This window comes from Vipera ursinii (assembly GCF_947247035.1).
Source record: "Vipera ursinii genome assembly, chromosome: 2".
NCBI lineage: Eukaryota > Metazoa > Chordata > Lepidosauria > Squamata > Viperidae > Vipera > Vipera ursinii.
In genome coordinates, this window is record NC_139513.1 from 237,466,147 (window position 1) to 237,610,325 (window position 144,179).

The 144,179-nt window shown below is 40.4% G+C and overlaps 1 protein-coding gene across 1 annotated transcript; it reads right to left on the reverse strand.

The window, feature by feature from the left end:
* Positions 1–50,273: 50,273 nt before the first annotated feature.
* On the reverse strand, positions 50,274–104,663 carry ROR2 (receptor tyrosine kinase like orphan receptor 2). The gene is made up of 9 exons (XM_083354647.1): positions 104,534–104,663; positions 96,997–97,074; positions 87,755–88,042; positions 86,392–86,422; positions 76,272–76,399; positions 60,729–61,043; positions 59,407–59,652; positions 54,439–54,641; positions 50,274–54,093 (listed from the first exon to the last, which is right to left on the reverse strand). The coding sequence occupies exons 2-9, from the start codon at positions 97,031–97,033 to the stop codon at positions 52,651–52,653; spliced, it is 2,691 nt and encodes an 896-aa protein (XP_083210773.1). The 5' UTR covers positions 97,034–97,074; positions 104,534–104,663; the 3' UTR covers positions 50,274–52,650.
* Between the last annotated feature and the right edge of the window lie 39,516 nt (positions 104,664–144,179).

Here is a 144,179-nt window from a genome sequence, read left to right on the forward strand (position 1 = left end):
CATTTGGGAGATGCTGTTGTATACATTTTTGCTAAACGGGCTGGGGGAAGATGCCATCGATAAAACATTTTAAATAAATTTTCTTTATAAGATGAGGCCAATGTTATCCTTTTATTTCTGTCCCAAATTGTTTGCCAAGTACCTAAATCAATGTTATGTCCTAAATTGTTAGCCCAAATCAACATGGGATCCTTCACTTGCTCTTCAAACAGCTTATACTGTATTCCAAAAGCAATTTGTATAATTTCTTTATCTGTTTGGAGTCTGGGCCCAATAATATTTTATCCAATGCTGTTTCAGAGGTATATATCCCCCATTCTTTTTTATCCTTCCTAAATCTTGATTGGATTTGTAAGTAGGCCCACCAATCGAGTTTTATACCTTGTGATTCTAGTTCATTCCTAAGTTTCAATTCCCCCTCCTCATTCATAATATCCTTGTATGAAATTATGCTACCCACATCAAATAGATTTGGGTAAACAATCGCTTCAAGGGTGGATAGCCAGACCGGTACTTTAGTGTAATTGTGAGATCTAATTTTTTTCCAGGTATTAAGTAACGCTTGCCTAATCCGATGTTTTTGAAAGTGTGAGAAAAGACCTTGTTTCTCCGTCCATAGAAAAGCATGCCAGCCATATTGCAAATCGTGACCCTCTAAAGTTAATAGTCTTCTATTTTTCAAAATTACCCATTCTCTAATCCAACTCAGAGCCGCGGCGTGGTAATATAATTCCCAGTCTGGCAATCCAAAACCCCCATTTTCCTTCGTGTCCTGTAAATATTTCAATTTAATTCTTGATTTTTCCCCCTGCCAAACAAAATTTAATGATAATTTATTCAAATTTCAAAAAAACTTAGAATCGAGTTGTATTGGGATATTCTGGAACAGAAACAGAATTTTGGGCAGGATATTCATCTTGATGACAGCGATTCTTCCCAATAATGAGAGTTTTAGGTTTCCCCATCTTTCCAGATCACCTTTTATTTGATTCACTAAATTATCATAATTATCTTTTTTGAGTGAGGTGCATCTAGCTGTAATATTGATCCCTAGATATTTTATTTTCTTGACTATTTCTATATCCATGATTCCAGCCAAATTTTCTTTTTGTTTATTAGTCATGTTTTTAACAATCATCTTGGTCTTATTTCTGTTTATTCGCAATCCGGCAACCTCACCATATTTAGATAGTTCTTCCAATAGATTTGGTCCCGTCTGATATGGATCCTCCATAATAAAAACCAGATCGTCCGCAAATGCTTGAAGTTTAAAGGTTTCCTTTTTAATAGTTAATCCTTTTATCTTTGGGTCATTTCTTATAATTCTCGTTAATACTTCAAGTGTCAATATAAACAGCAATGGTGATAAGGGGCAACCTTGCCGTGTTCCCTTTTGAATTTGAAACTTCCTAGAAGCTTCCCCATTAATAATTATTTTTGCTTCCTGGTTATCATAAATTGCCCTAATTATATTTATAAATTTTTCACCCATATCCATGAAGCTAAGTTGTTGATGCAAAAATGACCATTTAACATTGTCAAATGCCTTTTGGGCGTCTAAAAAAAGTAATGCCATCTGTTGTCCACTATGCAATTCATAATACTCCAACGTATCCAATATTATTCTAATGTTGTGCTTGGTGTGTCTCTTAGCGAGAAAGCCATTCTGGTCTACGTGTATGAAATCATTCAGAAATCGTTTCAGTCGTTCCGCTATAATTGATGTAAATATCTTATAGTCTGAATTAAGAAGTGATATGGGTCTATAATTTTGGATTAATGTATGGTCCGTATTATCTTTTGGAATGAGGGCTATGTTTGCCTCAGACCAAGATTTAGGCGTTCTTGCGCCTTCTAATACTGCGTTAAATACCTCCACTAGGGGTTGTGCTAAGATATTTTGTAGTTCTTTATAGATTTCTGACGGGAGACCGTCAGGGCCCGATGCTTTATTATTCTTTTGTGCATTAATAGCTTTTATCACCTCAGATAGCCGAATTTCCTCGTTTAGCATATTTCTGGTATCTTCTGTAACCTTGGGCAGTTTGGCTTTTTGAAAATATTCCTCCATTTTCTCCACACTTGCCTGACTATCTTCTTTCTATAAACGCTCATAAAATTCCTGGGCTATAATTTTTTTCTCCTCTTCCTGGTGGAATATTCTCCCTTCCTCATCTCGTAGTTCGCGAATCCAGTTTTTTTCCTTTTGTTTTTTCAATTTATATGCAAGCCAACGGCCCGGTTTGTTTGCATTTTCAAAAAATTTTTGTTTCGTGCTTCTCAATTGTTGTGCTAATTTCTCTTTGTCTAAGATATTAAGCTTGTGTTTAATCAAGTCCGTAGATTGTTTGATATTCTCTTTTTGTGGATCTTGTTGGAGTATAACTTCTAAACTCTTATATTCCCCTTCTAATCTTTCCCGTTGTTGTCTTTTCCCCTTGTTCTTGTTTATCATATATGCCCTCGCTACCCCTCTCATTATTGCCTTGGCTGTATCCCAATTATTTTGTACTGAGGTGTCTATAGCTTTATTTTCCTTAAAGAAAAGACTTAGTTCTCTCTCCATCTTGGATTTAAATTCGTCTTCTTTTAAAATTGCTCTTTGTAACGTCCATCTGGATATTTTTTTGGAGCCTTTCCAGCTAAATTTAATAGGATTGTGGTCTGCCCAAGTACCTGTCGCTATATGCACCTCGTCTATTTCAGAACTAATTTCTTTCGTCATCCATACCATGTCTATTCTAGACCATGAGTTGTGTCGATTGGAGTAGTATGTATATTGTCTAGCCTTACGATTTCTTTCCCTCCAGACATCTTGAATATTTAGGTCATTAGCCAAGTTGAGAAAAGATCTCGGTAGAGTTCTTCTTTTCTTTTTCCTAATCTTCTTACCCATATAATCCAAATTTATATCTAGGATAGCATTAAAATCTCCTATTAAGCAGATCTCCTCATAATCAATGCTACATATCTTATTGTGAAGTGTTTTGAAAAACTGTTCTTGGTTATGATTTGGAGCATATATCTCTACCATCATGACCTTCCTATGATTTATTACAACCTCAACTATCAGTATTCTACCCTCTTTGTCGTTATAGATTTGTTTTGCTATCAATTTTGGGTTTACATATAATGCCACTCCTCTCTTTTTCTTGTGTCAGTCTAAGGAAACAAATAAATTCCCTATTTTTGGTTGTACTAACAAATATTTTTGTTGTTCCTTTATGTGGACTTCTTGTATTGCAACGATATCCAATTGTTGATGAATAAAAATTTCCGCCTTTTCACTGGCGAGTTCAGTCCATTAATATTTACAGACATAATACTATACTCACCTCCCTTCATCTTACTTATTTCTGGTTTTTGTAGATCTAGTGATTCGGGGCTCTCTCTCTTCCTTGTCTCTGGCTTCATGTTTCTCTGTTAACTCTCCAGATTTATTCCTTCTATCCTCTGTTGCTAAGACCTTCCCATCCATTGCTACTCGTATTGTATCTCTTTCTCTTACCTCCCTTCCATCTTGATCTTCTGATTCTGCTTCCTCTTGGCTATGAAAGTGGAGTTTGTAAAAATCTTCTGCCTTCTCTATCGTGTCCAGTCTATGCCTTCTATCCTGCCATGTGACTAGAATACCCTCTGGAGTTAGCCATCTAAAGTTTACATTTTCCCTAATTAATTTAGATGTTAAGAATTGGTAGCCACATCTCAGATCCCTCATCCTTTTCGGTATCTGTTTAAGGATAGTAATTGGTTGACCCCGAAATTCTAATGGTTCCTCTCTAGATCTATGCAAAAGCTCATCCCGAATTGATTTTTTAACTAGCCTTACATGTATTTCTTTTGGGAGGTTGTGCCTTCTCGCATAATTAGTTTGAACCCTGTATGTTTCATCAATTTCCGCCAACATTTCCTCCTTCCCTACACCGAGTGCCTTTGCCATTAGTTCTGCCATCATAACCAACAAATCTTCCCCTCTTTTTTCTTGAACATTTTGGAAGCGTAGATAATGAGCAGCCTTTTCTGCTTCCAAAAAAATGACTGTTGTCTCTAACTCCTTATTAGCCTGAAGAAGTGTTTCATTTAAATCATCTACTCTCTTTTCCTCTTTTTCCATTCTAGCTTCCATATCTTGAAGTCTTTGTTCATTTTTAACTAATTGTTGTTGAATCCCTTCAAATTTATCATCTATCGCTTGGATTTTCCCCTTAAGTTCACCAGTATCGTTTCTTATTTGGCCTATTTCTCTCTTCATCTCCTCATGGTTTTTGGCCATTGCCTCGTGTAAGTTTTGCAAAAGGGCATGTAGGTCTTTAAAAGAATTTGAGTTAGATCTTTCCCTTTGCAGCATATCCTCTATAGATTTCTGATTGGAGGGACTTGAGGACATCCCTTGTCCCTGTGTTGCCGCCTTTTTGCCAGCGCTAGGCTTAGTTACTCCCGAAATACTTGTCATGTTTTCCCGGTTGTAACACGCGTTTTATCAATATGTAATACCCTTAATCTTATATGAACCTTTTAACTCTATGACAAAAAGTATGTATAACAGTTACAACCAGATACTTATTACCAACTAAGCAATTTATATAATAGAATTCTATAATATATATGTCTGAATATATTCAAAGTCACGTTCTTTTTTTTTTTACCCCGTTTCCGGCGCAGAGATTAACAACTTTTCCGTCTTCCTCTACTGTCAAAGACCAGTAGGTGTCCCACTAAACAGACCTCCAATTACTAAATTGCTATGTCAAATGGCCGCCCGCAACAAGTAGAGTAAAATTTCAAAAGTTTCAAAAGTTCAAAATTTACCAGGATAGACCAGGATAAACCAGGCTGATCGCTTTCCACGCCCGATATTCAAGAGTTCAGTCTCCAAGGCTCCAAGATCAGACTTTGACCTGTTGTATTTTATCCCCAGCTAGAATGCAGTCATATGGTCTTCGGGTTTCCTTTTCTTGCTGTTCTTGCCAAACGCCTCCCTCGGGGCTTCTATCGCCGCTTCTATCGCCGCTTGCACCCACTTCAAACCAGTACCTCTTTCTCAAGCGCTTCCTATTGTTTCCAAATGTAAATATTCGGATATACTCTCCGTCAGCTCCGCGCTACCGTTGTCCCGCTAAGTTCGTGCTAGCTCCGTCCCTCTGTCAGATCTTCATGTCGGCCATTACTGGCCTCCTTCTCCCCGGTTCGCTCGCATCAGACTTTCTCCGGATCTCCAACACGAACCGCCGTTCATGAAGGTTCTCCGGGCTGCCTGCAACTTCGGATGTCCCTACAGGACCTCCTGAAGCTCCGAAAAGCCCCCGCGAACACTGGGTGAGAGGTTGTGCATGGAGAGAACTCAGTTCACACAGCCGCCCGCTCTGACAGCTGGCTCCGCCCCCTAAAGGAAAGTATATTTTGAATGCACACATTTTCTATACCCAGAGCAGTGTTTCTCACCCTGGGCAACTTTAAGATATATGGGATTCAATTCCAGGAATTCATGACTGGCTGGGGAATTTTGGGAAATGTAGTGCACACATTTTAAAGTTGCTAAGCTTTAGGAGCACCCTACTAGAGCAAAGCTTAAAGCCAATTTTAAAACCAACACAAGTCAGTCTTGAAATCACATTTGCTATCTCCACCAACTTCTGCTGATGTATACAGTTAATATTCCCCTGTAGAAGGGAGGAATCTTGTGTTGGGGGAATTGTTCAACAGAGGCATGCATCTGTGGCTGAGGATCAGCCATGAGGGCCAGCATCTTCACTATTAATAGAATATTTATATTCATGAACACCAACTACCAGTCAGAAGACATGATGAAAGACACAACACATAGACAGACTTAACCATAGTTTTAACTATGTTTAAACTATGTTTTAACTTAGTTTAAACAACATGGGTTGTCCCCTGACACCACTGGATGACATCGCCAGGGCTCGCTGCCTTGGAAAAGTGAGGAAAATTCTCAGGGACGACTCACACCCTGGTCAGTACCTCTTTACACTCCTACCATCGGGTAGGAGATACAGAAGTATAGCCAGCCATACCAACAGGCTGAAGAACAGCTTCTATCCATGGGCTGTCAGGCTCTTGAACGGGAAATAACGTTATGTATGATTGACTTGCGAGGCCGGTGTGTTGCGCAATTAGCTCACGTGGTGTAACAAGATGGTGGGTTTGTTGTCACTGTGAGTTGTGGTAGGGGGCACGAAGGGAGGCTCAGCCAATCTCAATGTATACATGGTTGTACTTTGACAATAAAGGTTCATTCATTCATTCATCCTTGACCAAGCCAAGTCCAAAACAGTAGAGTATTCATGGAAGCCTGGCACTTAGACAAATTGGCCATCAACAGACATATAGATGTCAAAAACATCTACATGCCATTCAAAAGAGACAGTCAAAAAGCCAAAATGGACCAAAACACCTCCTTACCAGCAATCCATACCTGGAAGAGCAGAGATTAACATCAAGATTAACATTAGTCCAACAATACCCCAAAGAAGGAACTGCCAAACAAGCTAACAGTAAACATCAGCCCAATCAAGGAACCGCCAAGACCAGTCCCACCAGCACTGACAGGGCAAGCCACCAGAATATAAATTGAGAGCAAACCCCACTCCCTATTAGTACTGATGATGTTACCTAGTTTGGTAATGAAATGTCTGCAAGAAAAAACCAAGTTCAGAAGCGCCAAGGACCTCACATCTTCACTCTTCAAGGAATGAAACTACTTGAGACAGAAATGCTCAGCTATACTCATTTGGTAGCTTGTTTTCTTATGAATTTCCAGGTTGTCTATCAACCATCAGCCGTCTGAATATTTAGCATAATTTCTTTGGGTTTCAGGTTTTACCCACCAAAGTTGATGCAGATGTCAGAACCAACCAACCATCTGCAAATTATCTCTAGGGCCAGGCAACCCTCAAGGTCTTTAGAAGAAGTAAGGTACTGAGGCTTACTTTTGGTTGCCTTTTAAGAGAGAATGAAAAGAAAGCTTATACAGGCAGTCCTCAACTTACAACAGTTCATTTAGTGACTTTCAAAATTGCAACAGAACTGAGAAAAGTGACTTATAACCATTTTTCACACTTATGACCATTTCAGTGTCCCCATGGTCACGTGATCAAAATTCAGATGCTTGGCAACTGACTCATATTTATGAGGTCACAGTGTTCCCGGGTCACGTGATCACCCTTTGCGAACTTCTGACAAGAGAAGTCAATGGGGAAGCCAGATTCCCTTAACAACCATGTTACTAACTTATCACTTTGAGTGATTCACTTAACAACTGTGGCAAGAAAGGTCGTACAAGGGGGCAAAACTCACTTAACAAATGTCTCACTTAGCAACAGAAATTTTGGGTTCAGTTGTGGTCATAAGTTACAGACTACCTGTAGATGACTTTCTTCTGACAAACAACTAAAGTCTTTATATCCTTTGCCTTCCTCTGGTTTTAGGGGGACGAGGGAGGTACTTTTATATTTTAATGCTTCTTGTTTTTAATAGTGCCCATATATCTCTGTAAGAACACTGATATTATTTTGAATAGTAGAGTGTTTATTATTATTAAGAGTATTACTATGCCTTCTTCTTCTTCTTCTTCTTCTTCTTCTTCTTCTTCTTCTTCTTCTTCTTCTTCTTCTTCTTCTTCTTCTTCTTCTTCTTCTTCTTCTTCTTCTTCTTCTATACAACATCCTGGTTTTTGCTCTTCTGGCAGCCTCAACCATTGCTATTTGTATTGCTAAGAATGATATTTCCATCAGCTTCTAAAAGCCAGGGCAGTTCCCATTCTGTTGTAAATAAACGTCTTGTACTTCCATTTGTTTGATGCACTCACACTTCATCAAGAAAATGGATACTCAGAAGAGAAATGAAATTATCAAAGTGTTGTTTTCTAATTGGGAGTGCTGAACTAAATGTTCTTCACTACAAACCATCCACAGAAGCCTCTCCATTATTTTCAGGAGAGGAAAATAGATGAAATCTCTCTGTTTCTTTGCTCTTTAGAATCAAAGTCATTTAAAGAGTATCACACATCAGACATAAGCCTGAATCAGACAAAAAGCATCTTTAGAGAAATCTTAGGTGTGGGTGGCAAAACACTGACAGAACATTCTCTTTTATTTTCCAAAATAAGTGAGACGGTGGACACTGTACAATCTCAGGGTTGTCAAATGCAGGTCTGTTTTTGTCTCCCTTAGAAGACTTCACAACAATAAGGTGACACTGAGGGGTCTTCCTCATAATTGCATGAATGTGCATCTCTCCTGTCCTTGAGCAGACAGAAAAATGTGCTGACATAAAATGGGCTTCCGTGATGCCAAATTTTATTGGTTTCAGTGACAAGCTGCCTTTACAGTTTTAATATGGAACAATAGGGGAGGGGCAGTGGTGGGATTCAGCCAGTTCGCACCACTTCGGCAGAACCAGTAGCTATTTTTTTGTTGCCCAGGCCCAGAATGGATTTCTGGAAGTGGCATCTACACAGAGAACTGGTTGTTCACATATTTGAATCCCACCACTGGACAGGGGTTGACAAATTACCTTGGCTACATTTTTCCCCACATGGAATTTGGCCACGAAAAAATCAGTTAACATGGTATGACCTTGGACACCGATTTAGCACTGTTCTAAAAAAGAATAAAGAGGCCATCGACATTAGTATTGAATAACCCTCTCTCAACACAGAGGGATACAATAGGGATACCCATCTCCTGTTTACAACACAGTCCTTTCAGCAGTTCTAAAATATTCTACCATTTGCATTATTCAGGTAATCCTGAGGTCACAGAGTGGCCTCAATGAGTCTCAGAAAGAGTGCTAACGAACAGATGACTTCAAGGAATATAAATCCTTCCATCCTCCACCATTCAGTCAGAACTGAAGTCCTTTGGGTAGATGAGTTAATGCTTTCCAGCTTTTCATCTATCCTGGTATTCTTTCTCTAGAATAGCGGTGTCCAATCTTGGCAACTTTAAGACTTGTGGACTTCAACTTCCAGAATTTCCCAACCAGATAGGTTGGACACTCCTGCTCTAAAAGCTGTGTAGTTGCATAACACTGAACTTGGTTTATTAGATGAATTTTCCTCCACTGACAAATAAACAGCTAGTCCCTGTGCTTTCCTTCAGCACAAGCCCCCAACCACATACCATTTTTGAGCCATTGTAATTTAGGGAATTAGATGTCTTTTTTTGGAGGGGTGTAAAGTGGATGTTCCTATGAAGCTCCAAGAAAGGCTAAAATCTGTGCTCTTTGAACAATACTTTGCATCAATGTGATGTCTGCTTGGATTTATTTTCCATGCAAAATATGATACCAGTGCACAAAATCAATTCCAGTCTTGAACTTAAGAATGTGAAAATGATTAAGCTGGCCAGATTTTTATTAACTCTGCTCATTTGTCCCTCTGGGTTTCTGTCAACTGACTATCAACACTCATGACCTTCCAGCTGTTACTGTACAATAACTTCTAGTAGAACTGTGCAATACATTGGATTTAATATACATACATATACCCACAAACACACACGCACTCACATGCACGTGCACAGAGAGACAGAGCAGGGGGCTTTATTTTAATTAGCATTTCCTAGAGAAATACCTTATCTGATAAGTAATGGTTTGCTTCTGGTTGTGGACTTAACATTTCTAAATGAGATGTGTTTGAAATATTGTTGATTTACTTGTTGCAACTGTATTACTAGTCCAAACTGCAAGACAGTTAAGCAAATGAATATTAAAACAATTAAGTATATTGTAGAAATATACTGTATTTCTAGTACTTTCCCTTAATTTTTCTCTTCCCCTTCAATACATCCCTTTGAGATAAGTCCATTTTTTTCCTTTTGAAAACTATTTCTGGAGTAGTTTCAGTTTGCAGGTTATCATTTATTGTATGAATGGCAATGAGACAGAGACTAAAACTTAATTCATATGGGGTAAAAATGCAGCTGGATGAATTCATGCAGTTGATTTGCACCTGCATGAACTTACCCAATGTCTAAGTGCAGTGATTTGCTTTAGCATTTTGAAAAGGTGGATATAAAGAATATGGTAACTACTATGGCATCTCATTTAATCTGTCTTTTCACCTCATAGTTTACGATGGAAAATATTAAGCTTATAATATTATGATGTCTTCACATACCATAGATATTGTAACTTAATACAAAAACTCCAGTATCTTAAAAGCGTATGCAGATGCCAACATCCCCTCCAGTGCTTCCATAGGATGAGATACAAAAAAAAAGTCAAGATGGCAACAATAATGGTGCCATTGAAGTTCTCTTTTCTTCATGTGTTGCCTAAATTAAATAATGATTTGCATTAGACAGATCTCCAAGCATTTGCAAGAGGAATCGATATCTACAAGATGGTGGGCATAACATCATGTTCTAAGCTCGACCTCTTTTGTATATGAGTTCTAAACTGATTAACTACAAAAGGGGTGATACTTGGATCATAAGAACATGTCCATCATTTTGCAGATTTTGACATCCCCTACCAATGAGGACACCCCTAGGAAAAAGTTAAATTGAATCCAGACAAGATGGAGGCACTTTTGTAAAGAGGAAACTAAGGATTGTGTTCAGCCTGTTTTTAATAAGATTTTCTAGATCTAGAATGTTCCTTGATCTTAAGCTGTCATTAGATATGCAGGTAGCCACTAAGGTGAGGCATGCTTTTGCAAACTATGTCAGGCATGCCAGCTCCGACCTTCAGGAGGCAGGTGGATTTGGTGATGGCTGTCCAGATTTTGATTACACCATATCTTGACTACTGAAATATCTTCTACATGAAACTCCCCTTCACAAGAATTTGGATATTGTTAATGCACATCATGGCAACTAGCCTGCTGATAAGTGCAAGTCCTAGGGAATCATATGATGCCTATAATAAAAGAAGTGTAGTGAGTGTCAGTTTCCTACTGGACTCACTTTAAAGCATTGACAGAATATAGTAGCTTTTAAAGCCTTAAACAGCTTAGGACCTGCTATTTAAGGGACAACACTTCTTGTTATGAACTATGGTATCTAATTGATAAGATCTGCTGTAGGAGAGAGTCTTCTGCACTCTTTCTACAATGTAGGGAGAAGAACTTCTTCTGTGTAGTTTCCTTGCTGTAGAACATAGTCCCCTGGGAATTATGTTTGACCTCATTGTCTAGGGGTTTAGATACAACCTCTTTGCCAAACCCTTTACTGTTACTTGATGCTAGTATTAATTTTAGCATCAGTTTTACTTGGCTTTTAAATTTTTTAGGTTGTCTTGTGAAACATTTTCTTGGCCAGTTTAAGTATTGTCCAGATACTGAATAAATAATTGCACTAGCATTTTTGTTTCTAGTATGTGATTTAATAAAATATGTACAATAGTCACCCGCCTTTTTGTAATGAAATCTTGCTGTTCATAATCTTCTAAAAAGAGTGGTCAAAAGGGGCAATTCACTTGAAGTTCCAGCATGAGCATACGCCTTCTTATATACAGTTTAGCATTTTATCATAGGGTACAGCAAAACATTTCCAGAAGCTGTTTTATAGTGAACCATGTCATTGGAGTCCATTGAGTCCAATATGCTTGACAGTGATTAGCAACAACTGTTCAGAGTTTCATAAAGGAATTTTTCCTGCTGCCAAAGTCCACACCTGGGATCTTTTCCATGCAATGCGTGCGCTTTAGCCCTAAGCAATTTCCCCACCTCCCCAGCCCTCCCCACCCCTCCCCTTAGCAACTAGTGTTTTTATTAGGATGATCATAGAAAATAAATGAGTATTTTATTCCATGACAATGTGTTTCTATTGCTTAACTGTTGGACTGCTTCTCTTTTAATAGGTATGTGCAATTAGATCTAAAATATAATACGTTAGCCACTAGCCAGCTGTCCTGCTGCTACAAATATTATCTTTCCTATGATCTGTTGTCCTCATTTCAAACTGAATTTGAATCTGTGCAAGTTGGCACCAGAGACAAAAGAATTTGAAAGGTGTTCAAAGTGTCTTCATCATACGGATGGTTTAATTTACGAAAGTGGATTATTTGGGACCTAATATTTCCAAAAATACAAATCAGCACTATCTGATTAGTTTCTCTATTGTTATTATCCAATTCTAGTTTCAGTTATTTTTATAGTGAATTGAGTTCTTTAAATATTATAGACTTTAATACTTAAATGTTAAAGGAGCTTTCTATAACAATTTAAATTAATGGAATAATAATAATAATAATAATAATAATAATAATAATAATAATAATAATAATAATAATAATAATAATAATAATAAGAAGAAGAAGAAGAAGAAGAATTTGGAAGGTACCTTGGAGGTCATCTAGTCCAGCCCCCTGCTCAGGCAGGAAACCCTATACCATTTCAGACAAATGGCTGTCCAGTCTCTTCTTAAAAACTTCCAGCGTTGGAGCATTCACAGCTTCTGGAGGCAGTTTGTTCCACTGATTAATTGTTCTGTCAGGAAATTTCTCCTTAGTTCTAGGTTGCTTCTCTCCTTGATTAGTTTCCATCCGTTGCTTCTTGTCCTGCTTTCAGGTACTTTGGAGAATAGCTTGACTCCCTCTTCTTTGTGGCAGCCCCTGAGATATTGGAACACTGCTATCATGTCCCCCCTAATCCTTCTCTTCATTAAACTAGACATACCCAATTCCAACAACTGTTCCTTATATGTTTTAGCCTCCAGTCCCCTAATCATTTTTGTTGCTTTCCTCTGTACTCTTTCTAGAGTCTCAACATCTTTTTTATATCGTGGTGACCAAAACTGGATGCAGTATTCCAAGGCATTATAAAGTGGTATTAACACTTCACATGATCTTGATTCTATCCCTCTGTTAATGCAGCCTAGCACTGTGTTGGCTTTTTTGGCAGCTGCAGCAGACTGTTGGCTCATATTGAAGTGATTGTCCACTAGGACTTCGAGATGAGTTACTACTATTGAGCAAGGTACCACCTATACTCTACTTCTGCATTTGTTTTTTCTTTCCTAAATGTAGAACCTTACTTTTTTCACCATTGAATTTTATTTTGTTAGATAGCACCCAATTTTCAAGTCTGTATCTTCAGCCTATCTTCTGGAGTGTTGGCTATTTCTGTCAGCTTGGTGTCGTCTGCAGATTTGATGAGTTCCCCATCTATCCCCTCATCCAAATCATTGATGAAGATGTTGAAGAAGACTGGGCCCAGAAAAGAGCCCTGGGGCACCCCACTACACACTTCCTTCCATGTAGATGCAGTTCCATTGATGACCACACACTAAGTATGGCCAGTCAGCCAGCTATGAATCCATCTGGTGGTGATGCTGTCTAACCCATATTTTTCTATCTTATCAAGTAGTAGGTTGTGTTCTACTTTATCAAATGCCTTACTGAAGTCCAAGTAAATTATATCCATAGCATTCCTCTGGTCCACTAATTTTGTCACTTGGTCAAAGAATGCAATAAGGTTTGTCTGGCATAATCTGTTTTTGACAAACCCATGTTGGCTTTTGGTAATGATTTTGTTTGCCTCTAGATGTTTGCTGATTCGTTGCTTGATTATCTTTTCCAGAATTTTCCTAGGTATTGAGGTCAGGCTGATAGGTCTGTAGTTTCCTGGATCCATTTTATTTATCTCATTTATTTATTTGTTTGGGTGATTTACAGTACATGGCTGCCCATTTCATAGTAGTAGCTTTAGGCACCATACAGCGTTAACATTAACATGAGATTAAAACAATACACCAAATAATAAAAGCAGCATTGCCACCAGAGGTCTCTTAATTTCCTGGACCGAATATTTGGGAGAAAAAGTATTCTTCAGTGTCTTATAAAAGGCTAGCAAGTTTGGGGCTATCTCAATTTCCAGAGACATTTTATTCCATAAGGCAGGTAACACATGTCCAGGGTCCAGAAGGTGGTGTTATGTATCCAGGTGAAGAAAACACATACACACTTACATAGCAGTCACCACCGGGGGGCGTTGAACTGTAACTGTTTTGGCGGGAACCCAGTTTTGGCGGGAAACAGAGGTTCAAACCGATTGGCTGGCTGCTCACCTGGCCAGGTATAAAAGGAGGGCAGGTAACCCCTATTCCCCAGTACAGTCACTTCCACCTAATAAAGATCTGCCATGCTGTACTCATTGTCTCGGCATCCTTCCTGCTCTCCAGAACCCACTACACAATAGGTGGCATTTTTTTAGGGAAACAGTGAAGAAAGATGCCCTCTTAGATCTGGGGGGCTGGAGGCAACAGTAGCAATGGGAAACAGGAGATCCCACAAATAGTCTAGATAGTTAGGGCTTTATTGGTGATAACCTGCATCGTAAATCAGACTGAGAAGCCTAGTGAGATCCAGTGTAACTTGCAGAGCACCATTGCTATAGTATAAGAGAATCGTGGGAAACACCTATTCTGAATCAACTTCAGCATCCTAATACCTGCAAAGGAAGACCTATGTATAGCATGTTACACTAATCCAAACAGAAGATAATTAAGGAATGAGCCACCATGAGCAAAGCTGAAAGGGAGGCTTAAAAATCAAAGCTGTTGTCATGGTTAAGACAAAGCCTGTTCTCCCCCATCCAACCCTTCCAGGACTTCCAGGCACTGGGAGAGTACTTCACCAGCAGCATCTGGTTGACCCATAGTGGAGATATGCAACTGAGTTTCATCAATATGCTGATAATACTGCACTCCGTGTTGATGGATGTCCTCACCCAGAGACTTCATGTAAATGTTAAATAGGAGCTGGAAGAGAGTAGAGGTCCCAGGGTCAATCTCTTCTACTACCAATCCCAACTGGAACCTGTCCTAACAAAAGGAGGAGAAGAACTGTAATATACTGCCTCCCACTCCCGATCTCCTGAGTTGACCCAGAAGTATATCATGATTAATACTATTTAAGATCACTGAATGATCAAGGAGGGCTAGGATGGATGCACTAGCTACATCTTGAGTACACCAGAACTCAATATTAACATGACCAATGTCTTGCCAGTACTATGAGGAGGCTTGAATTCTGACTAAAAAAAGCTCCAGATAATCTATTTCTTCCAGGACCCCATGGAATTCTAAGCCAACTACCATTTCAACAACTTCCCCTAAAAATGGATGCTTGGAAACTGGACAAAAATTGTCCAGATCTATTGGTTCCAGCAATGGCGTCATAATGAAGGGCAAGGCAACTGCCTCTTTCCCTCTGGCAGAGAAGCATTTATCACACCTGCCACCTCAGGGAAGACTTTAACCAACCAGAAGGGGCAGGGATCTAAAACACAGGTAGCGGAATTCACAGATTGAAGGATTCTGTCCACTTCATGGGAGCTAACATGGCTAATTTAACTGTATTTAGTAACTAAACAATCACTTTGAACATTTAACTTCAAACACATTAAGAAGTTAAGCATATAAGATTAGATTAATTTGATTAGATTGGACATACTAAATTGGTGAGGTTTAAACTGTCTGGATGATTCACTATTGTAGCCACATAATTTGTCTATGAAAAGCTCTGTAAAGCTTGGGAGAAACTGGTAATAGTGGAAATAGCATTCTTACCTTAAACTTTGGTTTAATCAATGACTAGACAGTGGCACCATTCAAAGTAATTTTGTACCTCACTGGAGGGAGTAGTATCTTGTCTACAACACAAGATAGTGCCTTTTTGACTCTTGCATCCTGATATTCTAGAACAAATTGCAAATCTTTTAAAGTGGCACAAATTCATAGTGATGGGAGAGTTAATTACCCAACATCTGTTAGGAGACAAACTCTTTCAGGTATGATCTTTCCAAGAAATTCCTGACTTGTCTTCCTGACAATTTTCTCTTTACAAATGGCATAGGTTATAGAAGAATGGATTTATGTTTGATGAAGGCACACTCTGAAAGCATGTTAGGAAAACAAAAACTTTTCTGAAAAGAAACATTTGATAATGGAACCAACTACTCATGCAAAGGGAAAACTCTCTTCATTGGTTATGCCAAAGCAAAGGCTAAACAGTCATTTGTGTGGGATGCCTGGATTTGGATTCCTGCATTAATGTCAGAAGTGACGGCCTGAATCTCACTTTCTACTCTATGAATTTTGGAATCTAGGCAGAATCTATGAGGTCAGGCTGTTTCAGTATTGAACAAAACCCCTGCTATTCATACAAGATGTAAGATCACTGTTCCCAGGGCTTTTTTTTTCCTCATAGAACGCTCAGAACGGCATTCCGGCACCTTTTTTTTTGGAAAAAAAAAAGCTCCCTCTATTGGCTTTCGAAAGCCTATTGCAGGGGGTAGGCAATCTTGGCTCTTTTTTATGACTCGTGGACTTCAACTCCCAGAATTCCTGAGCCAGCATGGCTCAGCTTGGAAACCTCTCTCTTTCCCCTCAGCATGGCTGGCTCAGGATTTCTGGGAGTTGAAGTCCTTGAGTCATAAAAGAGCCAAGGTTGCCTACCCTGCACTAGAGGAGGATATTAAAATTATTTACAAGGTTACGTCTTTAGGAACTAAACTTTTAGAATCTAAAACAGATAATTCAAAAAAGCCAACAGGAAAGAACCTCACATTTTTCATCTGCTTCTGTCTTTTGGAAGGTAAAATTAGATAACAAAATAATCTATTTCCTATGTTAACATCTCTGCAATGAAATCAATAAAGGTAACAGGAAAGAAATGAGAAACATTTGTCTCAATGTAATATGTCTAATTTAGCTGATGCTAGAAAAAATAGTATCTTTTGTACATACTCTATTACAACTAAACCACTTTAAATTAAACAATTCTTAAGAATGAAATATTCTTAATTTGGATTTTACTTTTACTGTTTGGACTGTTGTGTATTTTGAAAAATAGATTATTTAGAATCTAGTTATGTTGCACTTCAGTCTTTAAATAATTAACCTAGTATATACATAACAATTATGATGTTTTCTGTGGTGAGCTTAACATCAATAACAACATTTATTAAAAAGGTTAAAATAATTTCTGGTGGTATTATCTGTACATTAAAATTTTGTTTAGTCACAATCTTTCACTTTTCACATTCTGGACAAGCAGTGGTCATGTATCTTAGCAAAAGATGTTACATATGTGCATAAGTGTAGTCAGTAGCATATGCCTTTTTTAAAATATCAAACATACAAAGAAACAAAAATAAGTCCAAAATATCTGTATTACATCCAGAAATGCCAGCTTTGCAACCACTATTTCTCATTCATAACTATGGCACCCTAAGGATACTTGCATACATGCAAATGCTTCTCTGGGATCAGTAACGCAGCAGGGATTGCTTTTTTCTTCCAGTAACAGATTGCTGGGAAATACCAAACATGGCCTTAAGGACTCCAATGTTTGTTACAATTTTTTTCTGGATGTGGTTGGAAAGAGGCCTAGAAATGCCAGCACAAATACATCACACTTGCTGAACGTGCACAGACAACTAATTACAATCTTCAATTATATGTGATATATCTAAAATGAGTTGGGCTGTCTCAACTGCAACTTGGAAATCGTTCCATTTTGTGGCAAAACAATCCAGGACAAGCTAATCAGCAGAGCTTTTAGAGCACTCATTAACACAATTTTTGGGAAGAAAAGAAACAGAAGGATAGTTTAACATCTTCCAGTTGATGTTATGTTATGTAACATCTTCTGGGAGTTGAAGTCCACGAGTCATAAAAGAGCCAACGTTGCCTACGCCTGGCCTATTGGCTTGCTGCTGAGCGTGCCAAAAGAGCCGGCCGGCAAACGTTGCACAGGCAAATTGTCTGCAGCGAAGGCAGGAACTTTGCACACCTTCCTGCTGCCCAACTACACCATCTCAACTAGGTAAGTAAGATATTATTTGCAAATAGGAAGGCAATAAACAATTTAGGCTGTATTTACATCAGGGCTTTTCAACCATTTCAGAAATTGTACCACTTTTAGGACATGACAATATTCAAGCACCACCAGTGCTTAACAAGATGTCAAAAGCTTGATGAGTAAAAAAAAAGGGGGGGGGTATTTTGGGTTTTATTGGTTAGATTCATTTATTGTTATAGAAATGGCTAGTTTATAATATTACAGAAAATCAAAAAGTTGAGGTTCAGTGTTAATGTTTCCTCCTACTCCTGTAACAGAGGAAGTCAGAAGTCATGCCTTTTCTTTTTCCCTTCTCCCCCTCACTTTTCCCTTTTTCTCTCACCCTTCGCTCGCAAAAGCCCCCCCACTCACTAACACTTTGCTCACAAAAACCTCCAGTCACTCTCACTCACTCACTCCATCTCTTTCAAAGGCGTCGTGCTCGCTCGCTCACTTACTGCCCCGTCGCTTCCAAATGCCATTTGCTTGTTCACACACTCACTTACTGCCCCTACGCTTCCAAACACCATTTGCTCATTCACTCACTCACTTACTGCCCCATCGATTCCAAACACTTCCAAACGCCACTTGCTTGCTCACTCACTGCATTTGGAAGCGACGGGGCAGTAAGTGAATGAGTGCCGGTGCTGGAGGCCATCAGCTGTTTGGCGCTGGAGACCATTGCCATGAAGAACACAGCTCTGGGTCGGGGTTTGGAGCAGCTCCAGGTGGGGGCTGAGCACAGGCCGCGGTGTGGCAACTGTGGGGAGGGGAATCCCCATGGCAGCTGTGGTGAGGGGAATCCCTGTGGCATGTGGCTCTGAGCCGCAGGGGCGGGGGTGCAAAGGACGGGCAGTGACGCCGTAGCAAGACACCGGCATCACTCCCAGTGACAGCACCTCTGAGTTCCTGCACCTTTTTTTTTTTTAGAAAAAAAGCACTGACTGTTCCCATTAGTTTTCAAGCAGCAGCCATTTTATCTAAATGGAAAAACTGAAGATGAAATTCAAACCTTGCCTTTAAGTTCCATAATGGATGCCCACTACTTCTTGGTCATCTCAGTAGTCATCCTTTGAGAGATGGGTTTTAGAATGGTAAACTTTGCAATTATATTTATTGTGTAGTGGGTCCGACGCAAGAGAGACGCCAGCTGGTGTGTGAGTTCAGCTCTTTATTGGAAGGGGAAGTGAACTGAGGAATGAGGGCTACCTGGCCTCCTTATATACCTGGCCAGGTAAGCTAACAGCCAATGGGGTTGGCCCTAGGTTTCCCGCCGAAACTGTCCAGGCCAACGCCCCCTGATGGCTGTTGCTATGCAGATTCCTGCATACATAACACCCCTCCCCCCTTAGAGAAGACCCACATAACAACAACAACATGCAACTACTATAACTATGAGTATATATATATAAAAAACAGTGGTGTCCTTATGTGACGGTCACTTGCACACATAGTCCGACAGGTAGACTGGTGTCCTGTGTGGACGGGTGGATCGTCTGGGTGTGCTTGGCCCCTGGGCTTGGCCCGTGGGTTCCTGAGGCCTTTGTGCAGGGCTGCAAGGAGCCGGCATCAGGAAGTCCTCCTCCTCTGGTCCCTGCCCTGTGACGTCCTCAGCTGGGTTGACCCCTCCTGGAGTGTGGTCCTCCTGTTGATCGTGTGCGTTGAGTTCAGGGACGTGTGTGACGCGCTCAGGGGCGTGTGTGATGTGCTCAGGGACTCTTCCTCTGAGCTGATCGATGTGTCGCCTTATGCGTCTGTCCCCCTCCACCCCTACAATGTACGAAAGGGGTCCTGTTTTCCCGACCACTGTCCCCGGAACCCAAGGATGTCCAGCCCCATAGTTCCTTGCCCAGACCAGGTCCCCCAGGTTGAGGACCCTGTGTGTGGGTGATGATGGCAATGGTGATGGTAGTGATGCTGGTGGTGATGGTGATGATGGTGATGATGGTGATGTTGCCCTACCGGTTTCGGCTGCTACCCGGTCTGGGTGTAGGCGGTCCAGCTTGGTGATGAGGCGCCGTCCCCATCGCAGTTCTGCTGGGCTCTTGCCGGTAGCCACGCATGGTGTTGTATGTTGGGCTAGTAAAAATTTGGCCAGTCAGTGGTGCCAGTCCCTGCTGATGATGTGCCGGAGTGCGTCTTTGGTCGTCCTTACCATCCGTTCAGCCTGCCCATTGGTAGATGGATGGAAAGGCGCAGAGGTGGCGTGCCTAATCCAGTTCGCCTTCAAGAACGCCTGGAAATCAGCAGCAGTAAACTGAGGCCCATTATCAGACACAATTACGTCGGGGAGGCCGTGTGTGGCAAAGAGAGCTCTGAGCACCTGGATTGTCCTCCCCGAGGTCATGTTGGGGACAGGGACTACCTCTAACCACTTGGAGTGACTGTCCACCACTACTAAAAATAGTTGACCCTGGAATGGCCCCGCATAGTCAATGTGAATGCAGGACCATGGCGTGTGTGTGGCCTCCCACCGGTGTACTGGTGCATGTGGCACTTCTGGCCTGGATCTCTGGCACGTATAACAGGCCTTGACCCGATCCTCAACCTCCTTGTCCAACCCGGGCCACCAGAGGTAGCTCCTAGCCAGTGCCTTCATCCTGACCACCCCCGGGTGCCCTTCGTGTAAGGAGTCCAATACCCTGGCACGTAGTGCGGGTGGAATGATGACCCTGCTACCCCAAAGGAGGCACCCTTTGTGTGTGGAGATTTCATCGCGTCTAATGAAATAGGCCTGAAACTCTGGTCCCGGGGATTTGTCCTGCCACCCTGTGCAAACCCATGAGTGCACCCTGCCCATGATGTTGTCTGTGGCTGTGTGGCTGGCAATGTCCTTGGCAAGAACTGGGCACTCGGGTAGTTCCTGCAGGGCTAGGATCTGTGTGGCTGGTGCTGGGTCTGGGTCGTGTGTGTCTAGGGGGAGCCTACTTAGACCATCTGCGTGGCCCATCTCCTTCCCTGGCTTGTGTACCAGCTTGCAATTGTATGCTGCAAGGAAGATGGACCACCGGAGCATCCTGGGGGACAGAATCTGGGGGGTTTGCCTGTCTGTGGTGAACAGGCCCAGGAGTGGTTTGTGGTCCGTGAAGACAGTGAACTCCCTGCCATATAAGTAATCATGGAATTTCTTGATTCCTGCCACGATTGCCAGGGCTTCTTTGTCTATTTGGGCATAGTTTCTTTCTGCTCCAGACAGTGTCCTAGAATAGTATGCTATGGGGACTTGTGCCCCGTTGGGCTCAAGGTGGCTTAGGACTGCGCCCACACCATAAGGGGATGCATCGCAGGCGATACAAATGGGCTTGGACTCGATGAAATGTGTTACTGTGGACTTGTCCGACAGCAATGCCTTCAGGGCCTTGAAGCTCTGATCATGGGTGGCTGTCCAGGCCCATGTTGCCTGTTTGTCTAGCACACAGGTCGGCAACCTGCGGCTCCGGAGCCGCACGCGGCTCTTTGAGCCGTCTCTTGCGGCTCCCAGCCGCCCGGTGCGCGCGCACCTCTTCCAACGGGCAGTGGTGCGCGTGCACCTCTCCAAATGGAGAGTGGCACCGCCCGTTTGGAGAGGTGCACGCGCACCTCCCCGAATGGGCGGAGGTGCGCGCGCACCTCCCCAAACCTTTGGAGAGGTGCGCGCGTACCTCCGCGCGAATGGGCAGCGGTGCCGCTCTTTCAGGAAGCTGCCGCGGCCCGTCTGTGAAGCTGCCGAAAGCGGCAGCTTAGCAGACGGGCCGCGGCAGCTTCCTCAAAGAGCGGCGCCCCTGCCCATTCCGAGAGGTGCGTGCGCACCTCTCCGAACGACCGGAGTTGCGCGTGCACCTCCCCAAACCTTTTGGGAGGTGCGCGCGTACCTCCGCGCGAACGGGCAGCGGTGCCGCTCTTTGAGGAAGCTGCCGCTTTCGGCAGCTTCCTCAAAGAGCGGCGCCGCTGCCCCTTCGCACGGAGGTGGGCGCGCAACTCCGGTCGTTCGGAGAGGTGCGCGCGCACCTCTCGGAATGGGCAGGGGCGCCTCTCTTTTTGAGGAAGCTGCCACGGCCCGTCTGCGAAGCTGCCGAAAGCGGCAGCTTCACAGACGGGCCGCGGCAGCTTCCTCAAAGAGCGGCACCGCTGCCCATTCGCGCGGAGGTATGCGCGCACCTCCGGTCGTTCGGAGAGGTGCGCGCGCACCTCTCGGAATGGGCAGGGGTGCCGCTCTTTGAGGAAGCTGCCACGGCCCATCTGCAAAGCTGCCGAAAGCGGCAGCTTTGCAGACGGGCCGTCGCCGTCGGGCAACCGGGAACCGGTTCCATCTCATTTTTTAAAAAATGGCAGCCGCGTGCGTCCGCGCATGCGCAAAAAACCTTTTTGCGCATGCGCGTGCATGGACACACGCACGCGGCTCCCTCTTTTTTTAATTTGTGATGGAACCGGTTCCCAGTGGCTCTTTTTCTTTTTCAGGTTGCCGACCCCTGGTCTAGCAGCCTGTGGAGCGGTTCAGCGATGGCTGCCTTGTGTGGGAGGAATGTATGGTAGAAATTCAGCAGACCCAGGAATGCCTGAAGCTCTGCTTTGTTCTTGGGTGTGGGTGCTAGTTTGATGGCCCTCACCTTGGATTCTGTGGGGTGGATTCCCCTGGCGTCTACTCTGAACCCCAAAAATTCTGTGGAAGGAACGCCTATGCTGCATTTTTCCTTTTTGAGTTTGAGGCCAGCTGTGCGCAGCCTTGCCAGCACTTCCCTAAGCCTCCCTGCCAGTTCCTCTGCTGATGCTCCTGCGACCAGGATGTCATCAAAATAGGGGCAGACTCCTGGAATGCCCTTGAGTGTCTTTTCCATAACCTCCTGGAAAATGCCGGGAGCAACGCTGACTCCAAACTGCAGCCTGTTCACCCGGAACGCCCCCCTATGGGTTACTATGGTTTGGATGTCAGCTGTTTCCCTAGTGACCGTGAGTTGCTGGTACGCCTGTGCAATGTCGAGCCTTGCAAAAATGGTGCCGCCTTGGAGGGAAGCGAGAACGTGGCTGACCGCGGGAACCGGGTAAGCGTGCGGGTTTAGGGCGCGGTTCACCGAGCACTTATAGTTGGCGCAGATCCTTATTTCCCCGTTGGATTTGAGGGGGGTCATGATGGGGGTTTCCCACTCCCCTCCATCTACAGGCTCTAAGATTCCCTGGGCCACCAACTTGTCTAGTTCGTGCTCGATTTTGTGTTTGAGTGCAAACGGGACTCGCCGCGGCCGGACCCTAACGGGGGAGACGTTCGAGTTAAGCTTGAACGATATGGGGGCCCCGGTGTACTTGCCTAATGACCCGTCAAAGACGTCGGCGAACTCCCGGCAAACGGCCTCAACGGAGTCCCCCTGGATCCGATGGATCCCGGATACTGAGATTCCCAGGGCCTCAAACCAGTCCAGCCCGACCAGGCTGGCTCTGCGGCCCTCTACCACTACAACGTCCAGGTGCCCTTCGCGACCCTTAAACCCCACTGAAATGGTGGCCTCCCCCTTCACCTTGACCGGCGAATTCTGAAAATCGTTCAGGGTTAATTTAGTAGGCCGTAATTTAATCCGTTGCTTGCTCCGGCTAATTATGTGGTTAAGGGTCTCGTCTGAAATAATCGAGACTGCTGATCTGGAGTCAAGCTCTATGCTGCAAGGGACGCCTTGCAAACGGATTGTTAATCTAATTTTGGGTTTGAGCAGCCGGCGGCTACCCGTGTGGTTAATGGCCAGCCGGCTCTCGACATAGCCAATTTTTGTTTTGGTGGGGGCCCCAGTACCTTCGAACGGCGGTTCCTCCGGCTGCAGCTCGTGGATCTCCTCTCGGGGGCGGCAGCTACGGCAGACGGCGGCTATGTGGCCTGTTTTCTTGCAGGCCCGGCACGTGGCGGACCGGAACTTGCAGAGGCTGCGCATGTGGTTCCCACCACACCCTGCGCACCTCTGGGGAACGGCAGTGTTGCTGGGAGGCCTGGGCCTGTCTGGGCGTCTGGCTCACTGGTCGGGGGTCGACTTCCGCTGGAGGAGGTCGATGCTCAGGTCGTTCTCCTCTGTGGCCCCTTGCCGGTGGATGCTGGTTTCCTGGTTGCCGGGCCGGGTTCCCTGGCAGGCTTGGACGGCCCCGCAGGCCGCTTCGTGGGCTAGGATGGCGTCCTCGGCTTCCTGGAGAGAGACCTCCTCTCTTTCGAACAGGCGCTCCTGCAACCGCCTGTCGCGTAGGCCGCAAATCAGCCGGTCCCGTAGTCGCTCCTCCAAATTTGTGAACCTGCAAGCGACGGCAGCTTCCCGTAGGGCGGTGAGGAAGTCGGCGCCGGTCTCATCGGGGCACTGGTCCCTTTTCTCGAATTGTGACCATGCGGCCACCTTGGAGCGCCGGGGCCTGAAATGTGCGTTGAGCCTGGCCACGAGGTCTCGGTACGCGACGGTGTTGATGGCCTCCTGGGGGAACAGGTTCGTGGCGACTTCCAGCAGCGCTGGTCCCCCAAGGCAGAGCAGGGCGGCCACCTTTGCACCGTCCTCTGATATCTGATTGAACCGCATGTACAGTTCAACGTGAGCCAGGTAATGGGTCCAGGTTTCGGGGCGGCGGGTCTCGAATTCGCGGGGTTGTCCGGCTCTAGCCATGGCGGCAGTTGGTCGTGGATGTGGCGCTTGGCGTTGCCGGTTCGGCTGGCGGTCGTGGGGGGAAGAAGGAAAAATGCCTTTCCCTTCAGCTCGCGGAGCGTTTCCCCAGTGACTTCAGCTCTTGGTCGGCAGCAATCCCACCTTCGTCGCCACTATTGTGTAGTGGGTCCGACGCAAGAGAGACGCCAGCCGGTGTGTGAGTTCAGCTCTTTATTGGAAGGGGAAGTGAACTGAGGAATGAGGGCTACCTGGCCTCCTTATATACCTGGCCAGGTAAGCTAACAGCCAATGGGGTTGGCCCTAGGTTTCCCGCCGAAACTGTCCAGGCCAACGCCCCCTGATGGCTGTTGCTATGCAGATTCCTGCATACATAACAATATTAATGATTTAATATTTAATATAAATTTAAACAACCCCTCCCCTCAAAATAACCTATTAAAATGGGAGGGGAAAATATCCTCTTTTAGAAATGCAATTAAATAATTGAAATATATACTAAAAGGGAGTTCTCAAGGCTGTTATAATGACAGCATTGTAGAATGAATGGCTATTTGGTTAATAAAGCTTTTTTGAGGGTGGGGGGCCCAGAAACATACTTACAGTATCAGTAAACTTTGGAAAGGAGGGGGAATTACAAGATTACACAGCCCAGCCTTAACTGTGAATGTCAAAACATAGAAACATCATTTTTCATATTTCTTAGACCCAGACTAATCTCCTGCTTGTGGCTATAAACATTCATAAGAATGCATCTAGGTGTTTTCATAGTAATTAATATATCTTAGATTGAAACTCATCACCTGTGAGAGCTGACATTTTACAAACGCTTGAGCAATCAGGATAACAAATGCATGAAGTCACATGCAAGGGAGACTGTGAAACACAATTCACACAATTGCAGTAGAGGAGAGAAAACAGGAGGTAAAAGTACAAATGAAAGTGAGAGAGAAAACAACTGTTTCAAACAGGTTGCCCCTCCCCCTCATATTAAAAGAAATAAATTTTCTTCAGTTTAGTGGGTACATTTTGATTCTCAGAGCTGTAAAGTCAGCATGAAGAGCCTTACTTCACTGATGAAGCTGTACAGTATATATATATATTTGTTTCTGAATAAGGGACGTAAGAGACTCTAGGACAGACATGTCAAACACAAGGCCCGGGGGCCGGATCCGGCCGGCGAAGTGGTTTCATGCGGCCCGCGAAGCCATCCTGGAAACAGTGAGGGAACGGCCCCCACTGCCTTGGCCCTGGCCCAGAGACCCTCCTCCTGCCAGAGACCCTCAGATCTGTCCCACTCCTGCCCAGGCCCCCATAGGCACCCTTGATGCGAATGATGTAGAGCTGGCCACGCCCACCCAGTAGGCCATACGCACTCTAGCCACACCCACCCAGCAGGCCACGCCCACCCTGGCCACACCCACCCGGCCCCTTGAGGGCAATGCCAATGCTGATGCGGCCCTCAATGAAATTGAGTTTGACACCCCTGCTCTAGGAGTATTTCCAAAAGAAGCCTTGACACTTGAGTGTGTCCAATCCCCCAAAAGGTCTAAAAGACAGTAGGAAATACCCAACAAATAACTATCCTGTCTTCCTAAACATTGCAAAACCACTTTTCTCCTACGACAAGCAAACAAAGGGTTATTTTGTTAAACTAAATATGCTTGAAATTTTCTGGAGAAAACAGTGTTAAATTTCCTTTGAATGGCTACAACAAGCAAAGGAAAATTGCATATGCTAATGACAGGACTGATGGAGTGGGGAAGCCTGGTGTTTTGCTAAGCTCATTATCATTCATTTCATTCTCTGAATAATTAGAAATATATCTAGTACTACTACATTATATAATCTTTATAGTAGGGTTTTTTTAAAAAAAATTATCAAGTACAATCTTAATGCCAGCCTTTCCATTATACAGAGACAAAATGGCATTAAGGCATTTTTGTAGGCGTTCCCAGGGAGTGAATGCAGGAGTGGTTGTCAAAAAAGCCAAGCCCTCACAACTAGGTGATCAAACCACAATCTCTTTTTACACGTGTCACATGTGAACAAAGCAGGAAGTCAAATTTTGTGATGACAGATGCCCTTTTTACTTGCAGGTGCCCCTTAATAAACCACCTCTCTTTAATAATCTTGGTGCTCCTTTCTTTTCCAAAGCAGAATTAAATCAAATTTTTCCTCTCAGGGAAACAGATTATTACTTTATTCATTTGTAAGATTCCTATTTTGTATTTCCTCCAAAAACAATAGATGACTACACATATCACTTTCTGACCATTGTTTTTACCAGTCCTATGAGGTAGGTTCCAGTGGGAGATAGAAACTTATACAAAGTCACTCAGTGAGTTTCTAATGCTAAATCACCCCTGGAACATTTAAATGGAATGATTGACTGGGCAATTCATCAAACATTTCTCAGCTATTCTTAACAGGATGCAATAAAAGAGCCAACTTCTTTAACTAGAGCACGTTTAACATTGTGAAAAACCTTTGCTGAAAGTCATTATAAAAGGATGCTGAATGCTGTAGGTGTAGTCTCTACATTAATTTCACTTCCAATTAACAATTATCTGTCATTCATTACCATTGCGCTGCACTTTCAAATATTTCATATCCACCCATCTCTTTCTGTTACAACTTGCATTGTTCAGGTAGTCCTCAACTTACAACAGTTCATTTAGTGACAATTCAAAAAAGCGGCATGGCCATTTTTCACACTTACGACCATGGAAGCATGCATACCCATGGTCATGTGGTCAAAATTCAGATGCTTGGCAATTGGTTCCTATTTATGACAGTTGCAGTGATTCAGAGTCATGTAATCCCCTTTTGCAATCTTCTGACAAGCAAAGTCAATGGGGAATCCAGATTCACTTAACAACTATTCAAAGTGATTCACTTTACTGTCATAAAATGAGGCAAAATTCCCTTAACAACTGTCTCACTTAGCAACAAAAAATTTGGGCTCAGTTGTGGTCATTAGTCAAGGACTTACCGGTATTGTAAACACTGAAAATCCTTCACATTCAGCCGTATTTGAAAAATCATCTTGCAATGTCTTCCCAGCCACTGGGATTCAAGTATCTAAGAGTATGTTTGTCTTAAAAGCAACAGGGAAAATTACTGCTCACAAAGTCTAATCTCATTTTATATATCATGCTAAATAATTGAAGACAGGTTCAATAAAAAAAATCACACCATCTAAATGAGATACAATACACAGCACAGTATAATGTGCTCAAACTTTGAGCAAAAAGAGCCACTGAACTATTTGCATCAGCTATTTTATAAGAATATTTTTTTTCCTGACCTGCAGACTAAAAAGAATCAGTTCATTTAGATTATTACCTATTTTCATAATGCTGCTCCTTCCTTATTTAAACAGCAATTAATTGTTGTTGTTGTTTTAAAAAATAAATGAGATAATTAAACACTCTCTTCAATGAAACTTTGAGACAGAAGAGCCTGGCAGGAAGGAACAAATAATAACATTTCCATGTCTTGGAATCATGTGAACATCTTCTGCAACTTTCTGACAGGCAAAGTGAATGGGGAAGCAAGATTCACTTAACGACCCATGTTATTAACAACTGCAGTGATTCACTTAACAACTCTGCAAGAAACTGTCTTGCTTAGCAGCAGAAACTTTGGGCTCAATTGTGGTCATAAATTGAGACTAAAGGTAAAGGTAAAGGTTCCCCCGCACATGCGTGCTAGTCGTTTCCAACTTTAGGGGCCGGTGCTCATCTCCATTTCAAAGCTGAAGAGCCAGCGCTTGTCCGAGGACGTCTCCGTGGTCATGTGGCCGGCATGACTAGACGCCAAAGGCACATGGAACGCTGTTACCTTCCCACCGTAGTGGTCCCTATTTTTCTACTTGCATTTTTATGTTCTTTCGAACTGCTAGGTTGGCAGAAGCTGGGATGAGTAACAGGCGCTCACTCTGTTATGCGACACTCGGGATTAGACCCGCCAAACTGCCGACCTTCTGATCGACAAGCTCAGTGTCCTAACCAACTGAGCCACTGCATCCCTTATAAATTGAGACTACCTGTATTCAAATGTGGCATTTCTATTTTTCCAGTGATATAACTGACTGGCTTTTCTTCTTCCATGCCTTCTAGCATTTGAGACAGTTTTTTTCCCTGTGGTGAAATTAAAGTGAGTTTAATTGCTTTGGTATAATTAATATTTTTGCTTTGCAGCTACTGGGAATCCTAAAGTTCCAGGATGACATTGTGATAACAGGAAACGCTGGTCCTGCATAAAAGCCAAGAGAGTCTGAAAATTGGATGGAAGTTGTTTTGGGGTAAAACCCTCTTGAGCAGAACATAAAGTAGACCTCCCAAAGTTATATATGTCTTTGATCATCTATGACTGGTCAGAATGAGACAATGTTGTGAATGTGCATTTAATCATAAATAACTGCTGAATCAGACTTTCAATGTAAAAAGCCTAAAATACAAGCTGTAAAAATACTTCTTTAATGCTTTTTTTCCATTTTTGGTTTGCAACATTTTACAGCAAGCCTCCTTCAAAAAAAATGCTTTTCAATTATTCATCTTCTTATCATTTATTAATTATCCTCATAGTATTTCATAAACAAGCATGTGGTTTTCTTTCTCGGCTTTCCTTTAAGTACTCTTTGCAAGGATTATTTTACAAGTAGAAACTGAAGGGAAACGAATAGATCAGTGTTATGATGTGTATAAATGAAGGGCATGGAGCCACAGATCAACTTTAGAAAAAGTCTAAGGGCTTACCTGTACAGTGCAATTAAACTAGTGGAATAGCTGAGCAGTTGCCAATTTTTTTTTAAAAAAAAACACCCTTCTTGTTTATTAGCAATCATTTTAATTAATCCACACGGTGGCTCAGTGGGTTAGGACACTGAGCCTGTCGATCAGAAGGTCGGCAGTTTGGCGGGTCGAATCCTGAGTGCCACGTAACAGAGTGAGTGCCTGTTACTCGTCCCAGCTTCTGCCAACCTAGCAGTTCTAAAGCACGTAAAAATGCAAGTAGAAAAATAGGGATCACTACAGTGGGAAGGTAACAGCGTTCCATGCACCTTTGGGGTCTAGTCATGCCGGCCATATGACCACGGAGACGTCCTCGGACAAGTGCTGGCTCTTTGGCTTTGAAACGGAGATGAGCACTAGCCCCTAGAGTCAGAAACGACTAGCACACATGTACGGGGGAACCTTTACCTTTACCTTTATAATTAATCCATCCCCTTTGTTACCAGGAGTCTGTTTCAAATTCTGTGGACAAACTCCCAGAATTCTCTGTGCTGGTCAGACTTTCTAGGGAATGTTGAGAGTGACCTTTCAATGGTCTTCTTTCAAAGGTCTTCCATACATCTGAAGACTTTTGAAAGATTTGGGACAGACTTACTATGCCATTGACCAGATACTTACTGGCAATCTGAGATGATTGGCACTTAATCTGTGATGTCAACTAGTGGAGATGGTAGTTTTCAATATCATTTTTATTTATTTATTTTAATTCCATTTATTTTAATTCCATTTATATCCCTCCCTTCTCCAAAGACTCAGGGCGGCTTACAAACTTAGCAGTAGCCTTCATTCTATGTATATGCCTGCTTATTAGGGCTTTTTCACACAAACCCCAAGCGGCATTATTACAAAGTCAGCTTAATTGTCCCCAACAATCTGGGTCCTCATTTTACCTACCTCGGAAGGTTGGAAGGCTGAGTCATTATTTTACACGTAGAAGTTGAAGGGACATGAATAGCTCAACATTATGTTGCATGTAAATGAAGCATCTTTACCTTTACTGGATACTACCAGCTTTTTCTAACTTGGTGCCCTCCAGATATGTTGGGGCTATAATTCCCAGAATTTTATCAAAAGAAATTCAAACGTCTATTATATTATTAAAATTACTACCAATAACATTTGCCTTCATCTGAAAGCAGGTTAGCATGTTTTGGTGCTGACTTGGTGCTCTCTGAGCTTTTTTTGTTTGTTTGTTTGTTTGTAGACATTTCATTACCTGACTAGGTAACATCTTCAGTGCTAGAATTGAGTAAGGTGTGCTCTCTGTTTATATAAAGCAGCTTGCCCTGTCAATGTTGGTGGGGGTGTTGTGTTCTCCTTGGTAATTCCTTGATTAGATTGTTGTTTACTGCTTGTTTGTCTGAATTAGTAATTTCTTGATTAGGATATTGTTTACTGTTTGATTGTTTGTCTGCCGTTAAGCTTGGTATTGTTCCCTACTTATATGATTGCTGGCGAAGTGGTGTTATGGTCTTTTTGTTTCCCTTTGAGTCTTTTTTTTTTCTCTTTTGAATAGTGTGCAAATGTTGCTTGCCTCTATGTGCCTATTGATGGTTGACTTGTCTGAATGCTAAGCTTCCAGGAATTTTGTTGAAGTTTTGGATTTAGCACATCCAAACAGAGATGTCAACAGTTTCCCAGTTGAAATTATGACTGAGTTTCTCTATGCATCATGAGATTAAGGTGTTTTCACCATATCCTCTAACTGCTAGTTGATGTTCATGGATATGCCCTGCTAGTCTTCTGCCTGTCCTAGTTAATGGCTGTTAGAGTACTTACACTGTATGACTCCTGTTTTTTTCTTCTTCTTGGGCTACTGGGTTGGTTTGTGTGCTATGATGACATGTCTGAAACATGTCTGATGCATGGCAGTGTTATCCTTTTCATAACTTGTGTTGCTTGTCCTGTAGAGGATTAAGTAGTTGGGCACTTTTTGATAAAGTTGCATGGGTATTCAATTTGATAGAAAATGTTTTGGTGGCTAATAATTGCATTTCACAAATTGGAAGTGAGAGTGCTGCATTCTATGGGTGAGACCAAGATAGCTTTTGTATTCTTGTTTTAGGATTACTTTTAGGGATTGCATTTTACTTTGGGTTCTTCTGTCTATGAAAGGGGTGTCAAACTGCTGGCCTGTGGGCCGGATGCATCATGGCGAAACTGCACCCATCCCATTGCCGGCAATGGAAAAAAGGTTGTGATACGTCGTGACACATCACGTGACGTTGCGAGTTTGACATCCATGGTCTATGAGAACCCTCCTGGCAATGGACAACAATTGTGATTGAAAGGGCCCCCTGGGGCTGGTTTAGTAATAAATATAATTTGTAATATATTGTTATTTCCGATAACCCTTGCTGGACTTTTACTGTTTAATAGGGAGGGATGAGGTTCTAAAGATGGATTTATAGAAACTGAAGTATAAAATAAAGAGATGTTTGTTTATATTTTAACAGATAGTGTTTATTGTTAATGTTGAATATACTTACTGGGGATTTCTTCATTTTAATTTTTTTAAAATGTTTTATGTGTTTATTTTGCAATTGTATGAGTTTTACTTGTATAATATATTCTTTAATAAAATTATTGGAAAGCAAATATCTGAGAGCCCATAGAATAGTGGAAGTTACTTGAAACTTAAATAGATTCTGTGCTTTTTGCCTTGATTTTCTCATAGAAAATGTTTGTTCTGTTTCTTTTGTTTAAGACATGGTCATTGTTGTGTAGTGAGTTCGTTGCGCAGGAATGAAGACGAGGCAAGTGAGTTCAACATGTTTATTTGCTTGCAGGATCTGAACAGGGAACTGGGCTGCAGCTGCAGCAATTTATAGCCTGGCCCCTAGGCGGCAGCCAATAGGTTTAAAGCAACCTATTGCCACCTAGGGGCAGCCAATAGCAGCACTGGAGATGGGGTGTCTGAGTTGCTGGAGCTGTTAGCTAGCTCCAGCTTACCATGTGGTGTCACAATCAAGCCCAATACATTACACCCCTCTCCTCTTAGAATGAACAACATCATAGCAACAACAAAAGTGATTACAGCAATACAGTTTACAAGATTTAACAATAGGATCCAATTAACAGTACAATAACATCCATAACAACATAGCTCCATTATTTTTTTGGTACAGTCTCATAGGCCAAAATACATACAACATTATAGCTCTTTATTTTGTCACATAATCTGCTAAATAAGCAGGAGGTTTGCATGCCCTTGTGGAACACCTGAGGGAACCATTCACTTTCTGGTCTACCAGCTTAACCGCTGGGCCGGGCAGACCAGTGTCCTTTAATGCAATTGAGTCAGAAGGATTTGATGCTCTCTGGCTGACCTCTCCAGGTTGGCCCACCCCAGAGTCAGTTTGTTCAGCAGAGTTAGCACAGCGGTTGTGAAATTCAGGTTGGCTTGTTCCATCAGGGGACCCATGTTGCACTTCCGGACTCCCCTCCTCTACGGCCAACTCCTAATAACTTGTGCTGTTAGAGCCTTCAGAGTCTATGCATGGGTGGGCTTGACTGCCAGTTTGGGGACCTTGGGATGGACTTATGACACAGTCCTCGCTTAGTGGCTGTTCTGGAAACCACTTTCTGAGTTGATCAATGTGGCATCTGACAACTCGCCCTCCCTCCAGCCCCACTTCATAAGAGAGGGGGCCAGACACTTTAGTAATTTTTCCAGGAACCCACAGATTCCCATGCCCATAGTTTCTGGCCACTTGCAGCCCCCTCGGGGGTTTTGGTCGAGAGGCTTCTGCTGCCACTCTATCTGGATGCAACCTGTCCAGTTTTGTGATCAGGCGCCTCCCCCAACCTAGTTCTGCCAGGCTTTTCCCAGTAGCTGTGTAGGGCGTGGAATGCTGGCAAAGCAAAAAATCTGCCAATCTGTGATGCCAGTCCCCAGTCACTATGCACTTTAGTGATTCCTTTGTGGTCCTTACCATGCGTTCAGCTTGACCATTACTGGACGGATGAAATGGGGCCGACGTTGCATGTCTGATGAGATTTGCTCTCAAGAAAGCCTGAAATTCAGCTGCAGTAAACTGGGCCCCATTGTCTGATACTAAGACATCAGGCAACCCATGCGTGGCAAAGAGTTTTCTAAGCACCTGGATGGTCCTAGCAGTAGTCATGTTTGCAACTGGAATTACCTCAAGCCATTTGGAGTGGCTGTCTACCACTATAAGGAAGAGCTGTCCCTGAAAGTGTCCAGCAAAGTCTATGTGAATTCTAGACCAGGGAGTGTGTGTTTCCTCCCACCTATGAACTGGAGCATGTGGCATTTCCGGCCTTGATTGCTGGCATGTATAACATCCATGCACTTGTGCCTCGATGGCCTTGTCTAATCCAGGCCACCATAAGTAGCTTCTAGCTAAAGCTTTCATATGGACAATACCTGGATAGCCTTCATGTACTAACTGTAAAACTGTATCACTCAGTGAAGTGGGAATTTTTTTTTATCCCATTTATATCCCGCCCTTCTCCGAAGACTCAGGGTGGCTTACAATCTAAGAAGCACAAATCAATGTGCTAAGCAATAGCCTTCATTCTATGTATATGCCTGCTTATTAGGGCATACCTAATACTACCATACTACCCCTGACCTACGTTCATTCCGCCGAGACCTGAAGACTTGGCTCTTTGGGCTCTCTGACCCAGGCTGAGAATTTTAACTGGGTTTTATTTTCAGGGATAATTTAATCTTTTATTTGTCTTTTAACTTTGTATTTTGTATTGGTATGATTTTAAAATGCCCTGTAAACAGCCCTGAGTCCTTCGGGAAAGGGCGGTATATAAATCTAATAAAATCTAAATCTAAATCTAATCTTTCGCCCCCCCCAGCAGCATTTTTACAAAGTCAGCTTATTGCCCCCAACAATCTGGGTCCTCATTTTACCTACCTCGGAAGGATGGAAGGCTGAGTCAACCTTGAGCCTGGTGGGACTCGAACCTGCACTAATTGCAGGCAGCTGGTGTTATTTAAGGAGGCATTATGACCCTGTTCCCCCATAGGATACAACCCTTGTGAGCTGATAGCTCATGTCTTCTTGTGAAATAACTCTGAAATTCAGAATCTGGGCTTTTATCTAACCACCCTGTATGTACACATGAAAGCACTCTACTTAGTGTTTTATCAGCTGCTGTTTCTGCAGCTATGTCACCTGTGTGGAGGGGAAACTCTGGCAAGTCCTGAATGGATAGGATTATGGCTGCAGGGGCCGGATCTGGTTCAATTAGTGGCAGTGGGAATCTGCTCAGGCCATCAGCATGGCCCATTTCTTTGCCAGGTTTGTGAACCAGCTTAAATGTGTAAGCTGATAGGAAAATAGATCACCTCAACATTCTTGGGGAAAGTATGTGAGGTGTTTGTTTGTCTGTGGTAAAAAGTCCTAGTAGTGGTTTATGAAGCTAAAACTCAAATACTTTGGCCACCTAATGAGAAGGAAGGACTCACTGGAGAAGAGCCTAATGCTGGGAAAGATTGAGGGCAATAGAAGAAGGGGACGACAGAGAATGAGGTGGCTGGATGGAGTCATTGAAGCAGTAGGCGTGAGCTTAGATGGACTCCAGAAGATGGTAGAGGACAGGAAGGCCTGGAGGAACATTGTCCATAGGGTCGCGATGGGTCGGACACGACTTCGCAACTAACAACAACAACAACAAGTGGTTTGTGGTCTGTGAAGACCGTGAAGTCCCTGCCATATAAGTAGTCATGGAACTTTTTAACTCCCACTACAATGGCTAAGGCCTCCTTGTCTATTTGAGCGTAATTATGCTCAGCAAAGGACAGTGTCCTTGAATAAAATGCAATAGGGACTTGTGTTCCATTTTTCTCTAAATGACTCAAGACTGCCCCCACTCCGTATGGAGACACATCACAAGCTAAACAGACTGGTTTAGACTCCCTGAAATGAGTGACAGTAGAGCTGACTGACAGAAGTGCCTTCAGGTTTTGAAAACTTTCCTCATGAACGCTGGTCCACTTCCACGAAGCTTTTTTATCTAAGAGCCTGTGAAGGGGCTCTGCTATTGCGGCCTTGTTAGGAAGGAATGTGTGGTAGAAGTTGAGGAGGCCCAAGAATGCTTGCAGCTCTCCTTTTGATTTAGGGCTAGGTGCCATTTGAATGGCCTTCACTTTGGACTCAGCTGGGTGGATGCCATTAGCATCAATGCGAAATCCCAAAAATTCGGTTGAAGAAACCCCAATACTGCATTTGCTCTTTTTCAGTTTGAGGCCTGCTTCAGGCAGCCTCTGTAGTACGGCTCTGAGCCTGCTAGCTAACACCTCTGTGGATTCTCCGGCAATAAGCACATCATCAAAATAAGGGCAAACACCCGGATTTCCTTTAAGCAAGCATTCCATGATTCCCTGAAAAATGACTGGGGCCACACTAACCCCAAATTGCAATCGCTTCACTTTGAAAGCCCCCCTGTGAGTCATGATTGTCTGAGCTGCGGCCATGGCCTCATCAACTGGCAGTTGCTGATAGACTTATGCCAAATCTGACTTCGCGAAAATGGTGCCCCCTTGCAAAGATGCCAAGATGTGGCTCACCACAGGGACAGGGTATGAGTGCTGCTTAAGGGCCTTATTAATTGTGCATTTGTAGTCTGCACATATTCTAATTTCCCCATTGGCCTTAAGTGGTGTTACAATAGGAGTTTCCCCACCATCTACTTGTTGCAAAAAGCCCTGTTCAACAACTTTGTCTATTTCCGTGTCAATTTTATGTTTCAGGGCTAAGGGAACCTTGCAAGGCTTAATCCTAATGGGGGCCACATTGGGATCTAACTTGAACGTTATAGGAAGGCCTGTGTAAGTTCCTAGGGCTGAATCAAATACGTCTGCGAAGTCCTCGCAAACTGACGCTAAACTCGCAACTTATGTCCGGTTGAAAGCAGTTACTTGGATGCCTAATGCATCAAACCAATCGAGCCCAATTAGGCTCATCCTCTGGTCCCCTACTACTACGACATCAGGTACCAAAAAAATCCTTTAAATTTAACTGCCAAGGTAGCTTCACCCTTGACTGTGACTTTAGCATTTTGAAAATCTGTTAAAATTATGTCAGAGGGCCTTAGCTTGGCCCATTTTCTACTGCGACTGCACACAAAAGTAAATGTGTCCAGAGAAATAATGGAAATGGCTGAGCCTGTGTCCAGCTCCATTTTACAGGGGACATCTTACAGCTCCACCTGAAGTTTAAATTTGGGTCTGAGGGGGTGTCGGGCCCTGGTACGGCAGACACTTCTGCGGCTTGCACAAAAGCCCACACTGAACAGCCCCGGGCCCCCGGTACCTCTCCTGGTCAGATCTTCCGACTGGTGCTTCAATGGCCGGTCCCTCTGGCGAGCTCTGCATACAGCTGCGATGTGGTCGGTTTTGCCGCAGGCCCGGTGTGTGGCTGACTGGAACCTGCAGTCAGCACATTGGTGGTGGCTGCCACAACCTGGACATCTAGGTAAGAGATCTGCCTTGTAAGTAGACTCTTGTTTGTTATGGCTGTGGGATTGTCAGTCGGGCTGCTTCTGCAACTTGTTGACTTCGATTTCTTCTTTTTCAGAGTCTCTGGTGAGCTTTGCGTCCTCGTGGTGGATAGCTTCTTCACGATGTGTTGTTTTGGTGGGCCGGATCATTCGGACAGCTCCCGCAGAGGCTTCATCTGCCATGACTTTATCCTGGGCCTCAGCAAACGACAGGTTTGCTCTAGTAAAATGTTTTTGCTGCAGCTCTCGATTGCATAGGCCGCAGATGAGCCGGTCTCGAAGTCACTCTTCATCATCCAAAAATCGACACAGGTGTGTGGCCTGCCTCAAGGCCATGATGTACTCCGACGTGGCCTCACCCTGCTGCTGTATTCGTTGTTCGAAGGCGTAATGCCAAGCAATCACCAACATCTTCGGTTGGAAGTGTTCTCCGAGCTTCTTCTTCAGATCAGCATAGGAGACTGACTCCAGCGGTGTTGGTGCAAACAGGTTTTCAGCCAGATCGAATGTTGCTGGGCCACACACACAGAGCAGTGTGGCGGCCTTCAGTCCATCCTTTGCATCTTGGTTGGCCCAAAGGTAGTTTTCGACCTGGGACAGGTACGAGGGCCATCCTTCTGTTCACTTGATGTCGAACTCTCGTAGACTTCTGACCTTGGGCATTCTTCTGGTCTTTGCGGCTGGTTCCTGCATCTTCTGATCCTGCTCCTCCTTTGCCCAGGGACTGATCCACTGAACGCGTGGTCGCTAGCGTGTCTGGCTAGCCGACTGTAGGCGGGGGGGAAAATGCTTTTCCCACCAGGCGTGCGCTGCCTCTCCCCTAGTGACTTTCAGCTCCTTTGGAGAAGCAGGATCCCACCTTCGTCACCAGTGTTGTGTAGTGAGTTTGTTGCGCAGGAATGAAGACGAGGCGAGTGAGTTCAGCAATGAACATGTTTATTTGCTTGCAGGATCTGAACAGGGAACTGGGCTGCAGCTGCAGCAATTTATAGCCTGCCCCTAGGTGGCAGCCAATAGGTTTAAAGCAACCTATTGCCGCCTAGGGGCAGCCAATAGCAGCACTGGAGACGGGGTGTCTGAGTTGCTGGAGCTGTTAGCTAGGTGCAGCTTACCATGTGGTGTCACAATCAAGCCCAATACATTACAGTCATCACCATCTTTAGTACTCACTGTATCTGAAACAATTCATCTCTGTGTTTTCTTTCAGACATTAACAAGGAAGCTTAATTGAACAGGAAGCACCGTGTTAGATACAGCAAGGGGGCCAGTGAAAGTGGACTGGAGTTCAGGTTTGTTTTTGTTTTTTTTAAAATGTTCCTTTCTTTTAAAAATAACCATCTGCCAATTTGCATAAAAATCTTGTCGTGCTTAATACCTCAATGACTTCAGCAGGAATTGATTATTAAATTTGGCATTTCATCTGGATGAAGAGTTCTTCAACATTTTGTGTTTTCCAATTGAGCAGCAAATGGCCAGTGTAGCAATAAGTCCCTCATGGCGTAACAGATGCCTTTGTAATTTAATTCATATGCATCCCATGAATATTCATGTACATTACTTGAAAAAATCATTCAACAAAGCAAACAATCCTATAGCCCCAAGTGAACAGACAGGAGGGTAATGTGTTTCCTTGCCAAATGTTTTATCTGTTATTAATGTACAACAACAAATGCCATTCCTCAGCCAGGAACATTATTTTGTAATTGCTTTGCCATTGCTTTGCTTACAAGGAAGGCCTACCTGCCCTTTGGAATCAGAAGGCAGAAAATCACATGGTGCAAGCTGGCTGCAATTATTGAGTGTCTACCCCATCTTGTGGGAAAGCACACCAATTGCAAGTATCAAAACAAGAGTTTCAAAAGAAAAGATCCCTGGAATGACCAAGATTTGAGTGAAGGGTGAGTATAATCAGTTCTGAACAAATATCAGCATTTGTTTTGTGCTTACAAACATATGGTTTATAAATGTATGCCATTTAAATCTATGCCATTTATAGAGTTCATTCACATATTTACATTTTGGTCATCTAATTAAATAAGTGCATAGGAATCTGCTTTAGTCAAAGTTAAAGTTGACCTGTTTTTCTTAGGATTGATGAAGCTATGGTTACCCAAATGACTGACATAAAAGTTCCACACTTTCAAACTGTTTAATCAGTGGTGAGGAATGATAGCAGTTGTGTTCAGCACTATTTGAATGTCAGGAATCTATGGGCGGTTAATGGCTTCCAGAGACCTAGAACTAGGAATCTTTGTGTAGGCTTCACATTTTTTTAAATTTAAATAACATATACAAAAATACATACACATAAACTTTATACACATAAAGTGTTCTACAGTATATTGAAAATAGTTCAAGATTAAATAGCAAGTATTTGTGTTCAAAATGAGAAATTCCCATCTTTCTCGATATGTTTGAACATAAGACAATCCCATTTCAGTCTTGAAAAAAATGTTTTGAGGTTGAAACCATCCTGGAGGCTGTTGTGAGTTATTTTGAATTTGAAACAATTCTTTCAAATTTCACATGGAATGTGAAATATTTTGTACACTTCTAACCTGTATCTTTTATAATTGAGACTGTGTCATGCTGCTTTTTTTTTAAAGTATTAGTAGAATGGGATGACTTAATGATGTTCCTAATAAGCATGGACATGTGCTTCAGGTCAGTGTATCTAAAACCTCTTTGACAGCAAAATAATCACCCAGAACACTTTTAGAGTTGAGGTCCAAAAAATTTGACAACAACTTACAGTCATATAATTTTTCTACTTGAGTAAGAGGACTACTAAATATGAGTTCCTGAAATAACAATTTTTCATGACAGGTGGTAATCTGTTTTTTGGGGGAAAAACCCCCCAAACAATTAAAATAGCTACTTGCATGCAAACCTCTCACTCTCTGTATTTTTGTGCATTCCTTTCAGCTTTTATAAAGCCAACCTTTAGTCTTTCAGCTTTTCATAACAGAACTCTCTTTGCAAATGAAAAATCAGTCTTGCCCTAATTAATGTTGTATAAACAGAGGCATAGAATCAAGATCACGAGAACTACGATTACCGCTTTATAAAGCCCTAGTAAGACCACACATAGACCACACTGCAGCCAATTTTGGTCACCATACCACAAACAGATGTTGAGAGTTTGGAAAAAAATCAAAGAAGAGCAACTAAGATGATCAGGGGCCTGGAGACCAAAACATACGTAGAATGGCTATGGGATTTGGGTCTGGCTAGTCTAAGGAAAAGAAGAAATAAGGGAGACATGATAGCAATGTTCCAGCATCTGAGAGGCTGCCACAAGGGGGCCAGGTTGTTCACCAAAGCACCAGATGGAAGGAAGGAAGAGAAACAACATTTGGAAATTGACCAAGGAGAGAAGCAACCTGGAACTAAGAGGAAATTTTCTGACAGTGAGGACAATCAACCAGTGGAACAGCTTACCCCCAGAAATCGTGGGTGCTCCATCACTGGAGATTTTTTAAGAAGGCAGACAGATCCACCTGTCTGAGACAATATAGGTTCTCCTGCTCGAGCAGCGGGCTGGACTATAAGTCCTTCAAGGTCCCTTCCAGCTCTATTCTATTCTATTCTATTCTATTCTATTCTATTCTATTCTATTCTATTCTATTCTATTCTATTCTATTCTATTCTATTCTATTCTATTCTATTCTATTCTATTCTATTCTATTCTATTCTATTCTATTCTATGCGGTATTTTGCAGTTTGCTATAAAGACATATGTGTGCGTATGTGTGCGTGTGTATATATGTTATTCAATGTATACCTTAAACAATACCCAGTCCTGTGAAAAAGTATTCCCTTTCCATTTTTTGAAACTTTGTCACTCGTTGATATTACAGTTAATTTTGAGTTTACTGGTAAGAGACTTTACGTAAACAAATGACACCAGTATTTGGCCTTTGACTCATTTATTTCATAAAGAAAGTTATCCAACATGCCAAGAGCCAATGTGAAAAATTACTCCCATGTTCAATCAGTTCAGTTATATAGAGCCAATATTAATAATTGGTTAAATATTTTTATTATTAAATTCATCGGCTGTTCATCTCACAGTTTGTAGTGACTCTGAGCCTTGATAATCGGGTAAGATTGAGTCAGCTCCATCCATATAAATCTCACAAACTTTAGTTTCCTACATCACAATGAAGTTCTCCCAGCAGAGCAGGGTTTCTCAATCTCAGAAACATTTAAGAAGTATGGATTCATCTCCCAGAATTCCCCAGCCAGTCATGGGGAATTGACTAGCCAGGGGAATTCTGGGAATCGAAGTCCCTCTTAAAGTTGCTGAGGTTGAAAACCACTATGTTAGAGGAACACTGTGCCACATGTGGAAAAAGAAATCTGAGTACTTCCATTAAAAAGCAATCAATGCCTGTCTCTTCAAGAAAAGTTTGATCTATGATCCAATATAATTCCTGCCAGTTGTCATCTTTTTTTCTTTCAGTGCTTCTTCCCTTCCTACAGGGCATGTTAAAGAAACTCCCATTACTCATCATGGGGAATTCAATTCCATTTATTAAGACATTTTATATATTGACTATTTTGACAATTTATTCCCAGCTCATTAGTTAAATAACCCAGTGCATTCTACCACACAGTATCAGGCTGTCATCTTAAATCTATATTTAATTTGAAATATAATCCAACCATACTAACTGCCTTGGACCTACTGAGAATTAAACAATTTTAAATGAACATAATGGTAAAATGTATTTATTCAACAATCAAATATATGTGGTGGCTGAAACGGTGAGAGCAAAAATTAATGTGTCACATGTAATCTCAAGTGTTTCGCTTCAGTAGAAATATGATTTCAAAAGTAATTAAATTGAGGAAACATTGCTCTTTTCTTTGTTTCTTCTCCATCACATTAGAAAGATGCATACTCTTGGAATTGTTAAGTATAAGGTGATTACTTTAATCTCTTATTTCTAGATCCTTTTATGGCTCTAGCCCAGGTAGGTGACAGCCCTTAGCTGAAATCAGCTGATCTAAAAAACAAAGCAGGCCCTGTTAGTATTGGGTGATAGCCTGTCTGGAAAGTAGAAAATAGAATAATATACTTGAAAGGGATCTTGGAGGTCTTCTAGGTTTTTCTGAGGATTGGAAAAACTGCTGCCTGTATCTCGTGGATGGGGCTTTGCTTGTTTGTGTGGCCTGGTTACCAGCATGCCATGACCCAGTACTGATCCACAGACCCCCTGCTCAAGTAGGAGACCCTATACCATTCCAGTCTATTCTTGAAAACCTCTAGTGATAGAGTACCCACAACTTCCAGAGGTAGAGTGTTCTCAGTCAAAAAGTTCTTCTTTAATTCTACGTTGGATGTCTCAATGATCTTCCATCCATTACTTTTTGTCCTGACCTCTGATACTTTAGGAAATAAGTTGACCCCCTCATTTTTGTGACAATTACAGTTTACTAACAACATTGAGAATGGTTCTCAGAATGCACCTCTGGAATTTAAGGACCATACAAGGCCCAGGGCCTCAGATTCTGCAGCTGTCTCATTGGTAGAAAGCTTTAGACTAGTCTTGTCCAGCCTAGCGGAGCCTAGCCTAGATAAAACTAGACTAGACTAGACTAGACTAGACTAGACTAAAATCCTGTTAAAAGACAATGGCAAAAGACCTATGTATAAAGGCAGTAAACTGCAGAGTTTGATCCATGATCAATCAACTAGAGTCAAGCTGGATTTGAAAATAACTGTAAATTTGAATGAATCAATTATATCAATTTATGTAACTTAGTTTCTGAACAAGATATCTTGCTCAGAAAATCTTGAGCTGCATTTTTAGTTTTGTGAGTCTCGCAGGTTCCACTATTAGTTTTCCCCATGAAGATCATACAGATTCTGAGTATAAATAATGGAAATGCTAACTATAGGAAACCAGGTGGGCTGGTGCAGAAAACAACTATCAAATAAAAACCAATCCACAAAAAACACATCTGTTGGTCAAACATGCACATTGCATTGTAAGTATTAAGTTCAACTAGTTCTTTAGTAATAAAAGATGTACTATTTTATATGTTTACATGTTATATTATCCTGAAGAGATAAGTCCCAGTCACTTTCAATAAACTAGGCTATGTTAGGGCTTTTACTTTTAAACATTTCAAAATTCTCTTGTGGACATTTTATCTATCCTAATGCCACTTTTAACACGTTTAAGAACAGCCAGCGCATATTTCATCCAAAAATATGATAGAAGTTAAACATATGTCCGCTGTATCCCAATAGCTTGCAAGGAGCAGATTGCAGGGGCACTGTGGAGAAAGATGGAGAGGAATACAAAGAATACAAGTGTTCCAATGGATAAATGTTCCAATAAAATTAGTTATAATGATTTCCTTTATGGGAGCACACTATATTCATTAAGATGCTTCATAAGATTTTTTTCATGCAACTATGACATTTTATGCCATAAATATTTGACTTGTTGAGCGTGACATTGTGATTCCCCCTCCCACCCCCTACCCCCAATTAGTTGTTTGGCTTGAATTGGAATCTTATTCCAGCAATATATAGTCATTTATGCTCTTTGAATGGGCATTGTTAATCAAAAATAAACACTGAGAAAAGTCTGATACAGATAGTCCTCAACTATCCCCCGTCGATAGGGCTCGCAACTTGGGTGTCCTCCTGGATTCGCGGCTCAGCCTTGAAGATCATATAGGAGCCGTGACCAGGGGGGCTTTTGCCCAGGTTCGCCTGTTGTGCCAGTTGCAGCCCTATCTGGACCGAGATGCCTTGCACACAGTCACTCATGCACTCGTGACCTCCCGGTTAGACTACTGCAATGCTCTCTACATGGGGCTGCCCTTGAGGACCACTCAGAGGCTTCAACTGGTGCAGAATGCAGCCGCGCGAGTTGTGATGGGGGCTTCCCGATACTCCCATATAACACCTCTGCTCCGTGAGCTGCATTGGCTTCCAGTTGCCCTCCGGGTGAGATTCAAGGTGCTGGTGATGACCTATAAAGCCCTAAATGGCTTGGGTCTGGGATATCTGAGGGAACACCTGCTGCCGGCATCAAGTTCCTTTCGTCCTGTGCGCTCCCACAGGGAGGGCCTTCTCAAAGGATTGCCGGCAGGCAACGCCCAGGGGGAGGGCCTTCTCTGTGGGCGCGCCTGCCCTCTGGAACCAGTTACCCATAGAGCTTAGGACTGCCCCTGATTTTCGTTCGTTCCGCTGGGACCTGAAGACCTGGCTCTTTGAGCTTTCCGGCCAGGACTGAGGATTTTTTAATTTTTTAACTTATTGTAATTGGGTTTTTAATCAGAGTTATAGGGGTGTTAGATTTTAATTAAGGATAATTTAATCTATTTTAATTGTTATTAATTTTTGTATTGTGATGTTGTTTTAATTGCCTTGTGAACCACCCTGGGTCCTGCGGGAGAAGGGTGGTATATAAGTTTAATAAATAATAAATAATAATAACTTACAACATTTCATTTAGTGCCTGTCGGAAGTTACAATGGCACTAAAAAAAGTGACCTAGGACCGTTTTCTTAGTCTCTTTACAGAGGGGAATATGGAAAATATTTTTTAAAAATATATTATTGTAAATAATAGAAACAATTATAAGAACACTTCCATAAGCAAGTGCCTGCCTCCCATGATTAATATGTGAAAAAAGATAACCTGTAGGCTTCTGTTATTCTCTCCCTAGACATTCCATGCTAGGAATGCTAGCATAACTTCATATGAAATAAATCTGGAATTGGGTGATTTGGTATTTTGATACATATCTAATTCCCTAAATTAGAGATATCTGGACTTCCTTTCATTGGAGATAATGCAAGCTAGGAGTATCAGGTTTAAGGTTGGTTTTTTTTTAAAGTAGTATGGCGAGTTGAAATTAAGGACTAAAGTGGTTTCTAAAAGTAGCCATGTTGCATAAATTGGAGAATATAATGCTTATTTGGGCATAGATCCAGCCGTAAAAAGTACATTCAGGTCTATTTTACAGAAGAGATATGAAAATACGATAGGTAAAGCTACTCATGGACAGAGTTTCAGCCAAATGTCAGTAAATGCATTTCAGGAATGAAGTTCCCCTATCATTCCAGCCTACAATAAAACAAATGAACAATGAAATTCACCTATATTATTTTTTCCACTACAGAATGTCATAAGCAGCTGCAGAGTCATGAATGCAGACTGAAGCTGAATTTAATAGTCTTTATAATGCTCTGTATAAGAATGTAAAGTTGAAGAGCTTGCAGGCAACAGCTGGAGAATTTGAAAGCTCATAAACATGGAATATGGATAAATGAAATAGCTGCTATGCATGGCTAATGATAGCACAAGCTCTTGAACCAACATAATGAAGTTATACCCAGTCAACTCTTTGGGGGGGGGGGAAATGAACTGACTTAAATGAGTAATGTGATTCACTTAAATACATGCCTAAATAAAAAGGATGCTATTTGGGGAAACCCAGTTGTACAATTATGAGGCAGAAACCACTTGGCTAGTATAGATCAAATATGAATTCCCACAAGATGTATAAATTGGCTAGAGAATAAATTTTCACATTTTTACTAATGCTTTGACATTGCTATATATAATGAAAAATCATTTTTATTGAATTGCTGTGGCCATTATGAGAAAAGGATATTTTAATTTTAATTTAATTTTAATTTATTAATATTTCTATACCGCCCTTCTCCCGAAGGACTCAGGGCGGTGTACAGGGCAAGAATAAAACACAGAAATTTACAAAAACTAAAAGATAATTAAATACATGCCCGATTAAAAATACAGTTGATACATGGTAAAAACCCCCAATAAAAATAGTAAAAAACCCCATCAATCCCCCCTCAGGCCAGGCCGGCTTGCTCGAACAAGTATGTTTTCAGATCGCGGCAAAAGGAGCGCAGATCGGGCGCCGTCCGGAGCTCAACCGGTAACTGGTTCCATAGCTCCGGGGCGCCCACAGAGAAGGATCTCCCCCTGGGGGCCACCAGCCAACATTCTCTGACCGGTGGCACCCTGAGGAGGCCCTCTCTGTGGGACCGCACAGGGCGGAGGGAAGTAGACGCCGGCAGCAGGTGTTCCCTAAGGTACTCCGGACCCCTGCCATGTAGGGCTTTAAACACCATTACTAGCACCTTGAATCTCACCCGGAAGACAACTGGCAACCAATGCAGCTCATGGAGCAGAGGTGTAACATGGGAGTATCGGGAGACTCCCAACACAACTCTCGCGGCGGCATTCTGTACCAGTTGGAGCCTCCGGGTGGTCCTCAAGGGAAGCCCCATGTAGAGAGCGTTGCAGTAGTCTAGACGAGAGGCCACGAGCGCGTGAGTGACCGTGCATAAATCATCCCGGCTTAGATAGGGCCGCAACTGGCGCACCAGGCGAACCTAGGCAAAAGCCCCCCTAGTCACAGCCACCATGTGATCTTCCAAGGTGAGCCGTGAATCTAGGAGGACTCCCAAGTTGCGAGCCCTATCTACGGGGGGTAATAATTCACCCCCATAGAAAGAGATGGAATATCCGAATAGACCCGGGATGAAGGTATGCAAAGCCACTCGGTCTTGTCGGGGTTGAGCTGAAGTCTGTTCCTCCCCATCCAGACCCGAACCACCTCCAGGCAACGGGACATCACATTGAGGGCATCACTGGGGTGGTTTGGGGTCGAAAGAAAAAGCTGGGTATCATCAGCGAACTGATGATACCCAACTCCAAAGCCACGAATGATCTCACCCAGCGGTTTCATATAGATGTTGAACAGGAGAGGCGAGAGGACCGACCCCTGAGGAACTCCACAAACGAGAGACCTCGCGGTCGACCTCTGCCTCCTGTCAACACCGACTGCGAGCGTCCCTGGAGATAGGAGGAGAACCACTGTAAAACCGTGCCTCCCACTCCCAATCCCCTGAGATGCCGCAGCAGGATACCATGGTCGATGGTATCGAAAGCCGCTGAGAGGTCTAATAGGACTAGAACAGAGGAATGACCCCTGTCCCGAGCCCTCCAGAGATCATTCACCAGCGCGACCAATGCCGTCTCCATGCTGTGCCCGGGCCTGAAACCCGATTGGTACGGGTCTAGATAATCCGCTTCATCCAGGACCAAAGGGAGCTGATGCGCCACCACACTCTCAACAACCTTCGCAAGAAAGCGAAGGTTGGAGACCGGACGAAAGTTGTTCAATACAGCTGGGTCCAAGGCAGGCTTCTTGAGGAGGGGCCTCACCTCCGCCTCTTTCAAGACGGCAGGGAAGCTACCCTCACTCAAAGAAGCTGATATAACTGCCTGGAACCAGCTGCGTGTCCTCTCCCGGGCTGCATAAACCAGCCAGGAAGGGCACGGGTCCAATAAACATGTGGTGGAGCTCAGTCTCCTCATAATCCTGTCCACTTCCTCCGGAGTCACAGAATCAAACTCCTCCCAGGTGATATCGACAAGACCGCCCGTGTCCTGATCGCCAGACTCTGCCCAGTCAGAGTCCAGACCGGTCCGAATCCGAGCGATTTTGTCCGACAGATAATTGTTAAACTCCTCGGCACGACCCTGCAAGGGTTCCTCCCTCACCTCCTGATTAAGAAGGGAGTGAGTCACCCTAAACAGAGCGGCCGGGCGATTATCTGCGGACGCGATAAGGGTAGCAAAGTGATTAGACCTCGCCACCCTTATCGCAGCGAGATAAGACCTAATATGGGTTCTTAGTCGCAATCGGTCGGATTCGGATCGGCTGGACCTCCAACCGCTCTCTAGGCCCCGTCTCCGACGCTTCATCTCCCGGAGCTCCGTGGAGAACCATGGAGCTCGACGGGATCTGCATCGGGTCAGGGGCCGCAAGGGTACAACTTGGTCAAGAGCCTCAGTGGCTGCCCTTTCCCAAGCTTCCACTAAGGCATCTGCCGAGCTGTGAGTGGGGGAGGCAGGTGGGGACCACAGTGCTGCCTGGAACCTCGCGGAATCCATTAAGCGTCTGGGGCGGTACCATCTAACTGGTTCCACACACCCACGGCGGGGGGTGGCAAAACGGAAGACCAGCCGCAGGAGATGATGATCGGTCCATGACAGGGGCATAATAATTGGAGAGCCCCCACCAAGATCATCTAACCACCGACCAGATAAGAAAACTAGGTCAAGGATGTGGCCTCCCTCATGAGTCGGTCCTGAAATTACTTGCGTCAGGTCCATGGCCGTCATGGAAGCCATGAACTCCCGAGCCAACTCAGATGATCCTCCCAGAGATGGTAGATTGAAGTCCCCCAAAACTATAAGTTTCGGGAACTCAACTACCAACCCAGAGAGGACATCGAGAAGCTCAGGCAGGGCTGCTGCTGCGTGACTAGGCGAAAGGTACACCAGCAGCAAGCCCAATTGCGCACCCGGGCCACATCTCAAAAAGAGAGACTCACATCCGACTATCTGCGGAACGGTGGCCTCCCGCGGAACTAAGGTCTCCCTCATAACAACAGCCACTCCCCCACCCCTACCCTGAGCCCGAGGCCGGTGTAACACCCGGAAACCTGGTGGGCAAAGATCAGCCAGAGGAATACCGCCCTCTGGGCCCAACCAAGTCTCCGTGATGCAAGCCAGGTCCGCCTGCTCACCCTCGACCAAGTCACGGACGAGAGGAGCTTTATTAACGACAGACCTGGCATTCAAGTACACCAGCCGGAGCTCAGGAGGCTGCACATCCTCACTCCCGGGACCTCGGGGCAGAACAAGAGGGTCGGAACGCCTCACCGCTTGCAAGCAGCGGAGAGGCCTTCCCTGAGATCGATACGGCCCTCTGTTCCTGCACCTGCTGCCATTCCCTAATGTCGTGGGAATGGGCAATCCCACGACTTGCCCTGGAGCCCCGGGGGCGACCGACCCCCGCTCCTCCCCTCCGCGATCAATCCCGGCCCTGGCCTGAACAGTGGTTGCTGGACTGCCCCCCATATCCGAACAACCAAAAGAAGTTCCCACCCCCTCCCTAACCTCCTAAAAAATTTAACCAAAAAACTAACCAGGGGCCTCTTATTTGGCTTATATCGGAGGCCCCTACCCATGCCCAGCCATCTCTCAGGGTCCCAACACTCGGGCCCTTCATCAAGAGGAGGTGTAAAGAGTAAGGCGGGTCGCTCCCAGGATGGGGGTGCCCCCCTGAGAGCGTATAAGGTCGTGCTAGAATAAGTCAGACGCATGATCTTAAACAAGTCCGACAAAAAAGACAGCAAGGCAGACCAGATCAACACGGGAGGATCTCAAAATAAATAAGTCGAAGGCAAATGACCAGAGAGCCAGCCCAGCTCCACTGCCACTAGAGCTGGGAAATCCCGGAACAGATCGAATCCCGCCCTCTCACGGCGGTCAAGGCCGGGGGGCAACCTGGTACATAAAAACCGGGGGAGCAATACCCCCCAGAGCTCTCACCTCTGGGAGGCAGCAGATGTAAAAACTTAACCACTCTCCCACAGTGGTTATAACCTGGGCCTTCTATTATAGGGGAGGGGGAGAAGAGGAGGGAGTTAGAGCAAAGAATCTCACATGAAGATATAAAATACATCAGGATTAATAAGCCGGTATAGTCACAAAATGGTAGGATATATAGCCTTTCGTATGTACAGGTAGGTAGTTCTTGACTTATGGCCACAAGTGGGTCTGAAATTTCAATTTTACGTAGGTGTGATTGTAAAGCAATTATCATGTGACCAGATCTGATTTTATGACTAGTTTTACCATGGTCATTAAGCAAATCACCATGGTTAAGTGAATCCAGCTTCCCTAATTGACTTTGCTTGTTGGAATCAAGCTGGAAAGGCCAGCAAATCATGATCACATGACCGCAAGATGTTGCAGCAGTCATAAGTGCAAGCTGGTTGACAAGCGTCCAAACTGCAATCATGCGACCTTGGAAGTGGTGCGATGGTCGAGGACAGTGACATAAGTCACTTTTCCTAAGGCCGTTGTAAGGCTGAACTGTTAAATGAGTGGCTATAAGCTGCAAGCTAACTTTACTTTTCCTGCTGTCTGGTTATGGAGAATAGGAAGTTATTATTTTTCCTTCCTTCCCTGCAAAGAATACAATGACAAGAAAAAACTTTACCTGGGATACACAGACTGGTGGGAGATACAGGAATTGTGGGTAGGAAAAGCAGGATTGTGAAGGAAAGTTTAGAGGCACCTCATGGGAATTGGAGGGCCCAAGCTACACAATTCATACAGGTGGACACGTACATCCCCATTAACGCCTTCAGAAACAGCAGGAAAACAAAGAGTTCTTCAATCAATTTCCTTTTCCTGCTTTAGATATCTAGGTGTAGTCAGTTCAACAATAAACCGTTAACAAGGATTAATGGAATGCTTTAAAAGCTGTGATAATGCATAATGCTGTTTTTATCTTTCTGTATCCTACTGCCAGCCTGCTAGAATATATTTTCTGATTCTGGCAAATTTTCCCATGGAGACAGAAAATAAAATATATTTACGGCAAAATGAACAATATTTTAAACATGAATACTATTCCCATTCATTTAGAAAATGAACACTATTTATTCAACAGACATTCAGTCAAGAGTAAAAAAAAATACAAATGACCTATGATGATAATGCAGTATAGAAGCAAGCACCAGATCGTAATTTTCTGTTAAAAAACAAAAATCAAGATTACTTTGAGACAATACATTTCAGCAGCAGGAAGCAAAGATTTATTCATACCATCTTCTTTTCCACTGATTATCTTCTTCCCTTTCATTGTTGTGGATTGATAGTAATATTATGATATGGAATTTTGTAGATATAGAAATTGAGACCAGACAATAAATCTACACAGTATGTAAAAAATATGAGGGCGCACTCTCAGCGTTTTTACATTATATAAAGGTAACGGTTCCCCCGCACATGAGTGCTAGTCGTTTCCGACTCTAGGGGCCGGTGCTCATCTCCGTTTCAAAGCCGAAGAGCCAGCGCTTGTCCTAGGACGTCTCCGTGGTCATATGGCCAGCATGACTAGACGCCAAAGGTGCATGGAACGTTGTTACTTTCCCACCGTAGTGGTCCCTATTTTTCTACTTGCATTTTTATGTCCTTTCGAACTGCTAGGTTGGCAGAAGCTGGGACGAGTAACAGGCGCTCACTCTGTTACGCGGCACTCGGGATTCGACCTGCCAAACTGCCGACCATCTGATCGACAAGCTCAGCATCCTAACCCACTGAGCCACCGCGTCCCCTTTTACATTATAGGATTATTTATATGGACGGGTGAAAAAACAGTGATTTCATTTGTCCTTGGTTTCAAATTCCTTTACACAAGTTTTTTTTAAAAAGAACTGAATTCCTAAGTTCACCTGATTTTATAATATCAAGTATCAACACAATTTAAAAAGTAAATTTCAATTTATTTAAATGATTTATTAATAGTCTCCAACTCACACTTATATTAAAAAGCAAGAAAGATTTTCATTGTTTAACTGCCAGTGCTTAGGCCAGTTCAAGAGAAACTATAAACCAGTAAAACGACTTCTGTTGCTACTATCAGCTTGAGATTACTATGATACACCTCAAGGGAATCCAAATGTTCTTAGGAAAAATACAGTTTAACAAGTAAAATGTAACAAAAGAAAACATGAGTTTCCATTTTTACTTTTTTCTCTTTTTTTCAACACATTAATATTAATCACCACTGATGAGTTGCTTGGTTAGATCATTTACTGAACGTTCAGCCTAATAATACGTTAATTTATATTTGGCTACAATATAATATGATTGGGGGAGTACTCATGTTACAGAAATTTCTGTGAAATGTATGGACCAATTTTATCAGCATACCAAAGTGTACAAAATTCCAATCCCAATAAAATACATAAATCATAATTATATAAGCATTTAAAATACCCAAATATTGCAATTAGCAAAAAACCATAAATGAAACATAAATGAAAACATAAATTACATTTCAAAATCTGTACATGATTCATCTCATAATAAGGCATTAATCACAAAAAAATACGTTCTGTACAAAGTCACTTATTTCGGTTAAGAATCTACAATCACTATTTTTTAAAAAATGAAAAATGTATGTGCATATATCTAGTACCTAAAATAAAATAGACATTTATTGACTGATCACTCTGATCTCTAGCACCATCTTAAAGGAAAATTAAGTGAAAGCTGTGGTGACCAGGGAGATCAACAAAATGTGGTAATTTATTCCTTACTAAATTTTACTTTGAGCAGGCAAAAAGGGTTGGCTTAAGTTAGAACATTTTATTTTCATTTGTTTATTTAAAACATTCATATAGCCTAATAGCTTCAAAACTGGGAAGTCTCAACTCCCAACATAACTTATACCTGTCATTTTGGGGGTGGGGGGTAGCAAAATATATTTCCTGCTAAATCAGGTCAAACTTCCATTTAATTATAAAAATAATTATCAGATTTCTTTATGAAAGGATTGGTCACTGAGCAAAGTTTCTGTCATTCAGCCTTTACCTGTACCTTATCTATTTATGAATAATTCCATTGAAAAGTTTATTGCATCGGTAAGATAAATATTTTAAAATGTTTTAAATGTTTTAAAAGACACGTTTTGGCCATCTTTTCACATGCAGAACAATTCCATGTCACCGATATTGTTTGGTTACCAATTTAACCAGAATTCATTAAAAATACAATCACAGTTCAAGATATACATGATGTGCAATGCATTTGTACTATATGTTGCACAGCAACAGTATATTATAAAAGCAGCCTCCCTGCAAGAGCTGTAATCAACCCTATATTTTAGTAACTATTCTACATCATGTTTGCAAATTTTTCTGGACAAATAATCCATTAAAACGGTGTATTCAATACTGCTGCATTTATGTAGATTTTGGGTTAGCAGTTGTAGACAGGAGTCTGAAGTAAAAAACTGATTGTATAAATCAGAAGAACCACAGTCTTCAGCAAAGTAAACAGAGGTCGTTGCTGTGATAAGGCAACATTTTTAGGGTTCTGATTGAAATTCAGTCTCATCCATCTGAAGAGTGTCATTATCACCCAATAATTCTGTTTCGGGCACAGAGCCCTGTTCTTCCTCCTCTTCCTGGACCAGATTCTGAGCAATGTCTTCTGACACATTATGTACCTCTTCTACTCCTTCAGTTAGAAGAGCAGCCCGGTCAGCCATGGAAGCATTGGAGGGTGCAGTTGTTACATATCCTGTACTAGTGGAACCACTCCCACTATGATGAGAGGCTGGTTTTGGCATCATCTGAGGAGCTATTTGTGGAGGGGCCATCTGCATTGGGATTTGGACAGGATAAAAATTTGGCAAATATGCTCCATAGGCTGGCATTGGTTGGTAACCATTGACAGGAATGTAAAGTTGAGGAGGTGGCACCATTGGTCTTATTTGTCCTTTCATTGGTATGAACTGTGGCTGAGAGAAAGCTTGAGTTTTCTGCTTCGGCCCAACATACCTGGCATTGCTGACATTACTAACAGGACTTGTACTGAGGGAACTGGTTTGTGTAGTGTTGCTTGCACCAGAGGTTTGTGCAGAACTGTTGTAATTTGATAGGTTTCCCCATGTTCTCAATCTGTTGTGGATATCTTTGAATTTTGGCCTTCTATTGGGAAATTCATTCCAACATTCTAACATCAGTGAGTACATCCATGCAGGACAGTCATCTGGACATGGCAAAACCTGCCTATTTCTAATCATCTCAATGACATCTTGGTTGGAATAGCCACAGTAAGGCTGCAAGCCATAGCTGAAGATCTCCCACAGCAGTACTCCATAAGACCAGATGTCTGAATCAACGGAAAATTTGCCATACATGATTGCTTCAGGGGACATCCATCGAATAGGAAGAGGATTATTTCCCATTAGTTTATAATAATCAGCAGAATAAACTTCCCTGAAAAGGCCTAAGTCAGATATTTTCACACTGAGTTTATCAAACACGAGCACATTTCTGGTGGCCAAATCTTTGTGGACCACATGGTGGCTTGAGAGATATTCCATTCCTGATGCTATCTGAGTTACAACGTGAAAAAAATCAGCTGGCTCCAATGTTGATTTCACTGTCTTATCATCATCGGTGCTACCAACATCAGAGTGAGGAGATCTCATAACAAGGAACTCATGAAGGTCACTATGAGCACAGTAGCTAAAAATCATACTGGCGGGCTGTTCTTTGGTCACTATTCCCAGTAAACAAACTATATTGGGATGCTGTAATCTTGATCTCATCATTGCTTCATGCTTAAATTCTTCTCGGAGAGTTAAATCTGCTTTATCCTTGAGTGTTTTGATGGCAACTGTTTGTGTTTGTTCCCCTGGAGCGGTACCAAACAGGTGACCTTTATAAACTTTTCCAAACTTCTCTTCACCTAGTTCCTCCATGAATCTCACACTAGAAAGGCTGATTTCTTTTATTTTGTTCTGAAAGTAAAAAGAGTAACAGGATAAGATGGTCTACCATATTAGAAACCCTTAGCAGCAAATCTAAGTTAAAAGTAAAGGCTTTGTCCACATTTATATTAACCCGCTTAAGTGCACAAAATCTGTTTCAAGGATTTTTACTACCTTGGCATCTTTCTGCATCTGTTCTCAGTTCAAACACTTGAGAAATGAATAAATGCTGGGGAACCTACTGGGAGGTTTGATATGGGTCAAGAAATGTTAAATTAAAATGGTATTGCTAGAAGACTGTAGAATAATTAATATTAAATGTTATCTTTATGATGTAAAATAAGCTGTCTGCATGCATAAATTTGGGTAAGGTACCTGTTTGTGCTGATTAATGAGAGGCATTTCCATGTCTTGGCTGGGAGAGGCCATCAGCTGACGACGCTGTGGAGTGGTGGCAGATGCTTTCTGCTTGTTCCTGCACATGCAGACCAAGAGGAAAAGGCAGGCAATAACTAGAGGGATGGCTATGCTCGGAACCAGGATGTAGAGGATTCCCATTTTGCTGCTGTCACGTGGGCCTGTGAGATGAAAAAGCATTGCATGTTTTCATTTCATGTTTTTCAGATGGAGTTCAAAAGCAAGACAAATAATGTTATATATTCCAAGGCTAGACAATGAATACAGCCCACAGCAATATGTACAGGTAATCCCTGACTTACAGCCATTTGTTTAGTAACTGTCTGAAGTTACAATGGCACTGAAAAAATGACTTACGAGTTTTTTTCACACTTACAACCACTGCAGCATGGTCACATGATCAAAATTCAGATGCTTGGCAACTGGCACGTGTCTATGACGGTTGCAGTACCCCTAGGGTCATGTGGTCAGATTTACCCTGTTACTAGCTTAACAACTGCAGTGATTCACTTAACAACTGTGGCAAGAAACGTCATAAAATGGGGCAAAATTCACTTATGTCTTGTTGAACAACAGAAATTTTAGGCTCGGTTGTGGTCGTTAGTTGAGAGCTGTCTGTAATACGAACTTATACACATCTTTGTAATGTAATCCACAATGGACACAAAGACCTTGTCTCAAATGAAATGCAGGGGATTGAGCGATTAGTATGAATTTCAACACTATCTATATGGACTTGCTACCAAAGCATATCATTAAGTCACAGACCTTTCTCGGGATCAAGTGGTTTATTGTAAGATTATGAGGCACACATCGTATTTTGCTCACAGACTGCACAATGGAAAAGCATCCAAAACTGATCCTATGTGAAAGTATTAAAGGTTCCCCCGCACATGCGTGCTAGTCGTTTCCAACTCTAGGGGCTGGTGCTCATCTCCGTTTCAAAGCTGAAGAGCCAGTGCTTGTCCGAGGATGTCTCCGTGGTCATGTGGCCAGCATGACTAGATGCCAAAGGCGCATGGAACGCTGTTACCTTCCCACCATAGTGGTCCCTATTTTTCTACTTCCATTTTTACATGCTTTCAAACTGCTAGGTTGGCAGAATCTGGGATGAGTCACAGGCGCTCACTCTGTTACGCGGCACTTGGGATTCGACCCGCCAAACTGCCGACCATCTGATTGACAAGCTCAGCATCCTAACCCACTGAGCCACCGCGTCCCTATGTGAAAGTATTAGAGCCAATCAAACCTTTACTGCAGTCATAAACCAGCGTAAGGAGGAGACGAGCGTAAAAAGTATGGGATACAATCAGTGGTGGGATTCAGCCGCTTCGCACCAGTTCAGTAGAACTGGTAGCTAATTTTTTGTTGCCCAGACCCAGAACAGACTTCTGGAAGTGGCATCCACACAGAACACTGGTTGTTATTTGAATCCCACCACTGGATACAATCTTTAAAAATCAAAAGGGATACAATAAAAACAGTAACCTAAAAAAGATAGCTCTCTCTCTCTCTCTCTCTGACACACACACACACACTCACACACACACACTCACACACACACACTAATATCTAGTTTTTAGATTAGACTTGTCGGTCAACCTGTTGGACTAAATAGAATGTTGGAAAGACAGAAGGAATCAGAAGTGAAGCTTCCTTATGAGCCAAACTGTCTTTCCCACTTATATGACTAGGTAATAGTAAGATAGCATTCAACCACCTCTCCCAGTCTTTCCTCCATGTAAAATGAAGGAAAACTTGTTCTCTTCTTCTGCTCTCCAATGAGAAATGATTCCACTCGTCTTTTCATTTCTGCACTGAAAAGAAAATAACTGCTTCCTTTCATCATCCTCCTATAAAACAGAAGGCACTTGAAGAAAACAGCAACAAACTGCGATCTGCTCTCCATCATCTTGTTGTGCAGAATGAGAACAGGTTTACGTCAAAACCAATCCTTAAAAAAACTTTTTATTTGCAAGAACAGTTTGATAGTGAAGCTCAATTGCCTTGAGAACTGGACAGATTCCCTCTAGTGAATAGCTTGGACTTCCTGCACTGAGTAGGGATTTGGATTTGATGATCTAAATGGCCTTTTAAAACTCTGACATTTGTCTTTTATTTTCTCTGCATAGTGTCTTTTCCCAAGCATGAGGGCAGAGAATAATTTCTAACTGTCTTCTACTGCATGATACCAGAGTATGGAAGAGGAAGCAGAAAGTGAAGAAGAAAGGGCAGAGAGAAGAATGGGTGGAGGCAGAAAGTGAATGGAAAGCAGGTGAAGATTTGGGGGAGATTTTGGTTATATTCACAGAAAATTAAATAGATTTTGGGCTAGAGCAAACCCAGCACTCAAATAAATGTACAACCTTATTTGACCCACATCCACTTTAATATTATATCCTGTTCTTTTAGGACAGAACAAAAAATCCACAAAGGTGAGTATAAAAAGAAAAACGGAATTAAAGGAAAGTTCAAAACAATAAATTGATTTCATAATGAATGTTAACAAGGCATTGTTCAAAGCCAGGACCTCATTCCCATTTTTATTATTATTATGATTCTCAAAGATCCGATAGGCTAATTCAGCATCAAAATAAACCAATGGCAGCTAAGGGGACTTTCCTATTATTTCACATATTTGTGTAATAAAATATGAAAAAATACCACTAAATGCATTTTTTTGCACATCACACAAAGAATCTTTTAAAAGTCACAGTTTAAAGAATCAGTCCTGACCGCATTTGGAAATAACATTAAATCATAATTTAATCTCTCCCTAATCCTACCCACAGGCACCCATTTGGGGCCCAGTGAAAAATTAAAAAGCAGCAAATATTCAGTGTAAGAGGTTAGTTCAATATAACTGTCTGTAACCTCATATTCCACCATTTCCGTCTATTTTCAGTTTAGGCCCAGCAACTCATTTTAATAAAAACTAGAAGAAATTTAAAAACATAAAATCCTATAGTGCTCTTATGCTGAAGGGCAACAACTAAAGGTATACTCATCCAAACCATATATAACTAAAAATGCAAAAAAATGGATTGTCCTAAGTCCTGTATTTCCGAGATGAACAACTGTAAATTGAACTTAATCATATTACCACTCAACATCTTAAAGACATCATAGCCCTGTTTAGTCCCCATGATATTTTTTTTCTATACCTTTTGTCTCTGAATTAGAATACACTACATGGATTAAACATCTTTATTCACTGGACAGAAATGCAGCCAAACGTAAGTGTATGTCAACACTGCAACGATCTTGGCTGAAGCCATTTTTTCTTCGTTTTTGGTTGCCACAATACTGGGAGGGGGGATGAGTGGTTTTAAGGTTAGACTAAACAATACTTTGTTCCGTGGGAACCAAGGTCATTGCTGCCTGACTTTTGGTGGGCTGAGCCTACTGTTAGAAAGCCCACCAAATTATTCTTATGGGGAACGTGGATAATTACATAGTGCTGGGGTGGGAAGTGCAACTTTGTAACATTGTAACGCTTGGGAGGGAACTCCAGACTTGGTTTCTCTTTTGACTGTGCCGATACTTTGTAGCCAATAAACATGTTCTTTACAGAAACTTCTTGCCTTGGAGTTCTCCTTTTACTGGTCTCCTCTATCAGAACCATGACATGGCACAGATGAACAATGGCTACATCACTCCAAAAGAATTACCTGTTTCCCCAAAACTAAGACTGGGTCTTACATTTATTTTTGGTCCAAAAGACCCATTAGGGCTTATTTTCAGGGGATTTTTCCATGTACGGGAGGCGGCGAATGCGCGGGAGCCTAAGGTGTCTGGCAGCAGTCGCAGCCCACTGGCTCTTGGCTGGCACGCTCTGGGGCTGCGAAGAGCAGGTGAGTGGGAGGGGCTTCAGCAGATGTCTGGCTGGTGGACGGAGGCAGCCACAATGGCTTACAGGACTTCCCAGGGTAGATGCTCAGAAAGAGGCAGCAGTACCAGTGGAACACGCCCTTCAGGTGAGGAGGAAAGCGGCATGGACAGGCAGGGGCAGCTGAAATGTCTACCTTGGGAAGCCCTGTAACCTGTTACAGCCGCCTCTCTCCGCCTGCCAGACGTCACTGAAGCCACAAAGAAAGGGGAGGCATGTGCTGCCCAGTCCTTCGGCTGCCCCTGCCTGTCCATGTTGATCTTCTCCTGTCCTGCATTCCACTGGCACTGCCACTGCCTCCTGAGCATCTGCTCTGGGAAGCCCTGTAAGTTGCTCCGGCCACGGGCAAACAGATGGTTTGATGGAGTGGGTGGGCGGCCACGCAGATTCCTGCTGGACAGGGCTGGTGCTGGTAGTGCTACCGCCATGAGGCGACACAAGGGGCAGGGTGTGGGTGACCTGGCTGTGGGAGCCCTGAGATGCGTGGGTGCAGGGTGCATGAGGCAGCTCCACTGTCCACCACCTGCCTCGTCTTACCTCATGGCGATGCCGTGCACCCTCCTATTCCGTTGCAGCTGCAAGCAACCAGTCGGTGGGATGGAGTGGGCAAGCTCTTAACTAGGGCTTATTTTGGGGGTAGGGCTTATATTAGGTGCACACATAAAAATCATGCTAGGGCTTATTTTCTGGGTGGATTTTATTTTCGGGGAAAGACAGAATTAGAAAATTAAATTAAAAAATTAAAATCGCTGCCCCACATAGCAAATTTGCCTGATTTTTCCAAGTCTTCGATCTCTATCTCCCTTAAATAAAAATAGCAACTGGTGTTGTCAGATCAACTGGTTGCAGTCCTTAGATCTCTTAGCATCAGTGTCAATGAATACATACATTATACATTTGATAACAAACTAATTTTTGGATTAATTTCATTTATAAAAATAGCAACAAAAAGCATTTTTTGCACATCACACAAAGTAAGAATAATTCATGCATGAATAACTTCATTCTAGAAGTGGTAAAAAAATAGTAATACATACTACATGCAGGTACTTCACACAGTTCCATGCGTACGTTTTTGTTCTGAGTAAAACACCAAGGTCCTTCCATCTGGCTTCCAGGATTGCGGCAATAAGCATGCCCACCTCCAAGCTCAGGAAACTCTGTACTTGTTAAGTCATGGGAATGAGGATGCTGGGAATCCCAATACTGACAATTGTGGCCTGACTTTGTGACACTGACAGTTCCTCTATAATCAGCACCAGAGCCATTGTAACACTGGTGATCTGCAAAACAGTGGATTTAACAAGAGACTTATGAAGAATAAGAAATGTTCCCATTCTTTCTCTCTGCATAGATTTGTTCCTTTGCTACATACAATGTGTAGCTCTACAATAAAGCTTCTGCTCTACAGTATTCCTTTTTGATTTGGGATAAGATCAGCTGCTTTTTCCAAAAGTAGAAAATAAAGAAAACAATCAAGCCTGCAGAAACAAGCTAAAGTAACCTAGCCAGGAAGTATGCGTTTCCGATAAGCTTTATGCCTAAGGAAGAGCCCAGAAATTAACCAGAACACCCATGTCAACATTACTCTGTCTCAACTGCTTGACCTGCTCCAAGTATTCCACTATCTTCCTCCCGCCTGCCCCATTTAGCTTCTTCCATTTCTTCCCTCCCTCCTGCTATTTTCCCCTCTCAGATCTTTCTCTTGCAAATGAATTACTACCAAGCACCATTTTCATTTGTATATTATATCTAGTCTAGTTGCAAAAGGTTATCGCCTCTTTCTCCACCAAATTTATTTCACTGCAGTCTTAACATCTCTCGAGTGCTTAGCAACAGTGAGAGATTATACCACACTGTGTTCTATTCTGAATCAAGCACAACATAAAGCAAGTTAGCTTGAAGAAGGGCATTCCTTGCTTTCAGGGAGGTCTGGCAACTGGTCAGCTGCTTGAGGCAGCCTCTGCATTTTTCTGGCAATATTCCTTTACACCGTATAGACGAGAAGCTGGGGAAAAGTTTTCACCTGGGCCATTCCTCTTTCTCATCACTGCATTCTCCCTCCAAGTTAATTCCAAGCAGTCAAAAGGCAAAACATTGAAAGATGTTAAGTTCTGGAAGCAGGCAAATACATACATTCAGAAATGGCACTCAGAGGAAAAATCCACACTAATTTTCCATTAAGCCAGGGGTGGGGAACTATGGCCCTTTTATGACTTGCGGATTTCAACTCCTAGAATTCCTGAGCCAGGAATTCTGGGAGTTGAAGTCCATAAGTCATAAAGGGGCCATAGTTCCCCACCTCTGCATTAAACAAATGGAAGAGAAAAGCAGAAAGGAAATGTAACAATAAACTTACATCTGTTGAGCCGTTCTACAGGAATTCCAATTTTTATACAGTTGGCAGCCTCCAAAGAATCTGGCAAGGGCAAGTCCTCACATTTAGGTGGCTGGAGCTGCATCAGAATGAGGGGATTGGATCTAGCAATGTTGTACTCCTGCCGACAAAGATCATTCTCTAGAACTTCGCACTCATCACGACACAGCTCTCTAGGCTTAGGTATCCGGGAACGCTCATCACACAGTGGAAACACAAAGTGACAAAATGATGGGATGGCAAATTGGGAACACTGATCAGATAAATGGGTGGATGTGCCGATCATGGTAAATGCAGCTGGAAAGGCAAGACAGAAAAGCCAATAATTAAGGCCCAGTTCCTATAATAAATGAACATCAATACAGTACTACTGTTTTTCATGTATTTGGAATGACTTCAAGCCAAACTACTGAGAGCATTAATAAAAACTTAGTTGGAACAGACAGCAGATACACTGTACAAACCTTTATATATTTTGACACACATAAGGTTAACAAGATTATGCAGTAGGAAAATGGTATATTGTACTAACCATGATCAGAAGGTCGGCAGTTTGGCGGGTCGAATCCCGAGTGCCGCGTAGCAGAGTGAGCGCCTGTTACTCGTCCCAGCTTCTGCCAACCTAGCAGTTCGAAAGCACATAAAAATGCAAGTAGAAAACTAGGGACCACTGCGGTGGGAAGGTAACAGCGTTCCGTGCGCCTTTGGCGTCTAGTCATGCCGGCCACATGACCACGGAGACGTCTTCGGACAAGCGCTGGCTCTTTGGCTTTGAAACGGAGATGAGCACCAGCCCCTAGAGTCGGAAACGACTAGCATGCATGTGCGGGGGAACCTTTACCTTTACCTTTACTAACCATGAAGGTCAATTTTATAGCATCCAGCCCACTCAGGCAGCATCAAGATGGGGAAACATTTCAGGGCTTTATATATAACTAGGACAAACTTTACCTAGTTTTCTCACATATTTTTAATTTGCTAAGACTTTTGTCTTTGTTTTTGTGGCGTCATTCAAGAACTGAGGGAGGGGCTAACCCCTCCCAGAATTCTAAGGCTTGCCTCCAGAGTGAAGGGGAGGAGGCAAATTTACCATCAGATTTCTTGTCTGTTACATAAATTTGACTTCCCAGGAAATCTACTATATTGACTTTTTCATTCCAGAAACTTGGCAACTTACCAGGGCCCACTCACTGATAGTTCATAAATCACCTATTGGAAGTTCTGTTATACAACTTTTCGCTGATTTGAATTACAAAAGGAGAGACTTATAATATTCTACTGATAGCAAATAAAGAGGGTCAAACCTGCCTCAAAATCCCACATGTGTATACATGTCTAAACCAAAGCATATAAATGAACTGTGCTCATTGAGTTATAAAATAAAAGCACAATGTGTTTGTTAAAAGCATGCATTTCTATAGTCTCACTTCATATGTTCTGTACCTGAGTTCTTGCAAGTTCTAGGGCTTAGCCATTCTTAGCTCTAGCTAAAATTAAATTGTTTTATTTTCATTACTACACTGTAAAGGTAAAGGTTCCCCTGCACACGCGTGCTAGTCATTTCCAACTCTAGGGGCCGGTGCTCATCTACATTTCAAAGCCAAAGAGCCAGTGCTTGTCCGAGGACATCTCCGTGGTCATGTGGCCGGCATGACTAGATGCCAAAGGCACATGGAACGCTGTTACCTTCCCACCGTAGTGGTCCCTATTTTTCTACTTGTATTTTTACGTGCTTTCGAACTGCTAGGTTGGCAGAAGCTGGGACGAGTAACATGCGCTCACTCTGTTACACAGCACTCAGGATTTGACCTGCCAAACTGCCGACCTTCTGATCGACAAGCTCAGCGTCCTAACCCACTGAGCCACCGTGTCCCATTTACTACACTGAATAAGTATTAAAAATGCATTTTCTACTCTAAAACACAAGTCAGTAAATCCTCAAACACTGGCTGGACACCACATTTTGCTAAGAAGGGATGGGTATTATTAAGCTCAATTATACTGTTAACATTAATTTATTTATTTATTTAAATTAATTCATATTTTAAAACCAGAGTCTTGAATATTGACGTGGTTTGCCTCTTCCTCTGCCTCAGCAACAACTGCATACCAAATACTAGTATTTATTACTTGAGTTTTCTTGAATGCATACGGTGGTGCTTAAACATATGTGAACCGTTTTGAATTTTCAATATTTCTGCATAAATATCACTTCTCCATAAAAGTCCTAAAACATTTGGGCAGGTTTCAAACAAACTAATAGTTGAATTTAAAAAGCTCCTGAATTTTTTCCTTAGGTAAAATAAAGGGAATTGTTGTTAGTACTTAGGTTGCATTAGTTAGCATTCTATGTTATGGATTTTTTAATTGCAAGAGTTATCATTGTACTGAATTTTTTAAAAATGAAAAGAACTAGGTGGTTGCGATGACTTTTATAATCTGAACTGAAGAGTATAATGGGCTACACATTACATGACACATTATTGAGCAAAACAGACTTTAAATATGCATATACTCTTAAGCAGAAAGCCAACACAGGTGAAAACAATGGACTCCTGTCTCTCTCTCTCACACACACACACACACAAACACACATTGTCAGACAATTTGATTCCTGGGAAACAGTGCATCAACTTTGATTTTTTTTTTCAGGTGAAAGGAAATTGACAAACAATTTTGTGACAGTAAGTGCTGGGACTTACTGCCTTCATTCAGTCTCAAATAATCATTGATCATATGTAGGAATTAATGTGTAACACATGTGCATAGCTAGTAGCAATTTCATCCTTCAGTCATGTTGTTGCTACTTACACTTTTGATGTAAGCCTATGTAACTTCATGAAAGAATGTGAAGTAGGATTTGGATATTTTCTCTAAATCCTAAAATGAGTTAAACCAGAAAGATGTATATTGTATATTTATTCGGTGGAGAGGCAGCAAAGGCTGTAAAGAGCTCCTCCAAAAGTAAAGGTTTTATTTTATTTTACTTTATTTTTATTTTAACTTTTTAACCTCTTTTAATATTGTATTTTAACCTACCTCTTTTAAACTTTTTAAACCCATTTTAACCCATTTCAACCTTTTAAACCATAGTTTTAAACTTATTTTTAAACCTGTTTTAACAAACCTGAATGGGGAAAAGAAGGAAGAGACAGCACTCTGCAGCAGAAAGTATATCCAAGCCTTTGAAGCAGCAGAAAATGGAGGATTATATTGCAAACAGACAGTCTGCTCCAGTAAGTAACTCATTCGCAGGCACCTTATCAGATAAAGTTAATTTATGTGACTCATTGGAATGGGACTTACAAACCGAAGTGGAGAGCAGACAGCGTGTGGAGTTGTCCTCCTCCCTCTTGGAGAATGGCTCCCCTCCTTGGAATCTGGCAACAGCCTCTTTTACACAGGAGGGAGATGTAGCAAATTTGAAGGGGGAAAATGTGACAGACTTCCTCTCTAGACAATGTTTGCTTACAGCCCAAACTGTAAACTCAATATATAATCTCTTATCAATTGTCATGGATAAGGTTGATTGTCTGAAAGAGTCTTTTGCAGAGTTTGTTAGGAGCCACCCAAATACTGTGGAAGGACTTGGGAGGATAACCATGGACAGACATGGGATGGCTAACTCAGAAGGTGAAAGTAGAGAAGGACCTTGTTCTCCTCCCAAAAATTTGAACACCTACAGAGAAAACACTCAATCAGGCAAAGGTCTAAGAGATGACCAATATAACTACAGTCTGCAAACTAACCAGGTTACTCTGCAAATTTATGACAAGAGAGTAAATAGAGGGTGTTGGAGCAATAGAAAAGCTATTAGGCTGTCCCTGAGCCAGCTGCTCCGCTGTGAATCCACTCTGATAGATCTACTACATGTAGAGTGGCTGCCAGCAAGAACACAATGTATGAGAATTCTCCTATCATTCAAGCAGCCCACAATTCCTTCCATGCTCTTCAGAATGAAGCCCTTTCTGAGCTTTTTCTCTATATTTCCAATAAGGGTCTTTTGCTCAGAAAAAGTGTGCCCACTCCTGAAACAGCGTCACCAAGAGGGAACTGTCGCTTTAAATCTAGGCTGCAACAGCCCTCACACTACTAAGCCTGAGGCTGCTGCAACTGAACTGACCCTGAGAAAGCAAAGAAGAAATATACGAACTGTGTTACCCACAGCTGCAGGAACTGCTGAGGATGTGCCAGAGGAAATGTTGATTGACCTATTCAGTGCATTGCCAGAACCTGAGCAAGTTAACATCATTCAAAGATTGGACGACCTAAAAGAGGCACTGACAACAACCCAATCTACAGCAAAGCCTCTATTTAATTTGGATCCACTAAACACGCAACCATGTGACAAGATATTTAATCAACAATCTGCCTTTACCTCAACAGTAAAAAAAGGTGTTGTCACACAGGCTGAGAGTGGAGTAACTGCACTGACTGACCCAGCCTCTGAGAAACAACTGAAAGACAAAGGGCTTCATCACACAGTGCCCCCTAAGCTGACAAACATTAAGGACATAATCCAGCTTCCATCCTCATTTGATTTAGAAGTTCCCACAACATCTCTCCACAAGATGAACCCTCAGCCATGCCCCTCCAAAAATGGACATAAATCTACATTTATAGACTTAAGCCAGAGTACCTGCTCTTTGGGGAAAAAATCATTCTTGGAGCAAGAGCAGAGGCACACTGGCAACCGAGATATAGAGGAGCAACAACAAGTTCTGCAACCCACGAGGAGAAATATCGAACCTCACAACAACTGTGTTTATATGGGAAGCTTAGATGATATTGACCCAGCTCCATTGTCAAGTTGACATCTGGCATTTCCACCATCTAGCCAATCAACCAAGTCAGACTACGTTGCTTCTGAGAACCCCATACAGTTGATGACCTGGAACATAGCTGGCTGGAAAAGGATGGTTGATAGTGGACTAATGAGCTTTCTTTCTAGATTTGATGTAATAGCCTTTCAAGAAACCTGGCTAACCGAAGTGGATGAACCAGTACAATTGCCAGGCTTTCAGGGATGGGCCTCCCCAGCCCTAAAAACAAAGAACAAAGGGAGACCCTCTGGTGGGCTATGCATTCTTATAAAGGAAGAGTTGCAATGGCAGGGAGAGAAATTATATAATGAAGATAAGTATCCGTACTTTCTAGCTGTCAAATTTGAATATGACCAGTTTGAGTTAATATTGGTAAATGTGTACATTCCTCCAAGCACATCCCAGCACTATAATTTTGAATATTGGATGGGCTTGGAAGTTATCTTAGAAGATTTATCTATATTGTACCCTCAGTCCATAGTGGTATTATTAGGAGATCTGAACGCTAGACTGGGTCCCTCTCTGTATGAGCTTGCCCAGAAGAAGGGAATCCCAGGGGAGTTCTTTGATAACCATCCTCAGTGGCTCTCAAGAGACTGTAAAAGTAATGCCGCTGGCCTGCTCCTAGTCTCCTTAATTTTTAAGGGTAATCTCAAAATTTTGGGAGGTAAGGACAAGAATTATACATACCCTTATACATACCACTCAGCCAATTCAAGTAGTGTACTGGATCTCTTTTGTGTGTCTAGAGATAAGGCCGACCTCTTCTCAGAGGTCACAGTACACCTTAGCGACAATAGCGACCATCAGCCTGTAAGTGTGACATTGCGAGGCCGCTCAGATTTAAGACCATATAACATGGCTGACAGATGGCTCACCAAAAAGGTAGAGGTGACCCAAAATAAAAGGTTAATTTGGGCCAAAGTTGATACTAAGGCAATATTAGAATGCCTTAAAACAGAGAATGCTACTAAGTGGGCTAGAACAATACAGTCATCTACTACTGACTGGATGTCAGCCTTCAATGCATTCTCCAATCTGTGTAACATACTGAAGAAACACCTAACAGCTAAACCTACTACAAAAAGAGCCCAAGTGGGTAGACCTCGCTGGTTTGATCCTGATTGCCAGCGACAGAAAAAGAAATTGAAGGCAGCCATGAGGCTTGCCCAGAGGAATCCTACTGCCCATATACAAGCTAAGATGCTGCACACAAGAAGGGAATATAAAAAAACTATAACATTAAAGAAAAAACGTTTTGCCATTTCAATCTGGTCAGAACTTGAGTTGGCTGCCAGAAGTCATAATTCAGTATTATTTTGGCACTCAGTAGCAGGTATTCTGAAGGAATGGAGATTTGCATTTGACATACCAATCTCTGCTGCGGACTGGGAGAATTATTATCAGTGCTTGTTTGCCCCCACCGAACCGGTAAAGAAATTATTTTTAAACAGTGATTTGGTAAATTCTAGAACTCTCCCCCCATGGCCACCAGTTTCAGAAAAGGAGATACAGTCCATCATTAAAAGCTTAATGAGCAATAAAGCCCCAGGCGAGGATTTTTTACCAGCAGAATTATTTAAGAAATTTCCCAACTGGTGGGGCCCTGTAGTAGCAGGTCTTTTTACACACATAAATAACACCTGCCATATACCAGATGGGTGGAAGATGGCAATAGTTGTCCCTATATATAAAAAGGGACGCGGTGGCTCAGTGGGTTAGGACGCTGAGCTTGTCGATCGGAAGGTCGGCAGTTTGGCGGGTCGAATCCCGAGTGCCGCGTAGCAGAGTGAGCGCCTGTTACTCGTCCCAGCTTCTGCCCACCTAGCAGTTCGAAAGCACGTAAAAATGCAAGTAGAAAAATAGGGACCGCTACGGTGGGAAGGTAACAGCGTTCCGTGCGCCTTTGGCGTCTAGTCATGCCGGCCACATGACCACGGAGACGTCCTTGGACAAGCGCTGGCTCTTCGGCTATGAAACGGAGATGAGCACCGGCCCCTAGAGTTGGAAACGACTAGCACGCATGTGCGGGGGAACCTTTACCTTTACCTTTATATATAAAAAAGGGAATAAAAAGGATCCTAGTAATTATAGGCCCATCAGCCTGATTGACATTGTAGCAAAAATATATGCTAGGTACCTTTTGAACAGAATTGAAATCTGGGTAGAGGAAAACAACATCCTCACAGAAGAACAAGCAGGTTTTAGACAGAACAGATCTACTATTGATAACTGCTTTGTTTTGAACCATCTAATTGCCAAATATGCCTATAAGAGGAGACCCCTGTTTGCTGCTTTTATAGACCTTACAGCAGCATTTGATATGGTAAATAGAGACGTACTATGGAGTAAATTGACATCTCTTAAAATAGAACCCAGACTTCTGGCTTTGATTAAAGCCCTTTACACAAGTACCTGTTTGAGGGTGCGGTATGGGGTTAATGGGGCCCTGACTAATAGGATTCACACAAATAAAGGGACAAGGCAAGGGTGTATCCTGGCCCCATTATTATTTAATTTATACATCAATGATTTGCCAGGGTTAATGAAGGATACCATGGTACACATGCCGATGATCCTAAATACTTACTGTAACAGCTTGCTTTATGCTGATGATATGATTTTATTATCATACTCACAAGTAGGATTACGTAGACTATTAAGAAGATTCAGCTCTTATTGCCAGGATAACTCCCTAATTATTAGCAAATCCAAATCGAAAATAATGGTGTTTGGAAGAAACCATCAGAGACATAAGTGGCAATTAGATGGTGAACCAATTGAACAGGTTAATACCTTTGTATATTTGGGAGTAACTTTTTCCAAGACTGGATCTTGGGCCTGCCATCATCAACGGAGTACATTTACAGCAAAAGCCCGTTTGAATTTATTGCTCAAACTAAAGAATCATAGTTACCCAGGGTCCCTAGCTCCACTACTCAAAGTTTATAAGGCTAAGGTTACGACAATGCTCTTGTATGGAGCAGAAATTTGGGGTCTTTATTCAACCACAGCTTTAGAACGAACACAGTCCCAGCATCTGAGATGCATTTTGGGTGTAGATCCAAGAACATCTGCTGCAGCAGTTAGAGCTGAATTGGGAATTCATACAATTCAGGCATTATCTAAAATTAGAGCTTATAACTACTGGTGCAAAGTTAATGAAATGGAGACTGATAGACTCCCCAAATTATGCCTACTAGAGCAAATAAAACTGCAATCACAAATCTCCTGGATCACCAAACTAACAAATTTTGTAAGAAGCTGTGACCTTCCTGTTTCTTGCGAAACAGGAGAACAATCTAAAAAAAGAGTTGCCCAAAGAATTAAGGATATAGAAGCACAAACTGATATAGCTATCCTTAGTAAGGTGGGTAACTTGAAATGGCTGAGTAAATACAAATGTACTTTTCAAGTGGACAGTTATTTGAAGTTACAACTCCCAAAACATCTTAGGGAGATATTTACGAGAGCGAGATTTGAACAGCTTGATACAATGGTCAGATATGGGAGATTTCATGCTATACCGTACAATGAGCGTTTCTGCATTTGCGGAGCGGCAGAGGTAGAGGACCTGGCTCACATCCTATTTGACTGTTGTTTGTATAAGAGGGTGAGAGACAGGTATCTTGGTCTATATACCAAACGAATGACCCATTGGGATCCCCATATCAAAATAACTTACCTTATGTCTGGCCAGAACTTGAAAATAACATCCAACGTAGCACAGTATTTGAACAAAATGATCCAGTTAAGATCTGCATATGTGGGACTGATTGGGGTAGATTGTAAGGGCGACTCCGAAATATAATGTTTCCATATTTTATCTATATCTTAAATTTGCATTTTATTACTATTTTAACTTAAATTGTATCTTAATTCCATTTTAAATTGTATTTTATCAAATTCCATTTCGGATTGCTTTTATCTAGTTTTGGTGACGGTTTGTTGCTGGAACTTTGTACTTTGATATGGCCCAAGGGCTAATCAATAAAAGTTGTTGTTGTATATTTATTCAGGATCCCTGAAAGTTAGCCAGACAGTACTTAAATACTTTGACCAGGGTGGAGTTTGACAGTGGAACATAGAAATCCAGGGGGGGAGGACTTCCGGTGGCTCCGCGGCGACGGAGACAGCCTTCCCGGGCTGCCCGCGGCTCAGCTGTTGTTTTTTCGCCCGAAACAGCACCGATCAGCTGTTCGGGCGAATTTGAAGCCCCCTCCTCGGGAGAAGAGGAGGGGGCGAGCTCCCAGGTAGGGGTAGAGTTCTCCAGGGCCGCCTGAGCTTATGGCTTGGGCGGCTGAAGGATTGAACTCCCCCGTAGCCTGGGCTGCTCCCAGCTGGCCGGCGCCTCTGCTCCTGATTTCTTGGAGCAGAGCCAGGCGTCTGCGACCACCCCTGCCTGAAGGAATGACTATGGATTAAAGGAGCAGGCAGAGCGATACAAGAGGAAAAGGTGAAGAGGATTATTATATTTTACTCTCCAGCTTGATGGACTTTTTTGGATTATAAATCTGAAGTGAAAGTGCGTCACATTTGGTAAAAGATGGCGGCTAAACCACCCCCTAAAACTCTTCGGAGTGCTGGAACTTCTCCTGTGCAACAATCATTACTGCAGGCGCTGCATCCTCCTGATGTATTGACATCAAAGGACTTACAAGATGCTCTTGTAAAACACACCCAGGTAATTTTGGACTCAATTAATGATAGATTTGTACAGATGGAGGAGAAATTGGAGAAACTGGAGGAGAGAATGGAGGAGAGGATGGAACAGAAGTTCAGAGTGATGAAGGCAGACATCTTGTCTTCAGTGTGTAAAGTGGCTCGCTGTGTGGAAGAATTGGAGGAAAAGCTAGAAGATTTGACTCAAAAGAATGCTATATTAGAAGCAAAAGTATTGGAGAATGAAGATAAAGTGGAAAAAGAACTGAGTCTTGCTCAATATTACCAGATGCAGTTTGCCATTAGAGTTAGAGGTTTAAAGGAGAATACCAAGGAAGATCTAAAGCAGCTGGTTTCTGAGGCTTTTGAAGTAGTGTTGAAACAGCCAGCATCTGAAATAAAAGGAGGCATGGATAAAGTGTTTCGTGTGAATTCATGGATTGCTAGACAGAGAAAGTTGCCTAGAGATGTGGTGGTATATTTTGCAAAAAGGGAAACTAGAGATGAAGTTATACGAGCTGCTTATGATACTAAAGTTGTGATTGCTAATCAAGAAGTTTTGGTCTTAAAAGAAATTCCTCCAAAGATTTTAAGGAGAAGGAAGGATTTTACATTTCTTGTGCAAGAGCTCAAGCAACGAGATATAAGGTTCAGATGGGAGATCCCAGTTGGGTTGATGGTGACGCACGAAGGTAAAAGGTACCGTCTGGTTACTGTGATGCAAGCGCGTGATTTCTATAATAATGTTTTAAATGCAACGCCATTAACACTTCTGGAAGCTGAAAAGGGATCTGGAGAAGGACTGCATCAAGAGGTCGAAGGTGGTCAGATAGAAGACAACGGTGTTGGAGGAGATCAAGATACAACTTCGTCGGATGATTCTATAGAACAGAGGGTGACGCGTGCTGCTGCAAAACGATCTAAGAAGAGAAAATAGCAGGATTTGCAGAAGTCTATGGAATTTCTACGACGTATTCATAGTCAAGTATGGGAGGTGGGAAAAGATCTGGGTGTAGACGCAATATATTTTTTATATGTGGTGGTTTTGTGGAAAGGGTGAGTTTTTTTTTGGATTAAAGTTTGGTGGAATATATAGAAGATTTCCAAATGGAGGTTAAAGTTTTGTTCGCAATCTTTTTTATTGTATGGAATAATTATAGATGTGGTACTGGAAGAGGAACGGCCGATTACAGAAGAGTGGACTTTAAAGTTTTCTGATTTGGTTGAGGTGGCGAAGATTTTGGTTAATTTGAAAGATTAGTTGTAAGAACGTTATATCATGGAATGGACAAAATGGATGGAGTCTATTTAGGACAAGTATAGGGTTGAGAAGTATTATATAGTATTTGAATAATTCTTTTTTCCTTTTTTTTCTCTTTCTATTTTGGGTTTTTTTTTCTTGTTTTTAATGTATATTTAATATTATTAAGGTTTGTTTTATCATATATAAGCTAGAAAGTATTTTTTTATTTTAGTTTTTTATATATATTTAATATTGCTAAGGTTTGTTTTATCCTATATAAGCTAGAGAGTGATGGATTTTAGAATTTATAGTTGTTAGTACATGGTTGCTTATGTTTGCTTTTCTTTTTTTTCTTTTTATATATATACCTTGTATTCAGCTCTGGGAAGTCGGGGGGGGAGGGGGGGAGGTAGGGGGGGAGGAGGGAGGGAGGGGGGAGGTAGGGGGGAGGAGGGAGGGGGAAGGGGGGTTTTTTTAAAGGAAAATTGTATTTTAAAACTTTTCAATAAAAAAAAAGAAATCCAGGGGGGGAAAAAATCTGAATGAGGACCAGTTCCATGGCTTAATCTCCTAAACACTGACTTTAAATTGCCTGCAGTTCTTCCTGATGATGTAGGAGCCCTCAGAAGCTGAACTGAGTCCAATGTGAGTCCTCAGAGAAATATTATACAAATGAATTCTACAGGTTTGGATGATATAAAGATACCAAGTCTCATCACCAGTTACAAAGCTTTGAACTACATAGGAATAAAGGAAGCTTCAGCCTTAAGTAAGCAAAGTAGGCAAGCAGAAAAAAACCCATGTACAATTTGAACTATATTCATCTTTCCAAAAACTATTAGGATTGCTTCAAACCACTAAAAGGTTTTAACACCATAATATCTTTTAGCTAATTTTCCTATTTGGACAGTAGATGTCACTAATTTCCATTCTCAGAGTTATATATCTCACTGGGCTACCCAAGATAGAAATTAGTGGACAGGATGCATTCATTTATGATTTTTTCCCCTTCATACAAAAATGTTTTTGAGAAATTTCCCTGATTCCACATGTGGTAGATTTTATATATCCAAAGAGATATAGAATATATCATCCACCGAGATTTCTGTACTCATGTAGCTATACCTTTTTATTGCAAAGATTGCTCACTCGTTATCAGTGGAACCTGTATTGGCAATGATTTAAGAGCCATATTTTGTTTCTTTATCACAGGCATAAAGCTTCCTTAGATTATAGTAGACCTTTCCTGTAGGCAGTTTTGTTGATTTACCATTCCATTTTTTCCTGAAAATTTATCCCAGAGGTAGAGACGCTGACACCGAGAGTTGCATAAGAATGGAAATTTAGTGAAAATAATCCCTCTGTTAGTTAACATAACTTCACTTTGATGAAAAGTACCAAAATATAGCTACAATGACTGTAATTACAAACCATCTCCTAAATCAGGGTGGCAGGTGGGGGAGGTGGGGGCCTCCCGATACTCCCATATCACACCTCTCCTCCGTGAGCTGCACTGGCTTCCGGTTGCCTTCCGAGTGAAATTCAAGGTGCTAACAATGACATACAAAGCCCTACATGGCATGGGTCCGGACTACTTACGGGAGCACCTTCTGCCAACGTCAACACCCCTCCGTCCTGTGCGCTCCCACAGAGAGGGCCTCCTCAGGGTGCCACCGCTCAAGGAATGTCGGCTGGTGGCCCCCAGAGGGAGGGCATTCTCAGTGGGTGCGCCAGCCCTCTGGAACTGCTTGCCAACCGAAATCCGGATGGCCCCCGACCTCCGCACCTTCCGGCGCGATTTAAAAACTTACCTGTTCCAGCAGTCCGGCCTGGCCTGATAGCTCTAATTGGGGTCCCAGTTTGTTTTTACTATTGTTTTTCACTATTGTTCAATCTGTATACCTACCTTACTCTGTACACCGCCCCGAGTCCCTCGGGAGAAGGGCGGTTTATAAAAACAAATAAATAAATAAATAAATAAATCTAAGTGTATCCCCTGTAAGATAATCCTTATAAGTAAGCATTAAACATACATACATGCATACATACATGCATACATACATACATACTGTACATACATACAAACATACTTTAAATTAGAAATCCCCAACCTTTTGAGCACCAGAGAATGGTTCCATGGAGAGAGGTTTTTCCACTGATGCAGATGTTGCCTGCATCCCACGAATGGGGCTTTGCTTGTTTGTGCAGACTGGTTGCTGGCATGCCATGGCCTGGTACTGGTCCACGGACCGGGGGTTGGGGACCCCTCCTTTAAACCACATAGTAACATTATGCAAAAATAAAGGTTTAGGATATCCTGGTCTTCTGGGCTGAAAGGAATAAGGACCTCTCTCACAGAATTACTGCAACTTTCAGGTAGAGATAAAATCTATTTTTCCCCTCTTTTTATTTTCTTCTTTGGGGCCTGTAATACAGTACTCTTTCATCTATTACTAGAAAAGGAAGCTCACAATATAACTATAAGTTAATTATAATTTAAAAATGTAAAAAGCAAACTTTTATCCTGGTAGAAATAATTAAGTTGTGGCATCGTAAAAACTAACAAAATTATCAGCACATGTTTATGGATCACAGTGTAGTATTTCTGATACTTGGAGCTCTGGCATTCACTGACTTTTATGAACATCTGCAGTTACTTACAAAGCCTCAAGATTTATCACAAAATAGCAGCCTTTGGGTAACTACCCACAACTCTATTTATACTTTTACTTTGGGGGGCGGATTTCATTACTTAATACTTAGATAACAAAAAGGTGCACATAAAGGACACATATTAATTTAGTTTAGTTTAGTTTATTAGACTTATATACCGCCCTTCTCCCGTAGGACTCAGGGCGGTTCACAAGGTTTTTTAAAAGAAAACAATACAACAATTACAAAAATTAAAAACAATTAAAATGATTACATTAACCTTGAATATAAAAATACCAATTAAAATCCAATTAAAACCCCAATTAATACTCTCAGTCCAGGCCAGAAAGCTCAAAGAGCCAGGTCTTCAGGTCCCGGCGGAATGAGCGGAGGTCAGGGGCAGTCCTAAGCTCTACAGGCAGCTGGTTCCAAAGGGCGGGCACACCCACAGAGAAGGCCCTCCCCCTGGGTATTGTCCGCTGGCAATCTTTTACTGGCGGTACCCTGAGAAGACCCTCCCTGTGGGAGCGCACAGGATTAAGGGAGCTTGATGCCGGCAGCAGGTGCTCCCTCAGATATCCCGGACCCAAGCCATATCCCGGACCCAGCACCTTGAATCTCACCCGGAGGGCAACCGGAAGCCAATGCAGCTCGCGGAGCAGAGGTGTTACGTGGGAGTATCGGGAGTGACAACAATATAGAGAATAAATGTATAGAGAACTGCTGGCAGGAAATGTGCATTATACAACATCACGCTCATTTATTCTGCTCAACATAATCCCCTTTCCAAGAATATAGATGTTAATACATTCATATAGAAAGGATTTTGGTATAATATGAACACCACAACACCTGAAATGTAAACCACATATTGCACGTTGCGAATTCATGCTACAAGCTCTAAACAGGAAATGATTATATTCCATTAAGTGGTCAACAAAAGATAGCATCTAACTAGCGTGTTTCCACGAAAATAAGACCTAATTGAAAAATAAGCCCTACCATGATTTTTCAGTATGCTCATCATATAAGCCCCCCCCCAATAAGCCCCATTTAAGATTGTCAGCCACACGGACACATTTATTACCGTATTTCCCCGAAAATAAGACCTAACTGGAAAGTAAGCCCTAATGCGTCTTTTGGAGCAAAAATTAATATAAGACACAGTCTTATATTTGGGGAAATATGGTAAGCAAATATCAAGCATCAAATTCCTTTGCTTAAAATTCACAACTCTGAACATAGCAATCAGACTATGAACAAAAAAAGAGAGTTAATTTGTTAATTTGCATAAATTAACATTTATGCATTTGTTAATATTAAGGGTGTCATTTGCACTCCTTATGCATGAGAGTAGCAACTAACAAGATAAGAAAAAGCTCTTCTCTGTGAAATTTTAAATCATAACATCATAGGGTTCATATAGGCCAGACATGTCAAACACAAGGCCCGGGGGCCAGATGAGGCCCGCGAAGTGGTTTCATGTGGCCCACAAAACCATCCTGGAAACAGTGAGGGAACGGCCCCCACTGCCTTGGTCCTGGCGCAGAGACCCTCCTTCTGACAGACCCTCAGATCTGTCCCACTCCTGCCCAGGTCCCCATAGGCACCCTTGATGCGAATGATGTAGAGCTGGCCACGCCCACCCTGGCCATACCCACCCGGCCCCCTGAGGGCAACCGCAATGCTGATGCGGCCCTCAATGAAACTGAGTTTGACACCCCTGATATAGGCAATAGATCATTCCTAGATCTTCTAGTGCTTGGAAACACATTTTTCTTTCTCTTTTTCTCAGACACGGTAAAAGATAAAGTAGATGCATTGTCCATTTCTTCAATCTTTTTGAAGAATGTCCTATGATAACTCATGCAACCGTTATTAAATGAAACACAATTTATTTTATAAAAAAGGGTTCTTTTTACTTTTTTTAATGAAAGTACAACCCTAAACCTCAAAAACCTTTCCAATAAATATCAAATTGGTGCCTACTAGAAAAAAACCCTGCATAATAGGAAAGCAACATTGCCTCAATTTCCTCCAAAAGTTGCCTGGCTTGATTTCCATTTATGATGGTGTTAAAATTGGATTTAGGTTGCTGCATGAAATACAATATTCTCTGACATGAAACAATGTAGACTGACTTACCAGTAATTCGGTTTTCAATTTCCCCTTGCATTTGAAGGGAGTCCACATAAATAGTCCTGTTTCCAATGATTCGCGCACAGGCAATTCCCCTGTAAGGCTGGCAAAACCCATCTTCATGGTAATCTTCCCTGCAAGAGACAAATTGGAAGCTTATAACTATGTCTACAGATGTTTCTATGTCCCTACTGACTTTAAAGTATGTTTTTTAAAGGAAATCGGTGGTAAAACTGACATTATTAATTCTCTCTGACATCAATTTTCATTTCAGTTTAACTTGACATTGTTTTGGAAATAAAATAGGCACCAAGGAACATTTTAATTGAAGGGGTGGATGGGAAAGACATCTGCAAAGTGAAAATAAGCATTATCCTGTAAATGCTAAGCTAATGCAATGTGACAGATTATTTTATTTAAAAGATAGTAGTATGTGTCACGTTACACCCATAATACACTGCTGGTATCAAATGTCAAGCTAGGCAATTAGGCAAGCAGTTGTTTCTCTTCTCCTACTTTGTCCTGCATTTCCTCAATTCTTACAATGGACAGCAAAACAGATCTTGTCAAGATGTAATTAAAATAGGGCATAATTCTGAACTAGGGATTAGGTAAATGGAATGAAATCAGTGCTTAACTTCCTTCTCCTCCACTCTCTTTAAGTTGCACTAATGCCAAATTCTTTTTCCGTTACAGAACCTAAGTCATAGGTTGAGTTCCTTCCTATCTTGGGTGAACTCTGTCCAATTTTCCAAAATGAATTTAACACAGCCAACTTAAATCGAGTTGCTCCAGAACAGCACTGATTAAAAACCATTTTTCTCAATGTCTTGTACAGCCAAATATTAAGAACTGGAAAGACAAGTGGCCCTCATACCTAGGGAGTTAACATTTCATCTAGGGTATCCATTAAGTTACCTTCTCACTGAGGTGGCACCTATCTAATTGGAATGGCTTGGGTCCGGGATATCTGAGGGAACACCTGCTGCCGGCATCAAGCTCCCTTCGTCCAGTGCGCTCCCACAGGGAGGGTCTTCTCAGGGTGCCGCCGATAAAAGATTGTCGGCGGATAACACCCACGGGAAGGGCCTTCTCTGTGGGTGCGCCTGCCCTCTGGAACCAGCTGCCCATGGAGCTTAGGACTGCCCCTGACCTCCGCACATTTCGCCGGGACCTGAAAACCTGGCTCTTCGAGCTTTCCGGTCCAGGCTGAGAATTTTTAACTGGGGTTTTTAATTCTAGGGATGATTTAATCTTTTTAAATTTGTTTTTAACTTTTGTATTGGTTGTTTTAAATGCCCTGTAAACCGCCCTGAGTCCTTCGGGAAAGGGCAGTATATAAATTTAATAAAATAAAATAAATAAAATAAATAATTGCATTTACAGACTTTCAAATGGCTAGGCTGGCAGGAGCTGGGGCGAATAACAAGAGCTCACTTTGTCACACGGTATTAGCATTCCGTGCACCTTCGGCATAGTCATGCTCGCCACATGACCACATAGGAGTCGTGGGACATTGCTGGCTCTTCAGCTGAGAACTGGTAATGAGCACCAACCCCTAGAACTGATAAGACTGGCAGAGTAAACTTTTACTTTTTTTACCTTTATCCATTAAAATTGGATGGTATTTTTGCCTTTGGTCTCACCACTGCTACACTCCAAAGCATTTGAAGTCAAAAGTAGCCTGTGAAAGATTTATGGGGGAGGTGGATGGGAGCTAGATCTGGATGCTATTTTGTTCCAAGAAAGAATCCCATCTGTTCTCCCTGTTAATAGTAAATGTTGTACTAATAACAATTTTGGACGTTGTACCTGATTGTACCATGCTAGGTGATAGCAGTTGAGGACCTACCTTTTTCAAACTGTTAGGATAAAACAATTTGTCTAAAAGATTTTAAAAAGTTAATAGTCTAATAAGCTGAATGAGTCAGTTGCTTCTTGCTCTCAGGATATTCCTGCCTGAACTCAGCTGAAGTTACCCAGACACTCAACAAGGCATTGTTAGATAAGAATCTTTATTGCACATTAGAATGGAGATGCTTTAAGCAGTTGATGGCTCATTGTCAACATGTCTCCCCCTATTAATGCCCCTCTGCAGTTTAAAGCCATAGAAACAGATGCTTCTTTTTCTCACATGCTCCAGACCCTAACAGCTTGCTTTGAGTTTCTCATACTTAGTGCTAGGTGGCAGTTGTTGATAAGATAATTGAAATTCCTGCTCAGAGAACCTCTAATGCAAAATGTAACTGCAACACCCCATGTTCTAGTAAAATGTTCTATAAAAGTGGGTTTAAATTGATTACAGCTTCTTCAAAAAACAGTTTGTTAAAATGATTTCTGTTTAAATTTAAGTATCAAATTTGTTCTTGTCACCAAGAAATTACTAGGCAATTCTATGTATTCAGATGTCTTGTATGTTGATAACAGTAATATATTTTTAAGATGTGCAAGTTACTAAGAAACCTTTTGTGGGAATAAAGATTTTCCTTATCCTAATTATTATTACCCTATTTGGTTATTAGCAGTGGGCTAATGCCTCCTTAAGTAACACCAGCTGCCTGCAATTAGTGCAGGTTCGCATCCCACCAGGCTCAAGGTTGACTCAGCCTTCCATCCTTCCGAGGTAGGTAAAATGAGGACCCAGATTGTTGGGGGCAATTAAGCTGACTTTGTAATAATGCCGCTTGGGGGTGTGTGTGTGAAAGCCCTAATAAGCAGGCATATACATAGAATGAAGGCTACTGCTAAGCTTGTAAGCCGCCCTGAGTCTTCGGAGAAGGGCGGGATATAAATGGAATTTTAAAAAAAAACCACATCTTTTTTCCCCCCGAGCATAATTCTCACAGAGCCCTCTTTAGCAAGGTTTTTTTTTTAAGAGGAATGAACAGGAGTTACATGAACAATTACATGCAGCACCTGAACAATTTTCTATTTAGAAATCCATGTACATCAGAATAGATTTTCTGATTTTCTAACAGCTTTCCTATGCTTGTGCAATGCAGAATTTTGCATCTGCTTGTTTACATACCATTATCAGTGTAGAAAACAACTATTACACTTACCCTAAAATGATATAGATTATAACTTACCTTATTCAATTTTATTACTGGGCATGTTTTCTAAGTATGTGACACCTTTGGCATCAAGTTGTTTTTTAGCTCATAAGCAAGCTGTGTTTTCAACAATAAAATTTACAAGACATATTGGAGGATGCTGGGACTGAAGTATAAATTTATATTCTGAGATAATTCTACTCTGATAATTATAGATAAATATATTTTATAAAGCCTCTTGATGCGGGTAAAGAAGGAAAGTGCAAAAGTTGGCTTGAAACTTAACATTAAGAAAATGAAGATCATGGCATCCGGTCCTCTCAATTCCTGGCAAATAGATGGAGAAGAAATGGAGGTAGTGACTGATTTTATTTTCCTGGGCTACAGAATCACCACAGATGCGGACTGCAGCCAAGAAATTAAAAGATGCTTGCTTCTGGGGAGGAAAGCCATGGCAAATCTAGGCAGCACACTAAAAAGCAGAGACATCACCCTGCCAACAAAAGTGCGTATAGTCAAGGCCATGGTTTTCCCAGTTGCAATGTATGGCTGTGAAAGCTGGACCATAAGAAAGGCTGAGTGTCAAAGAATTGAGGCCTTTGAACTATGGTGCTGGAGAACACTCCTGCAAGTCCCTTGGACTGCAAGGCGATCAAACCGGTCACTCCTAGAGGAGATCAACCCTGACTGCTCTTTAGAAGGCCAGATCCTGAAGTTGAAACTCAAATACTTTGGCCACCTAATGAGAAGGAAGGACTCACTGGAGAAGAGCCTAATGCTGGGAAAGGTTGAGGGCAAGAGAAGAAGGGGACGACAGAGAATGAGGTGGCTGGATGGAGTCACTGAAGCAGTAGGCGTGAGCCTAAATGGACTCCAGAAGATGGTAGAGGACAGGAAGGCCTGGAGGAACATTGTCCATGGGGTCGCGATGGGTCAGACACGACTTTGCAACTAACAACAACAAATATTTTATAAGGGTGTGCAGAAATGCATGTTACCAGTATGTTTCTGGTTTGAATCTTTGAATCATAATAGAGCTGGAAGGGACCTTGGAGGTCATCCAGTTCAGCCCCCTGCTCATGCAGGAGTCCCTATATCATTTCAGACATGACTGGTGATTCCCTTTAAACCCTTCATGGCTTGGGGGTCAGATTATTTAGGGCAGAGGTCCCCAATCTTTTGGGCACCAGGGACCGGTTCTGTGGAGAGAGGTTTTTCCACGGACTGGAAGGGGCACAGTTTTGTGTGCTGCCTGCATCCTGCAGATGAGGTTCTGCTTGTTTGTGCGGACCGGTTGCTGGCATGCCGCAGCCCGGTACTGGTCCACAGTTGGGGATCCCTGACTTAGGGGAGAGTCTCTCCCAGGTGATAGCTAACCATCTTGTTAGATCTGACAGGAGAGGCATGATCCCAGGACAAAGCTCCATCTAATGGGAACCAGGAAAATGGCCTTTCCCCCTTTTCTGTATTGTGTTGGCCCTCTGGAATATCATCCTCCTGAGATTAGGCTTGCCTTGATCCTGCTGGCCTTTTCGAAGGCATACAAAATCTGGCTTCGCCATCTAGCTGGGGCCCTGGCAGTGGAGGGAGGAGCAATTTTATGGCTAATTTGAATGTGGGATAATGAATGCCCTTGGCAGTTATTCTTTGTTTTTATCCCGCTTTTATTTTGTTTAATTGCTAGCTGCCACGGGTCATGTATGTGAAATGGGCAGCCAAATAAAACAAAGCAAAGCAAAGCGATACATGCATACATGTACACAGATAATCCATGACTTACAACCACTGTTGAGCCCAAAAGTCCTGTTGCTAAGCAAGATAGTTGTTAAGTGGGTTTCGCTCCATTTTACAACCTTTCTTGCTGCAGTTACTAAATGAATCACGCAGTTGTTAAGTTAGTAATGTGGTTATGAAATAAAGTTGGCTTCCCCATTAACGTTGTTTGTCAAAAGATCACAAAAGTGATCACATCACCCTAGGACAACGTAATTGTCACAAATACATGCCAAGTGCGAAGCATCTGGATTTTGATCATGCAACTATGCAACAGTTGTAAGTGTGAAAAGTCATAAGTTATTTTTTTCAGTGCCGTTGTAACTTTCAATAGTCACTGAATGAATGGTTCTTAACTCGAGGACTACCTGTACATGTACACACACACACACACACACACACACACACACACACAAACATCCATACACCACTATATGCAAATAAAGCTGTTTTTGTTCTTAATCTCTGGTCAGTCTTTCAAGAGTCAATAGGCTTGCAAACTTTCTATTGAGAAACATTATTAGCTTAGCTCTTCCTAGTCTCCTTCACTTCTATATTGTCTGTAAAAAAAATGCTTCCTGCTGTTACTACTTGCTCCCCATCATAAACAAGCCTTTTCTCTTTCTTTCTTTCTTTCTTTCTTTCTTTCTTTCTTTCTTTCTTTCTTTCTTTCTTTCTTTTTCTTTCTTTCTTTCTTTCTCTTTCTTCTTTCTTTCTTTTTCTTTCTTTCTTTCTTTCTTTCTTTCTTTCTTTCTTTCTTTCTCTTTCTTTCTTTCTTGGGGGGAGGGATAGATTTAAGCAGCAGTAAACTTACAGAAAGCTATACATTTTCTCTCTGAACCTCTCCAATCTCAGTTTACAAGTGTACCTGCAGAACAGAATTTGTAAGATGAATTAATTTCAGAAAGAACAAGCAGGGCAAACAGCCTTATGTGCAAGCAAGGCAATACACAACTAACCCTTGATTTAGTCCTGTGTGGATCAGCTTCTGTGAGCCTAAATAACGCCTTAGGCTCATGTTCTCTTCCAACAGGTGTAGAAGGCTTAATCAGGATTTAGTTTCAATTTTTATTATTCCAGGCTCATTGTTAGGAATGAATCATTATGATAGTTGAAGGCTAAAAAAATACAAATCGTTGTTCATATAACTAATTTGTTGAACAAACAAAAGTGTCTTAAGGCGGGGTCCCCAACACCCAGGCCATGAGACCAATACTGGTCCGTGGCCTGTTAGGAACTGGGCGTCACAGCCGGAGATGAGCAGTGGGAAAGCGAGTGAAACCAAAACCATCCCCCCTCCCCCTGGTCCATGGAAAAATTGTCTTCCAGAAACCGGTCCCTGGTGCCAAAGAGGTTAGGGACTGCTGTCTTAAAACATAAAATTATTACCAATAGTTAAGATGTAAGTAAGAATACTTATGAAGGACAGAAACCGTAGGCAATGCTTGTATAATTTCTGTATAATTGAATAAAAATTGGACAAAGATAGGGTGCAATAGAAGTTGATTGACTGAACCATCACCACATCATGGCAGGGGTCCAGAGTACCTTAGGGAACACCTGCTGCCGGCTTCAACTTCCCTTCGCCCTGTGCGTTCCCACAGAGAGGGCCTCCTCAGGGTGCCACCGATCAGAGAATGTCGATTGGTGGCCCCCAGGGGGAGATCCTTCTCTGTGGGCGCCCCGGAGCTATGGAATCAGTTACCGGTTGAGCTCCGGATGGCGTCCCATCTTCGCTCCTTTCGCCGCGATCTAAAAACATTCTTATTCGAACAAGCTGGCCTGGCCTGATGGGGGATTGGTGGGGTTTTTTTATTGTGGTTTTATTGGGGTTTTAATATTGTATTAATTGTTTTTAGTGGGCATATATTTAATCCTTTTTTAATTTTTGTAATTTTGTATTTTTATTCTTGCCCTGTTCACCGCCCTGAGTCCTTCGGGAGAAGGGCGGTATAGAAATATTATTAAATTAAATTAAATTAAATTAAATCATAGTTTACATTAGTGAACAAGTATCTAAATGTATTCCCTGATTTCAATTAATCAGTTGTGAGCATTTTTCTCATTTTTCTTGCACAGATTGTGGATCAAAGTACTACTGCAAGGAACTGCCCTACAACAGTATTTTTTTCAATTTTGGCAACTTTTAAGATGTATGGATTTTGGTACAGCTAGTTGGGGAATTCTGGGAGTTGAGGTCCAAACATTTTAAAATTGCCAAGGCTGAGAAAGACTGATCTATAATAGGATTGTGAAACAGACAAGGACCTCTTCAATTTTTCAGAAACTTTCTCTTTTGTGTCTCAGTGGTGCTTGTCCAAGAGGCAACTAGACTTTCTTGTTTTTCTTTGAAGACGTTTCACTTCTCATCCAAGAAGCTTCTTCAGCTCTGACTGGATGGCGGAGAATGGGTATTTCTGTTTTGTGATACATTATTAACTGCCTATTTAAAAACAGCAAGTCTTTGAAAACCTAATTTTTCAATCTTGAGCAATCTTTCAATAGCTATTCTCAGATTATATTTCAATGAAAATTTGCACGGACGAAGCATAGAAGTGCTTGAAAGCTCTATGTTGTAATGAAACTCCAATTTTGATCCCTGCTGATTTAACAATTTTGTGGACTGTGACAATATTTTATAATAAACACTTTGTTCCCGTGAAAGTCATTAACTCAGTTGGGCCATCTGAAAAACTGCCTGCTGGAGTCTGCACACTACAGTTGGATACAACACACACTACAATATTTCTTCACATACTTTTACCCACACTGTGGCACACATATAGTACTATGAATCTGCACTGCCATAACTTGAAGAATATCCAAACAATGCACATGTTACTCATCTCCTCTAGCATGGTATTCAGTTTTGGGCTAACTCTTTATTCTTCCTACTCTACCTCCCATCTCTGGAATGTTGCTTTTGCTACAGTACAAGAAAATGCCTTAATTTTTTTTTTCAGAGTAGTAAGACTGTTAATTAGAACCATTAGGTTTTGGAACCAGCAACGTAATGCAATATATTTTAGATCTTCTATGAAGAATCCATAGCATGTGCACTACTTTTTGTACTTTTCCTGTTGTTAGGAAATAGCAAATTGTTAAAAACAAAAAAACCCAAGAAGCTGCTTTTAGCTTAACAGACATGATAATATTATTCCATTATGGGGGGGGGGAGTTGCTTCTGATCACTGAATTTGCTGAAGACATACAACCAGTCTATTGTGGAAATTCATGAGGAGAGCATGAATGATGGGAAATACAGTTGTTGATTTTGATTTCTTACAAAAATAATTACATTATTAATCAACTTTGCATTTATTTTGGCTTCATAATGTAATTGATATTATATAACAGGGCATTTGGGACAGGCTGTGCAAAAATTTTGGATCATAAAGAATAGCACAACTTGGACAGAAAGCCTTTGTAGCAGCTGAAATAATTAACTGCTATTCTTACTACTATCGCACATATATTTTCACACGGTTTCTTATGTGCTGAGTATAGTTAGCTGAGATAATCTTAAACTATTTTTCCAAGGCATGATAATAGCATCTGTGGAAAGGCAATTTTTCTTGTACCTGCTTGCTTTCTGCTTGGCCACCAGGATTATTTGAGATACTAGGCTAATTTCTCGTGTCAACTGAATGCTCACTTCTACAAGTAGTTGCTCTTGCTGGAGTAATATAATCTCATTTATGAATTGGAAAAAATGGAGTTTCCAGTTTAGCCTCTCTTGTTCCCCGACAACACTCAACTCCTTAAAGTCTCTTTTCTGCTCTTTTATTTTTGGGAAGATTTAATAAACTGGAAATACATACTTCCTCTTTGACATGCATTCGAGAATATTTATAACAATTCTGTTATAAAATGTCTTTCACATATCAAGGTATATCTCCACTGCTCCTGCCTGGCAGGTCAAAACATTCCCAAAATTATTTGGAGCAATTTGTGTAGCTGAAATACTTTGATTATTAGCATAATATTACTCAAAATTGAGCATCTTGGTTTCTGAAATTGGAAAGGGAATCTGGAATTCCTTCATTCAAGGGACTTACAAGGGAAGTTTCTCTCCCACCCTATTTAATACATGGTTTTCTTTGTCCCTAGCACATATTTTTCCAATCTGGATAATCTTCTCATGTGCAGAAGTGTGAACTTCAATTCTTAAAATTCCTCAGCCAATATGGCCATTGTTGATCATTCTGGGAATTGAAATCCATCTTCTGGGAGGATTCTCAGTTTGAGGAAGTCTCCCATAGCCTTCCTCCTTAGTATGTGTGCAAAAAGAGAGTAAGAAAGCTTAAACGTGACACGTGTTTTATCCTTATCTGGCAGCAGGGCCATTTCATGAGCTGAGTTCTATTCGTAACATTTTTTGTTACTAGCTCTTCTCTGGAAAAGAAGCTTTTGTTACAGTTAAGATTCATCACAATTTGTTCTTTATGAACTTGACAAACTGCTTAATCTTAACTATGATGAATTAATGAAACTGTCTTGTTAGGATTAGTTGTAATTTAGGGTTGGAACTCAACTGCAGTAAATCAGTGAAATCTAAACTACTTAATAGCTCTGCTGAAAAAGCACACAGGTGTTCAAGTCCTATTCCTGCTATGATATTATAAAGCAAGATATGATATCTGAATGCAGTGACCTGCACTCTTAGAGGACTATGTACGAATGCCTGTGAGTGCCTCCAGACAATTGTTGGTCTCATTCCACTATTTCAATATTCAACATATCCTAAAACTATTTTGTCAATAGCATGTTTACATCACCAAATATCACTTCTTCATTTTCCAAACATGCATAGTTTTGCTTCTAAGTAAGACTATAAATAAATTATATAAATAGCATAAATGTACAGTACATTCATATTCATTTCCAGCCAGTATAAAATTCAGATACAATTATAACCAACACATCATAAAACTTAGAGAAACAACAAAATTAAGACCTTGGAATGTAATTTATTTATGTTACAACAATCATTCCAGTTCTTGACTTTCAGAGTTATTGTACACTAAATCTGGTGAAAATTAAAACTACAGTGAATGAAGGTCATTCTTTGGTAAATCTGGTTTGGATGATGACCACACAAAATGCTATCCCCATGGTATATTGAACTGCTCTTCCAAAATAGCCTCTCTTCATATGGGAATAAGAAAATATTACTACTTCTAACATTCAACGTTTTTTCCCCAAAAAATCTTTCAGTTACAATGAACAAACTTACAAATTCACAAATAAATGGGCTGAATAATAAATAAATAAATAAATAAATCTTAAGCAATACTTACTGAAAATTATGATTTGGACTGTGTGTTGGACCTGTGAATGAATAAATGAATGAATAAACAAACAAACAAACATACTACTACTACTAACTACCTGAACATAACTATGAAGGCTTTGACAAAAGTATGGAATTAGTTTGCTACTGTCATCTTTGATATTTTTTTTCAACTTTCCAATTTATACTAACCAGTAAGATTTTTTATTTTATTTATTTCAATAAGAAAATTCAGTTTGAATGTGATCTTGTTTTGTAATATGAGATCTATATAATGAATGCAGAGAATTTTGGATAAAATTACACAATTTATAAGGGCACCTCTCATAAAAATGTTTGGACAGCTATTCCATCATCTCCCAATCGGCACGGTCCAATATCTATCAAACTAGTAGCAAAATGTTTTTTAAACTGTGAAAATTATTCCTAGACTCGTAGAACTAGAAACAATGTATATCAGTTAAATAAAAATCTCTAGCAAAACAGAGTCCTCTCTTTCCCCAATCTAATCTCTATACATGCACATCGAATCTTTGAAGAATTCTCTGAAGCATAGAAAACAGTAAAGGGACAACCCATTTAAAAGACACAGAAGGGAACTAATTAATGACAGACTTCATGCATGTTGCTTTGTCCAGAAAGAGGCACAACCCCTTCGACAAGGAAACCTATCTATGGACTTTCCCAGAAGAGACAAATTGCTATAATCCATCTCTATTCTGTGGGACAGCAGCTAATCAGCAGTTATCTGACTGACAAACTCAAAATGAGGTATTTCTGATTATTTTAGATGTAAAGAATTGAACCCAGCACTTTTTGGATGCAGAGATTAAGCCCATCACTAAGTGCAACAAAACAGCATTGTGGCTGCATATGGTCCATAGGCTACAGAATTACTGTATGTCCAAGAGTGAATTACTTAGTTTTTTTCAAGGTATGCAACTTTTACATCACAGGATCAAAGTTGTAAGTTCTAGATAGGAACTGGTACTTATTGGTCTGAGCACAAAAACAATGATTTCAAACAATTCTATGAAAAATGAAGTAACAAAAGACAATTTATTTGTCTGTATCTTAGACTAAAATCATTTTTCACATTTCTGCAGTTCTGTACACTTTACACATTTGCTAACCATTCCATCTGTATATACTTTCCTTTATTAGTAATTTATGGTTATCAAATTCAGCACAGACATAATGAGAAGAAAGCCCCAGGCAAGGACTTTATTGATTTTTTTTCATGTCACAAGTTATAAAGTGTAAGGAAATAAGAAAAAAACAATATTTTTTCATTTTGTGATTGTGAAAACTAAGTCTATAAAGCAACAAAGCTCGTTATAAAACCCACATTTTGAAATAAAGCTACTCACCTAGCCTTACAAAAAGAACTCCTGTTGCTGTTATTGTCTTCAACCCATTTGTGGCTACACACTGATAATAACCAGTATCGGTTGTGTCAAGATCTTGAATTCGTAATCGTGAGCCATAGTCTGTTTTTCTTATAATGATTCTCCTTGGCTCTTGAACCACTGGTGCATCATTTTTTAACCACCTAACGTTGGGTGATGGATTTCCTGCTACTTTGCAATGCAGAATTGCTGTCTGGCCCTGGACAACGGTAATATTGTTTACCGGTTCCAAAAAGGTCAAAAAATAACCTAAAAGAAATTAAACAGAAAGCAGAAGCGTTAAAAATTGAGCTGAGATAAGCAGATAACTATTTATGTGACTGCACTTAGTCTACTTTACCATTAGCCAAGCATAAATTCTACCATCTACAGTTACAAATTGAACACAGTAAGGATTATTTTAGCATCTTTTTCAGCTGGAAAAAAAGATGCAAAAATATTATGTCTGTTCAGGAAATGAATTAAAAAGAAATATTAGCTCATTGTGGATATTGATAAAACTATACTGAAATAAAACATGAGCCTGTGATTCAATATTCCTGTCCCCACAAGGGCAAAGTCTTTTTATGTAGGAGAAAAATTCATCCTCCAGCACAGCTGATACCAAAGTATCAAATCACAATAATATAAAAACCCTATGAAACGTATAACTTGCAAGATGATTAAGGCAGAATGATCCTTTAAAATAAAATGAGGTATAACCCAGTTGTACTCTTTGTGAGAATTTATTATGTTCAGTTATAATTTTACATAAATAATCCTTTGTCTGAAAATCCAACATAATCTGAAAGGAAAATCCCATTATTTTTCATTTTTTCTATTTGCTGTTTCCGAGAAGAAAATTGACTTATCAGAATAAAATGTATAAGACCTTGACAGCAAAAGTTAACATTTAGTCAATGTTTCAATGTACAGGTGAAACTTGAAAAATTAGAATATCGTGCAAAAGTTCATTTATTTCAGTAAAGCAACTTAAAAGGGGAAACTAATATGAGATACTCATTACATGCAAAGCAAGATAGTTCAAGCCGTGATTTGTCATAATTGTGATGATTATGGCATACAGCTCATGAAAACCCCAAATCCACAATCTCAGAAAATTAGAATATTATGAAAAGGTGCAATATTCTAGGCTCAAAGTGTCCCACTCTAATCAGCTAATTAAGCCATAACACCTGCAAAGGGTTCCTGAGCCTTTAAATGGTCTCTCAGTCTGGTTCAGTAGGAATCACAATCATGGGGAAAACTGCTGACCTGACAGTTGTGCAGAAAACCATCATTGACACCCTCCATAAGGAGGGAAAGCCTCAAAAGGTAATTGCAAAAGAAGTTGGATGTTCCCAAAGTGCTGTATCAAAGCACATTAATAGAAAGTTATGTGCACAAGCACCAGGAGAGGATTGTCAGAAAAAGGCCATTCAATAGTGTTGGGGACTTTCACAAGGAGTGGACTGAGGCTGGAGTCACTGCATCAAGAGCCACCACAGACAGAAGGATCCTGGACATGGGCTTCAAATGTCGTATTTGTCTTGTCAAGCCACTCCTGAACAACAAACAACGTCAGAAGCGTCTTACCTGGGCTAAAGAAAAACAGACCTAGTCTGTTGCTCAGTGATCCAAAGTCCTCTTTTCTGATGAGAGCAAATTTTGCATCTCATTTGGAAACCAAGGACCCAGAGTCTGGAGGAAGAATGGAGAGGCACACACTGCAAGATGCTTGAAGTCCAGTGTGAAGTTTCCACAGTCTGTGTTGATTTGGGGAGCCATGTCATCTGCTGGTGTTGATCCACTGTGCTTCATTAAGTCCAGGGTCAATGCAGCCGTCTACCAGGAGATTTTGGAGCACTTCATGCTTCCTTCCACAGATGAGCTTTATGGGGATGCTGACTTCATTTTCCAGCAGGACTTGGCACCTGCCCACACTGCCAAAAGCACCAAAACCTGATTCAATGACCGTGGGATTTCTGTGCTTGATTGGCCAGCAAACTCGCCTGACCTGAACCCCATAGAGAATCTATGGGGCATTGCCAAGAGAACGATGAGAGACATGAGACCGAACAATGCAGAAGAGCTGAAGGCCGCTATTGAAGCATCCTGGTCTTCCATAACACCTCAGCAGTGCCACAGGCTGATAGCTTTCATGCCACGCCGCATTGAGGCAGTAATTGCTGCAAAAGGGGCCCAAACCAAGTACTGAGTACATATGCATGCTTATACTTTTCAGAGGTCTGATATTGTTCTATGTACACTCCTTGTTTTATTGATTGCATGTAATAATTCTAATTTTCTGAGATTGTGGATTTGGGGTATTCATGAGCTGTATGCCATAATCATCACAATTATGACAAATCACGGCTTGAACTATCTTGCTTTGCATGTAATGAGTCTATCTCATATATTAGTTTCCCCTTTTAAGTTGCATTACTGAAATAAATGAACTTTTGCACAATATTCTAATTTTTCGAGTTTCACCTGTATGTAACAATGCCCTTGACATTTTTATAAAATCTCCCTCCAGACAGAGGTAGATTTGAGGATTATTGATATAATTTTCTTGAAAGTTTGGTTTATACTCTACTTTGTAATTAATATCCAGCTCTGATTTAAGTCATTATAAGAATGATGAGAATGTTATGAAAAACTAGAAAACCTCTGACCTGCTGGATCATCATTTGAGAAATATTTCCTTACTGAAACAGAGAAACAGAATTATCAAGGATGGACAAAAAATCAGTGGGAGTAGGAGCAACATCTATCATCCTTCTGGCTTCCCCACTGAGTTTCCTTGTGGGAAGCTGGCAGGGAGCATTAGAAAATTTCCTTCCTTCCTTCCTTCCTTCCTTCCTTCCTTCCTTCCTTCCTTCCTTCCTTCCTTCCTTCCTTCCTCCCTCCCTCCCTTCCTGTCTCCCTGTTCCTTCCACTAAATCAAATATTTTCCATTGAACTTTATCATTGTGGAGTATAACACAAATATAAATTATAAATAAATATATTTTCTTTATTCACACCATTCTGTTACATGTTAAAAGTATCGGCTGATGAGAAGCAATGCATACAAACCTGACTCTAGCCAAAAAGATGAGAAGTGGAACAATCTGATTATGTATGTTCATGAAATTAATTAAAAAGAGTTTTTAAATATTGCTACATATATAGTAAATACACACTACAAAGAGCAAAACTAAACACACATTGTATGAAAAAAAAAATTAGCCCCAGGAAGGAAATTATTCTGATTCTGCTCTGGCCTTTCTGTAGCAGTTGTTTATCCATGCTGAATTAGATTAATTACAATCATCAAATTAATATCACATTTAACTCATCCCAAAGAAACTGATGTTCCAGGGGCTCTCTTGATGTTTATTCACTTTTGAAAAACCAAAGAGACAAAACATTAATATATAACATACCAAGAAATATTTTAAAATGTTGCATGTTTAAATGAATAATTAGAGTAATAATTGATGCTAAGTAATAGTTGATGTGTATTACATGTATAACTACAGTGATACTTTTGAGATAAACTTAGGGTAAGTTAAGAGTTTCCTGGGACAGTCTGTTTGGCGTAGTGGCTAAGGCCCCAGGCTAGAAATTGGGAGACTGTAAGTCAGGGGTGTCAAACTCAATTTCATTGAGGGCCGCATCAGCATTGTGGTTGCCCTCAGGGGGCTGGGTGGGTATGGCCAGGGTGGGCGTGGCCTACTGGGTGGGCGTGGCTAGAGTGCGTATGGCCTACTGGGTGGGCATGGCCAGCTCTACATCGTTCGCATGAAGGGTGCCTATGGGGGCCTGGGCAGGAGTGGGACAGATCTGAGGGTCTCTGGCAGAAGGAGGGTCTCTGGGCCAGGGCCAAGGCAGTGGGGGGCGTTCCCTCACTGTTTCCAGCATGGCTTTGCGGGCCACATGGAACCACTTTGCGGGCCAGATCTGGCCCCCGGGCCTTTGACATGTCTGCTGTAAGTTTTAGGCATGAAGCCTGGTGAGTGATCTTGGGCCAGTCACTTTCTCTTAGCCCTTGGAAAAAGGCAAGAGCAAAGCACTTCTGAAAATTTTAGTCTCTCCTCCAAATATTAACTAAACCCAGTACTGTTTAGCTTTCTTCAGGATTAGTTAAGATCACTACAATTAGTTTCAATTATGTTTTTACAAAATGTATGTAAACCAAAATAGCATAATAGGTATACTAATACATACTAAAAGCTTCAGATCTAAATGCAAGTTTGTATTGACAAACAATTGGATTAGATGAGATTTGCAGTGTATCATATTATCTAAAAAGCAACTCCTTAAATAGTGGAGGGACAGATTTAGTTAAATTTTGCCAAAATTTTGGATTATCTCAGGCATGATGCTAACAAATCGAGACTGGCCTTGCTATTACAGAATTTCTTATTTTGTACCATTATAATACAAAATATATAACAATTTCTGTAAAAAAGTAATTCAGAATATGAAATAACAGACAAGATAATTTTATTATTTAAATATATACAGAAAAATAATACACTGATGTTATATTTAATATTTGAATTGAAATAACACAAAATATTATTAAACATAACTTATATGTCTCTGGAAAATTAAATTTTGGTCAGAAGTGACCATCAAGTATAGTTATGATATATCAGTTCTCAGTTTGACTATGAACTTTTTCATTGGCTGAAATCCAAAGAGCTATTCTACAAGCATTTCAAAGTCCAAAGATATTAGATTCATTATTTCTTTAAGGACAGACAATCTCATTCTCCATTTCCATACCTAAATGTATTTTGAAATCCCTTCTTATGTAGCATGAAAAAGGGATGCCTTTTGTTGGAGTATGCCGAACTAGTTAGGCAATTTTTGGAAAAGGGTTAACTTTAATTCAATACTTCAATTGGCTTCATAAACCTTTTGACCAAAAACATTAGTTTTCTTTATTAGTATAATCCACATCTGATTATTCTTTAATATACATGTATATATAATCAATAATTAATTTCTCTGTATCAAACTTAGTCTTTTTTCTTTCTCTACAGCAGAATCATGATTATATGTCAGTCTACTGCATATGCCTGAATTAGTGGGGTGCAGGCAATATTAATTTATTTTATTTTTTATTTTTTTTATTTTAATCCCATTTATATCCCGCCCTTTTCCGAAGACTCAGGGCGGCTTACAATTTAAGCACAAACCAATGTGCTTAGCAATAGCCTTCATTCTATGTATATGCCTGCTTATTAGGGCTTTCGGGGGGCCCCCCAAGCAGCATTATTACAAAGTCAGCTTATTGCCCCCAACAATCTGGGTCCTCATTTTACCTACCTCGGAAGGATGGAAGGCTGAGTCAACCTTGAGCCTGGTGGGACTCGAACCTGCACTAATTGCAGGCAGCTGGTGTTACTTAAGGAGGCACTAGCCCACTGCTCCACCAAGGCTGTCTCTAGATGAGTGATCCTAGCTTGCACAAATGACCAGAATACAAATGGGCTTTGGTTACACTTGTGGCATATTGATCAAGCTGCCAAAACTAAGCCAGTATAACTAGATTGGGAACTTTCTAAATGAATGATGTTTGATGTAAAAAAATTTGGTTATTTTCCTTTCCTGATTTTTATTTAATGCTTTTCTTATTCTACTATTTACATATTATTGCTTGCCTTGAAAGGAAGTAATATGGCAAATACAATGTGTATGCATGCTGAACAGGCACATGGCAGTTGTTATGCCAACAGGTGACTTTATATCCAGCACTATCCCAACAGTGGATGAAACAAAAGAACTGTCATATGTTTTGAGTTGTGTAAAGTCACTTTTATACCTGCAGGTGAAAAAGAAGACAAGGCAGAATCTACAGAAATAACTATCTATCACATACTGACATGTCATTTAAAAGATGAATTCTATAATGCAGGTTTTCCGATTCTGGTGCTTTCAAAGTGAGTCAGGGCTTCGATTCCCAAAATTCCATCCAGAATACTACTAATTACAATTCTGACATAGTTGGGGGGGGGAACCAGGTTGATTGGTGAAGTACTTGTTGAAATTCCAGACATTCTCATATTGTTTTGACACTACTTATATTAACTCCTGAAGAAAAGGGTGTGTCCCAAATACACAATGCCTATTAATTTTAAGCAAGTCTAAACAACTTGTAGCTTTCCATGCCAAATACAATATGCCACCCAACTATGATGGACTCTGAGAGAACTTGCTCATAACCTTTGTGGAATTGCAAAAAATATGACCATAATAGCATTGCACAAATGATTGCCATCTGCATGCTTTGCAACCAGCTTCTAACAGGCACAGTCAATGGTGAAGTCGGCAGTAAAATTGTAAGTCCTGTTATATCTCACTTAAAACAACCGTGGGTGATTCATTTAACAACCACAGTGTGAATGATAAGCCCAGTACAGACATACAATGCTTTGCCTAACAACTGTGTCACTTAGCAATGGAGTTGCTGACCCCAATTGTGATCATTAAGCAAGAACTAACTACACATTTTAGTCCTTCAATTCATAATTACACTTTCACTTCTCTGAATGTTTGGTCAATTCCATTAGGCAAGATCAGACCACATTCACTTAGCTCTATTACATCATTTCCCTTTCTATCTGGGTAGGTATGCTGATGTATATATTCACACTCAGACACAATGATTCCTCCACGACAAAACTTAATTTCACAGTCTGCTGCATTTAGTTTCAGGTTTTTTCCTCTTTTTTTGTTGTTGTTCCTGTTACAAATTTGACATACTGTTCTTGTATTTATTGTTTGTTTACCTATTTAAAGAGGTACCCAAGAGAAAGCAGACTATAACACTCACGAAGGAGTATAAATTGCAGCAGGTGCCCAAATGTGAATCTAATCTAACTCTCAGATTCAATACATGGAATGCATTGAATTAACCGTTGTGCATTGGAAGCAAACAAGTTGGACAACAAAAGATAACGTATTCCAAAACAAGAGATCTTTACCAGAATTTCTAAATAAATATTGAGCTACATGAATAACAAGAGATCTTTACTAGAATTTCTAAATAAATATTGAGCTGTATGAATAATAATAACCTCAAATTATGTGCTTCAATATTTTAGATACATTACACATTACTCTAAAGTGTTCAGATTCTTGGCAGGTTGATTTTAAACTGGGTCAGTGCATATTATGTTATTATAAAAGAGCAAGTTGGCTGGCATATAGCCAAGCATAATTTCCACAGAACAACATTCCAAATTGTAGTATCTGCTCAAAATAGCTTATAAAGAGAAGGGCTGAGTTCAGATCTGAGATGCTAGAACAATGCTAATACATGTCAGAGATAGTGTAGGAACAAAAATTTCAAACATTTCAAATTCCAGATAATAGAAAATGAGTATGCAGATACTACTGTAGATGTTCTAGTATAATTCATAGCTCTGTTTTGAAGTTATTTTATTCCTTCATATAAAATAACCCAAACACTAGAACATTTAAGTATGACTCACTGCCAAAAACATAAATATTCCCAGGGATTTCAATAGTAGCTGATCTGTAAAAAGATTATCAACTTATAAAATATTTCTTAATTAGTGACATGGAAAATTCCAGTGCCATATTTACACTGGAATATCTGATCTGAGTGACTGAACAGAGTAAGAGATACTTTTCTTGAAAGACACAACGTAATGTAATTGAAGTTGCTATTGTTCTAGAACAGTCATGATAAATTATTACCGGTAGTCAATTGCCACTAACTGCCAGGAAGAGCAGCAAACTCTGATGGCTTTTTATTAAGAAAAGTGCTACTTCATGTTTATGAGGTCTCTTTATAAAATACTAGATTGGATGAAACAAACTAAGTTAGAAACATCTTTAAAACTAAAAGGCATGCTTTATAACAATGTTCAACCAAGTTATAGCTAATGTTCTTCAGAGCCAACATTATCCTAATCAATGAGTTATCCTGGATGCCAAAAATGTTTTCCCCCAATTTCCAGGATTTGCTTCTTTTCTTGCTGGCAATGCCAACAACCCACCTGCTCATCCCAAAACACACAGCCCTTGAAGTCACCTGACATGCCGGGGGTGGGGGGTGGGGGGATATTGTTTTACTTTCTACAACAGAGATAACTGCTTCTCCCTTTGCACAAAAAATGGGAAAGGCAAAGAACAGATAAGGAAAATTATTGCTTTAATTCTTCCCAGAGGAAGATATGCATTTTAATTAACTATATTTTGGAAAATAAAACCACAGAGAAACAAACCTCATTTAGGATTCGGTCTAGGATTGAGTTTGGGTATTCATATTCAATGACCAAAATAATAAATATCTTGAAAGATGTTTCTTTCAATGGAAAGACAATAGCTTTATTTGATATGCTGTTCTTTTATGAACACGCAGCAATTTTCAGCTACAGTAGTACCTCGATAAGGTAAAGGTAAAGGTAAAGGTTCCCCCGCACATGCGTGCTAGTCGTTTCCGACTCTAGGGGCCGGTGCTCATCTCCGTTTCATAGCTGAAGAGCCAGCGTTTGTCCGAGGACGTCTCCGTGATCATGTGGCCGGCATGACTAGACGCCAAAGGCGCACGGAACACTGTTACCTTCCCACCATAGTGGTCCCTATTTTTCTACTTGTATTTTTACGTGCTTTCGAACTGCTAGGTGGGCAGAAGCTGGGACGAGTAACAGGCGCTCACTCTGTTACGCGGCACTCGGGATTCGACCCGCCAAACTGCCGACCTTCTGATCGACAAGCTCAGCGTCCTAACCCACTGAGCCACCGCGTCCCTCAAGTACCTCGAGTACCTCGATACTCATTGTTAATTGGTTCTGGGAGGTATGATGAGTACCAAACAAATTTTTCCGATAAAGAATAATATAGTGAGTTACACAAGGAAGCCAACATCGACAAATTCTAGCTTGTGTGTTAATTACCAAACAAACAATGAGTACCAGGGCAAAGTTTTCACATCAAAATGTGGTACCAAATTCGATGACTCTCAAAGCAGTTGAGTACCAAGGTACCACTGTATGATAAACTGGTTATGGCATCAAGTTTGCACTGACTTTAGCAGTCACATAAATAGATCTTCTCAAGGTATATTATTTTTATAGTAAACAGATCATATAAATATATAAATAAATAATAGGAATAGTAGCTCATAAAAATAAAACATTCAGATCTTTATACTTAGACAAAGTTATAGTCATAAAAAATGTAATTATTTCTAATACCTTTGTGTGTTGGAACGGGTCTGACATGTCCATCCATTTGGCCTAAAGTATCATCAGAATCTGGGATCTGTACTTCACCTGTATAAGACAATGGAAATAATATAAGGCATTTAACATGAAACTGAATTCAGATAGCAAATAGGGTTTTCTAAAAAAAATTGAATTCTGTGCTAATTATTATGAATTCACTTATCACATTTATTTCAAAATCCAATAATCTGCAGAATCTAATTATTATAAATTCAGTTATCATATTTATTTCAAAATCAAATAATCTGCACAAGTATTTGGGCATCATTTTATCGAAAAAATGTAGACTATTTTATGATGTTTGGACAGTACATTTAACAAATGTAACAATGTTAACAAAAAGCTTTTGTGGAAAAAAATTGTTTTTAGAGGAATATTTTTATATTTTTATAAATACAATTTTTACACCAATTAGTTAAACATCAAAAAACACTGAAACTAAAGTGCTGAAGTGGAAAATGCTGAGTCTGGTAAATTTTCTAGCTCACATATATGATGTTCAGATCATATATGGTAATCACATGATTGCAGGTAATTGGTAACTAATTGCAATTGTGAATAGGTTGCCAAGCACCCAGGCTGCAATCATGTAATCACAGAAAAGAAAAGAGGTGACATTTATGATTGAATGAAGTACTTTATAAATCATCAAACTTTGACTCTATGTTATAACTTTGAATATTCATTAAATGACCAGTCATAAAGTTGAGTAGTACCTCACATTTAACATTTCATATTGCTGCCACAGCATGATTGCCATTTGAAACAAATTATTGGCACAACCAACAATATTCTTAGTTTTTGTCAGTATTTCCACCAAAATATTGGTTTAATTCAGAGCTAAGCCAATCAAACTAATTTAATCAAGCCCCAATCCATTATCCCTCTAACAAGCATTCCACAAATCTTAGTGATAAGAATATCACTAAGTTATGTAATTTTAGTTTATAGAAACAGCCAATTCTATCATGTTTTTCCTTCTTGTGAATTTCTTCTTTTAATATGTCATCATCAAGATCTCAAAAAATGTTATCTTATCTTACATTAAAAAAGCTCTAAAAGCATATTATTGATGAAACCAAATCAGTGTGTGAAGAAAATATGTACATATTAATTGGAGGTTTGATAGTACTTTTAGCCTTATCTTTAAAAGTGAAAAGATTGAATTTCCATTCCTAAGTGAGCACTAAATTATCCAAGAGCTCAGTGCAGTGTAGATTGAGAACATGTAAGAAACTGGCCAAATTCATTTGTCTGGGATGCAAGATGTATTTAAGGTATGATATGGAACTAAAGAAGTTTAACACCCCAAAGCTTTAAATCATCTGGCTACATCAAAATACTTAAATGTAACTTTCAGTTAGTAAATTAAAATAAATAGGGTCATAAATGGCTTTGCTGATAGAGGAAAAAATACAATCTCTAGCTGGTATTTTAGCTTGCCATCTACAATTTCTTGATTTAGTTGGCAAAAAAAATCCTAAAGACAAATAAACCATAGAGGAATACACAAAAGAGCCGAACTTTTTTGTGTGAGTTTTCTCCCCACCTCATCCCACATTTCAAACTCTCTCAAATCAAAACAGAGACAAAAACTTCTAGATCTTTATTTTAAAATTGTTTAATAATATCTTTGTCCAATTCTTGAGTTCAGTATATTTACTTCTGGTAAAAAGTATCTGTATGCATGCTGTATGTGACTTATCAGTATATAATTGTAAGCCATAAATATAAACATAAAACTATATATAAATAAAATATTCATAACAATATTTATGAATAAACAATGTTAAATTTGAAATATCTCTGCATTGTGTAAATTATAGATCCAATAGAATTATTTTTTTCAAAGTTGTTCCATGTAAATTCACTTTTGATTCAATTAATCAGTCAGTAGTTTTTATCACAAATCAAGGCTTCTCTATGCAAAATCAACAATGTTGTTGTTGTTGTTGTTGTTGTTGTTGTTACTTGCGAAGTTGTTGTGTCCAACCCATTGCGACCCCATGGACGTTCCTCCAGGCCTTCCTGTCCTCTACCATCTTCTGGAGTCCATTTAGGCTCACGCCTACTGCTTCAGTGACTCCATCCAGCCACCTCATTATCTGTTGTTCTCTTCTTCTATTGCCCTCAACCTTTCCCAGCATTAGGCTCTTCTCCAGTGAGTCCTTCCTTTTCATTAGGTGGCCAAAGTATTTGAGTTTCAACTTCAGGATCTGGCCTTCTAAAGAGCAGTCAGGGTTGATCTCCTCTAGGACTGACCAGTTTGATCGCCTTGCAGTCCAAGGGACTCGCAGCAATCTTCTCCAGCAAATCAACAATAAGTAGTCATATTTGAGAAAGAAGCATTTCCTTTTATATAAGCAGTGCAACATGTAAAAATTCTTAAAAGTGCTTTAAATATGATTGATGTCATTATTCTATTTCCTTATATTCTGAGTGACCAGAATATTTCATAAGGTTTTATAAGAGTTTTTCTGTCTCTCGTTGTTTTCATTAGGATTCCTGCAACTTGGATTCCTGTAACCCTATTCCAACTATAATTTTAATCTATCATTTCATTTACAGCACCTATTTAAATAGGTAGGGACGCGGTGGCTCAGTGGGTTAGGACGCTAAGCTTGTTGAGCAGAAGGTTGGCAGTTTGGCGGGTCGAATCCCGAGTGCCGTGTAACAAGAGTGAGCACCTGTCACTCGTCCCAGCTTCTGCCAACCTAGCAGTTCGAAAGCACGTAAAAATGCAAGTAGAAAAATAGGGACCTCTCTGGTGGAAAGGTAACAGCGTTCCGTGCGCCTTTGGCGTCTAGTCATGCCGGCCACATGACCACGAAGACGTCCTCGGACAAGCGCTGGCTCTTCGACTTTGAAATGGAGATGAGCACTGGCCCCTAGTATTGGAAACGACTAGCACACATGTGCGGGGAAACCTTTACCTTTACCTTATTTTAATAGGTACTTAATAGAAAACACAAGAAAAAAACATGTACAACTCCAACTATTACATACAGAGGCCAATGATTCTTTTGCTAAGAATCTACATAACAAGAAATAATAATTGGCAACATAACCATGGAATTGTGCACTTTCCTTAGTAGTTAAAATGCTGCTTGCAAAAGGTTTTTACTCATAAAAGCAACAACTAGATCTCTAAACAATTCAAATAGTCATATTACTCTATAAAAAGAAGGAAAGAATATCCCTTTACTAAAAGCACAATAGACTTTCATGACTGGATACCTTCCAGTTGTGTCCATTTTTATTTCCAGAGCTCCCCTAAAAGCATACCCTTACAAAGAATATGGAAGCTGGAGGACACCAAGGTTGGGAAAAGCTAGATTATAGACTTGGCAAAATTAATGAGAATCAAGGAACAAGAAGGGCATGGAAAATTAAGTGTTATTGTCCAGCTGTCAATTTTGATATATTTATAAAATTCAAACATGTACACCCCAAAATATTAAAATTCATCTCAAATTAAGAATTAAAATATGTAATTATTTCTTATCAGAACATACTACTTTAGGACATTGCAAAAACATGCCTTAATGAAGCATTATTCTCAACAATGCAATGATTTACTCATTACTCTTTTCATACAAGCAAATTAGAGCACCACCAGGTGCGAAAAATTCTTAGTATGGGTGATATAAAAGCTACCTTACTAGTAACTGAGATTTTAGCCTTAAACTGTCTAGCATACTTGTTAGAATATTGCCAGACACTTAAATACTATACAAATTGACTTGAATGCTAGTCTGCAGGAACCGAACTGAAAAAATTGAACACAGCATTCAACTGCACAAATGCTGTTATGGAATTTGGTATCCAGAAGTCAATAAATCTCTTTGAGAATTGGTACAAGAAAAGATTCCTCAAACCAAAAGGATCGATAGGTTAAGCCATCAAAGTATCCCAAACACAATTGACTGATAATTTCTGTTTCAGACCTTTATCTGAAAGATAGCACTGTGGGATAAGACCATTCTCTCCCTTCATTGGCTGATTTATACAATGGCCATAAAGTCTATACATAGACAGGTATGCAAAGTGAACTCTTGACCTAGGGAACTGAAAAGGGTGTATAGCCAAATTCTACAGGGCTGTAACACTTTAGCACTCTTCATTGCTGCAGTTAGTTTAAACAAAACATACATTACTTGTTTAAATGGATCTTTTCACAAGTGAAGAAGTGGTTATGCATGCCAACATGCTTCTCTCTACTTTGTTGTGTAGAAACAAGAATTGAATATATCATCCAAAAGCACATTGAATGTAGTGGAGATCGAGTAAAGAAATGTTTAGAAACAAAAAAGAAAAAGAAATGATGGCAAGAATGAAAATGCTGAATTAATGCAAATTGAATAAATGTCAGTGATCAATAAAACAACAGTATATAGTTTGGTCATTCAAAGGAAATGGATGTAGACCGGATTGCAAAACAAATATTGAAGAAAGGAGGAACAAATCAAGAGCAAGACCAAGAATTATACTGTTGCGTGGGGTAAATAACATTATCAAAAAGAAAAAGGTGAGAAATTTAAACAACTAAAGGCAATATAAGAAATAGCATGTAGATGTGGAAGAAGCAAAGATGATTTACAAGAATAGAAAGGTTTGGGAGATTCAGTGGATGGTGTGGACTAATTTTAGCTATATTTATCTACTCTGATGTCTTTGATTCATTTTTCTTATTAATTTGCATTCCTTCTGTCCTTTACATCAGCAGCCCCCAAACTTTCTGGCATCAGGGACCAGTTTCGGAAGAAAAATTGTCTTACACGGATGGGGGCAGGAGACACTGATGGTTTCACATGCAGCTTAGATCCTTCTCATGAGCAGATGAAGCTTCACTCGCCCACTCCTTGTGCGGCCTGGTTCCTAACAGGCCACCGACTGGTACTGGTGCCCAGCCCAGAGGTTGGGGACCCCTGCTTTACATGATGTTAATCTTGAAAGTAACAGTGTTATGGATAACAGACCGGTTGGGGAAGAACTGATTCAGATCTGGGAAGCAAAGTAACTTATGCAGGAACTTTGAATTTGCAAATTGGAAATTTGTAGCAAATGAACCAGTCATTCATATTTCAGGGTTTTGAGGGCATAACTGGCTATTATGGCTACCAAAAAGTAGCCCTGACTGCCTGTTGAGAGAAGAGAACATGACATACAAAGATTTTAAAGTCAACTGTAAATTGCACGATTCCAGGCTATGTGGAAGTCTTCAGAAGGAAGGTTTGGTATGCTATCTTTAAACCGCTGGTTTATTGGATTTAATAACTAGTAAAGGAATATCTAGGGCCACCCTGTAACTAATAGGATGTTACATCTCCTAAAGATGCAAGAGGAGTTTTAGATATATTCCATGAGACTCAATATGCACAGAACTGAGTGTCATGATGGAAATTGCAACACAAATCAAGCCACAACTGCAGCTATTACACCCTGCTATTTAAAATGCCAAACCAATGAACTTCTCTGGAAGGTTGGCACAGCTTTTCCCATCCTTCTGAGCATGTGTGTGCCTCCACAGAAGATACTGCTCCAGACTGCTAGTAAACTGAAGGTTCAAAAAATGAGAACTGAAGTGGTTTGCAGAGCCCAAATATTCTGACCTCTTCTGATCAGGTCTTCATGAAATAAACTGAAGAAATTGGGCTGTTCCTACAGTTTTGATCCCCTCTGGAAAGGTGTTTCAACTGATTTTGAGAAAGATGTTCAACTACTTCAACAACAACAACTAGATTTCTCCAAAACAGTCTTAACTGGAAAATAGCAGGTGGCTGAATTATTTCTTACTGTTCTGCAGATTAGAAAAAAAAATTCTTTTTAATTATTTATATAATAATTTAATTAATTTAATTATTTATTAATGCTTAATAAATAATGGGAAAAGGGCATTTTATTATTTTTCCACAGAACACATCTCAGTACTTTAAACAGAAACGATAATCTGGTTAACAGTATAATATTCTGAGTCATTTCCAGGGCAGGATTCTTGCAGTTTTAAGCCCTTATTTATTTTGTGAGTATTAAATATACTGTTTAGATAACAATTACACACATCTATTTGTAGACTCCACATCTGTTGCTAATCTTTTGTTTAGGAAAAAGATAAGTTTAAAAATGGAAGCTAATGGATGAGGATCAGCATTAAACTACACAGTGAAACATACACTTTCTTGCCTACAGATGGTAATTGTCAATAAAACATTATACCAAATAAAAATATTTCCTGAAAATAAGAAGACATTCCAAAAACTATTTCACAGCTGGAACTGCAAATATCACTGTCTAAATACACTCAAGAACAGTACTAAACACACCTGCAGCTCAAACTGCACCCAGCAACACAATCATTATCCACAACATGACTGTGTGATTATTTCACTGCTTCTGGCTGTGAAAGCAATACAACAGGAACACACATAAATCCAGTCTCTCTCTCAAAAAAAAAATCCAAAAAAATCCCAACCCTGAAAATAATCTTACTTACGGGTCTGGCACTGCATAAATCAGGCAAGCAAATGTTTTTTTTAAAGGATTGCTGTCTCTTTTTAACAGAATGGAAATTAATAAAATTTAAGTGATGTTACTATTCTCATGTGAAATGTTCAGTTATTAAAAAAAAAGTTTTAGAAGAAGCAAACAAGAAACTATTCCGTGAAAGAAAAATTTCCACCTATTCAACTTTTTAAAATGTTTCTAAATGCCTTCAAATGAACAACACGCCAAAATATGTATTCATAAAGAACAGTTTCTATAAGATGGCATTAATTAGCAATGCTTAACCAAGCATATATATGGCAAGGTAATATTACTGAGATCACAAAGCCTATAACTTTTAATAAATTGCAACTGGTTTCTATGATAATAGGACTCAGCAAAATAAATAAAAGCAATCTTTTTAAAATGTTAATTAACTGAAAGCAGAGAATAATATTTTCTATCAATACAGTTGACTAGAACTAAAAAACAGGGAAAGCTGAATTGTAAAAACACTGTTGAACTATATCTGTTTCTATAGCGCTGATAAAAATATTTCATCATTAAAATTAAAGATTTTATCAAATAAAATACAAAATTGGTTTTAGCTTGCAGATCCAGTTACAGTGTTTTCTTTCCCTAAATAAGGAAAACCTGAGCTTTGGTATACTTTCACTTCTTTTACAGAGTTAAGACCAATATACTCTTCATTTTATCCATATGGTATTTTTATCTGTTTCTAACTTATGTCTATCCTGCCTTTCCATGACAATATTCAAAGCAATGTTAAAATGGAAAAAGTAGAATGGGGGATTAAATAATCAAACAGAAATTAATTAAAATTTCTTATACAAGTAGCAAGAGCCTTTTTTTGGTATTTTAAGATCAATATAGAAAAGGGGAAAAACACACTTAAATTATCTCCCACAAATTATAAAACTATTACTATCTTCTATAATTTGCTCCATGAAATGAAAATTTCAGCTCACAGAATTCTCAGCAACTCTATGTGGTACAGTCATACCTCAGCACCTGACTGCTTCAAAACTTGCTGAATTCAGTATTCGTTGCATTTTGAAGCAGAAATCTTGTCCTAGCACTTGTCTTTCTCCTGGTAGTCAGCGCGCAAGGAAGAACTTGATGGCATTTGCTGCCTCATGGTCTGCTATTTCTTCTGCCAAAATAGCAGGTCACATGGTAAGTCGTGTAGTTTGCTTAGTACTTTTAGTATTTGTTGCATCTTCCAGAATGAATTATCAATGAGTACACTGTAATTCTGAGACTGATATCCCCATGTCTGGAACACCCCACTTTAAGAAAGGCTGATCTATGGAGGACAGCTGAACGTTCAAATTCAGGTACAGTATTATGATCTGCATAAAGATGATTGATTATAAGAGAAGCCAAAGAAAGTCCGCAGTACTGAAGAAATCTATGTATGGAAGCAAAGAAAGCACTTACTTTTGCCTTGAGTTATTTTATCATTTTTTTTAAAAAAAAACTCAATAGATAACAACCTGGCCCAGATTCAAAAGCTAGGTAGGAATGGCATTTACAAATTGTGCAGGAATTACCAAGGCAGTAGGTTAGACTGGGAAGTTGAAACAGTATTCCAGAACAAAGCAATGGCAAGCCACTACTGTAGTGCTGCCTAGAAAACTAGATGGAGATGTCCTTGAAGTCAGAGAATAGAGGTAATGATGAAAGCAGCACCTTCACTGTAACATAAGCTCTACCTCTTTTGTACATGTGTAGTGACAGTGTATATAACCTTAGAAAGGGGCAGAGCTTGCCTTATGTCATCAAGATGCTACTTTTGATTTGTTAACAAAAGCTTCAGTATGATACCTTTAGGTGGGCTGCAGCCCAGTAATAAAGCATATATGCTGTATGCAGACACTCCCACATTAAATCCCAGCATTTATAAGCGTCCTAGAGAAAACGCTGGAAATTGTGGGTTCTCCATATGTAGACATTTCTAAGAGGAGCCTGGAAAACAATCTTTTGTGGACACTTTTACTGGTTTCCTGCAAACTGCAGAGAACTAAATTAGATGTTCTTAGTGGTATCTTTCAACTATACAATTCTATGATTCTAGCATGAAATTCTAGAGAACGTTCCTAGAGAACTGAGCGGTGGCTCAGTGGGTTAGGATGCTGAGCTTGTCGATCAGATGGTTGGCAGTTTGGCGGGTCAAATCCCAAGTGCCGTGTAGCAGAGTGAGCGCCTGTTACTCATCCCAGCTTCTGCCAACCTAGCAGTTCGAAAGCATGTAAAAATGCAAGTAGAAAAATAGGGACCACTACGGTGGGAAGGTTAACAGTGTTCTGTGCGCCTTTGGCATCTAGTCATGCTGGCCACATGACCACGGAGACGTCCTCGGACAAGCGCTGGCTCTTTGGCTTTGAAATGGAGATGAGCACCGGCCCCTAGTCGGAAATGACTAGCATGCATGTACGGGGGAACCTTTACCTTTACCTTTAGAGAACATAGGGAAATTGTATAGTAAGATAGGTTGCACTCCTGTGCTAATCAGGTCTGCAGTCTGGGGATCTTCTTGGATCTTCATCTGCTCCTAGCAGAACAGCAGATGAAGGACACAAATGAGAAAGTTTTTGCACAATTCCATCTAATGTGCCAAACGCAGACAGTTCTGCACTTGGATGCTCTAATGGTTCCTCATTAGTACAAAGATCAGTTGGAAGTCCATTTCTTCAGTCGTACTATAATATTGAACGGACATTGTACAAATGGATGTAACTGGAGGACTACACTTTGTACTTGGGGAAATACTGTACATTGTTTAAGAGTTGATTTGAATGAGCAACATAGAAACCCAAGAAAAAAGGAAGAATCCATCAAGATTTTTGTGGCTGATAGGCTTCAATTTATAGCAGCCAAGAACAAGGATTTTTTTTTAGCACTCTCATAATGTAATAATTATATTAAGTAAAAAGCCTAATGCTATATTGAAATCAGAGACTGCATTTAATGGCTAGTTTTCTCTTTGGTTATTTCTCTAATACACTTCAAAAAGTTTTCTTCTTCATTGTCATAATGTATTCCAGTAAAGAATTTAGACTGATTTGTTGGTAGGATTGTAAACAAATGATACAGCACAGTTAAGACAACAAAGAATGAACATTTCTAGGGAAACCCAAAAGTTTACAGAAATCTACTTCCGCATTTTTATATCCATTTTTTTAAAAAAGGCAAAAAGTATTATTAAAAAGTTAATACTGAAAAGAAAAAAAATATGATGGACTGAGGTTTGGCACCGAATCCTCTATTACTCAAATAGTTGGCTGTAATTCTGTAATTCGGTACTCCTGTTAGACTCCAAGAACCACTCACTTGAAGTGAAATGGACTAATTTAGAACACTAAGAATTCAGAACTCTAAGAGCTTCTCACTTGAAGGGAAATGGATTAATTCCAATATAAGGCAAAGACATCCACATATTAATAGAACTCGCGTAATCTGTAACTTAAAAATACATGCACACATTCTCTTGACCAGATCAGCACTTCCCAACTTTACCGTATATTGGTACAGATAGTCCTCGACTTACAACTATTCATTCAGTGACTATTCCAAGTTATGGTACTGCTAAATGAAGGAATTTACAAGTTGTGCCTGAAGTTGAAGCCAGCAGGGAAGACTGCAAGTCACTGCATCTGTTAAAAGGCTTTGTCCTTTTAATCAGACACACAGTTAAGTCTTGTATCTTTACTAAAATGGTATATTAAGAAAATGGTATATATATAATTAGTATATATATAATTTCATGAACCTAACGAAATGAGGGTTTAGTCCAAAAATATTGATATCACAATATGTTACCCTTTACTGGTAAGTAGTAATATTAAGTTATCTATAAAGTCCCTTATTCATGAATGTTGCCTTTCAATGAATAAAAATGGATATGTTAAAAACAATTAGTTTATTATTAGATGCATCCTTATTCAAAAATTGGACACAGCAAACGCAGCATTAGCAAAAGCCTGACTTTTTGGCAAAGTGACAACATATACATTCACTCAATGTTAGCTTCCACAGTTCATGTCACTCACACCTCTGTCTACAAGGACCTACAAATAACATCTGTTGAAATTTTTGCATAACCTAAACTTTCAACTCTAGAGAACTCTTACCTGTCTAGATTTATTTATGTTCTTCGTAATGGAGCGGTTCATTATTTATACTAGTTTTTTAAACAGTAATATGCCTGTTTTAAGGTTTGTGCATTTGCATAGATGAGATTAAACCTCAACAGCTGCAATGACAGAAAAAACCCTCTGTAACTTTGAATATAAAAACATTTTCAAATAAACTATACACAAGATGTTCTTTTGAATCTGTGGTAGTGCCAATGGACAGCAAAAACCATGAGACTGCATTAGTATTATATGCAAGCCACCAAAGAGCCATCACTGACAAGCTACATTTTTAGGCTTTCAAGATTTAAATCAAATTAACCATTGTGCTTTGTGTTGGCAGAGATTACTATTACAGTAGTACTAAAGTATATTTCTTTCTCATTTGGATTTACTCCGTCTCCTCTTACAACCAATGAATTATATAATTCCACAATAGGAAAAATAAGTCTAGAGCTAACATTGTAAGCTATTACATTTACCTTAATGTAAAAGAAATCTCTTAAATTGACCCCGGGGTTTAAACAACCCGTAGGGCAAAATTTTATGAACTTGGCCTTAGTCTGCCTAATATAGATGCCATCAAATTCATAATTGTACTCAGTAGGGTTTACCACCCAGCATGGAGGTATTTATGACTTTAGTGAGATGGGAATTCCTCTGAAGAGCCAAGATTTAATGGGAATGTTCTTAACTTTTAAACAGAAGTAATGACTAGAAAAAAATATTTGTCAAGGCAGAACAAAGATAATAATGGTAATAATAATAATAATACAATTGGGTAAGAAAAAGAGAGATGACAAATGATTCATCTACAGCCCAACCTTATTTTCCTTTAACCAATATTCACCAACTTTAAGCCATATTTAAGTTTGGATCATAATTCTAAGATTCCCAAAAACATAGCAGGGCTTTGGAATGGTTAAAGATGTATTTCAGTTTATGTAGAGGGCTTTTCAACCTTATCACAGATTGTACCACTTTTAGGACATGACAATATTTGAGTACCACCAGTGCTTAGCAAGGTGTCAAAAACTTGATGACTAAAAAAAAGGGGGAGGGATTTTGGGTTTTTCTGATTAGATTTATTTGCTGTTATAGAAATGGCGAAACCTTTTAGAGACCGAGTGCCCAAACTGCAACCCAAAACACACGTATGTATCGTTGGGTGCCGGGTGGTGGTGGCCCATTGAGTGGGTGTGGCCAATTGGGTTTGCATGGCCCATTGGGTGGGCATGGCTGTGGTGGTAATGGCAGACTGGGTGGGACTAAAAAGTTCAATCAATTCCAACTTTGCGAGATCTTTTTTTTTCCACGAGAAATTGAAATTGATTGAACTTTTTTTTTTTTGCACACGGTGGTGGAGCCCTAAAGCAAAAAGGTTTTATAAAATCCAAGTGAAGGCTTAGGACTGGGGCGACGGTGTGCATGCCCACAGAGAGGGCTCTGCGTGCCACCTGTGGCATGCATGCCATAGGTTTGCCACTATAGTCATAGACTATATGTGAAAATAAATTACAATCTCATAAAAAAATCAGTATTAAACCTATCTTTTACATTCAATTTCTTAGGCCATCTTCCTAGCAATACTTTATATAGCATTCCTTAGTTCATTAATATGAGCTGTCATTTCAAAAATGTAAACTGAAGCCTTTTGAAACAGAACATGAAGCCACAAAGTAGTATTTGAGAAAGAACATTAAACATTTAAAGTAAAAATGTATACATTTCCAATGTAGAACGAAGCACTAAATCAACTAAAGCTTGCTTCTGACAGACCAGTGATGAATTATGGGATTTTCACTAATCCTCAGATAAACAAACTGAACACTGTTGCTGAAGCAGAACTTGCCTGCTTCAGTTATACAACAGCACAAATTTTGTTCCTTTCTCAAGAAGTGTGATATTGTCTTAATTATTAGGCAAGCTGAACCATCCAAGTTTTTTAGCTGTCCTTTGTATGTAGTATTTAAAAAACGCAGTAAAAGGAATGAATGCCTAAAGGATTAGTTAGGCTTTAGGGGCACAACATTCATGGCTGACTGAAATATGTTGATAAAGACAGAACATTTGTGGTATAGTTTCATAATCCAGAGTCCAAATCCAAAGGAATAAATAAAATTATATTAATTGAATAAGTATGTTCCAACATAAAATCATTCAATTATTTAGAATAATTAATTCAAAACTTTCTTCCTTTCTTTCTGCCCTTCTTTCTCTCTTTCTCTTTCTCTCCCTCCCTCCCTCCCTTTTTAAGATTTATATAAGTGTTCATCTAGTAACCAACTCTGGGTGGCTCCCAATCAGTTTTTTTCCCCCACTCACAGAGAGGGGGATAATTTGCATCCTTCAAATGTTCCTATTTGAGCAGCCTTTTTCTTGCAAAGCAAGAGTCAACAGTCTTCATGAGCCTTTTTAACAAAATGTCACGCATCTCTGTAAAATGACGAAGTGTCAAGCAACAACAAGAGCGGTAGTGCCCATGGAGAGGGCAAGGGAGAGATAGAATACAAAAGTAGCACTATGGCATAATGTTGCAGGCCCAATTCTTTATAACATGTGCATTACAACATCATATGCATCTACAAAATGGGCAGAGCACGTAGTCATGTTTTCATTATTTTTACAAAAACAACAAGCTCACTGGAAACTGTTTTAGAGAAGACATTAAAGAAGGCTGCCATATTGAGTTTGTATGAAGCCAAGATACAAGAGTCCATGTTTTCACAATAGGTCTATAAACTAAACTGAGTTTATTCTGTAAATGCAGTCACTTAAATTCACTTCGTTTTGATTCCAATATGGGAATGTATCATATGGAAGTGTTCTCGATCAACACACGTAACTGTTTTCACCCCGATCCCCCCCCCAACATTAATCTCAGAATTGGGCCCCTGGAGCAATGAAGAATATTATTACCCTACTAAATTTCTTTTAACTCATTATTTTGGCCAAGATGGGACAGAAGTCTTGACTATGGAGACAATCCTTTTTGAGAGACAGTAATGTATAAACCAGATGCAAGAGAAACCAACTTCCAGTTGAAAGAACCCCCCTCCCTGAATCCATTATATATTACCTTGGATATCAGCATGAGGATATAACTTAAAATACATTAGTTGTAGATCAATAAATATATTGTTAAAACTGCATAAAATAAAGATGGCACTGCAAAATGGTGGTTTTTTTTTTACAAATAATGGTTATCAAAGCATAGCCTTTAACATCTAAACCACCATCAGTAAACATAGCCTTTGTTTAAGAATTTTGATTATATAGGGGTGACATCATAACTATGCTCTCTTCAAACTTTTTGAAGGACCAGAAGTTAAGTGCCAAGTTACAATTTCAAAAAGAAAATCGGACATATATACTGCATCAGATTATAAGATTGGCTGCTTTAGAAATCCTATTTTTCTTTCTATAATTATTCCCAGGTGTTCTCAATTGGGTATAGGACTCTCATCTGATTAGAAATGGTCTTTGTAGATCATCTGCTTTATGAGATTTAATACGGCATGGTGCATCACCTTCTAGCCTTTTCAGATCTGAGTCTTTCTTGGTATAAACTTGAAGTGGACAGTGATATTTAGAATAAGCAACAGCATACATGGAGAATTTGAAATAAAGAATTTCACTGCTTTCAAAATTACTTCTATTTGTTCAGAATTCTCTGATTGTAAGCACCCTTCTCCACAAAACTGTAACATCGCTTGAGGTTGGGAATGTGGCAGCTATAATATAACACGTTCAGAGATGCCAACAGGGGATTCTAATGGACTTGCAATATGTTATACTTACAATCCCTTTTTAAAATCCTGCCTTGTTTTTATAAATAACTCAAGGCAGCAAATATATCTAATACCTCTTCCTCCGCCTCCTATTTTCTCCCCACAACCCTGTGAAATGTGTTGGACTGAAGAGAGAGAGAGAGAGAGAGAATAACTGGCCCAAATCACCCAGCTGGCTTTCACATCTAAGGTGAGACTAAAACTCAGTTTTCTGATTTGTAATAATTTTATAAATACTAATGTAGTTTAGTGTAATGGTAGCAAACTGACCCACATTTGCAGAAGTACTTACCTTTGTACATGTATAAATGTAAGCTTGCCTCAACTTTGGCTTCTAAGTAAAAACAATTCTTAACACCATTGGGTTGAGGAAAGGTATGGTTTACTAAAAGCCAAGTGAAACATAGTAGTGGAAAGCCAGAGCTGAAATTTGTGTGCCAAAACCCCAAGTGAAAACTTTTCCCCACTTAGGCACTTCCCATTGCTGGTACCCCATTGTCCAATCAATTTCAAAGAAGATGTTTTGGGGGGAAAAACGGCCACTCTGATTGTAGGCTGGTTTACAGCTGCATTCTTCTCATAGTAGAGCAACTTTAGAAGGCCTTCTTGGGTAAGGCACTTTCACTTTCTCAGCTTTCATTTTTCTGCCCCCCCCCTCCCCAGCACTCTGTCTCCCTTCCACCAGGGTTCATGGCAGACTGGTACCGAACAATTGCAGAGCGCAGGCGTGAGATGGCAATTCTGACGCTAAATCTTTTCAAGACTTTTTAATTAAAAATTTTATTTTGTTATTGCTTTTTATTATTTTATTATTGTTGTTATTGTTATTGTTTTATTGCTATTGTTCTATTATTTTTTGTTATACTTCTGTGTATATCTACTTCTCTTTTCAACCATATAGGAAATTGCAGATAAAAAGCACGCTAAATTCCACAGAGATAGAGTGACTTCTATTCACAGGGAGGAATAGAAAATATAGTACAAGAGGTGAAATCTGTAATTATGTTTGCCTTTAATATAATTAATCTTTACGACAGAATTTATAAAATGGAAAAATTTTAGGATTACAGTATATATGATCAACAATTAAAAAGCACTTTTTCATTGCAGATGTTAATTCATATAATAAAATTGCAATAAAGCTTTGCTGTTAATTATAATGCAATAAATTGAAATGTAAAAAGAGAAGACATATAAGGGGTTTATACCATTGTTTTATTTTGATTTGACGAACCATAGGTGCTGTGAAATGCCTTGGGAAATAATTGCAAAGTCAAGGCACCCATTCTGTGACATTATTACCTACCCTGATATAAAGGAAAAGCAACTTACGTTCAATTAAAAAGACTGTTCTGTCTAAAAGCAAGTCCAGCTGTCGGTTGAATGCTAGCAAGCATAGCCCTACAAAACAGTGACTGTTTAAATGGGTGCAATGAGGGAAATATTTTTAACTACCAGGTGTCTTAATCACCAAAGGCAATGTGGTATCACTAGGCCAGGGGTAGGCAACCTCGGCTCTTTTATGACTCATGGACTTCCAGAATTCCTGAGTCAGCTATGCTGGCTGAGGAATTCTGGGAGTTATTTTTTTATTTATTTTAATTCCATTTATATCCCGCCCTTCTCCGAAGACTCAGGGCGGCTTACAAGCTTAGCAGTAGCTTTCATTCTATGTATATGCCTGCTTGTTAGGGTTTTCACACACACACCCAAGCGGCATTATTACGAAGTCAGCTTAATTGCCCCCAACAATCTGGGTCCTCATTTTACCTACCTCGGAAGGATGGAAGGCTGAGTCAACCTTGAGCCTGGTGGGATGCGAACCTGCACTAATTGCAGGCAGCTGGTGTTACTTAAGGAGGCATTAGCCCACTGCTCCACCAAGGTTGAAGTCCATGAGTCATAAAAGAGCCGAGGTTGCCTATCCCTGCACTAGGCCAAGACTTGGGAGCAAAACGCAAGTTCCTACATAGCAGAAACATGAGGAGAACCTCCAAATATAATAAATGAGCAAAGTAAATCATAACTGCCATTAAAAGGAGACAGGGAAAGAGAGCCTAAAATTACCTAGCTGGCAATGTAGAAAATTAGCATCTAAAATATCCTTGGTCTGGAAGACAGGATACACTGCAGCATCCTAGACTATAATTACATTAATTACATCTAAGATTCATTCAACTTGTTATCCAGCCAAAAAGAAGAGCTAGGCACGTATCTCCCATATACTTATTCCAAAGCATTTGGATATAAGATATTATTATTTTTTAAAAAAATATGATGATATGAATACCCATCTAAATTTGACAATGTATTAATGGAAAACTGTTGCCAATTTGAATGAAGCAGAACTTTAAAACCCTCACTGAAGTGTCAAGGGACTTAATCTACTCCTGATCTTATTGAACATCACGTTCCTTGGTGATGTTTGGATAACATTTTTGAAAAAAACCACTAAGCTTTTAATTACTTCTGACCTTTAGTTGAGATACTGTCCCCTCCTCACCATGGAACAGCTAACCTGGTGCTATTATTGCAAACTCACCCCACTATTGCAGTTTAACAGGAGGCAGCTCACATTGCAGACATTCTTCTTCTCTATTATAAAATAAAGGAGTTCCTGATTTTGAGAAGGTGAAAGAAAAAACCAGCAAAATCCACAATTAAGTTATTAAGCCACAACAACTGTCTTTTGTAAATGCAGATTAAATTTTTAAAAAGCATCACTGCAGAAAGTTTATTGAAAGTACAACTTTTGATTATTAGACACACACATATTAAAATTTGTATCTCAAATTTTTATTTTCCTACAATATTTTGGGTATTAATATTTCCATCATCTGAAACTTCCAAATTACTGAAACATTTATATCAGCTTTCCATTAATCTCTTTATTGTTTGATTTGATTTTTTAGATTTAATTGCTGTCTATATTCTTGGAGCATGGGAAGGCATATATAATACTTTCTCCTGTTTTTTCCCTACAACTTCAGTCCTGTGAGGTAAATTGGATTGAGAGAGCGTGACTGGCCAATAAGTCCTTGCTAGGTCCTTAGGCTATGTAAACACCAAATTGAAGAGTATCATCTTAAAGTTAATTACATGTAAGACATTTGCTCATTGGTGTCCTCTTTATTCTATTATGCTCTCCCCACAGAGGTTTGTGAAGCACCTTTCATTACAACTTTTAGCTGCTTGCTGAAAAAATGGTTCCAGGAAATTATAGGCTAATCAGCTTGACATCAATATAGGGAAAATCTTGGAAAAGTTCAAACAAATGGTAGATTTGTCAGCTCCTAGAAACGAACAAGGCAATTACTAGAAGCCAGCATGGGTTTGTTAAAACACATCATGCCAGATAAATCTTATTTGCCTTTTTTTGATAAAGTTGAATATATTAGTGGATCAGGAAAATGCTGTGGACATAGTATACTTGGACTTCAGTAAGGCACTTAACAAAGTAGACTGTAGACTACTTCCTGATAAGATAGAAAAATCAGCACTGAATTATGTACCAGTCCATTTTAAAGGAAAAGAAGAACTTTATGGCAGAAAAATAGAATATCCTGGAACTAGATCACTCCAAAGCAGAATATTTTGCATCAAGAATTATTTACATTCTTTTCTAGATTTTAAATTAAATTGTTTACACTACCTTGATTTTGTACCTGGAATGGCATTTGTTTTAAGGAAAGATCAATTCAACTGAGCTTTTTTATAACTTATCTTAGTTTATCAAATAAGTTTATCCATCAAATAAGTTTATCATACCCATGTATGAATGAAACAATATAAATTTTTTAATTTAACTGTAAAATATTTGTTAGAAAACTGCTATTATGCTATTTAATTGTTGGTACTAACTTGGTGGACTTAGTTGAATTCCATATTTTAGGTTGAACAAGGCAAATAGAGTGACCATTTTAAGTCTGCTTTTGGTTTTCAGAGTCACTAAATCTTGGTCAGAAGAAACTTTGATGGTGAAGTATAGACAATGTTCTCATTTTCTCACTAAGCAAGTTCTTTTTGAATTCAAACAGCTAGGCTGGCTTAATTTAGTAAGATCTGCTTTATGACAAAGACCAGAGAATTATTTTTTTACATCAGGGTCAAACAACTTGCAATTCCATCCTGATTTTTCCAATCTTCAGAACCACCAATTTTTAACTGTCAGGATTTTTTTGTATTTTTTTTTCATAGCAAAATAAGCAGGTAACATTTCCTTCCTTTCATATATTTATGTGTTTGGTAGGATTAATACAATTTCACCATCTCAGTTCTGTATCTTATTTGATACTATATAATGTCTCCATAAGCCAGAGAGAGAGAGAGAGAGAGAGAGAGAGAGAGAGAGAGAGAGAGAGAGAGAGAGAGAGAGAGAGAGAGAGAGAGACAGACAGACAGACAGACAGACAGACAGACAGACACAGACAGACAGACCTCACCTTTTCAATTCTAAATATATGTGCCTTTTTTCCTGTTAACCTAATAAAACAACACTGTTCTTTTCTTTGATCCATGTTAAAGTGCCCCTTCTCTGCCGGTTTTATCCCTTCCATTTAACAAAGATTCCATTTGTTCTGACTTCTCTAGCTATTTTTCTCATCTTCTATCTTCTCCAACACACCTCCTCCTATACAACCAAATTAACTTATTTCATGTATCCACTTGTCTCATGAGCCTACTCCAACTTTTGAATGTCATTTAACATGCCTTTATCCACCCTTTCACTTTTTTATCATCCACCATTTCCTCTAACCTGAAACAAAAACATACCGTAACCTGTTTTCTCTATTCCGAAAAGTAGTTGGATCCTGCTTCACCAATTTCTTCCAGTTTTGTTAGTTCTTCTGCAGCGTTCCGAGATCTGCTACTTACTTTAGTTGCCTAAACTTGAAAGCCAACTATTTTTGCCTTATTTCAATATAACTCTCGCCTCTTGCATGTCATTACAACTGTAATTACAAAAATTACTGATTCATTACAAACATAAGTATTCCCTATTCTTTCAAAAAAAACCACACCATTTTGCTACACAGAAACACGCAGCCAATTTATTTTCTATTTAATGTTCTTTATATCTTGTCTTCATTTCTGCTTTCAGAACCTGATTCTTTTTCTTACACTTCTGCCAGCACATAGAAATGTACAAAACCCATAGTATAAAATATCCATGTGAATTATGAATATTAATAAAATTAAAATAAAATCAATAAAAATAAAATCCCAAAGCAAAACATTTAACATTTATTAATTCAAATTTTTAAACTGCCTAACAGCTGAATAGCATATGCAATAAATAAAATAAAATACATTTAAAAAGACATCATACATCTTAAACATAATGTAACCAGGTGATCAACAAAACCGTAAACAGCATACATTAAAACTGCAGTTAAAATACAATTTAAAAGTCAGAACCAATAAAGAATATTTGGTGCGTAAATTATGCTAATATACATGTCTTTCTGAGGAGAATATTCCATTAATGGGCTATCACTACAGAAAAGATTCTTCTCTTACAGAAACCTAGCTTCACCCCACCTCGGTGTGTGGGAAGAGGGAATCTGGAGAAGGACTTGAAAGGTCAAAACCAGCATTTTGAATTAGAGCACAAATGGACCGGCAAATAATATAAATGGGAAACTACTAACATAACGGGAATAACATTAAAGACAACTACAATAGGGATTCCACATGGACCATAACTCCAGGTTAGGGAGCAGAGCCGGTCATAAGGGACTTCTACAGGGACTTAAGGGACATTTGGAGAATGGAACCATATGTATCAGTAAGTATTTCAATATTAATAAGTATTTCAGTAAGGCATTTGACAAAGTAGACTACAACCTACTTCTTAGTAAGCTACAAAAAATGTGGGATAGACAGTATCACCACCAGACAGACCTATTTTTAACTGGCTGACAAATAACACTCAACGTACAGTCCTCAATGGAACCACACCTACATATAAGGAATTACACAAATAACATAAATTGACACAAATATCAAATTACATAACTTGTGGTTACAGTTTTGGAATCAACAGATTATAACTATTAAAAAACTGCTGATATTGGATTATATTGGAATAATAACCCTCCCTGTGACATGGTTGTGGGGTTTGTGCACTCTGAAGAAGAGAGCTAGGACAGAGGTTCAACTATATTGGACAGGTCTCATCAGAAGAGCCATACAAAGAGTGCCTCTCCCAAAAACAATATGGTGAGATATTATTTACAGAAACACATACAAACGTCAGCAAGGACTATGCTAGATGTTTCTCAAACATCAATTGCAGAAGGCCACACTGCTTAGATCTGCACGTATACTTCACCAATACTAGGTAAAGGTAAAGGTTCCCCCGCACATGCATGCTAATCGTTTCAGACTCTAGGGGCCGGTGCTCATCTCCATTTCAAAGCCAAAGAGCCAGCGCTTGTCCGAGGACGTCTCCGTGGTCATGTGGCCAGCATGACTAGACGCCAAAGGCGCACGGAACGCTGCTACCTTCCCACCGTAGTGGTCCCATTTTTTCTACTTGCATTTTTACGTGCTTTCGAACTGCTAGGTTGGCAGAAGCTGGTACGAGTAACAGGCGCTCACTCTGTTACGCGGCACTCGGGATTCAACCCGCCAAACTGCTGACCTTCTGATCGACAAGCTCAGCGTCCTAACCCACTGAGCCACCGCGTCCCTTCTCACCAATACTACTGGCAAGGAAATACTGAGAAAGGTAAGATGAAGTAGACTTGGAATAATTCAGTTTCCATTTCATGACCCCCCCCCAAATCAGCCATTATATAGCTTTTTAATATATGACACCAGGAAATTTTCCCCAAATGTGCATGCACTCTCTCACTCTCTCTGGGTGTATTTAGTTCATACATACAGAGAAAAAGAAATAGTAGTAACATATGTACATATATACGTACATACATACATATGTACATACACACAGACATGCACATGTAATTCAAGAAAAGACTTATTTTAACAGAACATGTGGATGATCTTAGGGCATGAGGGAAAATATGATAATTTGGAAACAAACAGACAAGAGAAGGGGGATTTCCCCAAGGGTTTAACAGTCAGAGAAAGAAACTTAGAAACACCTGCCCTAATTGATCAGATGCTCAAGAGTGGCTGCAACAAGTTCATATTTCGAGACTTGCAACATTCTGTTAATGTAGCCTTATAATAAAGTAGATTTAGTTTATCTACTTGTTTTTCCTGTCTGCCTGACCTGGAAAGGTTGAGAGTTATATATATAGAAAGAGATCACACTGAATGTATTTATTGTATCTATCCACTTTCCAAGGATTTTCAGCGGAATAGAACAATCCTCTAGATGCCAATTTCTTCATGCAATAAAGTTGAAAGATTATTAAACCCCAAAATAGCACTAGGGCTGGATCATTTGATGGCTTCTGCAGCTGTTTTCAGTTTGTCATGCTCGAAATACAAAATTTCCTAAGGTTTTTTTAGGAAGAGGAGCAAATGCTTGACTCCAGAAAAGACAATTATTTTGCAATGCCATTGGCATCATGAACATTAAAGACTATCAAAAGAACATACATGATCTCTTAGCTCCAATAACAAAGGAAAAAAATTGCCATTGCACAACAAAAGTGCCATGGAAAACCTTATCTATCTTATCAAGACTTCATCACTCTTACTCAATGGACAGAGAAATCTACACAGGACGAAAGCTCTGCCACCCCAGCTATATGGGCTTCCCAAGATAGATAAGAACAGGTTCCATTATGTCCAATTGTTAGCACCATCAACTCCCCCACATATCATGTTGTGAAATACCTGGCAACTCTCCTGCAATCATATATTGGACAAACATATACATATATCAGAGATCCATTTCACTGAAAAGTTGAAAACATTCAGTCTTTGGTCTGGTCCAAATGACAGACAGATCAGTTTTGATGTGTTATCCCTCTTTACTAATTAGTGTGCTACTTCCAATGGAATAATGTACTGTATGAATGGCAAATTTCCTCATGGAAAAAAATGGAAGAACATGCACTTGGACATGGCATCCCTAAAACCATCACCATGGTTTTGGTAGTTAGATTACACTTTTGTCATATGGAGATCACCTTGCATCTGAAGATGTCAGCCACACTTAGCAAAGAAACATCAGGAAATCTTTTGTCTACATTGCAGTCACTAAACCCAACATTGCCCAACCTCCAAACTATTTTTTGCCTTTATGAAAAGAAGGCATATGTAATCTTTGTGAGCACAATAATGTTCAAAGACGAAATGTTAGCAATTACTATAGACACCATTGGTTATTCAGCAATTCATTGGTGTCCAGTAGCCTATTTCTTTAACTGTGGAATGGAATTATTTCCTCCAATGACATGCCTAGCAAAAGTGAGGAAATTTCTCTTGCAACGGAACAGCTGGATCCCACTCCTCATTAGCCTTTTGCAGGGGAGGACATAGTATGGAGGAGAAATTACATTTGAAGTAGTTTTTCTTCTTTATTTTCTCCCCCACTGTCTTTCTTTTCTACTCTTTCCCTGTCTGGCCTTTTTTTATATTCCTTTGTTTTCTTTTCCTACACTTAGTCTGGCTGTTATTGTTGTCTTTTTCCCATGGATGTCAGAAAAAAACTGGAAGAAAGATACTCCAATACTTTATGATTAACCATACAACTGCAGTGGTGGTTCTAATTTAAGCAATAGCAACATAAGTGCTTACAGAGACAAAAAAAGTTAAGAGACCTGTGGGGTATTTTTTTCTTTTCATTGCCTCAACTTCGGGGAAAAAAGAAATAGTGGACATCTGATAATTCTATGCTTATGTACAAAATGTCTGGATAAGAGTCTCAATTGTTACGTAACTTATATGACTAAGGTCAAATTCCTGTTGAATTTCTCCAGTCTTCTTAGATCATTATAGCAGACCCAGAATGGAATAAAGAGATTACCCAGCACCAAATGGGTTGGGAGTGAAGGTTATAGAAAAGTAGTCAGTTTCTTCATTCTGGCCTCTGTGAGTCATGTATGAATGAGTAATTAATTACCACAAGGAGGGTTTGGTGCTTATAAGTTGACCAAAAAAGGTATTGTTCTTTCAAAGGATATCACTTTCTGAGAGTTTGTCTATTTATTTGTATCCCGTCTTTATTGTTTTTACAAATAATTTAAGGCGGCAAACATATCCAACACATTTTCTCCTTCTATTTTCCTCACAACAACAAACGTGTGAGGTGAGTTGGGCCTAAATAGAGGGACTGGCCCAAAGTCACCCAGTGGGCTTTTATGGCTAAATTGGAACCTGAATTCATGGTCTCCTGCTTTCTAGCCTGGTGCCTTATAACTACTAGACCAAACTGGCTCTCACTTATTGAGTTTAGGTCCAGATAATAATATCAGATGAAAGAGGGTGGCTAATCCCATTAGGTTGTAAAATTCTGGTATGAGTCATGTGTCTTAAGTCAGAGAAACATGATGAATCACAGCTTTTTCAACGTCTACAAGAGAAAATGTTGAGTCTCTTCCCTCTCATTTCCCTGTGCATGCTCACATCCTCCTAGCGATTTTCACTAGGAAAAACAAAAGCGGAAGGGAAGGTGGTGAACACATATATACCTGACATAAAGCATCTAGTTTCATCTCTAAATACTGGGGAAAAACAAAGCTCACAGCCCTTAATTATTCCCTGAAAGTAAGACCTACACTGAAAATAAGCCCTAGCTTGATTTTTTGGGGGGTGGGCCTAATATAAGCCCTACCCCAAAAATAAGCACTAGTTTTGGGGTGAGGCACACACCTAAAAATCAAGCTAGGGTGGGGAGTGGAGCTGCCCCACATGTCCCGCACCTACTTACCTTGCAGCCAGGCCTCTCCTCGCCAGCCCACTTCTTCTGCGGCGTCCCCAGGCCTGCATTTCGCAGTCACAGGCCTTTCCGGATGGCCACTGCAGCCGAGAACCGAGCTATGGATTCAATCCATAACTCGGTTCTCAGCTTCAGTAGCCTTCCAGAAAGGCCTCTGACTGCAAAATGCAGCCCAAAGCTCCATTCTCAGCTGCAGAATGAAGTTGTTCCTTTGGCCGCAGAAGAAGTGGGCCAGCTGGGTGGGGCTGTCGGTGCCAGAAGTGAGTGGAAAAGACACCACCACCCCGAAAATAAGACCTGGTGCCTCTCTTGGAAGCAAAGGGGAAAAAAAGAAAAAAAGAAATAAGACCAGGTCTTATTTTCAAGGAAACACAGTATGTGTTATCTAATAATGTTTTTTCTAAAAACTTTCAAGGGAGCTTTAGTTATAGACATAAACATGTTTCTCATAATTGTTTTTTACACATTATATTTTCATACTATAATGCTTCATAGGAAAATTCACTTTCAGTGAATGTAATTACTCCAGACTTTAATTGTGAATATGCACTCACACCCTTTCTGAAGAAAGTACAGAAAGAAGCTATAAAACAAAGAAATTAACATACAACATTTGCCTAGCTTACATGATTCATTTCTATAATTTAGAGCAATTATCTTCACCTTGGTGTCTTCTAAATATGGTGTTGCTCTCACTATATGAGGAAAAAGGTATTTTTTTGGAATTCCTAAGCACAGCTCAAGATAGATCTCCTATTTCTCTGATTTTGGATTTCAGCAGTTTTAATTATTTTGTCAATTCCTGCAAATTAAGTAGCTGTTTTAGATTTAAGGTCATGTACTTATATTCTACTTATTTCAATTTTTTTGTATATTTCATATTCCCCATTTTGATTTATTTCTCTGCCAATACAACAAGGTAAAACTTGCACTTTCCATTCATGTTCTACCTGGACAGGACAGAAAGGTATGCATTCAAGAAAAAGATAACTTATCTGTATTTTTCAACCAGACTATATGTTTAAAAATCATCATGCACAAGGGACTTAATATGTCAAAAGATCTTTTTTACAAAGTAAGAAAATTAGCTAAAAATGTAACATAATAATTCATAATTAGGCACAGCACCTTTTTACAACTGAAGCATTCATAAAAATAAACGGACTATTCCTACTCCTAAGAAAATAGAGAGGGGAAGAATATAGTTATGCTACTCACAGTAAAACTTTAATTCACTATAACTGAAAAGAAGGCTCCTTTGTGCATTCAGAGGGGAAAAGTAGATTAATTTCTGTTCTAGCAAAAGGGAAAACCTAATAATCCAAACCTGGGCAGAGAGTCAAAAATGACATTAAAGTAAAGATACAGAAAAAAATACATAGTTTGAGGTCCTGGTGACGTCCATATTTCTTATAAGCGTGTAGGCGTGCATGCCCTAAAAGCCTTTAATAATCCAAATGTGGAACAATAGCATTTTTAAAGAAAAAATCTAATAATGTAATAAAATATAAAACATTTTAAAGAAAAAAGGAAAACCCTGCAGCCGATTTCTGGCGCCACTGGTTTCAAAGAGAACCACAAGCACATTATATTTACAGCAAACTTTTGAATCAGGCTACATGAGCCAGCAGCTGATGCAGGCAACTATCTCTTTATCCCTACCCACTTACAATCTCACCCCATAGGCGTTATGTGAATTTAAGAATAAAGATGCCTGGTTCTGTTTATATTAATTTGGACAATATAAGCCTTTCTCTTTTCAAAGTTCCTTAAACTGCACATAAAGCTTCTCTAAAAGCATACATAGCAAATTACGGTACAATGTGTAAGTTGGGAGGGACCTTATAGATCAAAGTTTTTTAATCTTTTTTCTCTCAGGATCATTTCCCACTTTTAAAAATTATAGCTTTTGTTGCATGGGCCATATTTATAAGATGTTATTAAAAATTAAAATGGATGGCATTAGCTGCCACGACAACTTCTCACAACTGTTTTAAAGGATTTCAATAATATATTACTTTTCATCATAAACTTTCAAATAATTTTAATTTCAGGGCACCCTCAGAGGTGCTCAGACTACATTTTGAGAAACACTGTTATAGGTCATATCTAATTCAACCACCTGGTTTATGCAGGAATCCATCACATCATGAATGATTTTAAATCCTGAAAAGCTACCAATCCATTTTTAGTGGCTAGTCACTAAATAACAAAAGATGTAATTGTCTCAAAGCCTTGCTTAAACCTGACTAGACTGGCATAATAAGCTAAAAAAAGAAAAAGAAAAGAAAAGAAAATGAAAGAATTTGTCAATGTATTCTGCCTACAGTAATGGCAATTTCTTCCCTTTGTTTAATTAATCTTCATTGCCAAAAGTATATCTAGAATCTAGACAGAGGTCAGGGGTGAGTTTAGATGATATTTCATTTCCAATTTCAAAGAATATCAGCTCAGGTTTCATTTATAGAAATCGCATAACACCTAAATATCCATTGCCCACAAACCAACCTATTTGGCTACTTCTCAAGCATTGAAATAAATAAAACTGCTCTTCAAAACTAATTTAAATTGTATATATTCAGGCAATTTGATTCCTAGTACTATTTACCTCTTTGGCTAGCTGAAAGACCAGTATCATACTTATATAATCACTCACCACAATCAGCACACAGATACATCAGCAGCCAGTAATTTAAAAAAGGAGGGTAGAAGAGGACAGATATCTTTTGGTTCCCCGTAGTCTGCCGTTAAAAAACCACAAACTGGTTTGAAGTCAGCAGAAAAGTGGTTTAGCAGTGATTGCATGTTTCCTAGCAACATTCCAGCGCACAATTAAGAGAGACAAAATGCCATCACGGGTACTTGGCACCTTTGATTTATACACATTTGACAAAAATGCTAAAGAATTATGCACCTTGTCAATCATACCCTATGGTGCAGGGGTGTCAAACTCAATTTCATTGTGGGCCGCATCAGCATTGTGGTTGCCCTCAAAGGGCCGGGTGGGTATGGCCAGGATGGGCATGGCCTACTGGGTGGGTGTGGCTAGAGTGCATATGACCTACTGGGTGGGCCTGGCCAGCTCTACATCGTTTGCATCAAGGGTGCCTATGGGGGCCTGGGCAGGAGTGGGACAGATCTGAGGGTCTCTGGCAGAAGGAGGGTCTCTGGGCTAGGGCCAAGGCAGTGGGGGCCGTTCCCTCACTGTTTCCAGGATGGCTTCGCGGGCCACATGAAACCACTTTGCAGGCCGGATCCGGCCCCCGGGCCTTGTGTTTGACATGTCTGCTATAGTGGTTTTATTTAACCAAAAGGCCTGGGAAATGTTCCCCAAAGAAAAATTAATCTACATTTGAAACTAATGGATACTGAAAGCTAGTAATTACTGCTCTGTTGCCTGCATTCTGATCTGCCTGCATGCTGAGTGCCACTCAATAATCATATTTTACTTTCTGTCTTTGCTGTTCTAAGTAAGTGACAGACCAAAAAGCCAAAACACAATTGTAAAACTGAACAATTTCTATTTGTTTAAGTCAGTGATGTAGGTGCACAATGTTTTCGACCATTTTCCCAGGGCATCACTTAGAACAGGGGCCCCCAACCCCCACACCATGGCCTTTTCAGAACCAAGCCGTGGAAGAGGCGAGTGAACATGCACACAGTTCCACTTATGTGCACAGCGGGCAGGTGAGCATGCACAGAGCTCCATTTGCCCGCCACTCACAAAAATGGAGCTGCGTGCAGCCCTGCTCTCACCTACTGTTTGTGCAAAATCCTCCCCTCTTCCCCCTCCCCCGGTCCACAAAGCCGGAAAGGTTGGAGACCACTCAGAAAAATGCTCACAAAATATTTTGTGACATTCATCTAATAACACACAAAGGAAGCTGTACTATAAGAGGGCTGTCATGAGAGAAATGTCTCTTATATAAAAGCAGTATATAAGAGTATATATAAGCTAACATAGAAAATACTGTATGTTAGCAGTAGGATTTAGGAAAAAGTAATTGTCACTAAGAAATTATATTATTCTAACTGAAATAACAAGAACATTTTGTTGCTCATATGTTTATTAATGCTGTTGAAATAATATAGTCAAACTATGGTTTCTTCAGAATTTATGGTAATTACATGTATTTTATTTATTGCATGTATTATATCATTCCATGTAAGATAAAAATAAAATGTTTAAGCGCCATGCCAACGTTATTAAAAGAATCACAGAATAAGTTAATAAAACTTTAATATTATTTTTGATAAGCAGAGTCAAATTACAACAACTGCATTTATACTGGTACTTTGGTACTCATCATTAATTGGTTCCAGGAGGTGCAATGAGTACCAAAAACTATGAGTACCAAACACATTTTTCCCATAAGGAATAATATAGTGAGTCACAAGGCAGCTAACAACAACAAATTCTAGCTTGTGCATTGAGCACCAAACAAATGAGTACCAGGACAAAATTTTTGTATCAAAATGCGTTGAGTATTTTGTATAAATTTGATGAGTTTTTTTTATAAATTTTGTATAAATTTGATGAGTTTCAAAGTAGCTGAGTACCAATTATTTCAATGATTTATATAGACTCCTATCTCATAGCAGTTACTGTGAAAGATTGAAACCACATAAACCTACATAACCAATGATGACCTGATTAAACAACATCCACCCAAACAAAAAGCTGCATCTTCAACAGCTCACCTACCTACCTGGCCTAAATGCCAGGGAGACCCCACTGACCTGAAGTTTAATCAACCAGTAGGGATGGGATCTAAAATACAGATGGCTGAAGTCACTGCTTTGTCCACTTCATCAGGAGCAGCAGATTTGAACTCCTCTCTGATAATTAGGCAAGACTGCGTCTTATCATTTACCATTGTCCGAAGTAGATAAACTTGACATACCAATCCTAAAGAGTATAGTGTCCTTTGGAGCAACAAAAAGATATTTGTTGTACTGCTTAAGAAATCTTCAGATATCTGAAGTTCTTGTTTCCCTTTAATCTTATTTTCTGCAGCTACTTCAGTCATTTGTTTGTCTAAAATGAGTGAGTTGAAGCCACAATAATTAGTGTTAAAGTTTGTAATTGCCATGGAAGCCATGAAGTTCACTGCCATTGAATCTCTCCCAAAAGAGGGCAGACAATCTCCATACCATCAATCTAGGAAATTTTAGTGTCAATCTAGACCCAGTATCAGGTGGTTTAGATAGAAAATCAGCTATATAGCAGGAAGCTGATACAGTACAGTTAATTTCATCTGATACCTAAAATCCAACTTTACAAACAAGGATTCATGACCTGTGGGATAGCATATGTGAAAGCCACCAAAATCTCTTGGGTAACTACAACTACTTTGTCATTCCTGTCCAAGGTTGTAGTTGAGGTTCCACTGAAATGTCTCCAAGCCCAACCAGGTTTTGATAATGTCTGCCCATTCGGTCCTCTCATCCCCTACAAAATAATGGATGAGGGAGACCTTATTACAGGTTGATCTGACATTCAGTAAACAAGAATAACAGACCAGGACTCTAGCAGATGATCTTCAAACTGTTGCCTTCAGCAACCAGCACCTCCCACACCTTCTCCTTTTATCAGCAGTCCCAAGGCGTGGCTTCTCATTGCCTTCTCCCGAGTTGCCTCACTGTCTTCCTCTATTCTGCTCTGCTAGATTGCCTCCTGTTCCTAGCATCCCTGAACAGAGCCAGCTGTGGATTGTCTTCTTCCAATCCCTCATGCTCACATGGCTGAGTCTGATGAAGAACAAGATGGGAGGGGCCAGGCTGAGGGTCCTGCAGTGCCTCAGAACCTTCCTCTGACACCAAAGTCTCTCCAAATCCTTCCTCCTCCTCCTCCTCTTCAGAATCATCTGACTCAGCTGCCGGAATCACAGGCTGACGCTGAATCACAACAAGGACACTGAGGATTGAATGACTAGTGCTGGGAATGAGCAAGTGGCTAGAACAAAGAATCAATATTTGATACTGAGAGCTATCCTTGTGAGCATCTGAACAGAGCATCTAGGTGGGTGGTATTAGCTTTCCCAGGTACACTAGACAGGGAACAGACCAAAGAAGTTACCTCTGTATTACACTAAATCTACATTAACAGAATCTTGCAAATCTGAAAATACAAATCTCCCACTGTTTCCTTTACAGCAGGAGTGTCAAACTGCTGGCCTGTGGGCTGGATACATCATGCTGAAACCGTTCCCATCCCATTGCCGGCAATGGGAAAAAAGTCGCAATATGTCACAACACATCACATCACATTGTTACGCAGCTGTGGACTCTACCTTCTGATACTAGGGCTCAACCATACACATTGCTGCTGCCACCAACCTGCAAAAAAAATCACAGCCATTCAAAAAGCTACTCCAGAAGTTTCATTTCCCACTGACTCTCATACTACTGCTACCAAAAACAAGACTAGGTCTTTTCTTTTTTCTTTTTTTTTGGGGGGGGATGTCTTTTATACTCATCTCTGGTACCAACAGCCTCGCCCAGCCAGTCCACTTCTTCTGCGGCCAAAGGACCAGCTTCATTCTGTAGCTAGCTGCATTCTGGCCTGCATTTCTCAGTCAGGCCTTACTGGAAGGCCTCTGCAGCCAAGTTCTGAGCTATGGATTCGGCTGCAAAGGTTTTGCAGAATTGAGCTATGGAAGGTTGAGCTTACCGAAAGGTCACTGCAGCCAAGAACCATAGCTCAGTGACCTTCCGGAAAGCCCTGTGACTGAGAAATGCATGCCTGGCTACAGAAGATGCCACAGAAGTGGGCCAGCGAGGAGAGGCCTGGCTGAAGGTTATGTGGGTGCAGGGCATATGGGACAGCTCCATTCCCCACCCCCACCCTAGCTTGATTTTTAGGTGTGTGCCTACCCCCAAAACTAGGGCTTATTTTGGGGTGGGGCTCATATTAGGCTCACCCCTAAAAATTAAGCTAAGGCTTATTTTCCGGGTAGGCCTTACTTTCAGTGAAAAATGGTACCATTAGCCATTGCTATGTTGACTCATCATCCAAAAGGAAGCCAAAGATCCTGCAATTTTTCAGGACTTCAAAACCTCAGCAAACTAGTGCCAGCATACTTTTTCCAGCAGCTCCTATGGCTCATCCCTAACACATATTTCTGGCCTTGACATCATTACACATGCATGTACATAAATCATAAATATTCTGAATTCCAAATAAAATTCAAAGAAATACTTCTGACATACAAAGAACTATATAGTACATGGGGTACTTGCAAGAACTTCTGCTTCAAATGAATCCTACTCATCCAGTGCATACATTCTGGGTAAGAAGTTCAGAAGCAAGCAAGAATTTTTTGTATGGTGGCATCTAAAAATGAAGCCAGTATAATGTAGTGAATAAGAAACAAGACTAGAGACTTAGAGTTCTAGTCCTACCTTAGTCACTTGGACCAGTCACTCTCCCTTAGCCCAAGGAAGCAAGCAATGGCAAACCACTTTTGAAAACATTGCCAAGATGACTTCAGAGATAATCCAGGCAGTTGCCAGGAGCCAATAATGACTTGAAGGTGTGCCCTTGAACATAAATATGGCGTCTACTCTTTGGAACAATCTCCCAAGGGTTGGGAAGATGTTGGGCTTAATTGTTCAGTGGAATTAATGGCTTTAATACATTTCATGTATTTTATTTACGGTTTTTTTTGTAATGATACACTGCCATGAATCTTGCAGAGTGTAGTAATATAAAAATTTATTAAACAAATAAAAAACCCTTAAAGCAACACTGTAGAATGTTCGTATAACATACTAGTATTAGTGGATAACTGTAGGTAATAAGTTTGGGGGAGGAGCATGTATATTGTTCAAAAAAAGAGACTTTAAGGCACCATATTAAAGACTTAATTCCTTTCTAAGCCAAGATGAATGTACACAAATGCAAGCCCATTAATTTGGCTAAAATCAAGCAACTTTCCAGGGCCTTGTTTTGGGGGGTGGGTGGGCGGAGAAACTGTAAAGAGAAGGATTGGTAATAAATATGGGTATCATTTCAACTAAATGATGCAGCATCTTTTCTGAGGAAAAGTATGTTCATTCTCTCTTTTTTTTATCTATTCTTAAAAAATAGTTGTTTCATTTTCACAGCAGATAAATCTTTCTGACTGATCATAATTCAGTAAAAAGGAGGCAACATGTGTGACAGGGTACCTTTTGTTTCACTTCGGCTCTGACAATCTGTTTTTCATTCAGCAATGTTTTTAGTTCGTTCTCCACAACATTTTTCTTTAATTATGATAAAAGACAGTAACTTAATCAAGCATAAATCCTACCCAACTGAACATAAAAAAACAAAGAGAAATATTCATGCAGGTGGCCTTTCTCTCTCTGTTACTGACTATACACTACTATGAAGCCTTCACAAAATTGGTTTTCTTTATCCCAAACCGCTGCAGTTATAATAAGAGAATCAACATTTCTTCCCTCCCTTTTACAAAAAAACATGCTTTAAGAAAAATGTAATCATTCATAAAAATGAACAATTCTGACCTTTGCTATGGAAAAACCTTTAAAAAATAATTAAAAGCAAATGAGAAGTTGGGTCTCCATATTATTATTGGGCTGCAATGATAACATATCATATTTTCTAAAAAGCCAAGGAGGTCTTTATATACAGTATTTCAAGAACTAAACGCCCACAAAAGTTCCAGTAAAGTTGCCCATCACTTTATTCTGTTAATTTTGACTAAAAACTCCTTACCCCAAAGAAGTCTGGTGTGTGTGTGTGTTTGTGTGTGTGTTTATGTATGTGTGTGTGTGTGGGGGGGGAAGGATTATCTTGAAATTTATACTGTAAATTAAAAACCTTGAATTATTAATATCATTTATTCCAATTCTATTTCAACATTAATATAACTGATAACACTATTACCAATATTTGTTAAATGCTTATGTTAACTATTACTTTTAAACTATTTCATTTAAAAACTTGATTAGTAATAAGCCAATATAACTGAAATATCACCCCCACCTCCAAAAAAATTAACCTCCAATTTATCAGGAAAACTATGGACAAAATTATATATCATTTTTGCATCATTTTCTAGAAATATCTTATACGGTAGCAGTCTTTAAGGCTGAAAACACAATATGATTATGATAAATGAGAGCACCAAGGCTGCTTATTGTATAAAAGAAATGCCCACATTTTTTAAAAAAAAATGATTAAAGGGAGTTCTCAACTTATGACCATTTATTTAGTAACTATCAAAGTTATGCCGGTGATGAAAAAAATGACTTACAGCCAGTCTTTGCACTTACAACTATCACAGCATCCCCTGAAGTCACATGATCATGATTCAGGCACATACCAACCGTTGTGTATTTATGATGGTCACAACATCCCACAGTGACATGATCACCATTTGTGACCTTCCCAGCCAGTTTCTGACAAGCAAAGTTGATGGAGAAGACAACGAAGATTGCAAGCTATGGTCATGTGACATCTCAATTAAGTACCATGCTAAATTGCTTAATGACTATGGTAAAAAAGGTCATAAAATTGGGTGTATTCATACGATGTCTCAGTTAACAACTGTACCACTTAATGACCCTATTGTGGTCATACTTTGAGGACTATACTACTTAAATTCCACAAGGAAATAAGGTAAAAATGTGGGCACAATGAAAAACCAGGAGTGATAAAACTCTTACAATCATAACAGATACCCAAAATTGGAGAAAAGTCAGAAGATTTGCCTTCCCATTAAAAATGTCTTACCATTTCATCAAAAATAAATTATTTTGAAGCTTCTTTACACAGGAACAGTTTTAGAAATAGCCGATATAAACAATTTAATATATTTGTATTTACAAATGAAGAATGTTTCTTTGGAATTATCATACTCAAGTATTTAAGAGAACTGAAACAAACACTCCAATTTTACACATTTGACATACTTGCATAGATATAGTGAAGTTACAGGAAGTATATGAGACTTGTTTCAATTAACTAAGTAGTTTTATAATTCAGGGCTTTTCAACTGGTGGTACGCGTACCACTGGTGGTATGCGAACACCTGGCTGGTGGTACGCGGCGTTGCCTTCCTCCCCCCCGCCTCCCCCCTGCTCCTTCCCAGCTTACTTGCTGCCAGAAAATATGCTGCTGCAGGAACCTACCAGGCCACGTGAAGAGCGCAGGCGCAGAGTGAGGCCCCGCCCTCCCCTGGGACTCATTATGCAGCAACCATATTGTCCTTCCCCCAGAAGCTAGTGCAAGCCTGAAGGGGACAGAGCCATCCACTCCCTCAGCAGGTAGGTGTTTGCATCCACTCGCATTCATCTTCTGTTCCTCCCCCCCCCCGCAAGCTTGCGATACCCCTCACGGCCCTCACATTGCCTGCCTCCTGGGGCTCAAGAGATTTCCTCCTCTCCTCTTCCTGAGGTGCAATGCAAAGGGGAAAGCAAAGCGGCCAGACTGTGCACGCCCTCCCCGAGGATTCCTCCTGTGGCAGCAGGTGGGAATTGAGGCCCACGTTTGTTTTCCTGATGTGCACCAGGGCAGGTGAAGGCATCAGAATGCGGGTGTGGAGGGAAAAACATGCCCGACTCCCTCCCCTCCACACTGTTGGCAACTCCGTACAGCTGGCCCTTACCTCCACCGACTGGAGCCCATTGGCAGAGGTCGGGGCCGGCCGTATGGAATCGCCAGCTGATCCGTATGGCCAGCCCCAATCTCTACAAGTGGAAAGCAAGGGAAATTGCCAGGAGCACGAATGGGCGCATGCTGAAAAATGCCGATCTCGCGCTGCTGCAATCTCCCTCGCTCGGATTCAGCTTGCCTTGCTGCAAGAGAAAGCAAGCTGAAACTGAGTGAGGGAGATTGCCAGGAACACGAATCAGCCGATCTCGCACTGCTGCAATCTCCCTCGCTCAGTTTCAGCTTGCCTTGCTGAAAGAGAAAGCCAGGCTGCAGGGCCATTTCCGCGGGTGCTGCTCTAGCGCGGAGAGGGAGAGGCTGGTCCCCATTTGGCCTGCTAGCTCTGGGAGAGCCCCGTGTGAGCGGCTCACCAGCTGCCAAATCCTGGCTTTCGAGCAGGAGCGGCCTTGTCCTGCTTGCCCTTAGTTGGTGCCAGGAGCAGCCACCGCCACCCACCCCGCTTTTCGCAAGCCCTGATATGCTGCCATCACAGGTTTCCAGCAGCGGGAGGCTCTGGGATGAGAGCCTGTTGTGGCTGCTCCAGCAGGCCGCTTTTGTGGCAGTGGGGCATGCTGGTGCCCTGCGCTGCACTCTGCTGTGGGGGCTGCCCTGGGAAAGGTGGAAGCGCAGTTGTAATCTGGGACAGTCAACCGCTTTGAGACCTGTCTGGCTGGCTTTGTGCCTCCATCCCCCAAGAGCAGCTGGTTGTGAGTTGCTAGCGTGCGCTTCCCTGAGTGTGCCGCAGCCCCAGATCTCCCCCCACCTGGGACTCCGGCCACGTCTGCAGAAGGCGAGCGGGGCGAAGGGCGTTTTGGTGTATCTTCCATCCCTCCCGTGTGAAGGGCACCTTCCTGCCCCACAGTCCACAGCAGCATTGTTGGCGTGTGTGGATTGACTCTGAGCGAATACAAGATGTTTCTGTTGCTGGAATAAAGCTTATTAAATGAGCTAGCAACCTCCAAGTATCATGGATAGAGCTTCTCCAACTTTCCTCTGGTGCTTCATAAAGAGTTAAGTGGGCATCAGGTTTCTTGGTAAAAATGGATTTGGAAGGAAGGAAGGAGGAAAGGAGGAAAGGACAAAGAGGGAGGGAAGGAAGAAAGGAAGGAAAGAAGGAAGGGACAATGGGGGAGAGGGAGGGAGGGAGAGAGAGAAAGAGAGAGAAAAAGAGAGGGAGAGAAAGAGAGAGACAGAAAGAGAGGGAGAGAGAAGGAGAAAGAAATAGGGAGGGAGAAAAAGAAATGGGAGAGAGAGAAATAAAGAGGGAGAGAGAGAGGGAGAGAGAAAGAGGGAAAGAAAAGGAGAAAGAAAGGGAGGGAAGTAGAGGGAACGAGAGAAAGAGGGAGGAATGGAGAGAGGGAAAGAGAGAGGGAAAGAGGGAGAGAGAGAAGGAAAAAGAAAGAGGGAGGGAAATGGAGAGAGAGAAAGAGGGAGAAATAGAGGGAAAGAAATAGAGAGGGAGAGAAAGAGGGAGAGAGAGAAAGAGGGAGAGAGAGGAGAAAAGAAAGGGGGGGAAAGAGAGAAAGAGAGAGGGGGAGAGAGAGGGAGAGAGAGAGAGAGAGAGAGAGAGAGAGAGAGAGAGAGAGAGAGAGAGAGAAATTAAATTAGTAACATGATTGTTAAGTGAATCTGGTTTCCCCACTAACTTTGCTTGTCAGAAGGTTGCAAAAGGTGATCACATGACCCTGGAACAATGTGACCATCATAAATATGAATCGATTGCCAAGCATCCAAATGTAAATCACATGACCCTGGGGATGCTGCAACGGTCATAAGTGTGAAAAATGGTCAAAGTCACTTTTTTCAGTGCCGTCGTAACGTTGAACAGTCAATAAGTGAATTGTTGTAAGTCAAGGACTACCTGTACTTTTTCATTTTTTTTCCTTTTTTTTTGGTCAAGTTTTTGACACCTTGCTGGGTGACTGGTGGTACTCGGACATTGTCTTGTCCTAAAAGTGGTACAATGGGTGAAAAGGTTGAAAAGCCCTGTTATAATTTACAAAAATTATTTATTTAAATTTATTGGCCACCCTATGGCAGTGGATTCAGGATGTTGTACAAACTAGAAAAAATATAAAAATAGCTAAAAAGATTAAACTGAACAGATAACCCAGACTAAAATAATCTAATAGACAGCAAAATCAACAAAACAGTGGCCAAATGTTATCCTATGTCCACATTCTGATATTAAATATTCACAATTATGCATATGCATAATTCATCATTCGTGTATTATGTACACTAATGCAGGACTTTTGAACAAGTGCTACACATACCACCTGTGGTACTTTGCCACATGGCAGGTGGTACACAACCGTCCTAGAGAATTGTAGCAGGGGAGGGGAATGAGCCGAAGTGACCCAAGCCTGAGGGAGAGGAAGCTGCAGCTGCAGGACTGTCTGGGCTTGGCAGAAGCCCCAGGAGCCGCAGGGCTCCAGCTGATTGGCTCCAGCTGATTGGTGCTTCCGGAAGAAGCACCAAGCTGGAGGTGAACTGAAGAAAAAGTGGGGAGAGGAGAGGATATAAAAGGAGGTGGTTTGGGCGGAAAAGGGAAAAAAAGACAACAGAGAAAGAGAAGGGGACAGAGAAGAAGCTGTGGAAGGAGACCCCAGCAGGCAGGGAGGAAACAGGGACAGAGAAGAAGCAGCAGCTGTTGCTGGAAGAAAAGGTCCCCTGTTCGTTTTCTCCAGCCAGGAGAATGAAATCAGCGCTGATGAAATGAAAAGCTGGGAGATGAGCATGTCGGAAAGGAAATGGGTTTATTTAGTTTTGGATCAGCTGGAAGCTTGATTGGGTTACCATAAGGATTTTGTGTAGTTTTTACAATGTTTTGTAATTCAGAGGCTTAGTTTAGCCAGAAAGATTGGAGAACCCTGGCATAAAGTATCAATAGTTTTATGGAGATATGTATCAATTAAAATTATGAAAAAGTTTCCCAACAGAAAATAATATAGTATCAATTCAATCACGTTAAAGCAAACATACAGTATACAGAAAATTGCTTCACTACTCACTTCAAATATAAGGAGATTGGCTTTTCTCCAAATGTATCACTTATATTTTATTTCTATAAACTTCTATACCTATGAGATATTTTTCTACCTTATTTGTTCAATAAAAAGCACTTCAGTGTTTACAGAACAGCCCAACCAAACATTAAATGTGGTTATCAAAAGAAAGAGAATTCTTTTTTATTTTATGTATCTGGAATGAATTATTTGAGGGAACATGGAATTGCTTCTGGCTATAGTCATGGAATAGATTTTAAATGAAACCTGGTGTTCATGTGCATACATGTTTTTTCCCAGGTGCACAAAATATTATCTATAGAACATTCAGATATGTGGTCACTACACTTGTGGTTAGTTTTATTGTGGTAGCTGGATGAGAAATCTCTTAATTGCCTCTCAGTTTTTCATTATAACAAGTTTCGTTTCTATTTAATATTTATTAGTAACTACTATGGTAAAAGCTGTACCCAGTCAATAAACAACTGTCTCAGACAAAAGTACAGGAAAACACACTATAGAGAATGAATACTTTGGAGTGCTATAAACTGCTTGCATAGATTTCTACCAAGAAATCAAAAAGCCCTATAATTCCTAATACCATGTATGAATCCCACCATTTTTATCCTGAAAGCCAACATAGTTTTCCAATTCTCATCACCCAGATATTTTCTGGCTAACCTCACACTGTACAGACAAATGTTTTGGATTTTATTAGCATTTACAAAGGCCCTTGGCTTCCATTTATAAATTCATTTCAAAACCCAATCTTAAATACTCAAGTAAAATTAAGCTGCAACTCATGGAAAAATGTGTCCAGAGAACTTTCAAAATAGTATCTCTCAATCTAATTAGTTTTTCTGATTTCACAGCCTACCAGATCCTCTCATCTTGTGTATAGCACTGGAGAGATTGTAAAAAATCATGATTAAGCATTTGGTTATATCCACTAACCTTCTGTTAGTCTTAGAATATTCTGGGTTCATTTCTGTAGTAAAAGATCTTGCTACAAGTAATGAAACAAAGCTAAGTGTTAGAGAGAATTGTCACACTAATAATACTTCTAGCAATTATCACATGAACAAAACCCAAGGGCTGATTCATTTGGTTTCTCGGATAACACTGTTGTCTTATCAATTATACCAAAAATGAGGAGGACAGCCAGAATCCAACAACTTTGCATTCACTGTAAGTCCACTTTGGAAATCAGTGTTATACTTGCATTGAGTTCTCAGTTTAAAAGTTCTTTCTAATAAATGTTATCTATCAGAGTTTGCAGAGATCCAGCATTGATTGTTGCTAGGAGGATCTGACAGTGTAACCTCTTCACATGTTCTTAAATTTGTGCCTTGTCTTCTATCTCCTCTTTTCACTCTTAAGTATATACAGTGCTTTTTTTGTAAAAGAAAAAGGTGCCAGAACTCACACGTCATTGCCTACCCTACAAGGTTCTATCCAAAAAAGGTGCCAGAACTCCGTTCTGAGCGTTCTATGAGGAAAAAAGCCCTGAGTATATATAATAATCTTTTCTGATCTTCGCACCATACCACACTGTCTTACTGTAGAGTTGTTTGTATTTGATCTGCCTCTTCTCCCTCAGCTTTAAACAAAGTAATAATATGTTGTACCTCCATTTTTCGAGGCAGTTCCTGGATATACACTCTATGCTATCATCCTATAATCCAGTTTTCCTTTAATCTTATTTGTTTTTATTAGTTCTCTTCTGTTTTTACTGTAGTCCTGCCTTAGATTTAAACATTCCTGTGATTTTTCTGACCTTTTTAAAAAAGATTGTGTTGTATTCCTCTATTTTAATGAGTTCTCTTTCCTTTTCCTTTTTTGCTTGATACTGAATGTTTGTGTTCAGAAATCATTATTGTTGCTCAGGATTTTCAGTCTCTATCTCTCTCTCTCTCTCTGTCACTTTTGCATAATTAGAGCACAGTAAACATTTTTATATTGATCTTGCATTCTGATTTTATGTTCTCCAAGTCAAATCTTGCTGATCTGCTTATTATCTTTAACTCAATATACATTTTATACCAATAATTTGTGCTCTACACCCAAACGTTTCCTGCTAAATTGCACTTCATTTTCTGCTTCCTAATATGTAGTCCGCTTACATAGTTATAGTCAGGGCTTTTTTTCTCATAGAACGCCCAGAACGGAGTTCCGGCACCTTTTTTGGATGGAACCTTGTAGGGTAGGCAAGGTGGGTTGTATGACATATGTGAGTTCTGGCACCTTTTTCTTTTACAAAAAAGCACTGGTTATAGCAGTAATAATGCTGCTATGTTAAATAAAAACAATATGTTTAAATGTAACATTTCATTACTCCCAGGAAAAAAAATAAATCCCCTTTTCTGAAATGCAGGTATTCCTTAACATACACCCATTCATTTAACAACGATTAAAAGTTACAATAGCCTTCAAAAAAGTGACAACCCATCCTCCATGTTACGATCATTATAGTCACATGACCCTGCAGTCATGTGATCACAATTAAAGCACTTAGAAACCTGCTAGGTTCTAATGTCCTGCAATCACATGATTGCAATTTGGACTTTCCCAGCCAACTTCCAATAAGCAAAATCAATTGGAAAACCTAAAACCTGTCACTCACTAACAATCATGTGATTTACCTAATGGTTGCAGTGAAAATTATCATAAAATCAGTCCCAGTCACTTGATCACTCGCTTAACAACCCCACTACTTAACTACTATTCTGGTGAAATTCTGGTTCTAACTATAGTTGTAAGTGGAGGACTACGTCTACCTTACACTGCGAGACACTTCTTTCACAAATGGACAAAAATACCATAAATTAACCTACTTGAGTTTTTTGTGGTTGTGAACTAGCTAGTTGCTTCACCAAGTTTCATAAGTTCTAGTCCCCAAGTCTGAAATGCAACCCACTAGTTAGTGGCCATACACAGATCTGTAGTGGTAACCACATTGCTAAAAGTTTATCCCCATGTTAAAAGGGTACACCATGTGACTCACAACATCTAAATGAAGAAAATAAGATATAAGTCAAATGTAAGAAATATTTTACATTACTAGAAGATTAGTTAGTGGGCAATATATCAGAACAATAAATAGATAATGACACCACAGATCAGATTCTCTGTAACATTTTTTAATATTAAAAACAGTGGTAATTTTATTTCATAATTATACTATTTTATTACTTTTATTAGGTGACAAATTAAGCAAATGAATGTAAATAATTTCTTTGTTCAGGTATAACATTACTGAGTACTTCTTGTCTTTCACTCATTTAGCATCTAAATATTTTGTTGTACAGAATTTTGGTTGCACATAATTATAATTAGAGGAAAAAAGCCTACTTCAAACTATAATCTCTGATCACAGGTTGTTCTTTTAAACCCAATGAGGCCTATTAGCAGTTTATCTCACTTCCTCTTAAAAAAACACACAGCTCAAATACAAAACCTACAATCTCCTGTGAATGTGTCAAAGGAGGAAACAAAAATCTCAGAGTTAATGAATCCAAGGTTATTTCAGATCACATCAAAGTTAGCAACATAGATCCATATGTAGTTGATAGCAAATATAGTGAATAAAAGCATAGTTAACTCTGGCTGGACTGGAAGTTTGAACTAAAGAAATATATGCAATATATATGTAAGACTTTCATTCCATGGCCCGAAGCTGTATATCCATTTCAAGCAAATCAATCAAATTAACTAAAGGCCTTATTTTGCTCAAATAAAATTTTGTGTAACTTTTAAGAGGTCCTACACTGATTCACTGGCTTGCCAAAGAATGCTCCTCTAAAGGGCTTTTTTTTAAATTAGTAAGATTGGGCAGCACAGAAAGAAGCCTGTGATTTATATTTACCAGTGGAAACAATTAAGTCATCAGCAGCAGCTATAGGCCATTTAAGGAATATTTTAAGAATTTTCAGAGACTGTAAGTGAGAAAGTAGTCCTCAACTCCTGATCATAATTGAGACTAGAATGTCTGCAATAAGACAGTGCAGTCATAAAGCAAGGCATAAAGTGACCGCAGGGTGCTTCAATGACCAAAACTTAAGAGGGTCTACCATTCATTCAGCAACATTGTAACTTTGATGGTTGCTAGAACGGACATAACTCAAGAAACTAGAAAGATGGTTCTTTTCGTAGCAGTATGACGGTTCTTACTAAGAGCAAGACTAAAAATATCTGAAATTATGTACTATCATTCTGCTTTTTGAAGAAAATGGAAAGTTTGAGCTCAATGAGAATATTAAAGGTAAAGGTAAAGGTTCCCCCGCACGTGCGTGCTAGTCGTTTCCAACTCTAGGGGCTGGTGCTCATCTCTGTTTCAAAGCCGAAGAGCCAGCGCTTGTCCGAGGACGTCTCCGTGGTCATGTGGCCGGCATGTTGTTGTTAGCTGCGAAGTCGTGTCCGACCCATCGCGACCCTATGGACAACATTCCTCCAGGCCTTCCTGTCCTCTACCATCTTCTGGAGTCCATTTAAGCTCACGCCTACTGCTTCAGTGACTCCATCCAGCCACCTCATTCTCTGTCGTCCCCTTCTTCTATTGCCCTCAATCTTTCCCAGCGTTAGGCTCTTCTCCAGTGAGTCCTTCCTTCTCATTAGGTGGCCAAAGTATTTGAGTTTTAGCTTCAGGATCTGGCCTTCTAAAGAGCAGTCAGGATTGATCTCCTCTAGGACTGACCGGTTTGATCGCCTTGCAGTCCAAGGGACTCGCAGGAGTCTTCTCCAGCACCATAGTTCAAAGGCCTCAATTCTTTGGCGCTCAGCCTTTCTTATGGTCCAACTTTCACTGCCATACATTGCAACTGGGAAGACCATAGCCTTGACTATACGCACTTTTGTTGACAGGGTGATGTCTCTGCTTTTTAGTGTGCTGTCTAGATTTGCCGGCATGACTGGATGCCAAAGGCGCACGGAACGCTGTTACCTTCCCACCGTAGTGGTTCCTATTTTTCCACTTGCATTTTTACGTGCTTTCGAACTGCTAGGTTGGCAGAAGCTGGGACGAGTAACAGGCGCTCACTCTGTTACGCGGCACTCGGGATTCGACCCGCCAAACTGCCGACCTTCTGATCGACAAGCTCAGCGTCCTAACCCACTGAGCCACCGCGTCCCTTTTAATGAGAACATTACATCTTGCTTATTCTTAAAACAAGATTTTGAGATAGCAATCACCAGGGTCTAATCATGAGTTAGTTGTGAAATTTCACCCTTCTTTCTCTTTCCTCAGAGAAGCACTCTGTGGTCATGTGATGAAAACATGGGTGCTTCGTGGTCAGCCCATATTTACAAATGTTGCAGCTTCCCCCAATCATGTTCCCCTACCCTATGCGAACTGTCTCTGCTTGAATTCCCCCAGCTTCCTGTCTCCTCTCATCTCTACCCTTTTGTTTGCCCTGCACTCTGCTACCCTATCCTGTTGCCCCCCTCCCCCACCTCCAGTTGACATTTGCTGTCTTCTTCTTCCTGCTGCTGGCCAGGATCCAGAAAGTGTGTGAGAACGCTAGCAGGTCTTAAGTATTTTCAGTATTGCAGTGTTTCCTCCAATACATAATACTGTGATTCCCCGAAAATAAGCCCAGGTCTTATATTTATTTTTGGTCCAAAAGACCCATTAGGGCTTATTTTCAGGGGTGTCTTATTTTGTAGGCAGAGGTGCAGGGGGGAGGCGGGGCCATCATGGGTGGGGCCGCAGGTGGTAGGAGCGCTGGAAAACCAGGTTGGAAGGTGGGGCCGAACACAGGAACTACGGAGTTTTGCATAGTACAAACGAGCTATAAGATACTGTTAATGCACCAAAACCATTTAGTCCAAGGTGACCAGTGAATGTGGTTTCTACATTGTCCCTCGACTAGAAAGGGTCTAGTTCAGGGATCACTCCCCTTTTCCTTCAGCACAGCCCACTCTAAAAGGAGAGGGGAGCATTGTCCATTGGCTTTTGGCTTATGGAAGGGCTCCACCCAGTTTGGTGTTTGGCTTATGGGATGGCTCCTCTTCAGCCTGGGGTATGCTGAGTGATCAGTGAGGTTTAGCAGGCCGAGTCAGGCTTGTTTTGTGGCAGCGGCAGCAGTAGTAGCCTGCAAATCTGTGTTGTCCGCAGTACTTGCTGGCAGTCTAGGCCAGGTCAGAGGTCTGATCAGATCACTCTCTCACACACACATGCATACACAGGTTGGATTGGATCGCTCTCTCTCATAGGCACACACATACACACACACAGAGGTTGGATTGTATTGCTCTCTCTCACAGGCACACACATACACACACAGAGAGATTGGATTGTATTGCTTTCTTGCTCTCACTTTCTCTCTCACACACACACCCATGCAGAGGTTGGATCTCTCTCTCTGTCTCTCTACTGGCACGTGCGTGCACACACACACACACGCACACACACACACACACAGAGGCACAGTGTAAAAGCTGAAACCACATTCACTGGTCACTTCAGACTAAATGGCTTTGGTGCAGTAACAGTATCTTCTACCCCATTTGTACCATGCAAACCTAAAACATTTAAATAAAAAGGAGAAAATGGCAATGCTGTCAAAAAACTAGCAGCATGGCCAACTCAATATATATCCATTCTAAAACATAAGTTGCCAAAAATATAAACGATGAAATGAAACTTATTCATTTAGTAAAACATCCCAAATGTGCAAGTTATGTTCAGAACTGAATCACAAAGTGTAAAGAATGGAGACTCTGACTCTCCTTTGAGCGAGAGCTGTTAAGAACGAAAGAAGGATGCCAGCCACTGAAGTAGGACTTGGAGAAAAAGATTACATCACCCTGATAAAAGTGGAAAGTAGGAAAGGAAAAATCAAAATAACCCTGCCTTGATCTGGTTTAGCATAAGATTGGACAGACAGAAACTTGGACACGCTTTCAAGATTATTTTATCTTACAGCAATACTATGACATGCCTGTTAATTGAATCACCCTACCTCAAAGGGCTGATGTAAGGTAAACCAGCTGTACAGTATAAACTGTTTTCAAGCTTCCTTGCCCTTTTGTAGTAAAACCCCCTGATATATCTAAATAGCAACAAGCCTACAGCTCACTTAAGGAGAAAAAAATGCAAGAGGCTCATTTCTTCCATACTTCCACATAAATGTATTTATGGTTATGTTCTTATATTATACCATATGGCAACAAAAAATAAACATATTATTTATGTAGGCAAGACATATTTACATACAGCAGAATAACTATAAATGTGGAATGTATCTCTTTGTTTAATTTTGAACAGAACAATAAATCCAGAACATCTTTCTGGACTTGAAACAGTGCATACTTGTCACTGCGTATGTATATGCAGATTCTCATAGCACACTGGGATTAGACTTTTCAGTTTTCTGCATTAGCTAAGATAGTACAAGGCAGAACCAATTACCACATATACTTGAGTATAAGCCGACTCGAGTATAAGCCAAGACCCCCAATTTTACCCCAAAAAAACTGGTAAAAGTTATTGACTCGAGTATAAGCCGAGGCTGGGAAATGCAGCAGCTGGAGGCTGGATCCCCCGAAAGACGTCTCTGCTGAGATGAGAGAACGGGGTGGCAAGCCGCCGAGAGAATGGGGCGGTGGAGTGCTCTGCCGAGAGAATGGGGCGGCTTGCTGTTCTCTCGGTGCAGCACGGCAGAGGCTGGATCTCGCGAAAGAAGTCTCCGCTAAGCGAGAGAATGAGGCGTCTCAGCGCCCATTTTCTCGGCGAAGACTTCTTTCGGGGGATGCAGCTTCTGCCGCCCCTTTCTCTCAGCTGCCCAGTGGAACAGCTTGCCACCAGAAATCAAGAGTGCTCCATCACTGGAGGTTTTTAAGAAGAGACTGGACATTCACCTGTCTGAGATGGTATCGGTCAGTGGTGGCAAAACTTTTAGAGACCGAGTGCCCAAACCGCAAGCCAAAACCCACTTGTTTATCACAAAGTGCCAAGGCAGCATCGGCATTCTGGTGCCCTCGGGGGAGGGGACAGGGAGGCGCCTCTGAGTGCCGCCTCTGGCATGAAAAAAAAGGGGGAGCAAAAAATGGGCCACCGTACCGCAAGGCACAAAAACGCCAACCGCCGCGCCACAGGGTGCAGATACAAGGCACCGCACGTGAGAACGGGGCTGGGCTAGTGAGTATCACGCAGGCACTAGCCCCGCCCCCTTTGCAGCATGTGCCTGCTCGTGGCCCCGTGCGCGCATGCACGCATGTAAAATGCTTCCCCCTCCCTTTTCTTCCAGTCCACCAACCGACAAGGACCTGCTGCTGGCAGCGGTGGTGGCGCACGTGCCAACAGAGAGGGCTCTGAGTGCCACCTCTGGCAGGCGTGCCATAGGTTCACCACCACTGGTATAGGTCCTCCTGCTTGAGCAAGGGGCTGGACTAGAAGACCTCCAAGGTCCCTTCCAGCTCTATTCTATTCTATTCTATTCTATTCTATTCTATTCTATTCACTTTCTATATTTCTATTCTATTCCATTCACTTTCTATATTTCTATTCTATTCTATTCTATTCTATTCTATTCTATTCTATTCTATTCTATTCACTTTCTATATTTCTATTCTATTCTATTCTATTCTATTCTATTCTATTCACTTTCTATATTTCTATTCTATTCTATTCTATTCCATTCACTTTCTATATTTCTATTCTATTCTATTCTATTCTATTCTATTCCATTCACTTTCTATATTTCTATTCTATTCTATTCTATTCTATTCTATTCACTTTCTATATTTCTATTCTATTCTATTCCATTCACTTTCTATATTTCTATTCTATTCTATTCTATTCTATTCTATTCTATTCTATTCTATTCACTTTCTATATTTCTATTCTATTCTATTCTATTCTATTCTATTCTATTCACTTTCTATATTTCTATTCTATTCTATTCTATTCTATTCTATTCACTTTCTATATTTCTATTCTATTCTATTCTATTCCATTCACTTTCTATATTTCTATTCTATTCTATTCTATTCTATTCTATTCTATTCTATTCCATTCACTTTCTATATTTCTATTCTATTCTATTCTATTCTATTCTATTCTATTCTATTCTATTCTATTCACTTTCTATATTTCTATTCTATTCTATACCATTCACTTTCTATATTTCTATTCTATTCTATTCTTATTACCATTCTCTATTCTATTCTATTCTATTCTATTCTATTCTATTC

What these genes read in the sequence shown, in the direction of transcription:
- ROR2 (XM_083354647.1), bottom strand. Translation starts at nt 97,033, where the DNA reads ATGGATGGACATGTCAGACCCGTTCCAACACACAAAG. An exon ending in AGTTCTTTTTGTAAGGCTAG is followed by an intron (nt 86,423 to 87,754) that starts GTGAGTAGCTTT and finishes ATTCATTCACAG; the next exon opens with GTCCAACACACAGTCCAAAT. An exon ending in GTGTGAAGTACCTGCATGTA is followed by an intron (nt 54,642 to 59,406) that starts GTATGTATTACT and finishes TTCATCTCACAG; the next exon opens with GCCCACGTGACAGCAGCAAA.